This window comes from Loxodonta africana, chromosome 1 (assembly GCF_030014295.1).
Source record: "Loxodonta africana isolate mLoxAfr1 chromosome 1, mLoxAfr1.hap2, whole genome shotgun sequence".
Classification (NCBI taxonomy): Eukaryota; Metazoa; Chordata; class Mammalia; order Proboscidea; family Elephantidae; genus Loxodonta; species Loxodonta africana.
The window spans coordinates 154053051-154197229 of NC_087342.1; positions in this window are offsets into that span (position 1 = coordinate 154053051).

A 144179-nucleotide genomic window follows, 5' to 3' on the forward strand; every position below is an offset into this window, starting at 1 on the left:
CCATAGAATCTTCAAAGTTTGGAATGAAGCAGTTTACGAATTCTCATTCAATGTAGGAATTCTTTAAATATCTTTAAAGGCATAGTTAGCCTGGCTTCCATTTTAAAAACATATCACCTTACAAGGCAGCCCATTTCCTTGGTACAGGTAAAATCTATTCCTCTTTAACTTTCACTCATGTTTCTAGTTCTGCCCTTGGTGTCACATAAAGTAAATCAGCTCCCTTCCATACTAGATGATTCCTCAAATATTTACATTAATTATCTTTTAAACAATAAACACTGGTAAGTTTGGGATCCAGTACAAGTCTTCAGATGTGATCCTTCCTCTGCCTATTTTCTTTTGATCGTCTATTTTAATTACTTTAACCAACCAGTTGCTGTGGAGTCAATTCCAATGCATGGTGACCCCATGTGTAACAGAGTAGAACTATGCTTCACAAGGTTTTCAATGGCTGATTTTTCAGAAGTAGATAGCTATGTGTCCATCAGTTTGTCATACTGTAGGGGCTTGCATGTTGCTGTGATGCTGGAAGCTATGCCACCAGTGTTCAGATATCAGCAGGGTCATCCATGGAGGACAGGTTTCAGCTGAGCTTCCATACAAAGACAGACTAGGAAGAAGGACTCAGCAGTCTACTTCTGAAAAGCATTAGCCAGTGAAAACCTTATAAATAGCAGCGGAACATTGTCTGATACAGTGTTGGAAGATGAGCCCCCACAGGTTGGAAGACACTCAAAAGACAACTGGGGAAAAGCTGCCTCCTCAAAGTAGAGTCGGCCTGAATGACGTGGATGGAGTAAAGCTTTTGGGACCTTAATTTGCTGATGTAGCAGAACTCAAAATGAGAAGAAACAGCTGCAAACATTCATTAATAATGGGAACCTGGAATGGACAAAGTATGAATCTAGAAAAATTGGAAATTGTCAAAAATTAAATGGAACGCATAAACATTGATATCCTAGGCATTACTGTGCTGAAATGGACTGGTATTGCCTATTCTGAATTGGACAATCATATAGTCTACTATGCCGGGAATGATAAATTGAAGGGGAATGGTGTTGCGTTCATCATCAAAAAGAACATTTCAAGATCTATCCTGAAGTACAACTCTGTCAGTGATAGGATAATATCCACATGTCTACAAGGAAGACCAGTTAATAAGAATATTATTCAAATTTAAGCACCAACCACTAAGGCCAAAGATGAAAAAAATGGAAGATTTTTATTAGTTGCTGCAGTCTGAAAATGACCAAACGTGCAATCAAGATGCATTGATAGTTACTGGTGATTGGAATGCAAAAGTTGGAAACAAAGAAGGATCAGGAGTTGGAAAATATGGCTTTGGTGATAGAAACGATGCTGTAGATCTAATGATAGACTTTTGCAAGACCAACAACTTCATTGCAAATAACTTCCTTCACCCACATAAAAGGCAACTATACACATGAAGTGTGGAATGACATCTATACATAGATAAGTTGTGGAACAACATCAAGGGCATCATACACGAAGAAAGCAAGAGGTCACTGAAATGACAAGAAAGAAAGAAAAGACCAAGATGGATGTCAGAGAATACTCTGAAACTTGCTCTCGAGCATCCAGTAGCTAAAGCAAAAGGAAGAACTGATGAAGTAAAAGAACTGAACAGAAGATTTCAAAGGGCCTCTCGAGAAGACAAAGTAAAGTATTATAATGACATGTGCAAAGAGCTGAGATGGAAAACCAGAAAAGAAGAACATGCTTGGTGTTTCTCAAGCTGAATGATCTGAAGAAAAAATTCAAGCCTTGAGTTGCAATAGTGGAGGATTCTATGGGGAAAATATTAAATGACGCAGGAAGCATCAAAAGAAGATGGAAGCAATATACAGAGTCATTATACCAAAAAGAATTAGTCAGTGTTCAACCATTTCAAGAGGTAGCATATGATCAGGAACTGATGGAACTGAGGGAAGAAGTCCAAGCTGCTCTGAAGGCATTGGCGAAAAACAAGGCTCCAGGAATTGGTGGGATATCAATTGAGATGTTTCAACAAACAGATGAAGTGCTGGTGGTGCTTGCTCATCTATGCCAAGAAATATGGAAGACAGCTTCCCGGACAACTGACTGGAAGAGATCCATATTTATGCCTATTCCCAAAAAAGGTGATCCAACCAAATGTGGAAATTATAGAACAATATCACTAATATCACATGCAAGCAAAAGTTTGCTGATGATCATTCAAAAACAGCTGCAGCAGCATATTGATAGGGAACTGCCAGAAATTCAGACTGGTTTCAGAAGAGGACATGGAACCAGGGATATCATTGCTGATCTCAGATGGATTCTGGCTGAAAGCAGAGAATACCAGAAGGATGTTTACCTGTGTTTTATTGACTATGCAAAGGCATTTGACTGTGTGGATCATAACAAATTATGGATAATATTGTGAAGAATGAGAATTCCAGAACACTTAATTATGCTCATGAGAAACCTTTACGTAGATCAAGAGGGAAAATGATTGGTTTAAAGTCAAGAAAGGTGTGTGTCAGGATTGTATTCTTACACTATTCCTATTCAATCTGTATGCTCAGCAAATAATATGAGAAGCTGGACTATATGAAGAAGAACCGGGCATCAGGATTGGAGGAAAACTCATTAACAACCTGCATTATGCAGATGACACAACCTTGCTTGCTGAAAGTGAACAGGACTTGAAGCACTTACTAATGAAGATCAAAGACCACAGCCTTCAGTATGGATTGCACCTAAAGAAAGCAAAAATCCTCACAACTGGATCAATGAGCAACATCATGATAAATGGAGAAAAGATTGAAGTTGTCAAGGATTTAATTTTACTTAGATCCACAATCAACAGCCATGGAATCATCAGTCAAGAAACCAAAAGACGCATTGCATTGGGTAAATCTACTGCAAATGACCTCTTTAAAGTGTTGAAGAGCAAAGATGTCACCTTGAATACTAAGGTGCACCTGACCCAAGCCATAGTATTTTCAATCACATCATATGCATGTGAAAGCTGGACAATGAGTAAGGGAGAACAAAGAAGAATGGACGCCTTTGAATTGTGGTGTTGGTGAAGAATATTGAATATACCATGGACTGCCAAAAGAATGAACAAATCTGTCTTATAAGAAGTACAGACAGAATGCTCCTTAGAAGCAAGAATGGCAAGACTGTGTCTTACATACTTTGGACATGTTGTCAGGAGGGATCAGTCCCTGGAGAAGGACGTCATGCTTGGCAGAGTACAGGGTCAGCGGAAAAGAGGAAGACCCTCAACGAGGTGGATTGACACAGTGGCCGCAACAATGAGCTCAAGCATAATAACAATTTTAAGGATGGCTCAGGACCAGTCAGTATTTCGTTCTGTTGTGCACACGGTCGCTATGAGTCAGAACTGACTTGTCAGTGCCTAACAACAACAACATACACATGGACCTCACCAGATGGAACGCACCGGAATCATATTGACTATGTCTGTGGAAAGAGACGATAGAAAGCTGAATACCATCAGTCAGAACAAGACCAGGGGCTGACTGGAACAGACCATCAATTGGTCATATGCAAGTTCAAGCTGAAGCTGAAGAAAGTCAGAGTAAGTCCGTGAGAGGCAAAATATGACCTTGAGTATATCCCTCCTGAATATAGAGACGGTCTCAAGAATAGATCTGATGCATTGAACCCTAGTGCCCGAAGACCAGATGAGTTGTGGAATGAGATCAAGGACATCATACATGATGAAAGGAAGAGGTCATTGAAAAGACAGGAAAGAAAGAAAAGACAAAGATGGATGTCAGAGAAGACTCTGAAACTTGCTCATGAACGTTGAACAGCTAAAGCAAAAGGAAAAAATGATGAAGTAAAAGAACTGAACAGAAGATTTCAAAGGGCAGCTCGAGAAGACAAAGTAAAGTATTATAATGACATGTGCAAAGAGCTGGAGATAGAAAACCAAAAGGGAAGAACACACTTAGCATTTCTCAAGCTCAGAGAACTGAGGAAAAAATTCAAGCCCCAAGTTGCAATAGTGAAGGATTCTATGGGGAAAATATTAAACAACACAGGAAGCATCAAAAGAAGATGGAAGGAATATACAGAGTCATTATGCCAAAAAGAACTAGTTGATGTTCAACTATTTCAAGAGGTGGCATATAATCAGGAACCAATTGTACTAAAGAAAGAAGTCCAAGCTGTTCTGAAGGCATTGGTGAAAAACAAGGCTCCAGGAATTGGTGGAATATCAACTGAGATGTTTCAACAAATGGATGCAGTGCTGGAGGTGTTCACTCATCTATGCCAAGAAATATGGAAGACAGCTTCCTGGACAACCGACTGGAAGAGATCCATATTTATGCCTATTCCCAAGAAAGGTGATCCAACCAAATGCGGAAATTATAGACCAGTTTTTTTTTTTATCATTAATATTACATACCAGCAAATTTTTGCTGAAGATCATTCAAAAATGGCTACAGCAGAACATCAATAGGGAACTGCCAAAAATTCAGGCTGGTTTCAGAAGAGGATGTGGAACCAGGGATATCATTGCTGATTGTCAGATGGATCCTGGCTGAAAGCAGAGAATAGCAGAAGGATGTTTACCTGTGTTTTATTGACTACGCAAAGGCATTCGACTGTGTGGATCATAACAAATTATGGATAACGTTACAAAGAATGGGAATTCCAGAACACTTAATTGTGCTCATGATGAAACTACTTAATCAAGAGGCAGTTCTTTGGACAGAACAAGGGGATACTGATTGGTTTAAAGTCAGGAAAGGTGTGCTTCAGGGTTGTATCCTTTCAACATATCTATTCAATCAGTATGCTGAGCAAATAATAGGAGAACCTGGGCTGTAGGAAGAAGGAAGGGACATAAAGATTGGAGAAAGACTCATTAACAAGCTGCGTTATGCAGATGACACAATCTCGCTTGCTGAAAGTGAAGAGGACTTGAAGGACTTACTAATGAAGATCAGAGACCACAGCCTTCAATATGGATTGTAGCTCAACATAAAGAAAACAAAAATCCTCACAACTGGACCAATAAGCAACATCATGTTAAATGGAGAAAAGATTGAAGTTGTCAAGGATTTCATTTTACTTGGATCCACAATCAACAGCCATGGAAGCAGCAGTCAAGAAATCAAAAGGCCCATTGCATTGGTTAAACCTGCTGCAAAGGACCTCTTTAAAGTGTTGGAAAGCAAAGATGTTACCTTGAAGATTAATGTGCGCCTGCCCAAGCCATGGTATTTTCAACAGCATCATATGCATGTGAAAGTTAGACTATGAATAAGGAAGATCAAAGAAGAATCAATGCCTTTGTATTGTGGTGTAGGCAAAGAATATTAAATATACCATGGACTGCCAAAAAACAAACAAACCTGTCTTGGAGGAAGTACAATCAGAATGGTCCTTAGAAGGAAGGATGGCAAGACTGCATCTTACTTACTTTGGACATGTTTTCAGGAGGGATCAGTTCCTGAAGAAGGACATCATGCTTGGCAAAGTACAGGGTCAGCAGAAAAAAAAGAAGACACTGAACAAGGTGGATTGATACAGTGGCTACAACAGTGACCTCAAGCATAAGAAGGATTGTAAGCATGGTGCAGGTTGGGGCAGTATTTCATTCTGTTGTGCATGGGGTAGCTATGAGTCAGAACTGACTGGACAGCCCCTAACAACAACAACAGTAGATAGCCAGGTCTTTCTTCAGAGGTGCCTCTTGGTGGACTTCAACTGCCAACCTTCCAGGTGTACTACCCAGCGATTTGGAGCCCTCGTGGCATAGTGGTTAAGAGCTCAACTGCTAAGCAAATGGTCAGCAGTTCAAATTCATCAGCCACTCCTTGGAAACCCTATGGGGCAGTTCCACTCTGTCCTGTCGGTTTGCAGTGAGTCTGAATTGACTGGATGGCACACGACACTAACAACAACCCAGGGACTCCTTAATGACTTTAAAGATCTAATTGCTGATTCATTTGATAGATCTTTTCACACAGTATGCGTTGAATCTAGGTTTGCACTGCTGTTGTTCAAAAGGTCTGCAAAAAGATTGACATGTTTGCAAAGGCTACCCAATTGTGTTTGCCCAGACAGTGTGGCATTTAGCAGAACTCACTACAATCTGAGATCTTTGATTTTCAATTTTGCATTTTGGAAAGATAGTGTTTTCAGCACCACAGAGTTGGCTGAACTCATATATTCATTAAATGACAAAGATTAATATAACATTTGGCAACTCAGTTTCTTCATTTACAATGAGAAATATGCTTTTCTGGATGAAATTTAGAAAACTAGAACATATCCATCTTCTAATGAAGGCCCCACTTTACTGGTATTATGATTTCAAGAGTACTCTATTGGATAGAATAGAAATCAGCTGATGGAAATAGAAAGTAAATTGGTGAACTTGGAATCCAGAGACAGGGAGAAGGGAAGTCTTCATAGATATTTCATCCAAAGCAAGGAGAAGTATAATGAAAATCTCTGCTCAGTTAACAGTTTGTATCTCCCAGGTGAATTAGATTATTGTATTCTCCAGATTTATGATTTCTCTCTAAAATAGTGGGTACATATCACCAAATTGGGCCTCTTTGAACCCCATTACTGATATGATTGCCATTTTTACACCTTACCTTTTTTTCCCTTTAAATAAATTAGGTCATTTTTTATTTTGGAAACATTTTAACTTTCACTGTAATGTTTCAATGTAATGTCAAACGGTCAGAGTTCTTGGAGCGATATGCTATTCCCTTTACTCCTTCCCTCTACTTGTACTATACTATTTGTCTGTTTTAATTAAAATTCAACATTTAGCATTTATTAATATTAATTTTCATTTGCTGGACAATGAATAAGGAAGACTGAAGAAGAATTGATGCCTTTGAATTATGATGTTAGCAAAGAATATTGAATATACCACAGACTGCCAGAGGAATGAACAAATCCGTCTTGGAAGAGTGCAGCCAGAAGGACCCTTAGAGGGGAGGATGGCAAGACTTCATCACATATACGTTGGACATGTTATCAGGAGGGACCAGTTCCTGGAAGAGGCAATCATGCTTGGTAAATTAAAGGGTCAGCAAAAGAGGGGAAGGTCTTCAATGAGATGGACTGACATGCTGGCTGCAATGATGGGCTCAAGCATAGCAACAATTGTGAAGACTAGGCAGTGTTTCATTCTGTTGTACATAGGGTTGCTATGAGTAGGAACTGACTCTGTGGCACCTAACAACAACAACTAAAAACAAAATTTCATTTTCTTGTTTCACAAGTTCCTTATTGAGGTTTTTATCATTTAGTGCAGTAGTGAACAGATTTGTATAATATTCAAAATGTATAAACAAATACTCTAAATCCTAAGCCAGTACTTTTCACGAATGGCATTAGCTCTATCTTTCCTATTAACTTTCTTACATTGTGATCACGGGCCAACCACCTAACTTTTGAAGAACTCAACTATAGAGGTAATATCATAACTTCAGTGTCTTTTACCCCACCCCAGGTATTCCTGGAGGTTTTTCCTCTTTGGACTGAATATACAGTTTTGCACATGAAACAATGGAAGAGGAGGAGGAAGCATACTGCTCAGCAGCCAGATTAAATGTAACTCAAGAAGCAATATTCAAGAGAGCCAATCAGACTTCCTGAACAAGTCATCAAACGAAAATAACATGAAGAAGAGGAAAAATCCAGGTAAGAAGCCAAAGTTACCTATACTGAGATATAACAACCCTATAGGACAGAGTAGAACTGTCCCATAGAGTTTCCAAGGAGCACCTGGTGGATTTGAACTGCTGACCTTTTGGTTAGCAGCCGTAGCTCTTAACCACTATGCCACCAGAGTTTCCAAGTTATTTATGAAGAAATTATTTGAAGATACCTGTCCATCCAGAATATAGAGTGCATTGAAAAAATAATCAAAGCTTTGGGACCACAGACACGGAAAAGGTATTTCATAAGAAAGACTAAAAAGCAACTATCAAACAGTAGAAAGAAGTAATGATGTAATACCAGCAAGGAAGGAGGTAATGAGTTATATAGTATAAAATAGCAAGACAGTGAGAACAAGAGAAGGACCACGAAGTATCCGAATTTCAAACTTACCATTGGTGACCTTAGTGAGAGCAGTGTCTTTGGAGCAATGTGGTGTGGATGTTTGACTGCCACAACCTAAGGAATGTGTAAGAAAGTGATCATCTTATGTTAAAAAGAAAAGAGAAAGAGCAGAGAGAGGTCAAGGGAAGGTTGTATTTTTATGATTAAACTTTCAAGATGAGCAACTTTTATAGGTGTTCATATGGTGAAATGGAAGAATCAATAAAAAGGGAGAGTCTGAAAATCATCAAAAAGAGGTATGATTTATGGTAGAGCCATATTGCCTAAACCAGGTTACCTTGCAAGATAAATTTATGGGTGTAATCTCTGGGCTTGAAATGAACTTTTTTCTCTGCAAAATAAAAGGGCTTGAATAAGATTGAACTTGTGACCTCAGAATCTCTGGCCAGTGAACTAATTGTTCAAATGACTTGTGCTTAAGAAAATAAATTAATCCTTGATGACACTATCATGCCACTTGTGGTAATGTGGACTATATGGAACTAATAAAAAAAAAAAATTGCCATCAAGTAGATTCTGACTCATAGCTGCCCTATAGGACAAAGCAGAACTGCCCTGTAGAGTTTCCAAAGAGTGCCTGGTAGATTCAAACCGTTGGCCTTTTAGTTAGCAGCTATACCACCAGGGTTTCCATGTGAAACTATAGTGATTTCTAAATATTTATGTGAGTCCTCAAATACAAATCTTAGGAGAATCTTATTCACTTGTCAAGTTATAGACCATTATTCAGTGATCCTTGAAAAAGAGTTGTAAATATCTCAAAAAATAGGCTTTGCAATAACTACATGTTTTTAAATCATGCCCCCCAAAGACCTCAAGTACAGGAATAGATCTGTGTAAACACAAAGATCCTCAACTATTTTCTATTTTATTGTGTGAGTTTACAGTTACTGGTAATGTTATATGTAAGTAAAAATATGATGCCCTATTTTCTTTCCTGCCAAGTCTGAGCTACAATTCAGCCTGACAAATGGGCAAAGATTCCCAAGCACCACATGGCTGGTATCTGCATATTGGAATATGATGAACCCATATTGTTTTTAAATCCATGGTGGTGCTAGTCAAAAGTTCCTCTGTGAATTTTGCAGTGAAAACCTGGGAATCAGAGGTAGCATTAAGCAGTTCGCTTATGAACAAATGTGGATAACAGACTGCAGATTCTACAGAAGGTATTAATGAATCATCCCCAGGTGATCTACTGACGACCCATACGACTGCAAAAGGAATCATATGACCTATTTTTTAATTAAAAAATGCATCTTAAATGAATTATTTATGAACAAGTACAGCTATAACCTTGTTAATATTAAACTGTCCTGGGCTGTTGAAAGGTATCTCATGGCAGTGACTATTCATAGTCAAACATGCAGAATGTATTAATGTAGTCGGTGAAAAATATGAAGTCGTCTCTGAAGAGGTGGAGATAAATGAGCTCATCAATTCATATTGCCTTCTTGCCATAGCTGGCCACCAAAGATTTGCACAGAAATATTTTATTTGGGGGTTATTTATAGTCTGCAAGAATCTATGATTCAGTCCTTCATGTTATATGATATGACTATTTAACATACTGTAAGTAATCAATGAGAAGAATATTGGCAATACCTCATATTTTCCTTAGGGATGGAATTAATGAACACTTTTTTTTAAAGATCATTTGAGCTTTCTCTCACATCTGAGATAAATTGAAAATTCCTTGAGTGTTGGGAAAACAGTGTATTTTTCCAAGTCGTAACCAAAGGGGTGATATTATTTTATGATTTAAACCTTCTTATTGCAGAATATTTCAGTCAGGAACTCAGGCTCTTTGACCATCTAGGTAACTATTCCTAAATGTATTTCTCATTGCCAACATTTCAATATTTTATTTTTTTAAAGATAGAAAGTGAAGACATTATGAAGTTGTTGTCTAGTTTTGCAATATCTAATACCTTTTATGAATTCTTAATTTGCATAGGTCATGATCACACATGTTTGGTATGATAAATATTTAAAGGCATTGCTTTTTAGGATCACTAAATCATGAAGCTAGTTTTATAGACAATACCTTTTAATTTTTCAAGCTTTTAAGAGGTATTAACTTCTTTTAATTATACAGATTAACTAGATTTTATCCTCTTTGAATTAGCTCATGATATTAATTTGAACCATTTATTGTTGCAATTTTTACAGGTAGAAAATGTGTCAATGTGTGCATTTTCATATGGTTCAGCTGTGCAATATTTCATGTAATTTTTAGCTGTCTATAGGGAAATTCTATATCAGTTATAAGCAGAAAAATAATTATAATTTTTAAAAAAACTAATACAAAAAATCCATATATTTGGAAACATTCAGGTTTGAGAAAAAAAGTAAGTCACAATTACCAGTTGTCTTACAGAGCTACAGCTAGACTGCTGAGTACCAAAAAAAAAAGGAAACAAAGATAAAATTTGTGTGCTTGAGGTTTTTGAAACAATAGATGGTAGAAAAAGCTGATTGTTCTACTTCTTCCTGTTCTTCTTCTTAACTAGAGAAGACCAAAATTTAAAGAGCTCTTCCAAAAGATAATGGATGTAACAAACCGATTCCCTCAGGAAAGTCTCTATTTATGATATGGTCAGGTATATTGATCTTTCAGTAAGACAAGTGGATTTTAATTAATCCTTTAGCAATAATTACATTTATGGAGAGTGAAAAAAAGTACAGGGATGGATTTATGACTAATGAATTATATGAATGTCAGTAATTACCCTGGACAGGCTTATCGGTTAATTACAATTGTTTTTTTTTCTTACCAAGGTTTGAAATATATGTCTAGGCTAATGTTGTTCTATTGGTACAGACCATTTTAGTACTTTAAATATATAAAACCCCCATTTAAAATAAAGGCAGAACGCTGGTGACATAGTGGTTAAGAGCTCAGCTGCTAACCAAAAGGTCAACAGTTTGAATCCACCAGCTGCTCCTTGGAAATCTTATGGGGCAGTTCTACTCTTTCCCATTGGGTTGGTATAAGTTGGAATTGACTCGATGGCAACGGGTTTGTTTTTTGTTTTTTCCTTTTAATTAAAGGCTATGAAAAGTTCATACATAATTAAATGAGTGCATGAAGTTTGATTAGGTGGAAAAAGAGTATTAATGAAAACCTCCCTCAGTATCCTGTCCTGCTGAATCCTCTCTAAGGCTCTTACTCCTTTCCACTCTTCCTTGAGTTTTTTGTTTTTTTTTTTTCCTTTTTGGTGGGGGAGGGGTTGTAGATCGAATAACTTACATTACTATCTGTAGTGGTACACTGCAAAAATGACCACAAATTCTTCTCTTTCCTCAAGAGATGGAATATACTTTCCTACCCCTGGAAACTAGGCTGGCCATGTGGGCTGCTTTGGCCAATAGGACTTTAACAACTGCCTGCTCCAAATTGATCACAGGATTCAACAACCTCAGCACTATTGACATTTTGGACTGGGTAATTCTTTGTTGAGGAGATGTCCTTATCATTGCAGGATATATAGCAGCATCCCCGGCCCCTCCCTACTAGGTGTCAATAGCAAACCTCTATTGTGGTAATCGAAAAAATGTCCTTCTATTTTTTTTATACATAGTCAAACACCCCTGGAGGAAAAATTGCAAACCACTGATTTAAAGTTTTGAAAAAAGAACTCTCATCTTGAGGATTGCCCTTACATGCTGCACTGAAATGCTGTGACTGCCAAGTAAATAAGCCAAAACTAACCTGTTGGAGGATGAAAGACCATGCAGAGGAGAATCAAGGCATCCTGGCAAGAGCCTATTAGCTGCCAGACATATGAGTGATACTTTCTTAGACCGTCCAGGTGCCAGCCAACCTGAGTGCTCTGCAGAGATCAGATGAGCCAACTCAGACCAGAAGAACCACTCAGCTGACCCACAGAATCATGAGCTAAATAAATAGTTAAAGCTTCTACATTTTGGGTGGTTTCTTATTCAGCAATGCTAACTGATATATCTGTACTTATTTTTATTATCTAATTTCTTAACCACTTGCACCATCTTATTAGCATATAATCATAGTCAGGATGGCAGAGTGGTTAAAAATATGATGCCTTAAAGCCTAATTATAACATTTTCTATCTTAAGTTACTTAAACTCTGTGTCTTAGTTTCCACATCTGTAAAATGGGGCAAATAAAAGCTCCTGGAACATAGAAGTATTTTTGTTAAATAAATTTAGTGTAAATTTTCTTAACTGAGGATTCATGTTTCTTTACTTCCATCACTGGTATCTCAAGTCACAATTTTTTTTTTGTTTGTTTTACAATAGGTTATTTTGAAAATACTTGCAGCTTTTTTACTCCACACAGTATATGTTACTAGATTTGTAATTATTTTTACTATCAAATAAAAAGAATATTTATATAGCCCAAACTACTAACAAACCTTGGAATGTCCAGTTCAAATTTAGTAAGAAAATTAAATGGTCTTCTGCATTGGATCCCTGTCATTGCTCCAGTACAAACATCATTACTAGGGTGATATTGTTTATTCCAGATGTTTTTTCTCTGGAGATTCTATCATCTCTGGGAGATTCTACCATCTCTGGGATCTAAAACAAACCTGGCTCCTAAGCAGGGCAATATATAGATGTCTGTATTCATAAGTTAGGAGCTGGGGATCAGTTAACCTTGTGGCTCACTATCATGTTCTTTCTTATTCTCATCGCAATTGAGTTTTTCCATGGCATCTCCATTTGCCAAAACTGGGTGCCATTTATCTGTTGTATGAAACTTCTAATCTCAATTAATTACTTCTCTTGATCATTTCTTACAGCCTGCTAATAGAGTCTCTAAACAGAGTTGTTGAGTCCACAAGGAATCTGCCTGATATCAACCCCTTGACTTTATTTTCTCCCTGTCACCTGCTGCCAATCTCTCCTGATGCTCTGTTTACGTGTGTACGTGGCCTCTCCTTGTACAGCTCTGGGTCTGTCTGTCTCCTCTGGAACATTGGCCTGAAATCCCTCTTTTTCTCCTGCCAGAACTTGTCAACTCATCCAGGTCCAGCTTTGTTCATTTCAACAAACATTGGAGCATTTATTATATATGTAATTTCTACAACAGCCTTTCATAGCAACTCTTAAAAAACAAACAAACAAAAGGTGATTGATTAGCTGTAGAAACTCAGACGGGAAAATGTAGAAACTGGGAGTGGAAGGCAGCTTCCAAAGTTAAACAAAAGTGACTGTTAAACTAAGATTTAAATCCAAAAGGTTCTAGTGGCTCTAAATCAACACTTTGCTTGCTCTGCTTCTCTCAGATCTTATTCCTATTCCTGCTTACCTTTCAATACAGCACTCAATGTGAGAGAAGCTGAATAATTAGTATTTCTTTTGTAATTATTTGTATTATTTGGTAGACAATGAGATGTCACTAAAAGATTTTGAGTGGAGAAATAATAAGATCTAAATTGTGTTTTAGGAAGATAAGCTTAGAGTAGGTTGAAGGGAAGGAGGAGGCTAAGGGTAGCAAGATATTGCACTGGTCCGGACCAGAAGTAATAGGTCATCATACAGAGCAGTACATAATTAGAGGCTCAAAAGGAATGAAACAACTAGCATTGAACCTTGGTGCCCTCTGGCATTAGTGAGGAGATAATGGATAATAAGGAATGCCAATAGCAATTACAAGTTATCCCCAAATGCTTCCCCTGAAATTATTATATTGTTAAAGCCTATTAAAAATGCTGAGTTTAAGTTTTTGTTTTTGTTTTAATTTAACATATCATATGAAGAAACACCTGTTCAAAATGTTTTAGATCCTGAGAGTAAATCTTTGGTAAAGGCAGTAGATGTTCAAAGTATTACTGAATAATTAAAGATTCCAGGGAAGCATTTATCTAGCTTTTTTTGTGGCCCTGCAGAATGAATTATCTTGTTGAATAATTAGCTGAGTATAAGACCCTAAGGTTGATGAATCATCACTATGTATGCTCAGTTCTTCACATCTTTGCACTAGTGGTTCCTGTAATTTATTTTTTCTATTTTACTTTATTATTATTGAAAATATACACAGCAAAACATACACCAATTCAACAGTTTCTATACACACAAATCAATGACATTGATTATATTCTTCAAATTGTGCAATCGTTCTCGCCCTCCTTTTCTGAATTGTTCCTCCCCCATTTTATATATATATATAATTTCCATCAAGTTGATGTACAACCATTACCAATAATCATTGCCAAATTTTCCATCACCATAAACAGAAATGGTTCCTGTAATTTTGAGTCCCCTTGACACACTTTTTCTTCAGCAAATATACTTACCTACAAGACCCAACTCCAATGCCAACTCATCTATAAAACCTTTTCTCATGACCTCAGCAGAACTAAGTCCTTCCTTGGCGGTTTCACAGCATATAAAGAACATTGGTTTATATTTCCATCATAGCTCTTGCAGACTTATATTTTACTGGCTTATGTTTCCCTCCATGAGATTCTGTAATCTTTGAGGCATAAAGAATGTTTTAGCCATCTTTATTTATTTTTTTTTTTTCCAGTTTACTACTCATAAGCTTGGAGTTGCCAACTTACCAGTGTAGGAGGTAGAGAAAAAAAGGAAGTGAAAGAGAGAACTAACATTTTTGAACCTCCTGTATGCTACATATTTTTTATAGGTAACAGGCAATTTGTAGCCAGATTTGCTTCAGTAATATTTTTGTGGCCAAGAAAAATTTTGTATCTGAGTACTTTTGTGTATTGCAGTTTTCCAAGAATTTCCACAACCCCTATTATCTTACAACTGCCTGGATTTACTAATTAATTTATGTGACCAAACTGGCTTTTGTGGGTATCTGAGTTAGTGACTCTTGCTTTGCATACATGCTATGATTTTATATATGCAACAGTCCTTGGAAACCTGCTTTATTAGACTAGTTTTACAGATGAGGAAACTGAGGCTGCTAGAAACTAGATACTTTTCCCAAGATCAGTTGACAGAGATAGCATTTGAACCCATTTCTGAATAACTTGAAAGTTGGTGTCCATTGTGAATTTGTAACAATTTACCACCAAACATACGTGCACCCACACATATAAGATGCATTTGATACTTTCATATGCTTTTTGAAACATCGAACATCACTTGTATGTTTACAATACCAGTAGAGTTCAATTTTTTAAACATAAAACCGGTAACTTCAAGATGTTTTGACTGGGCAGTATAGAATAATGAGAAATGTAAGCTTAAATTTCATTCCAGTTGGTTGACATACAGCTATATTTCGGTTATTAGCTCCAAAACTTCAGCTGGCTATCAGAGAACTCTGGCCAGTATCAAGGTATGGAGATGGTGCTTCGTTTTATGTGCTTAAGCTTTATGGAGAAAATGAAAACGAACGGTTGCTTAAAGAAGGTCTATTTTCTGTAGGTGGTTTATCAGTAATCACTGTTTGAAAACATGCTATCTGAGAGGTGAAAAGTGTCAGCTGCAGTAGCAATAGTCAGGTGTTCCTGGAAAACATGGAATATTCCTGGAAATGACAGCAAAATTAAAACAGGGGGAGGGATAAAGGGGAAATCAGATACCTTTAAAGCTGATCACCTGCACTGTTTGCATTCATTCTAAGAGAACAGGTTTGCTTCCAGAGCCTATAGCTTCTCTACAGCATTTATTTGAACATAAAAACACCTGACAGGGTCCAAGTCATTCCAAGGGCAAGGGTCAAACTTTGCTGTCCTCCCAGGGAGGATATTGATACTGATGTTGGTGGCTGTACTGTCACTACAACTGTGTGTGCTCTCAGTGACAAAGCGGGAAATGAAGGCTGTTGCTGTCCTTCAGGTTGAAAGTCAAAGGAAATATTAAAGAAAGAGAAATCCAAGCCACTACTTTTTTTTTTTTTTTTAATAGTCTTAATTTCTATTATGGTTAACCTAAATATAAAACCTGCAGTGAAAGGAAAATATATCTATAACCATGGTAATATTGGTAATCAGAGTCTGTGATCATATGCAGTCAAATGTGATTTAAAAAACATTTTTTTTAAATCACTTTATAGTTAATATTTTTTTCCTTTGTAAGGATGGGAGTTTCTTAATGTAGGATAACAAGCTATTGTTTATGAATGATAATAATGATAATAAACCATTTGAGATGGAGGTTGAAGCCCTGAGAAAACAGGCAAGCTGGAATCAAAAAAACAAAAACAAAAAACAAATCGTTCTGATTAAATAATGAATAGTAATTTGGAGATTTCCCAAGCCGTGGGGAAAATGAGAAGGATGAGAGAATTGGTTTCAGAGAAGCACAACCATATGTATGCAGGATTTTTAAAACATGGTATCTAATATATGGTGTTAGTATATCTGGGCTGTACCATATTTTTATACAAATAACATATGCATTTCCCTTTTTTTTTTTTTTTGCAAACTGCACAACCCCCTTTTGCGTTATTTTCATAAGTACGTTATACCAATATTTTTTCACATGGTGCTGACTTAAATTTTTTTTTTTTTTTTTTCTGTCCATTGGATCCAATGTTACCAGGATAAAATTGATCTTATGGAAACTTCAGTTCAGGTAAGTATTCTACTAAACCAAGCACAACCAATGGTGAACTGAACAGGCTCGTGAAAGAAATGGGACGCCATGTTGAAACCGAAAAGTATGAACACACGAAGAGCTAGAAATGAGTAAAAAATGATCCTAGACCTAAAACTACTACTAGCTTATATATTTTTAATATTTTATATTTATTATCTGTTTAATATTTATTAGTTTATGTTTATGTTGTTTATATTTTACTGTTTTCATAAATCTTAAACTGAAACATAATTTTTGATAATCACTGTCTTTGAAATCAATAAAAGTCACTGGAAGAAATTGTGTTTTCATCTTAAAATATGCCATTTTAGCTTACTCGTTCATTATCATTATCACCATCATCCGACTCCCAGAACCCTTCAAAGTCTGATCCCTTATCACTACCATCATTGAAATACCTCAGAGTTGCCTGCAAACGCGCTTCTCAACTGATGTCATCATCGTCGCTGGCATCCGCGCCTTATCATCGTCATTGCTATTCTGCTATACATAATCCCAGCCTTTCTGAAATCGTTGTAGATGGTTTCTGGGGTTATTTTCCCCCAAGCAGAAGCCACCCACTTGCAGATTTCTGCAAACGTTACCCACTTCAGTCATTCTGATGGTGTGAACTCATGAATCCAGACTGCATCCTTTCATCCCGTTCTCTTCTGAGGAAGTCTTAAATGGGTGGTTGACTGCTAGCTATATCTTGCCGCTTCAGCTTGCAGGTAAGGACACCAGTATAACTGTTATATGCACACCAGTTGAGCTAATATAATTTTTTTTTTTCTTTTTGAGCAACCAGGGCTTGGAAAATTAGTAAAGACTTCTTCAAAAAGAATCCCCCAATGCCCGGCCCTATAACATCTATCTACCTATACTTTTTAACATCACAGTCCATCCATCCCTTCTTATTATAATGAACAACTGCATTCTTGGGCAGTTTTCGCAGGGCATGGTAGGTAACTCTCTTGAAAATCACCATAGGTTTTAATTTCACCCCACTCACAGTGCAACCAAGGACTATAATGAAGCAAGCCCTCTCATGGCCAATGGTTGTAATTCTTACCTGAAGCAGCTATAGTCCTGGTGACTGGAATGACACTGAAACCTCGCCCATATTAATGATGTTTATTGCAGAGATACCCAGTTCAGAAACTTGTTTTGGTGATGAATTCATAGAAGTTGACCATCTTTTGCTCCCTGTAGGAACCTGGGAGTTGCTGGCCTACAGTGGTTCTCATTACCACAGAAAGGCCACTCCTTTTTATGAATTTGAAAATCCAGGTGAAAAAAACCCACCTTAAAATCTGAGATTCCTCTTTCATTTCAAAGGAGCTTCACTTTGATTTGAATTACTATAGTACAGACAGCTTGACTTTGTTCCTTTCAAGAAATAATCCCATCCCACTTTGGAGAGTGGCATCTGGGGTCTTAAATGCTAACAAGCAGCCATCTAAGATGAATCAGTTGGTCTCAACCCACCTGGAGCAAGGAAGAATGAAGAACACCAAAGACGCAAGGTAAGAGACAGAAAAAAAAAAAAAAAAAGGACCACTTAAATCAGAGACTACACCAGCCTGAGACCAGAAGAAGTAGATGCTGCCAGGCCACAACCGATGACTCCCCTGACAGGAAACACAAAAGAGAACCCCTGAGGGAGCAGGAGAGCAGTGGGATGTAGACCTCAAATTCTCATAAAGAGACCAGACTTAATGGGTAGAATGGGTGGGACAAGTAGGACCCCAGAGGTCATGGTCACCAGACCTTCTGTTAGCCCAAAGCTAACTCTTCAGACACGGATTGGACTGGAGTATGGGAAGGAGAATGATAAGAGTGAGGCATGATCTTCTTGGATTAAGTTGACACATGAGACTGTGTTGGCATCTCCTGTCTGGAGGGGAGATGGGAGGGCGGAGGGGGCCAGAAGCTGCCTGAATGGATATGAGGAGAGAAAGTGGAGGGAAGGAATATGCTGTCTCATGAGGGGAGAGCAATTAGGAGTGTATAAAAATAGCAAGGTATATATAAATTTTTGTATGAGAGACTGAATTTATTTACAGACTTTCACTTAAAGCACAATAAAAAATAATTAAAAAAATAATAATCCACTCTTTCAAGTCGTTTTCCAACTCAGGCCATTTCACTTTGGGCCCAGACATGCGTGTTTTTGAGGATTCATTTTCTCCATCTCCATTTTCTCTTTTCTCCATTTCTGAATGGAGGACTCTCTTATCTCAAACGCTCTCACTGCCGCCTGTTTCTTCCACTCTGGCAACTACTTTTAGTTTGAAGTTGGAGGTGTATGACTTGTGTTTAATTCCTGCCATGACCCTAAAGAGTTCTTAGATTCAGATTTATAAACTGAAAAAATATGCAGAATATAATCAATAACTGGTTGGTTCTAGCAAAGAAATCACAAAATTCAAATGTGAGGTGTACAAGAAGCACAGGCCTTCTTATATGCTCACAAGCTTATGACTAAGGTGACTTATGATCATTGATCAAAGACATTGGTGCTAATAAGACATAATTAGGCTATGAAATAAGCAGACCTAACATAACTTAATGGCTTCACGTAAGATGATCTGATTAAGTTTTCACATTCAACTGTTGAGCCAAGAGCGATGGTCTATCAGTTTTGCTTTGGTTTATTCCTTCAATTAAAAGCCAGAGTTGGAAGATGACTGAGATAATTATGTCAGTGCAGATTGAACTGAGATTCCTATGGATAGCTACTCAATGCCATTCATGTCAGTGCAGGCTTTGCTTTATTTACGCTTCCAATTGATAGCACATGATTTATGGACAGGCGTCAATAGGTTCAAGGTTCCAATTAATGTCAAGAGTGACAGAGATATAATTATCAACTTAAATTAATAGAAACAAATTCACAATTTCAATTGTTTATTTTCTGATTACCAGGGTATTACCAAACTCAAGGCATGACTTCTTGATCATGATTTGTACATTTGTTACGCAAATGTGATCAAAAGTAACATTTTCAGACTTTGAATGAGGCTGAAATTTGCTTCTGAAAATGTCACGAGGCATGTGTGGTATACATATGGACATGCTATGCCAGGACTTTTTTTACATGATTTCATTTGTTTCTCTGGGTTGCATGTGTGTGCACATTATTTTCACGGGTACACTATTTGCATAAAATAAGGTAAGTGTCCTTATCTCCCCAAAACCTAGGTAAATGTAGCTACTTCACATAAATGTCTTGTGTGAGTGAACTGTTTGTGGAGGAGGCCCGAATCCTATATTTCTGTTGATATCCTTAAGAATGGAAACATAGGCACTAGACAACAATAAGATCCATAAGCTAAAATAATTAAGTGGGAACATCAGTTCAAAGGCCTAGAGGATAGTAAACTATGACTCTGTCTTACTTTGGGAAGTTGAAGTGTCTTTCAGGAAGTCACTGGAACTCTATAGTGTGGAATAGAGTTTCATTCAGTTTTTATCTAGAAATTTAGTAGCAGGGAGATCTGTGGTAAATCTAAGTCATAAAGGAAAGACATTTCATCTCTTAAAAAGAAATTTCAAGAGGCATTGTAGGATGGACTATGCTTGGAAAAAGATCCAGATTTTGTGTTTACTTGCATATTTACTTACTTTGGAAAAGATGACAAACTAGATTAATGTATTTCAGTAAACTTTTGAGATTTTCAATTGAAATTATTAATTAAGGTGGAGTTTAAAATAAATGGTGATGATCAGCACAATGAAAATAAAACAGAGTTTCTTCTTTCAAAGGAAAAAAGAGTTAACTGTAATCAGTTAGGGTTTAATACCCGCAAAATAATTGATATTCTAATCAGGAACGAATAAGTGCTTTGAAATGAGGGCAGAGGACAAAATGTAGATGAACAGACTAAAAACTGACCTCAAAATATATCAATCGATAAAAATAGAAAGTGTTTTATCTCCTCTGCTTCTTTTAATAACAAGGATCAGATCAAGCAAAAGGCTTCCTTTGCTGTTCGGCTCCTTAAATCAGGGACTTCAAAGAATTAAGTCTCTGCTCACATCATTAAGTGAATACAGGAGAAATCTAAGTGGGCTTTGGCTTCAGAGGCTGAGTGTCCCTTCGTCCTTGATCAGCTGGTGAGGCCCGATACTATTTGTCTCTGTCAAGCCCGCATATCTCAGAACCTGCACTCCAGAGTCCTGCTTGGTCCATGTTTCTGGGCCGAAGGGATGCTCTTCAGAGTATTGACCACTGTGAGCTTGACAAGTTTGCCCTTTTGACAAGGTGAAAGAGGTCGTTATACCACCAGTGGGAAGCACAAAGCAATTCTTAAGGAGATTTGAGCCTATATTTTTATAGTTGCACATCAAGGATATTGTGGGCGCAGAGAAACCCTGTAAACAGTGTGTAATTAAAAAAAAAAAATTGTTTTCAAAATATAGCTATCAACAATGTTTGTCTTTTTAATTGACTACAGAACTATGTCAGTAACACTAAATATGTATTTTACTGATTTATGTGAAAATGACAAAAATAATTACTGCATTTTAAGTGCAATTCTCAAGAGATATTCAGCTGAGAAATTGCATATATTAACAAAATGGCTATTCACTGTCTAAGTAACTCCTGAAACAGTTAAGAAATGCAAGCTAAACGAGGTAGGAAATATTTATTTCAGGACTATTCTCAGAACAAAATTAATTTCCTCAGTGTTTATTGGAACATGTTTAATCTTGGAAACTAAGAATTAAATCCCTGGCATAGCCTTGACCCTGCCTAAAAGATTCATAGCTTAATGAGAGAGAGCAAAGGAGGCAGAGCAAAATTAAAATAATTTCATAACTCGTTTTTAAATCATTAAAGATATTTTGTTGGCCCTGATGTCCAAACAGTCCAGAGGATGCAGAAAATATATTTTGTGGAAACAAAGAAGTGTATTGCTAGAATGAATTTAACCACTTTGGCCCATCAAGATGTTTCAGCATGATTCTAAGTGATTTGCATCAATGCAAACATTATTTTTCTAATGTATGTGTCTTAGTAATGTGCAAACAAGGTTTTCTAATAAACCACTGGCATCTTTGCAAGGTCCAGTGTTTCCTAAACCAATTTTAGTTGGTATTGTTGCATGAGGACTTGACATTTTTCAAAGAGTAGCTGCAGTTCCATTAATATTCCACAAAATTTGTGAAAAGTGACCAAGGCACCCTTACCGTTTTTTCCACAGCAGGTTTGTAAATCTCTACGGCACTTGTACTAGCCATGAAATATTGCAACAAGGAGCACTCCTGAAGTAATTAAATTGGATACCCAAAAATATCCAAGAGAAATGTTCTTTCCTGCAGTAGTTTGGGAAGACCTCGAGGATTGTAATTTATTGACTTAGTTATTTGGAGGGAAAAGGCAGCACTTTCACTATGTTTGCTAAACATATCTTCAACAGTGGAAAAGCCTTACTCTGATATGCAAGTATGATAACCCTTTCTGAAGGCATTCTTAAGAAAACTAGACTATTTTTTTCTCTCCTTTTCCTTCTCCTCCTTCTCTTTCTCTTCTTTCTCCTTCTCTTGCTCTTCTTATCCTCCTCCTCCTTCTCTTCCTCCTCTTCCTTCTTTGACCATCACCCTTAAAGCTATCAATACATTGACTGCAAGCATCACATATTCACATGGAAATTAAAACTGGTCCCGCACACTAAAGACCAGATCGTAATGAATCTAGACAGCCACAAAATAAAATTTTAAACTCAAGTTCGTGATCTATTTTTTGCAATCATCATAACGAAGGCCTCTTTACAAAATTCATGTGAGTAACAGAACATTTTATATTAAACAGAGTATGTAACTCTGGAGTAAATACTTATTTAAAAGTAAATTTTTTTTAACAATAATTTCGAAGTCTTGAAAGATGAAGAAACTATTCCAGAATAAAGGTGAATAAAGTGATATAACATTAACTGCAATCCATAAAGCTGGACTTGATCCTGGACCAGGGGAAAAAAATATATATATATATTTTTATATGTATATGAAGGACATTATTGAGAAAAGTTGTGAAATTTTAATATATTTTATAGATTAGATGACAGCTTTGTATCAATGTTAATTTCCTGATTTTTATATTTGTATTGCTGTTATGTGAGCTATGTGAGAGGATGTTCTTATTCTTAGGAAATATTCACTGAAGTATTTCCAGGTAAAAGAATATTATGTTTTTAATTACTCTTTAATGGTCCAGGGAGAGGGAAGAATATTAGATAGCTTTTTTTTTTTAGATGGGTAGATAGATAGAACTATAAAACTGTAGATATATATGTATATGGTTTTATATAGTTGATATATATATACAGTTAATATATACATAGTTGATAAAACTGTAATTATGTACATAATACATACATACAGATATATGTAATAAAGTGTTTGGATGTCATGCTTCAAGGGAAGAGGAGGAGGGTAGAAGGACACTTTCTTCATATCACAGAAAAAAATAATATGCAAAAACAGTCTATTCTTTAATAATAGTCTTTTATTTCTAAAAGAGCACACCATTAGAAAATATATAAGGAAAACCTCCCCTATATCTAAAAGCACACACTCTTGGAAGTGGACTAACAGTTTGAATTAAAAAAATTCCTTTAATCAATGGATAGTATTTGTAGTAATTGGTTGTGCACTAGAGCCCAGTACAGGTTGGAGTGCATACAAAGAAGAAACTAAAATATTCCCCCTTTTAGCTAAGGCACAGAATGAATCAATTGGAGGGCCTCACAGACGATGATCTAGAACAAAGGGCTGAAGTGGAAGGTGAACTAATTTGGACTTCCACATCTGAAGGTGGGATTTTCATTCTGCCATGGGGGAGCATTGTATTGGTTTACGGAGAATACAATTAACTCTATATGACTTCCCTTTCTAAGTCAATGGAAGAAATTTCAGGATATCTGATTCAGTATTTTGTGGAAAATGAAAGTGGGTAGAAAACAACTGTAGAAATAAATCTTAGCATTAAGTGTTTAATATCTGATCAACAATGGTAGACAGAGCTTGAAGCCAGGGAAAGAGGAGACAAGTCACAAAACCTGAGATTTCTTGTCCCCAACTTGTAGCCTGCTCTTTTGTAGTTTGCAAGTGTGCCAGGGAGAAAAGATGTTCACGGTTGACCTAGTGAGATAGCAGTGCAGCCCACTGTACATGACTAAGTGCCAGAATGAGGGAAATAGACAAGGCACTCTATGGCAACTCAGAGGAAGAGGACATAAATGTGTGTTTCACCTGTGTATGTGTTTCACCTGTGTAAAATCACCGGAAGGTCTAAGAATTGAACTGGAATTTGATAAATTTGTATCTAACGATTTCCTTAAAGCAAGTAACTTCGAACATATGTTTCTGATACAGAGTCTGGAGTCACAGAAACCACAGATTATACGAGATTTGGTTTTCACACAAGGATAATGTCTTAGCGAATGCACACATGATACATCTTTTGTTTTTGAAAAATGTGATAATACAGTACACCTACATTTTTTTTATTTTAAATATTTCAAATATACTGTGTCAAAGTGTAAGAACGTTAGAATAAAAACAAAGCGTACTCTTAGAATAAAAGGAAGGAGATTTATTGAAGGTTCAAGGCAGTCTGACCCAGGGATACACCAGATCCACAAAGTGAAAACCAAGTGCTCCAAGGAACTGACAATGAACCAGTACATTTATACAGTGGAATCAGGAACCTACAATTTTTTTGATTGGTGCCCAAGCAATTGGGGAAATGGGAGGCAGAGTAAATTGGAGTGGGGAATTGAAAAGGATTGGTACAAAGCAGATATGTGCGCTATCTGGATTGGTTATTTTCTTAAGGGGGTGGGTAAGCAGGACAATCAAAGACATTTTTTCTGAGAACATTTTGTTTAAATAGCTTCTTGAGCGAAATGTTTCCCTAGGGCCGATTGTGCAGGAGATTTCTGAGAAGTCGTTTATATCAAGACTCCCTTTGGAAACATTTTTTCTACATCCTTACTTAACGACATAGAAAACTATTTCTTTAACTTCAGGCTTAAATCTATGTCAAAAGTTAATGGTTGCTAGGTAAGTAAGCAGAAGCTAAGATGGAGTCTGGCCTCACACCCAAGCCAGCCATTTTACAAAGGTCAGGCATTTCAATGTTGGTGCTCACACACAACTGAAGTATAAGAAAATAATGTAGCAATTTCCTCACACCCAAATTCTGGTATTCTGCTTATACTTTATGCAGTGCTATATTGTTTGTAGTTTTATTCCATTAAATGTTTTTATAAAACATAATTTTAGTAACACCTTATAAGATTTTTTTTCATTCTCCAATCAAGGATATTTTAATTGTGAGCAATTTTCCTCTATTATTATAACTAATGCTGCAATGAACAGTCTTATATATTTCTTTAAAACTTTATATTTCTAAGATTACAAGAAGCAAACAATTTAAAACGTGTACTACTGTTTTTATATAACAGTACCTTACAAAAATGTTATTTAGTGAGTATGACTTTAAAAGCAGTTTGATCCAAAAATGTCAGGGATCCAAGGTCTGAACTTAATGGAGCAAAAGATTTAACTTAATTTTTGTATAAATGAAATCAGTGGAACTTACTATGGAACTCCTGAAAGAAAAAAACGATTGTACAAATTCCAGGTAACTCATTTGCACCCATCTTAGATCTAAGATCTTTTTCAATAAACATTGAGTTAGATTCAAGGTTTCCTATCTTGGGTCTCTTTCTTCTCTTCCTCCCTGGGGATGATCCAACATCTTTGGGAAGAAAACAAGTGTCCCTGAGATCAACAGATGGGTGTTTGGGCCAAGGGCTGTTGTTCAGTTCACATTGGTCTCTGCTGAGTTGGTGATTTTGTGCTGGAATCTACTGCTGACGACTTTGTTCTCTACCTGCCTCCAATCACAAGACCAATAATAAATCTGAGCCCTTTGTGTCTGCACTCTTTCCAGTCCCTTAAGCTCTAGTTGCTTTCTGATCACTGATTTCAGCCCATACCCCTACTCCTTGGTGGTTTAGGAATTCCCTGAACCATATAGATAATCACTCTCCCCAGGATTGCCTTAGAAAAAGAGGAATTTTAGACAAATATTCTAGAGGAAACAGGGAGACACAGAGGTATGCAAGGAGAGAGCACGTAGGCAGAAGCCACATCCCATTGTCCATGACCTGAAGCCATGAAGGTTGCAAGTCTACTCTTCAAGGCTTGGAGCCCATTTCAAATCACCTTTGGAGTAACCAGGTACAAGAAGGAACTCTTCCCAAATACCTCTAAAAGAATTTGAGGGTTTTTGTCAGGAAATCTTCAATACAAGCCTGTGTCATCCTCCAGGACCAAGACCCATGAGGATAAGGCATGGGGCCTTAACCTAAGGGCTCAGAATATGTTTAAAACTTGATCATTGCATCTTAAATCCTCTCCTTTCCTCCTATTACTTGGTTGAACATTTGTCATATTTTCCACAAGGGAAAACTCTGCTTATGTTTCATCCTGCATTCTTCCATTACTTTGTGGTTGATTTTATGTCCTTTGTTCTCTGTTCCTTCTGGCTTTGGCTATGACATTCCAACACGTAACTTGAAAAGAAAAGAATACTTTTTTTTTTTTTTTTAAGACTGTTGTGGGTGGGTGAATTAAAAAAAAAAAAAAGTATTCTCAGCAAGCCGGTTGATTTCTTTATTCTACACTGAGGCACTGTGTATAAAAAGATAAGGCTGGTGACCAGATAGTGGAGGGAGGATGATGAATTCAAAGAATGACAGAGGAAAGTACCTTCACTTTATATTTAAAATTATCATCCTGCTACATTCGTTTCAACTTTCACTGGTAGTCTATCAGATGTCAATTTCATTATAATTTTTCCAACAGTGGAGCATTGCCGGTTCATTTTCTTGCCATTTTTAGGTACAATTAGTAAATGAATTTGTTCTTTTATTTACAACTTTTTTGAGGGGGAAGTTGAGGATTGGTTTCTAGTGAAGTTTAACATGTTTTTGAATTTATAAAAAAAAAAAAAGCCATTTTATTTCTTCTTGAAGTATATTTATTGTATATATTATTAATTTATGAAACTTGTTCATTAAAGGATTTTTTCAATGTATTACTCTTTATTTTCTATTTATATAACCTCACACCTGCAATTAATGTAAATTTTGGTCACTAATTTGTGTTTTCCCCAACTCTTTCTAATTTATGCCTTATTTTTTAAAATAAATTTATTAAAAGTATTAAAGAGGGAGGCGGGGCCAAGATGGCGGACTAGGTGGACGCTGCCACGGATTCCTCTTGCAACAAAGACTCGGAAAAACAAGGGACTTGATCACATACATAACAATCTACGAACTCTGAACAACAAACACAGACTTAGAGACGGAAAACGAACAAATACAGGCAGACGGCGACCGTTTTCAGAACTAGGAGCCAGCGTACCAGCTGATTACCTGGAAAATCTAGTTTCCCAGTGATGGCTTGGAGACAGCAGTCCATATCAAACCATTTAAAGAAACAGACCATGACAGCTTCTCCAACCCCCCAAACAAAAGAATCAAAATCCTTCCCAAATGAAGATACAATCCTGGAATTATCAGATACAGAATATAAAAAACTAATTTACAGAATGCTTAAAGATATCACAAATGAAATTAGGATAAATGCAGAAAAAGCCAAGGAACACACTGATAAAACTGTTGAAGAACTCAAAAAGATTATTCAAGAACATAGTGGAAAAATTAATAAGTTGCAAGAATCCATAGAGAGACAGCATGTAGAAATCCAAAAGATTAACAATAAAATTACAGAATTTGACAACGCAATAGAAAGTCAGAGGAGCAGACTCGAGCAATTAGAATGTAGACTGGGACTACTGGAGGACCAGGGAATCAACACCAACATAGCTGAAAAAAAATCAGATAAAAGAATTAAAAAAAATGAAGAAACCCTAAGAATCATGTGGGACTCTATCAAGAAGGATAACTTGCGAGTGATTGGAGTCCCAGAACAGGGAGGGGGGACAGAAAACACAGAGAAAACAGTTGAGGAACTTCTGACACAAAACTTCCCTGACATCATGAAAGACGAAAGGATATCTATCCAAGATGCTCATCGAACCCCATTTAAGATTGATCCAAAAAAAAAACACCAAGACATATTATCACCAAACTTGCCAAAACCAAAGACAAATAGAAAATTTTAAAAGCAGCCAGGGAGAAAAGAAAGGTATCCTTCAAGGGAGAATCAATAAGAATAAGTTCAGACTACTCAGCAGAAACCATGCAGGCAAGAAGGGAATGGGAGGACGTATACAGAGCACTGAACGAGAAAACTGCCAACCAAGGATTATATATCCAGCAAAACTCTCTCTGAAATATGAAGGAGAAATTAAGATATTTACAGATAAACACAAGTTTAGAGAATTTGCAAAAACTAAACCAAGACTGCAAGAAGTACTAAAGGAGATTGTTTGGCCTGATGACCAATAATATCAGGTACCAGCACAATACAAGGTCACAAAACAGAACGTCCTGATATCAACGCAACTCAAATAGGGAAAGCACAAACAAACAAATTAAGACTAATTCTAAAAAATAAATAAATAAACAAAATAATACACATAACAGGAAATCATGGAAATCAATAGATAAAAGATCACAATAATCAAAAAGAGGGACTAAATATAGGAGGCATTGAACTGCCAGATGGAGAGGGATACAAGGTGATATAGAAGGATACAAGTTAGGTTTTTAATTAGAAAAATAGGGGTAAATAATAAGGTAACCACAAAAAGGAATATCAATTCCATAACTCAAGAAAAAAGCCAAGGAAAACGTAACGACTCAACAAACACAAAGTTAAACATTATGAAAATGAGGATCTCACGATCTACTAAGAAAAACGTCTCTGCACAAAACAGCATGTGGAAAAATGAAATGGCCAACAACACACATGAAAAGGCATCAAAATGACAGCACTAAAAACTTATTTATCTATAATTACGTTGAACGTAAATGGACTAAATGCACCAATAAAGAGACAGAGAGTCATGGACTGGATAAAGAAACACGATCCATCTATATGCTGCCTACAAGAGACACACTTTAGACTTAGAGACACAAACAAACTAAAACTCAAAGGATGGAAAAAAATATATCAAGCAAACAATAAGCAAAAAAGAAGAGGAGTAGCAATATTAATTTCTGACAAAATAGACTTTAGACTTAAATCCACCACAAAAGATAAAGAAGGACACTATATAATGATAAAAGGGACAATTGATCAGGAAGACATAACCATATTAAATATTTGCGCACCCAATGACAGGGCTGCAAGATACATAAATCAAATTTTAACAGAATTGAAAAGTGAGATAGACACCTCCACATTTATAGTAGGAGACTTCAGCGCACCACTCTCGGAGAAGGACAGGACATCCAGTAAGAAGCTCAATAGAGACACGGAAGACCTACTTACAACAATCAACCAACTTGACCTCATTGACTTATACAGAACTCTCCACCCAACTGCTGCAAAATATACTTTTTTTTCTAGTGCACATGGAACATTCTCTAGAATAGACCACATATTAGGTCATAAAACAAATCTTTCCAGAATCCAAAACATTGAAATATTACAAAACATCTTCTCAGACCACAAGGCAATGAAGCTAGAAATCAATAACAGAAAAACTAGGGAAAAGAAATCAAATACTAGGAAACTGAACAATACCCTCCTGAAAAAAGACTGGGTTATAGAAGACATCAAGGAGGGAATAAGGAAATTCTTAGAAAGCAACGAGAATGAAAATACTTCCTATCAAAACCTCTGGGACACAGCAAAAGCAGTGCTCAGAGGCCAATTTATATCGATAAATGCACACATGCAAAAAGAAGAAAGAACCAAAATTAGAGAACTGTCCCAACAACTTGAACAAACAGAAAGTGAGCAACAAAAGAATCCATCAGGCACCAGAAGAAAACAAATACTAAAAATTAGAGCTGAACTAAATGAATTAGAGAACAGAAAAACAAGTGAAAGAATTAACAAAGCCAAAAGCTGGTTCTTTGAAAAAATTAACAAAATTGATAAACCATTGGCTAGACTGACTAAAGAAAAACAGGAAAGAAAACAAATAACCCGAATAAGAAACGAGAAGGACCACATCACAACAGAACCAAAAGAAATTAAAAGAATCATTTCAGATTACTACGTAAAATTGTACTCTAACAAATTTGAAAACCTAGAAGAAATGGATAAATTCTTGGAACAATACTACCTACCTAAACTAACACATTCAGAAGTAGAACAACTAAATAGACCCATAACAAAAAAAGAGATTGAAACGGTAATGAAAAAACTTCCAACAAAAAAAAGGCCTGGCCCAGACGGCTACACTGCAGAGTTCTACCAAACCTTCAGAGAAGACTTAACACCATTACTATTGAAGGTATTTCAAAGCATAGAAAAAGACGGAATACTACCCAACTCATTCTATGAAGCTACCATCTCCCTGATACCAAAACCAGGTAAAGACATTACAAAAAAAGAAAATTTTAGACTTATATCCCTCACGAACATAGATGCAAAAATCCTCAACAAAATTGTAGCCAATAGAATCCAACAACACATCAAAAAAATAATTCACCCTGATCAAGTGGGATTTATACCAGGTATGCAAGGCTGGTTTAATATCAGAAAAACCATTAATGTAATCCATCACATAAATAAAACAAAAGATAAAAACCACATGATCTTATCAATAGATGCAGAAAAGGTATTTGACAAAGTTCAACACCCATTTATGATAAAAACTCTTACCAAAATAGGAATTGAAGGAAAATTCCTCAACATAATAAAGGGCATCTATGCAAAGCCAACAGCCAATATCACTCTAAATGGAGAGAACCTGAAAGCACTTCCCTTGAGAACGGGAACCAGACAAGGATGCCCTTTATCACCGCTCTTATTCAACATCGTACTTGAAGTCCTAGCCAGGGCAATTAGGCTAGACAAAGAAATAAAGGGTATCCAGATTGGTAAGGAGGAAGTAAAGCTATCACTATTTGCAGATGACATGATCGTATACATGGAAAACCCTAAGGAATCCTCCAGAAAACTACTGAAACTAATAGAAGAGTTTGGAAGTGTCTCAGGATATAAAATAAACATACAAAAATCACTTGGATTCCTCTACATCAACAAAAAGAACACCGAAGAGGAAATAACCAAATCAATACCATTCACAGTAGCCCCCAAGAAGATAAAATACTTAGGAATAAATCTTACCAAGGATGTAAAAGACTTATACAAAGAAAACTATAAAACTCTGCTACAAGAAATTCAAAAGGACATACTTAAGTGGAAGAGCATATCCTGCTCATGGATAGGAAGACTTAACATAGTAAAAATGTCTATTCTACCAAAAGCCATCTGTACATATAACGCACTTCCAATCCAAATACCAATGTCATACTTTAAGGGGATAGAGAAACAAATCACTAATTTCATATGGAAGGGAAAGAACCCCCGGATAAGCAAAACATTACTGAAAAAGAAGAAGAAAGTGGGAGGCCTCACTCTACCTGATTTCAGAACCTATTATACAGCCACAGTAGTCAAAACAGCCTGGTACTGGTACAACAACAGGCACATAGACCAATGGAACAGAATTGAGATCCCAGATATAAATCCATCCACGTATGAGCAGCTGATATTTGACAAAGGACCAGTGTCAGTCAATTGGGGAAATGATAGTCTTTTTAACAAATGGTGCTGGCATACCTGGATATCCATTTGCAAAAGAATGAAACAGGACCCATACCTCACACCATGCACAAAAACTAACTCCAAGTGGATCAAAGACCTAAACATAAAGGCTAAAACGATAAAGATCATGGAAGAAAAAATAGGATCAACCCTAGGAGCCCTAATACAAGGCATAAACAGAATACAAAACATTACCAAAAATGATGAAGAGAAACCAGATAACTGGGAGCTCCTAAAAATCAAACACCTATGCTCATCTAAAGACTTCACCAAAGGAGTAAAAAGACCACCTACAGACTGGGAAAGAATATTCCGCTATGACATCTCAGACCAGCGCCTGATCTCTAAAATCTACATGATTCTGTCAAAACTCAACCACAAAAAGATAAACAACCCAATCAAGAAGTGGGCAAAGGAGATGAACACACATTTCACTAAAGAAGATATTCAGGCAGCCAACAGATACATGAGAAAATGCTCCCAATCATTAGCCATTAGAGAAATGCAAATTAAAACTACGATGAGATTCCATCTCACACCAACTAGACTGGCATTAATCCAAAAAACACAAAATAATAAATGTTGGAGAGGCTGCGGAGAGACTGGAACTCTCATACACTGCTGGTGGGATTGTAAAATGGTACAACCACTTTGGAAATCCATCTGGCATTATCTTAAACAGTTAGAAATAGAACTACCATACAACCCAGAAATTCCACTCCTCAGAATATACCCTAGAGATACAAGAGCCTTCACACAAACAGATATATGCACACCCATGTTTATTGCAGCTCTGTTTACAATAGCAAAAAGCTGGAAGCAACCAAGATATCCGTCAACGGATGAATGGGTAAATAAATTGTGGTATATTCACACAATGGAATACTACGCATCGATAAAGAACAGTGACGAATCTCTGAAACATTTCATAACATGGAGGAATCTGGAAGGCATTATGCTGAGTGAAATGAGTCAGTTGCAAAAGGACAAATATTGTATAAGACCACTATTATAAGATCTTCAGAAATAGAAAAAACGGAGAAGAATACATACTTTTGTGGTTACAAAGGGGGGAGGGAGGGAGAGGGCTTTTTATTGATCAATCTGTAGATAAGAACTGCTTTGGGTGAAGGGAAAGACAACACATAATACAAGGAAGGTCAGCCTAATTGGACTGGACTAAAAGCAAAGAGGTTTCCCAGATAAAATGAAAGCTTCAAAGGTCAGCGGAGCAGGGGCGGGGGTCTGGGGAACTTGGTTTGAGGGGACTTCTAAGTCAATGGGCAAAATAATACTATTATGAAAACATTCTGCATCCCACTTTGAATTGTGACGCCTGGGGTCCTAAATGCCAACAAGCGGCCATCTAAGATACATCAATTGGTCTCAACCCACCTGGAGCAAAGGCAAAGGAAGAACACCAAGGTCACACGACAACTAAGAACCCAAGAGACAGAAAGGGCCACATGAACCAGAGACCTACATTATCCTGAGACCAGAAGAACTAGTTGGTGCCCGGCCACAATCGATGTCTGCCCTGTCAGGGAACACAACAGACAACTCCTGAGGGAGCAGGAGACCAATGGGATACAGACCCGAAATTCTCATGAAAAGAACATACCTAATTGATTGAGACTAGAGGAATCCCAGATACAATGCTCCCCAGAACGTCTGATGACACAGGACAGGAACCATCCCCGAAGACAAATCATCAGGCATGAAAAGGACTGGTCAGTGGCGGGGAGAGAGATGCCGATGAAGAGAGAGCTAATTAAATCAGGTGGATACTGGAGAGTGTGTTGGCAACTCTTGACTGGAGGGGGGATGGGAAGATAGAGAGAGGGAAGATGGCAAAATTGGCACGAAACGAGAGACTGTAAGGGCTGACTCAATAGGGGGAGAGCAAGTGGGAGAAGGGTGTAAGATGTATGTAAACCTACACGTGACTGATTGGAATGGTAAATGTTCACTTGAAGCTTAATAAAAATTAATTAAAAAAAAAAGTATTAAAGAATAAAAATCACGAACTTTATTTTCAGACTCTAAAGAGAATGACTCGTGCTTCACGGTTAAAAACAATAAAGATTTTTGGTTAAAGATAGACATTATGTATTATTTAAATATCTTATTCCACATTTTCTAAGAGTTTTATTTTTAAACAATCAGGAATGAATTTTAAATTCAGGGCGCCTTTTTAGATGATAATATGGTATGCATTTTTTATTTCTTAATGTGATATTTACTATTATTATATCTTAGACAAGTGAGCTATATTTGAATTTTCCTGAGATAAAATCTACTTGATTGCAATGGTCGACTATTTTTAGGAATGACTCACTTTATCTTATAAATCACTTGGGATTGTTTCACTTATGTTCAATACAAAAGACACACGGCATTTATTTATTTATTTATAAAAGAAGACACATAAATTGTCCTGGAAATATTGATAATTTTGTGGAGGCAAGTACTTAAAGTCACTGTGAAAATCTGCAGTCCCTTCAGAGCCCAGCTTTGATATTATAGTTCAGGGCACAAGCTGTATTGCTCTGGCCCTTTTACTCCCGGACTGTCACTCTACTGTCACTCTACTGGGAATGGTAGTGGTTCAAGTGGAAGCAGAAAGAGGCAGAAAAGAGCACGCCCTGGGAGAGGTGGAATCATCTGGAGTTTCACATGGGAGGAGCTATACAATGTATTGTTGAAACCAGGCAATTAGATGAGTGACAAAGGATGTTGAAAATAAATTAAAATATATGATTTTTGAAATATTTATTTACTGATAGCCTATAAAGTAGTTCTAATCAAAAGTTATTTTAAAATGAAATTTCTTTCTGAAAAGATATATCCCTATACAGCAAAGCAATTTTTAAAAAATCTGTATGTTGATCATCTGAACATTAATAATCAAAAATTATTTTAGGACATATTCACATACTCTAATTTTCTTAACTGTATCTAATATGTCACTGATAGATTTCAGAAAAAGGAGTTTTTTAAACAGGGCCTTTTTTATATGAAGTTTCCTTAAATCTTTTTGAAGATTTCCTTTCACTAAAAAATATTGACATCTTCAATTGACTTTTCTCTGTGAAGCATAATAATTTTAAATGAGAAACACTTCATGGCTATTGAGGTAAGCCACAAGCTCAAAGTGAATACTGCTGAATGGAAAACAACTTCATTTTTTTTTTTTTTTTTTTTGCTGTGTATACAGAAATGTGTAAATATTTCAGCCCAACTATTTTTACATGTACTGTCTTTTTGCCTTCTGTCAGAGTACTTTTCTTTGACAAATATATTTACATGACAAAATTCATCAAATGAGATGTCTCTATTTTATAATTCTTTTGAACTCTTCACCAAATTCATTTGCTGCAAAATCACGGACCCTGTCGATTTCTTTCTATTCCAATGTTGAGTATAAACTCATCCAGTGAAACAGAGGACCCTCATTACAAAAGTTTTCTCAGAAGTTGAGATTTTCTAAAATGTAGTGATAGAGTTTTAGAATTAAAACAGTCATTCATTTTGAACTCTCACCATTAGATATTTTTGCAGACCCTCCAAGGTTTCCATGGAGATACACTTCAATATTTTCTTAGTTGCAAACACTGTTTTCAATAATTTCTCTTCACTAAAACACCCAAAACTAAAGTTTTTTGGTGCTCCATTCATTACATACTTTGACTCAGAATTTTTGAATTATTTTTATCAAAAGCCTACTGTATATTAAAGAGTCACACTATTTGGGGTGCTTAGGCTGAATTTTATAGTTTTATAAAGGTTCGAACATTTTTAAAATGTGTTTGAGGAAGAATTGCAAGGAGAGAAAACCACAGCAGCTAACAACAACAACAATGGACATGTGATTGGAATCCCCTAAAGGGAGAAGGATGACAAAAAATCTGAAGAATTATTTGAAGAAAACATTGAAAAATATTTGGAAAACTTGAAGAAAATATGAAGAATTAATGACAAAAACTTTTCCAAATTTGGTGAAACCAGCATTTTGTGCATTTTCCAGTTTCTTCAGAATTGGAAAAGCAGCCTGAAGATGATTTATTGTGAATTACTAAAGAGAAAAGGGTCACCAAAAACAAAATAAATAAACGAAAACATACTTTCAACCTTGTAATATGTGACAAGAACTTGCTCTCAATAATTGTTAAAACAGAACTTACCAGGCTCTATTTTTTTGATAAATTGCAGATATATTTACCCTATCATTTCCCTCTCATTGGCTACCTGGAAGTCTGGTAGCTTTGTGGCTCTCACTGGCAGCGACACCAGTCAAGGCACAGCTGACTGGTTCATTACACATGGCTGGCAGGGTCAGCAGTATTTAATACTTTTCCCCCTACCACCAGAGACCAGAAGAAGTGTCCCTAGCCACTCTTGAATGAATGCCCTCTTTTTTATGAGTGAGAGACTGGAATACCCATGTTGCATCAGGAAAGGGTTGAGAAAGGAGAAAAGGATCTTCAGAGTTAGGTACACAGTAAAGTGTGCCTTAATATTCCCTATGTCTCGCACATTGCTAGGTGAGATCTGGTATTAGGTGGAGATCTACTAAACTCATCCTGGCCTATTAGAGTAACAACAACAGCAACAATAATAATAATACTTAGGTGAAAAGTAAAAAATCAACAATTTTAACTTGGATTGTCACAGCCATTCGGGGTTGTATGCAAGAAGTAACTTTGTATCTAGAAATCATTACATTTAAGATGTTCTGTGTTGTTATACATTAGAGGATTGGATCAAAACCTTTTTTCTTCCTTTTTTCTGTTTAATATGTTATTTTTTATGTGGTGTAGGCAGAGGTATCGCCACCTGTCTGTAAGCCTGTTGGACTGCGGTGGCTTGCATGTTGTTATGTTGCTGGATGAATGTCACTGGTATTTCAAATAATAGCAGGGTGGACAGGTTTCAGCAAAGCATCCAGACTAAGAAAGAATAGGAAGAAAAGTCTTGTTATCTACTTCTGAAAACCAGCCAATGAAAACCCTATGGGTCACAGCAGAATATTGTCCAGTAAAGTGCTGGAAGCTAAGCTCTCTAGGTTGGAAGGGTCTCCACGGCTGTAACAACGAACACAAGTATACCAACAATCATGAAGATGGTATAAGACCAGGCAATGTTTTATTCTGTTGTACATGGGGTTACTATGAGTCAGAGCTGACTGGACAGCAATGAACAACAAAAACAAGCAGAAATAACCTTGATTCACATTTCAGAATATTCAAGATTAAATTATGGATGTTTTCACACAGACATTGTCATGTTTTTGAATAAGGTTCTTCGTTTTTTGTATCTTTGCAGCTTTATTCTTTAATAATTAACTTTTCTGTGACAAAGTACTATATGTATTTTTTGATGGAAGAAAAAAACAGAAATGCAAAAGTTCAGTAGAAAAATAATTAATCAAAATTTTACAAATAAAGAACCAGCTGTTAATAATAAAATATTTTACTGTTAAAAGAAAAAAAAATCATACAAAACTGAGTGCAGATATGATCACGTTTTTGTTTAAAATGTACTATGCTTATATCCCTTTTTTATAGCTATAAATGAAGGTACAAATTACTTCAGAGGGATAGTCTATGAACTGGAAAATTTAGTGTGAAATTGTCTTCCTTATGCTTTTTTGGCTTTTATGTTCGGGCAATTAGAAGGAAAACAAGTTGTGATAATTCATAGAACTAAGTTTTTCTGAGGATCACAAGAGGATTTTTTTTTTTCCCGTTTGTATTTAGCATATAACAAAAAAGAAAAAAAACAACAACAGAAAATAAAAAAGTTGCCATTGAGTCAATTCTTACTCATGGCAACACCATGTGCGTAGAACAGAACTGCTCCACAGGGATTGAAGGCTGTGAGTTTTCAGAAGCAGATTGCCAGGCCTTTCTTAGCACACACTCTCAAGAAAATTAATGTATATGAGGCACTCTAGGAAGAACTGAGAAAGAACAGAATACAAAAATAACACTAGAATCTCACCTGTAATCTGCTTCAGTATAAATAAGGAGAGAGACCACATATTTACAGACACACCAACACACATACTAATGAAGACTACATTTAGAGAGCAAAACATTAAACAATGACAATTGAAATAGTAAACATTTTAATTAAATACAGGTTGAGATTGAAAGTAAAAAATGTGACCCACCCACTAACTGCCGTGTAGTCGATTCCGCCTCATAGCGACCTATATACAGGACAGAGTAGAACTGCCCCACAGGGTTTCCAAGGCTGTAAATCTTTATAGAAGCAGATTGCCACATCTGTCTCCTGCTGAGTGACTGGTGGTTCGAACTGCTGACATTTCAGTTATCAGCCAAGGGCTTTAACCATTGTGCCACCAGGGCTCCTAGAAAAGACGACAGATAAGGTTAATCATAAAAGACTACTTTGATAACGTGAATTTTGAATAAGATACTTCATAAACTAAGAGTATATTCATGTCCCTTTTTTGTGTGGGTTTTTGTTAGCATTCATGATGTCCTTACTCAGTCTTTGGATGTCAGACTGGAGAGAATTATATTGATGGTCCCTACTCCTGATGTTCAGCAGTGCTAATACAGGGGGCATATTCTCATCCAAATGACTGACAGTAAATGGGCCATGGGCCATGGCTCATACTTATTTAGCTAACACTAGCTGACAGCTACACTTTGGAGGTCAGCCAAAGAAATTAAGAGAAGAGGGCATTACATGGGCTTTCTTTTTCCTAAAATAATCTAATAGAATGCAGACACTGAGGAGAGGTTGTTTTTACCACTTTTAGTTGAGAACCTCTCACGTCAAGTTGGGAAGTGTTTCTAGGATTATAAAGTGATGATGAAAAAAGCAGAGCTTTTTATAGTAACAGAAGATGCATTCATTTTAGGGACTGGTTGACTAACTTTTTTATAATGAAGTGTCGTAGAATAGATTCTGTAGTCACTCCTAAGATATTAAAGACTGTAAGCTGGGCATCAGGACAAAGTAATACAAGCATCGCATATCAATAACATGCTCTGTTTGTTTTAAATATCCACATTATTCATCCCATCAGGTTAGAATATAATATGCAACATGTCATCTTTGGGAAATATTACATGCTAACAGCTTTCACAGCAGGAATGTGTGGATAGAGATCTTCAAAAGTTCCAAGGCTTAGTATTTATTGAGAATCTCTTTTAAAAATCTGAGGATGTATATTGAAAAGCATAATGAAAGGGATTATTTCTGAAGGGAGTTAATCAGAAACATCTATATTTCTGCATCTTCTGAAGCCCTTGTAACTATGAACACTTTGACCACTATGGTTAAGCCAATCGGAGTCAGTGCTTCTATTCTCAGATGCCCCCCATGTCTCCACGTGAGCCATTATCCCTTCCTGTTATCCCTTCCTGTTATCCCTTCTTTTCCCTTCTACTTTGTGACATGGTATACAGTTCTTCCATAAAATTATTCTAATTTTTTAAATCAGTCTGGTCAACAACTTAATCATTGCCACTTCTATATCTTTACAGAAGTTGTACTTATTCAGATGTCACTTGGCATTTTTTCTCTAGCACATGTATTCTTTCTACAAATAGTTGTCGAGCCCAGCTCTGTGATGAGTACTCTGCTCAATGCTAGGGATAGAAAGAACCACAGCATGCATGCCCTGCTCTCAAGGCTCTTGGAATTTGGAGGCAGAAATAAGAACAGATGATTCCACACCATGTGCTGAGTGTTATCAGAGAATAAGGCTCAAAGCACAGCAGAAAAGCACTTATTTCAGCAGAGAATATTAGGGTCAGAAAGACTTTGGGGAAAGCAACAAAATGACTGGCCTGACATAACACTGTTTATAAAGAAAATGTTCTACATCCTACTTTGATGAATAACATCTGGAGTCTTAAAATCTTGCATGTGGCCATCTAAAATACTCCACTGGTCTCACCCCCTCTGAAGCAAGACAAAATGAAGAAAATCAAAGACACAAGGGAAAGATTAGTCCAAAGGAATAATAGTCCACAAGTACCACAGCCTCCACCAGACTGAGTCCAGTACAACCACATGGTGCCTGGCTACCACCACCTGCCACCGCTTTGACAGGGATCACAATAAAGGGTCCTGGACAGAGATGGAGGAAATGTAGAACAAAATTCTAATGCACACACAAAAAAAAAAACTTACTGGTCTGACAGAAACTGGAGAAATTCTGAGAGTGTGGAGGTTCATCCTTCAGCCAAAGATTAACCAGGCCTATAAAACAAAACAAGACTAAATGGGTGCACCAGCCCAGGGGCAAGGACAGGAAGACTGGAGGGAACAGGAAAGATGGTAACAGGGAACCCAAGGTCAAGAAGGGGAGAGTGTTGGCATGTTGTGGGGGTGACAACTAATGTCACAAAAAAATGTGTATTGGTTGTTTAACGAGAGACTAATTTGCTCTGCAAATCTTCATTTAAACTATAATAAAAAAGTTAAAGAAAAGAAATAAACCAAAAAAAAAAAAAAAAGACACACCTGAGCTTTGAAGTTCAGAAAAGCCTAGACCATGAAGGAGGGTAAGGTAAAGGGCAGGCCTGGCTGGGTAAAACAGCAACCAATTCCTCAAGAGAGAACCTAGGCTGAGTGAGCCTGAGAAATCTGTGGAACTACAAGCTGTTCTGTGCGACTGAGGAGTAGGAAATGTGTTGAGTGGCAAAATCTCTATTTGGAAAGAAAGATAAGAATGAGATCATTAAAAAAAAAAAAAAAAAAAGAAAGAAATAAAATGAATTCCAAAGGGCTGGGAATGCATCCTAAAGGTATGGTGAGCCATTTAGTTTAAGCAGAACAGTGACTATACCAAATTTGCATTTTAGAAAGATTATTATGGCTGTACACTAGAGAATGATTGAAGAGAGCAGGCTGGGGACAGGAGTGGGAATTGCCTGAGGAAATTTGTAGGCCCAAAAGATGGGGGTTGAACTAAGGTTATAAAGAAAAACAGAAAGAAATAGATGGATTTAAGAGTTGCTAAGGATTTTTTTTAAGGATGTAGTACAGATGTTATATGTTTAATAATTTGGATGTGAATTCTGAAGGAGAGATTCAAGGATGATTTTTGAGTTTCCTGTTTGATGAGCAGGGTTGATAAGCAGATGTCCACTGAGATTAGAAAATCAAAAAAGAAGCAATATTGACACTGAAGGAAGGTAGAGAAAGAAAGAAGAAAAGCTGATTTTTGATTTAAACTTATTGAGGTGGTATTGTCTGTAGAATACTGAAATATAAATAATCAGTAGTGGTCAGATATGACATCTCTGGAGGTGAGAAGGCTAATCAGGGCTAGAGAAAGTGATGTTTAACAATTCAGAATGTAAATGATAAAGCCTTGGAAGTAGATAATGTCACCCAGGGAGAGAGCCTGTACTAATAGGAGGAAAGGCTCAACATGTAACTCTGGCTTTTCAAGGACGAAAAGAAAAGAGTCTATAAGAGAGGTTAAGATTTATCAGACAAGCATATTAGAAAAACACAGGAGGGTATGATGTTTGGGCAGGAGAAAAGAAGATTCAGGAGGCCAGAGTAGCCAAGATCACAGAGAATACAAGAAATATTAAAGGTGAGAAGTATCCAGTGGTTTTAAAATCATTGAGGCTTATCTTGTCCACAGCAATTTCAGTGAAGACGTGGAAATGGAAAAGAGGTTTTGTGTTGAACCATGAATGAAACAGTGGAATGAAGAAACTGCATGTAGATGATTTTTTAAAGGTGTTTGCACAGAAGGGAAAGAGTATACAAATAAAAGGTCGGTTTTTGTATTTCTCTCAACCTTGGGTATCCTGGTCCTCTGTTGTGTGCTTAAGCAGGTGGCAGGAGAAGAGGGTGCTTGTGACCTGTGCGCGTTCACAGACTACTAATTTCTGAACTAAAAGTTGAAAAACAAAAGTCCTTTTCCAAGCACTAGTTAATAAAAGTGCCTACCTCAAAGAGTTATGATAAATAATACATAGCTGCACTAAGTATTAGTTTTTGATCATATTACAGTTATTATTATTTAATGCTAATAAAATCTGGCATGATTATAGAGTTGCTAGATACAACGTTGGTTAACTTCATTCTTCCCTCCCTAAGAGAATATAAGAAAATGTATTAATTTTTTCAATAAACCTTTATGAAGCTTCTTACATGTGCCAAGCCTGGTTGTAAAAATGGCATGGGGAAGGCATCTGACCTTGTTCACCTTCACAAGGGGGAAGGAGAATCAAGATCAACAGTCCAAGGCTGGTTTCTATGAGGCGGAGGTCAGGCAAGCCTCCTCTCTCTACCATCTTTACCAGTTCTGACACCAACCATCCCTCTCAGGGAACTCTCTTCTCTGCTGGATTCAATAATTCGTTGACACAGCCAAACAGAACTCACAGACAATATGCATGATTACGGGGTTTATTAGGGAAGTATCAGATTACAATTTAGGCGTAGGAACACTCAGGATACAGTTCTTTAATCAAGACAGCCTCTTTCAGCTGTACTCACAGGCATACCTCTCTCTGGCCCTAGGCCTCTGCCTTGCTCAGACAAGTGTTATAAAGCTCCTTTAGCCACTGCCAATAAGTCCCCAGAGGCACCCCAGGCACTCAGCTTTCTGGCTCCATGGTTTGGGAACCCCACCTCCCTGTCTCCTGCCATCATTTCTCTGCCACTGCCTTTCTCTCTCTCTCTGCCTCCTGGTTCCAGGAGCTTCTCAGCGCAGGGATCTTCGATGCAAAGGACATGCTCTCCACTCCCGGCTGTTCTTCCTGGTAGAATCCTCTTTCCCACCTCTAACCCCTTGTTGTTGAGTTGATTCAGACTTATAGTGACCCTCTGGGGTTGCTCATTTTGAGCCCAGTAGGATAGCAAACTGACCGATTACCCTTTCTGCATAGTCCCACCCAATCACCTGGGTGGAGTTACAAGATCATGGTGAGAAAAGCTACACAAAAGCAATACATTGCACCAAACTGGTATTGGATGATTTTTACACCACGTTATTGATGAGAGCAAGGAAGCTGAATTTATATCCTAAATCACATAGATGATAGATGACAGATTTAGGGAACAAACATGGGTCTTTCAAGAGCAAAACTCATGGGGTTCATATTGTATGTCGTTTTAAAATGAATAAATAAAAGAGACTGCAATTTCTGTAATCCCAATATTATAGGAATAATTCACTTTGTAATCCCAACAGTATATGAATAATTCACATAATGGAATATTATTAATATGTTTGAGCATGGGCTCTGACATCAGGTAAGCTTGCAAGATCTTTAGACCAAATTGCCCTTAGCATTAGTTTTCTCATGTCTAAAGGGAGGAAACAGTAATTCTCAGATGTGTTTGTAACAAAGATTGAAATGATTCACAGTGTATGTCATGTGGTAAACACTCTATGCGTGTTAGCTAGTGATGGTGGTGGTGGCAATAAGTGTAGTAGTAACGGTAATAATATTTTGTGTCAGTCTTAGTTTTACCAAAGAAATAATTAGCAACATATGAAAACAATATTTACTCTTTTGTTTAATTTGGGTAATCTAGTATGTCAAAAGTAAATTCAGCCAGAAAGAGAATGTGACAAGTAAGTTTTCAGTTACTTGAGTGAAAATATTTGAGAAAGTTGAATATTTTTTCATGTATACCTATTTCTTTCCTCTATGTGCTGAGCAAATAATCTGAGAAGCTGGACTATATGAAGAAGGATTGGAGGGAGACTCATTAACAATCTGTGATAAGCAGATGACACAACCTTGCTTGCTGAAAATGAACAGGACTTGAAGCACTTACTGATGATCAAAGACTACTTCCTTCACTGTGGGTTACATCTCAGTATTAGGTAAAACAAAACAAAAATATTCACAACTGAACCAATAAGCTACATCATGATAAATGCAGAAAATAGTGAAGTTGTCAAGGATTTCATTTTACTTGGATCCACAGTCAATGCCCATGGAAGTGTTGCTGTTGTTAGATGTCATCTATTCCATTCTCACTCAAAGCGAACCTATGTACAGCACAAGGAAACACTGCCTTGTCCTGCACCATCCTCACGATAATTGTTATGCTTAAATCCATTGTAGGAGCCACTGTGTCAATCCATCTTGTTGAGGGTCTTCCTCTTTTTCACTGACCATCTATTTTACCAAGCACAATGTCCTTCTCCAGGGACTGATCCCTCCTGACGACATGTTCAAAGTATGTGAGAGATAGTCTTGCCATCCTTGCTTCTAAGGGAAATTTTGGTTGTACTCCTTGCAAGACAGATTTGTTTGTTCTTTTGGCAGTCCATGTTGTATTCAATGTTCTTTGCCAACATTACAATTCAGAGATGTCAATTCTTCTTCAGTCTTCCTTATTCATTGCCCAGCTTTTACATACCTATGATGTGATTGAAAATACCATGGCTTGGGTCAGGCACACCTTAGTCTTCAAGGTGACATCTTTGCTTTTCAACACTTTAAAGAGGTCTTTTACAGCAGATCTGCCCAATGCAATATATCGTTTGATTTCTTGGCTGCTGCTTCCATAGGTGTTGATTTGTGCATTCAAGTAAAATGAAATCTGTGACAAATCCTTCAATCTTTTCTTCATTTATCATGATGTTGCTTATTGGTCCAGTTTTGAGGATTTTTTGTTTTCTTTATGCTTAGGCGTAATCTATGCTGAAGGCTGTGGTCTTTGAGCTTCATCAGTAAATGCTTCCAGTCCACTTCACTTTCAGCAAGAAAGATTGTGTCATCTGCATAATGCATGTTGTTAATGAGTCTTCCTCCAATCCTGATGCCCTGTTCTTCATATAGTCCAGCTTCTCAGATTATTTGCTCAACATATAGATTGAATAGGTATAGTGAAATGATACAACCCTGACACACACCTCTCCTGACTTTACATCAGGCAGTATCCTCTTCTTCTGTTCTAACAACTGCCTCTTGATCTGTGTACAGGTTCCTCACGAGAACAATTAAGTGTTCTGGAATTCTCATTCTTCCCAATGTTATCTGTAATTCTTATGATCTACAGAGTCAAATGTCTTTGCACAGTCAATAAAACACAGGTAAGCATATTTCTGGTATTCTGTGTTTTCAACCAAGATTCATCTGACATCAGCAATGATGCCCCTGGTTCCATGTCCTCTTCTGAAGCCATCTTGAATACCTGCCAGTTCCGTCAGTATACTCTTGCCGTCGTTTTTGAATGATCTTCAGCAAAATTGTACTTGCTTGTGTTATTAATGATATTTTTCAATAATTTCCACATTCAGCAGGATCACCTTTCTTGGGAATAGGCATAAATATGAATCTCTTCCAGTCAGTTGGCCAGGTAGCTGTTTTCCAGATTTCTTGGTACAGACAAGTGAGCACTTCCAGGGCTGCATCCATTTGTTGAAACATCTCAATTGGTATTTTGTCAATTCCTGAAGCCCGGTTTTTGGCCAATGCCGTCAGTGCAGCTCGGACGTCTTCCTTCAGTACCATAGGTTCCCGATCATATGCTACTTTGTAAAATGTTTGAACGTCGGCCTCTTCTTTTTGATACAGTTACTCTGTGTATTCCTTCCATCTACTTTTGATGCATCCTGCGTTGTCTCATATTTTCCCCATAGAATCCTTCAATATTGCAACTTTAGGCTTGAAATTTTTCTTGAGAAATGTGAAGTGTGTTCTTCCCTTTTGGTTTTCTATCTCTAGGATTTTGCACATGTCATTATACTGCTTTACCTTGTATTCCCCAGCCTCCGTTTGAAACCTTCTGTTCATCTCTTTTACTTCATCTTTTCTTCCTTTTGTTTTAGCTACTTGATGTTCAAGAGCAACTTTGAGAGTCTCTTTTGCCATCCATTTTGGTCTTTTCTCTTTCCTATCTTTAATGACCTCTTGCTTTCTTCTTGTATGGTGATCTTGATGTCATTCCACAACTCACCTGGTCTTTGGTCATTAGCGTTCAACATGACAAATCTATTCTTGAGATGGTCTCTAAATTCAGGTATGATATATTCAAGTTTATGCTTTGATTCTTGTGGTCTTGTTTTACTTTTCTTCAGTTTCAACTTGAACTGGCATATGGACTACTGATCACCTATTCCACAAATGTTCTTACTGATAATATTGAGCTTTCCCAATATCTCTTTCCACAGACGTAGTCGAGCTGATTGCTATGTATTTCTTCTGGTGAGGTCCATGTGTATAGTCACTGTTTATGTTGTTGAAAAAAAAGGTATTTGCAATGAAGAAGTCATTGGTCTTCCAAAATTCAATCACGTGATCTCAGGCATCATTTCTTTCACCAAGGCCATACTTTCCAACTATCCACCCTTCTTCTTCATTTCCAACTTTTGCCTTCCAATCTCCAGCAATTACCAATGCACCCTGATTGCATATTCTATCAATGTCAGACTGCAGAAGTTGGTAAACATCTTCAGTTGCTTCATCTGTGGCCTTGGTGGCTGGTGCTTCAATTTGAATAATAGTTGTATTGACTGGCCTTTCTCGTAGTCATATGAATATTAGCCTATTACTGACAGCATACTTCAGGATAGATCTTGAAATGTTCTTCCCAAGATGAATGCAACACCATTCCTCTTCAAGTTGTCATTCCTGGCATAGTAGACAATTTGATTGTCTGTTTCAAAATGGCTAATACCAGCCAATTTCAGCTCACTAATGCCTAGGATGGAAACCCCGGTGGTGTAGTGGTTAAGTGCTACAGCTGCTACCAAAAGGTCAGCAGTTTGAATCTGCCAGGTGCTCCTTGGAAACTCTATGGGGCAGTTCTACTCTGTCCTATAGGGTCGCTATGAGTCAGGATCAACTCAATGGCACTGGCTTTGGTTTTAGGTTTTGTTTTGTTGCCTAGGATTTCATTCTGTTGTGCATAGGGTCATTATGAGTTGGAACCAACTCAATGACTCCTGACAATGACAGCAATTTCTTTCCTCTATCTGCACATTTTCTTTTCTCCTAAAATCATATTTTAAACTTCTAATTTATATCTGAAATTGTATTTGGAAAGACTGTTATGAAATAAACCAAAATGGAAGAATACAGTCAGAATTTCTCAAACTGAAAGAATGGAAGAAAAAATTCAAGCCTTGAGTTGCAATATTGAAGGATTCTATGGGCAAAATATTGAATGACAAAGAAAATATCAAAAGAGGATGGAAGAAAAACATAGAATTACTATACCAAAAAGAATTGGTCAAGGTTCAACCATTTCAGGAGGTAGCATATGATCAAGAATCATTGGTGTTGAAAGAAGTCCATGACATTCCAACCTTTGGCCCCAAAAACTCATGTCCTTGCCACATGTAAAACATATTCACCGCATCATATCATAGCAAAAGTCTTAAAATCCAAGCCCCAAATCGAAAAATTTTTCCTTATCTGTGAAATCTAGAATACAAGTTATCTGCTTTGAACTACAAAGGTGCAACAGCCACAAGGTAGATATTTCCATTACAAATGAGAGAAATGGGATGGAAAGGAGACATAAGTTGCACCAAGTAAACCAACACAACACATAACATTAACCCTTAAGGTATGAAAATAATCCTCTGTTCTCTGAGACCATTCACACAAAAGCCCTGCCCTCCAGACTCTAGGTATGGACCACAATCTCAGGATTCAGAGTGGAGTCCTCTTGGCCCTGAGCTTCAGCTCCACCTTCCAGGCCCACTGGGACAGTAACTCTGCTTGCTTGGCTTTAGGTGCACCATTCTCCTCATCCATCTGAGTGGCAACTTGACCCTTAGAATCACCAGAAGCCATAGCTCCACCCTTTGGAATCCCAGAGGTCCTGGCCTTACCTTTTGAGACTGAGGAAGCTCGGCTTCCTGTGTTCTTTGTCTCAACTTCTGCATCCTAGTTTCTTGGCCTCTGGGCTCCTCAGGCCTCACGCCTGCTTCTGTCCTGTTGGGGAAAGTGTTCCAAAGCTCAGTAGCTCCACCAATAAGTGCCTGAGGGCACCCCACTCCACCAGTAAACTTCAGCCTGAAGGCACTCAGCTCTCTTGCTTCATGGATCAGATCAGCAAGCCTAGCACCACCAGTTAGTGCCTAGAGACACCCCACTCCACCAGGAAGCCTCTTGTGCAAAGGAACTCAGCCCTCTTACTCTATGGGTCAGCTCCAGAACTGTCTGTTGCTGGTCTCCTGGTTCTGTTGCTGCTGGTTCTCTACGAATTCCACTTTTCCACCACTGCCAATTCTCTGCTGCTGCTGATCCTCTGTGCTGCTTCTCACCATCTGAGCCATCTCCAGTGAACAGTTCTCCTCACTTCCTTCTGAGTCCTCTGTCCATCCACAGTTTCAAAACCAGTGCACGTTCTGGGTATCTGTTAGAGCAGTATCAAATTCTGTCTTAGTCATCTAGTGCTGCTATGACAGAAATACCACAAGTGGATGGCTTTAACGAAGAGAAGTTTATTCTCTCACAGTCCAGTAGGCTAGAAGGTGCCGGCTCCAGGGGAAGGCTTTCTTTTTCTGTAGGCTCTGGAGGAAGGTCGTTGTCATCAGTCTTCCCTTGGTCTGGAAGCATCTCAGCATAGAAAACTCAGGTCAAAAGGACACGCTCTGCTCCCAGTGCTGCTTTTTTGGTGGTATGAGATCCCCTTGTCTTTCTGCTCAATTCTCTTTTATATCTCAAAAGATTGGCTTAAGACACTACCCAATCTTGTAGATCTCATCAATATAACTGCCACTAATTCATTTCATTACATCGTAGTGATAGGATTTACAACACATAGGGAAATCACATCAAATGACAAAATGGTAGAAAATCATACAACACTGGGAATCATGACCTAGTCAAGTTGACAGTTTTGGGGAACACAATTCAATCCATGACAGTGTATGTCAGAGCTGTACCCTTTCATCATACTTACTGAATTTGTATGATGTGCAAATATGAAGGAGAGCGTAACATCAGGGTTGGAGTAAGATTAACAACCTGCTATATGCAGATGACACAACCTTGCTTGCTGAAAACAAAGTGGACCTGAAGTACTTACTGATGAAGATCAAAGAGTACAGCCTTCAGCATGGATCACACATCAACATAAGAAAAACAAAAATCCTCACAACTGGACTAATAAACAACATTATTATAAATGTAGAATAGATTGAAGTTGCCAAGTGTTTCATTTTACTTGTATCCACAGTCAATGCCCATGGAAGTAGCTGTCAAGAAAGCAAACGATGTATCGCATTATGCAAATCTGCTGCAATAGATTTCTTTACAGTGTTGAAAAACAAAGATATCACTTTAAGGACAAAGGTGCACCTAACCCAAGCCATGGTATTTTCAATCATCTCATATGCTCTCGAAAGCTGGACAATGAATAAGGAAGACAGAAGAAGAATTGGCTCCTTTGAATTATGGTGTTAGTTAAAAATAATGAAAATACCATGGACTGCCAGAAGAATGAACAAACCTGTCTTGGAAGAAGTACAACCATAATGTTCCTCAGAAGCAAGGGTGGCAGGATATTGTCTCATGCACTTTGGACATGTTATCAGGAGGGAGCAGTCCCTGGAGAAGGACATCATGCTTGATAAGGTTGAATCAGCAAAAAAGAGGAAGACTTTCGACGTGATGGATTGACAGAGTGGCTGCAACAATAGGCTCAAACATAGTAATGACTGTGAGGTTGCCACAGGACCAGGCAGTGTTTTGTTCTGTTGTACATTAGGTTGCTATGAATTGGAACCAACTCGATGGCATGTACCAACAACAACAACATACATGAAATGCCACTTATTTTTTCAGCTGCCATTTTAGATATATTGACTCTGTATTCTTTGTTCTCTCCAGTGACAAAGCTATTTACTTTTTCCTAAATGTGTAATATTCGTTTATGTGTTTAATCCTCCTCAGTCAGTTCTGTTAAAGAGAATTACACTTTACTAGATTTAACATTAAGTGTTTTTGTAATTGTTTTTATTTTCATTAAAAATTATAAGGTTCATTAGAATAACTAGAGTTGAAGAAACAAAATGTGAAATGAAATTGTTGAATAGTTGAAAATGTCCTAAATTATGACATTGGACCGTATTTATGATGTTTTTTAACCACACTCACATATACAAGTGACATGGGGAGAAAAGAATGCTCAGATGTTTTATTGAAGGCAGGAAGTGGAACATATGTTTTCACATGTTCCATATACAGTCAATTCTCATTATTCATGGATTCTCTATTTGCAAATAGATCTACTCACTGAAATTTATCTGTAACCCCCAAATCAATACTAGTGCCTCTTTTATAATCATTCACAGACATGTGCAGAACTGCAAAACCTTTGAACCATCTGATGTGTTCATTCTCAGTTGAGATAAAACGTGATGCTCTGCCTCCTTACTTCAATTGTCATGCTATAAACAAGTGTCCCTTTCAAGGTCTATTTAGTGCCACCTTTTTCATGTTTTTGTGCTTTTTGTTGATGGTTTTGGCTCTCAAGTGTAGCATGGAAGTGCTGCTTACTGTTCTTAGGTGAAAGAAGACTGTTAAGTGCCCTAAAGAGAAAATATTAGTGTTAGATAAACTCCATTCAGACATGAGTTACATTGCTGTTTGTCTGACTTTAATTTTAACTAATCAACAATATATTTTAAATAAGATTTTTTAAACAGAAATATACATAAAACAAGGTTGTGTATTGATCAGTTGATGAAAATGTGCTCCCTGGAACCTATGTATTTCCCCTGGGACCAATAGCTCATAGCTCAATTCATTAATTCAGCCTTTGCAGCAGCTCTATAGAACGTAACTACTGTGAATAAGAGAATTAACCACAACTGCTTTAGCGAGGTTATATTTCCATATTTGCCCCAATTTGAAGGAGGTGGAATTTACAGTAGAAAAACAAACACTTTATTACCTTCCTCAATCTGCGGCCTTACCTAGCCCTTGGTTATTTGTTTACTAAGCAAACCACAACTCTGGGGTTATGTGAATAAGAAATATTTTATTTACCTTTTCTGAATTTATTTCTTCATCTTTAAAATTGGTATATTATCTATCTCAAGTAGTTACATTGATTAAATATGTTAAGATATTTGAAAATGCCTGGTACTTGTACAGTGCCTGTTCAATAAAGTGAGTCCTCCTCACTCAATTAATCTTTTCAAATTTTTTGTCTAAAATATTAAAGCAATTTTGCACTCCCTGAGATTTTGATGTCTCTATGGAGACCCTAGGCCCCTGGATGGCACGAATGGTTTGCACTCAACTATTAAAGGCAAGATTGGTGGTTTGAATCTGTCCAGTGATGACACAGAAAAAAAGACCTGGCAATCTACTTCCATAAGATTACAGCCATTAAAAACCCTACAGAGCAGTTCTATCCTGTAACACATGGTATCATGAATCAGTATTGACTCAGTGTCAACTGGTTTGTTTTGGTATGGAGATACCGTAAGTCACTCTTGAATCTTAAAATGCTACTAAATAAACCTGGGCCTAAGCAAAGTGACTACTTATGATTGGGGTTTGGATTTACGCCTTTTGAGGTAATATTTGATGTAAGTGAGTCCATGGGATCTCTTCACACATTTGATCTCCTCAAGCTCTACATTCAAAGATTACAAATAAATAATAGATTTATTACAAGCCAAAGCTATTTTGTCTATTTATACAACCTGCTCAATTTCTAAGAAATAAGGTCTAAAACATTTTCAGTTTTACATATCTATGTTCCTTATTGGTCAGAGGTAGCTAAAATTGAAAGAGAGTGATAAGAGTGAAAACTATAGTCCTTTCCCCAGTGAGCCCTTGGGCTGTTGTTCCTGAGCTGAAGACCTTGGCCATCATTCCTCAGAGTCTTGCATTTTTGGGGTTATTTCCACAGCTTTACAGACTTCATAATGTTTCACAGAAAATTCCCCTGGTGCTTCTTTGAAGCCTGCCTAAACTTGAAATATTTTTCTTTCAAATGCTCTTTTTATTTTTCACTGGATATTATGTTTTTTTATTTAGAAAATAATATGTCCTAAGTATATTTTTTATAGCTAAAAAGACACCTCCATGCATTGGTAATATAAACACTCTGCAATTGGTTAATTACAGAGAAACACATGGAAGTCCTGATGTTTCTAATTGTCACCGTCCCATGGAAGCTGATTAAAAAAAAAAAAAAAAAATAGTCATATATAAAAATTGGAAGTGGCCATCACTTTGAATGAGGATAACCATGAAGTCCTAAAGTAAAGGCATTCATTTGCCATCTGTCCAAGGTGAGCTATGGTCAATTCCTTTCTGATATGAATAAAGCTCATATTTGGACATTTATTTATTATTCTTCAATATTCTCTGTTATGTTGTATAAGACATATAAACTTATGAATTTCAGGCCAAAATGTCTAATTTTGAGAAATAAACATTTTTATCAATTTGATAACTTAAAGGAAATGAAAATATAAATAAATAAAGGAAACTAGCTTTTTGTGTGTGCGAATTAAAAAAAAAATTCCTTTGAAAAAATGACTATGACATTTTTCTTCATAGAAGACTTAAAAATATGCTCATTAAAAACAATCTAGAGATGTCCCAGGATGATGTTTTAGTCAGATGCACCATGCTATCCTTCAACAGCAAATACCTGAGAAACCAAGTGAAACAGGTACAGATGACACTCCAGGAACCCTAAGCATCAAATGGAAAGATAAAGCATTAGATTGAACACCAACTGGGAAAAGAAACTGAATGAAAACAGCAAACAAGGAGGGATATGGAACAGAGGTGCCAGGACAGCTGGTCCATCCAGCACAGTTTGATCATCTTGAGACAAAGCCAGCAAAAATCCTGGTTGAGGAGAACAGGAAGGTAATTTCACAGAATCCCCAACAGAAGACAGAAAAACTGTAGATTTACTCAGAATGAAGCAAGGTGAGCAGAACATGAAACAGATCTAAGAGGGAAAGTACGGGAAGGAGGGCCTTGTGTCCCTGATCACCTGCCACACCCATGCCGCCACTTTGCCTATCTGCAAGCCCCGTTGCACACTCCTGCTCTACTCTACTGATGGCAAGACACAGCTCACTCCCACTCTGAGCAGTCCCACACATCTGGTGTACAGCAACACACGCTCGCCAAGCTTGCTGATACCCCGCCCACTTGCAGATAGGTGGTGAGTGCACCCATACCACCCGATGAGCAATCAGCAGAGCATGCTCATGGAACCCGCCCTGTTATATCAAAATAAAACAAAAAATAAGGACAAAGCAAATACACAATCAATAATAAATCAATCAGTCAGTAAAATAACACCTAACTGTCTTGAAGACAGCAGACTATAACAAATTATGTGAAAAAAAACAGGATAAGATCACTGAAGCAAGTAAGCAAAATAAAAGGCAGAAAACCTTCCTGGGGAAGAAATGGTAAAAGAACTACCTGATAAAGAATTCAAAAGACTTATATATAGGATCCTCAAAGAGATCAAAGAAATCACGGACAAAACTTAAGGAGGATTCAGGAAAACAATACAAGAACAAAATTACAAAATAAGCAGACAGTTAGAAACCACACAAAACCAACAACAAGAAATTCAGAAAATTAACAATAAAATATCAGAGATAACATAACAGAAAGACATAGAAGTAGAATTAAATGAAAGGAAGAAAGAATCAGTGAACTAGAGGACAAACTCTTTGATACAAATCTGAGGAATAATCAAGGAGAAAAAAAAAAAAAAGAAGAAAGCCTAAGAGATATGTGGGATACGATCAAGAGGAAGAATTTACATGTTATTGAAATTTCAGAAGAATAGGAGAAAAAAAAAAGCACAGAGAGTTTTTGAAGATTTATTGACAGAAAACTTCCTTAATATCATGAAAGAAGAGAAGGCTTCCATACAACAACCTCAACAAAACCATAGAGAATAGACCCCAAAAGAAAGTCACTAAGACAAATCATAATCACACTTGCCAAAATCACAAAGAGTTCTGACAGAAGCTCGTGAAAAATTAAATATTATCTACAAAAGGGCACCAATAAGACTAAGCACAGATTTCTCAGCAGAAACCATGCAGGCAAGAAAGCAGTGGGATGATAGACATAAAGCCTTGAAATAAAATAATTTCCAACCAAGAGTCACATGCCCAGCAAAACTGTCTTTCCAATACTATGGTCAAATTTGGACATTTCCAGAAAAATGGAGCTCAAGGAAATTTCTTACAACCAGACCAACATTACCAGAAATATTAGAGGAAGTCATTTGTATAGAGAACAAACTGCATCAGGTGACAACCTGAGATTAAGACACACGATAGCATCATCTAGACACCAACACAGATGAAGAAATCTCAAAAGTAAAACAAAGCTAAACGACTGAAATAGGGAACCAAAGATGTTATTCTGTAAATGACAATAATTTCAAAGCAGAAAAGGGGAATAAACGCTATAGTTACAGAACTTCCACACCGGCAGGAAGTCAAGGGAATATAAAGATACAGCAGACTGTTTTAAACTTAGGAAGATAAAGTAAATTTCAGAGTAGCCACAAAGAAAATTAATAAACCTACTCACCAAAAAAGAAGAAAATCAAAAAGACTCAGTAAACCCAAAAGGAACAACAATGAAGGGTACTAAAAACAAAACAAAAATAACTCAGCACAGAAAATTGCATGAAACAAAGAATCATTAATACCACAAAAAAAGCATAAAATAATGGAAGAAGTAAATTCATAGTTATTGATAATCACAAAACCAAAAAAAAAAAAAAAAAACAAACCCAGTGCCATCGAGGCGATTCCGACTCAGAGTGAACCTATAGGACAGAATAGAACCACCCCCATAGAGTTTCCAAGGAGCACCTGGTGGATTTGAACGGCCAATCCTTTGGTTAGCAGCTGTAGCACTTAACCACTACACCACCAGGGTTTACACTGTATGTAAATGGTTTAAATCCACCAGTCAAGAAACAGAGTGGCAGGATGGATAAAAACAAAACACAAAAACATGATCCATCAATACGTTGCCTGCAAGAGACACACCTTAGACACAAAGGCATGAATAGCTTAAAAATGAAGCAAACAATAACCAAAAATAGCAGGAGGGGCAATAATAATCTCTGATAAAAAAGACTTTAAGTAAAAATCCATTATAAGGGACAAAGTGGGACATTATGTAATGATTAAAGGATCAATCAACCAAAAGAACATAGCCATAATAAATATTTACACACACAATGACAGACCTCCAAAATACATAAATTCTAATGGAATTGAAAAGAGAAACAGATAGGTCCACAATAATAGTAGGAGACTTAAACACATCATTTTTGACGATGTACAGAGCAACTAGAAACTCAGCAAAGATACAGAAGATCTAAATCACATAACCAACCAACTTGACCTCATATACATATATAGAACACACCTCCCAACAGCAGCACTGTACACATTCTTCTCCAATACACATGGATCATCCTCCAGAACAGACCATATGCTAAGCCATAAGGTAAGGCTCAAAAAATTCAAAAACATAGAAATAATACAAAGGATCTTCTGTGATCATAATGTTATAAAACAAAAATCAATAACAGAAAGAATGAGGAAAAAAATCAAATGCATGGAAACTGAATAACATTAATTTAAAATTATTGAATAATAGAAGAAGTTAAATACGAAATTAAAAAATTCTTAGAATCAAATGAGAATGAAAATAAAACATACCCAAATCTTTGGGACGCAGCAAAAGCAGTACTCAGAGGAGTATTTATACCAATAAATGCATACAACAAAAATGACAAAGGGGCCAAAATCAACAGCTTAACCCTACAACTTGAACAATTAGAAAAGAAGAAGCAAAAGAAGTCCACAGTCACCATAAGAAAGGAAATAATAAAGATCAAAGTAGAAATAAATGAAAAAGAAAACAGAAAAACAATAGAAAGAATTAACAATACTAGAAGTTGGTTCTTTGAAAGGATCAATAAAATTGACAAGCCACTGGCCAAACTGACAAGGGAAAAAACCCAAGAAAATGAAAATAATCAAAATAAGAAATGAGATAGGAGGCATTATGACAGAACCAACTGAGATAAAAAGGATCATAACAGAATACTATGAAAAAGTATACTCTAACAAATATGAAAACCTAGAAGAAATGGACAAATTTCCAGAAACACACTACTTGCCTAAATTAACATAAACTGAAGCAGAAACCCTATGTAGACCCATAACAAAAGAAGAAATTGAAGATGTCATTAAAAAAAAAAAAAAAAAAAAAAAAAAAAACCTCCCAAAACAACAACAAAAAGCTCTGGCCCAGATGGCTTCACTGGAGAATTCTACCAACATTTAGAGGAGGGTTGACCCCAATTCTACTCAGACAATTCCAGAACATAGAAAAGGAAGGACTACTCTCTAATTCATTCTATGAAGCCAGCATAACCTTGGTACCAAAGCCAGGCAAAGATACCACTAAAAAGAAAATAACAGACCAACATCCCTCATGAATGTAGATGCAAAAAATCTCAACAAAATTCTTTTCAACAGAATTCAACAGCGTATTAAAAATATATTACGATCAAGTAGGATTCATACCAAGGATGCAAGGGTGGTTCAATATTAGAAAATCAATCAACATATTCACCAAATAAATAAAACAGAGGAAAAGAATCACATGATCATCTCAGAAAAAGCATTTGATAAAATCAAACAGACTTTCATGATAAAAACTCTCAGCAAAATAGGAATAGAAAGGAAATTCCTCAACATAATTAAGGGACAAATATACAAAACTAACAGCCAACATCATTCTCAATGGAAAGAGATTAAAAGCATTCCCCTTGAGAACGGGAATAAGACAATGATGCCCATTAACACTACTCTTATTCAATATCCTACCAGAAGTCCTAGCCAGAGCAATAAAGCAAGAAAGGGAAATAAAAGGCATTTTAAACTGGTAAGGACGAAGTAAAACTATCTCCATACACAGATGACCAGGTCTTATACATAGAAAATCCTAGATATTCCAGAAGAAAGTTACTGAAACTAACAGAAGAGTTTAGCAAAGTGGCAGGGTACGAGATCAACATAAAAAAATCAGTTGGATTTCCTACATTCTCAAGGAAAACTCTGAAAAGGATATCAAGAAAACAATACCATTGTTGTTGCAAGGTGCCATCCAGTCGGTTCCAACTGATAGCAACCCTGTGTACCAAAGAATGAAAAACACTGGCAGGGTTTGTGGCATCCTACAATCATTGTTATATCCAAGTGCATTGTTGCAGTCACTGTATCAATCCATCTCATTGAGGGTCTTCCTTTTTTCCAATGACCCTGAACTTTACCAAGCACAATGTCCTTCTCCAGGGACTGATCCCTCCTGACAATATGTCCAAAGTATGTAGGACGCAGTCTTGCCAACTTTGTTTCTAAGGAGAATTCTGGTTGTATTTCTTCCAAGACAGATTTGTTCATTCTTCTGGCAGTCCGTGGTGTAATCAATATTGTTCAATAATTTCCCCATTCGGTTGGATCACCTTTCTTGGGAACAGGCAATTCCAGCTTGTCAGAGTCTAGCTGGGCTGGATCATGCCAACCTAGCTTATAAGGCTGATGGAGGCAGAGGACCCAAGAGGGAGCTAACACCGAAAACACTCCCACATCCTGGGACGTTGAGCTGGTGGCTAACCCCCATATAGGGTACTATCTGCCCTGTCAGATGTTGCCTGGGGTCAGAGTCAGATCTGGCTGTGGCACTGCCTCTCACGGACCGGTGTGCACCAAGGGGCGTGCCAGAAACTGGCGGACAGGCCCACTCATGCCTTCCAAGAGCCCTCTCTCTAGCCTCCTGGCTGACCATCCCTTTGTGCCTTCTTGCAGGTGGAACCCCCCTGGCCAACCTAGCCCTCACTCAGCTTGTCTTTAGTAGTTATGTGCTCCCAACACCCCATACAAAGGCCCACTAAACAGTCATCTTTCATCTCTACACAAATTCTGTCCTTGGTGGTTTTCCTAAGTTATTCTAAGTTGCTGACTGGTCACCTTCTCCAAGTTCAGAGGCTTTTCTGGGCATTATCCCATACTTCCTTCAGCGTGGCCCAGCTTCAGGGTTCTCTTGGCCCAGCTGGAGCACTGTCCCCTGAAGGTGAGAGTCACACTTTCCAAACCAGGCTCTGTGTTGACTGGGGGGTCCTGAGAAGCCTCAGCCACTTGGGTGTGAAGGTCAGAGAGAGCAAGTGGGGGTTCTGTCCCTCCTCTGTTTCAAACAGTTTTATTATACATCGAGTTTTGAGATAGGATGTCATTTGAACAAAAGGCTTGGCTGAGTTCTCCCAGGCTCTTCTTTTCTTTATGGCTGTGGCAAAGCCCAGAAAGGGTGAGTGACTCATCCAAGGTAAGTGAGAGGGAGGAAGAAGGGCTTGAGTTAGTATAGAGGTCTCCCTCCCTGGCTGGGCTCTGCTCTTGGCCACTTATTGAAAAACACAAACAAACTATGACCAAGATGAGCCAGTCTTTTCTGTTTCACCAAGGGTGAAAAATGACATTTCGCTAGTACTGGCAGCCTCATGGCTCCTGGCCTCTGCTCTCTTCCAACCTCATTCCCTGCCCAGGGTGGTGGCAGGCAGGGGCAGCCAGAGCTTCTGCAGCTGCAGAGCTCAGCTGAGGCTGACACTGAGCTACGTTCTTGACATGGGCTTAAGCCTGGAGCTGGGCAGACCCAACCCACCCTGCGCCCCACCCCTCACTAGTGACAAGGGAGGCTAATAGTGCCCACGTGGAAGCGGTGGTGTGAGGGAGGATCCATGAAGCTCGGGGCTTAGGGCACTGATTTTTCCAGTTGGTTGGCCAGTTAGCTGTCTTCCAAATTTGTTGGCATAGACCAGTGAACACTTCCAGTGCTGCCTCCGTTTGTTGAAACATCTCAACTGATATTCCGTCAATTCCTGGAGCCTTGTTTTTCACCAGTGCCTTCAGTGCAGCTTGGACTTCTTCCTTCAGTACCATCGGTTCCTGATCATATGCTACCTCTTGAAGTGGTTGAACATCAACTAATTCTTTTAGGTGTAATGACTCTGTGTGTTCCTTCCATCTTCAGCCCCACATGTCTATGAATTTGTAGTACTGCGAGGGCTTTTCTGTTGCTGTGATGCTGGAAACCATGCCATTGGTATTCAGATACCAGCAGGGTCACCCATGGAGGACAGATTTCAAAAAGCTTCCAGACTAAAACAGACTAGAAAGAAGGACCCAGCAGTCTATTTTTGAAAAGAATTAACCAGTGAAAACCTAACGGATAGTAGCAGAATATTTACAACAGCCCCCCCGCCCCCCCCAAAAAAGCCCATTCAAAAATAGGCAAAGGACATGGACAGATATTTTGCCAAAGAAGAAATTCAGGCATCTAACAAAGACATGAAGAGATGCTCATGATCATTAGCCATTGTTGTTAGGTGTCATTCAGTGGGTTCTGACTCATAGCAACCCTATGTACAGGAGAATGAAACACTGCCCAGTCTCATCATCTTCGCTTCTGAAGAACATTCTGGCTGCACTTCTCCCAAGACAGATTTGTTTGCTCTTCTGGCAGTCCATGGTATATTCAATATTCTTTGCCAACACCATAATTCAAAGGCATCAATTCTTCTTCGGTCTTCCGTATTCACTGTCCAGCTTTCACATGCATGTGAGGCGATAGAAAACACCATGGCTTGGGTCAGGCCCACCTTAGTCCTCAAAGTGACATCTTTGCTTTTTAACACTTTAAAGAGGTCTTTTTCAGCAGATTGGCCTAGTGCGATGCGTCATTTGATTTCTTGGCTACTGCTTCCATGGAAGTTGATAGTGGATTCAAGTAAAATATGGTCCTTGATAACATCAATATTTTCTCCATTTATCATGATGTTGCTTATTGGTCTAGTTGTGAGGATTTTTGTTTTCTCTGTGTTGAGGTACAAGCCATACTGAAGCCTGTGGTCTTTGATCTTCATCAGTAAGTGCTCAAGTCCTCTTCACTTTCAGCAAGCAAGGTTGAATCATTTTTGTATCGCAGGTTGTTAATGAGTCTTCTTCCAGTCCCGATACCATTTTCTACTTCATATATCCAGATTCTCCTATTATTTGCTCAGTTTACAGATTGAATAAGTTTGGGGAAAGGATACAACTCTGACACACACCTTTCTTTAAAACACGCAGTATCCCCTTGTTCTCTTCAAACTATTCTCTCTTGTTCTATGCACAGGTTATGCATGATCACAGTTAAGTGTTCTGAAATTCTCATTCTTTGCAATGTTATCCGTAATTTGTTGTGATCTACACAGTTGAATGCCTTTGCATAATCAATAAAAGAAAGGTAAACATATTTCAGGTATTCTCTGCTTTCAGCCAAGATCTGTATGACATCCCTTGCTCCACATCTTCTTTTGAATCTGGCTTGAATTTCTGGCAGTTCCCTGTCAATGCACTGCTGCAATGACTTTTGAGTTATGTTTGGCAAAATTTTACTTGTATGATATTAATGATAATTTTGATAATTTCCACATTCTGTTCAATCACCTTTCATTAGCCATTGCCCAGTGCCATCAAGTCGATGATATGCAAATGAAAGCTGCAATGAGATACCATCTCACCTCTGCAAAAATGGGACTGAGCAAAAAACAGAAAGCGACAAGTACTGGTTAGGTTGCAGGGAAATTGGAACTCTCCTACACTGCTAGTGAAACTGTAAAAATGGTATAACCACTATGGAAAACTGCATGGTGCTTTCTCAAAAAGCTAGAAATAGAAATATATAATTCAGCAATGCCACTCCTAGGTATATATTCCAGAGGTGTAAGAGCAATGACATGAATAGACATATGCACCGATGCTTATACCAGCATTTTACACAATAGCAGGAAGATGGAAACAGAATAAGTGTCCACCAATGGATGAATGGGTAAAAAGAATGTGGTACATTCATACAGTGGAATATACTCAATAATAAAGAATAATGGTAAGTCCTCGAAACATACCATGGTTAAATCTGGAGGATATTATGCTGAGTGAAATAAGTCAATCACAAAAGGACAAATATTATATGAGTCCACTTTTATAAAAAGTTAATAAAGGTTAGGCACAGAAAGCAACATTCTTTGATGGTTACTGGGATAGGAGGGATAGGAACGAAGAATTGATTTCTATATAGTAAATAATACACGATGTTAATTCTGCTGAGGAGAAAGGCAGTACAAAATATGGAGGATGTCAGCACAACATGACCAAAGTAAATGAAGACACTGAGAGGTACACGAGAATAAGGACAACTATGGTAATTGCGGGGCCCTGGTGGTGCAGTGGTTAAGAGCTTGGCTGCTAACCAAAAGGTTGGCAGTTCAAACCCACCAGCCACTCCTAGGAAAGCCCTATGGGGCAGTTCTACTCTGTCCTATAGGGTAGCTATGAGTCAGAATCAGCTCGACAATGGGTTTGGTTTGGTTTTTGGACAGTAAATGCTATAACATATGTGTGTTATAGGGGCAGGAAAACTGGAGGGATGGAATAGGGGAAAGCAGGATGGAAATGCAGAGAGTGCTAACACATTGAGGGGATAGCAGAATAATCTGTGTAGGAATTTTTGAATGGGAAACTAATTTGCTGTGTCAACTTTCACCTAAAACACGATAAAATGTTGGCAGAAAAAAACACTTAGAAAATGAAATTGTTGATCAAATATATTGATTACCAAATTCTGAACTGATGCTAAAGCATAATCTAGTTAACACAAAAGAAAGAAGTAGAATAACAAATGTGTTAACTTTCTCTTCTACAAAGTAATTTTTCTTTAAACTTCTACGTCTAACAGCTAGCCATTTGAATTGCAGCCTTATCGTATGGCCTTCAAGTCCAGAGGAAACCTCCAACTTACTGTATACTCAACATCTGCTGTGATAAACATTCCTTGAATTACCCAAATGACTATTTCTTACATACGGAGGGATTCTTTAAAATTTCATGAAAAGAAAATCACAGCTTTTAAACTTTAATTCATAAAAAGAATTCTTAAATAGATGCTTATTATGAAGGTGGTAGATTTTTTAAAAAAGTTTTCATTACTTTAAGAACAATATTTTTTGTTTTAAAAATAATTCTAAGAAATTCAATATACCCAAACTATTAAATGTTGGGAATAGATTTTATTCTATGAGATCTAGAAACTACCACATTTCTTATAATATGAGGCACTACTGAAGGTAAGGTGCATTATGATTCTATCTACCTCTAAAAAAAAAAAAAAGGTCACCAATTGTACTTTAGAGAATGTTTTCATACCACTCATTTATTCTGTATTTATTGAAAGATTTTTTCAGGTTTATTAGAGCTTTAAAATAATATACCATTCTTATGAGTATATAAATAAGGATATAAAAGCTAAATATATTGGTCAGCATGATAATAATAAAAATGTATCAAAATTTTAGATATTTCAAAATGTGGAAGAAATATGTATCTTAGAACAATAGAGTACCTGACACCATATTATTAGCTCAGAGTAGAGAAAAATTAACTACATGGAAACATTGTTGCTATTGTTGATACATGTCCTCCAGTCGATTCTGACTTATAGCGACCCTATGCACAATAGAATGAAACGCTGCCAGGTCCTGTGCCATCCTCACAACTGTTGCTATGCTTGAGCCCACTGCTGCAGCCACTGTGTCAATCCATCTCCTTGATGGTCTTCCTCTTTTTCGCTAACCCTCCACTTTACCTAGCATGATGTCCTTCTCCAGGGACTGATCCCTCCTGATGACATGTCCAAAGTATGTGAGATATAGTCTCGCTATCCTTGCTTCTAAGGAGCATTCTGATCTTACTTCTTCCAGGACACATTTGTTCGTTCTTTGGCAGTCCATGGTATATTCAATATTCTTCTCCAACACCACAATTCAAAGGCGTCTATTCTTCAGTCTTCCTTATTCATTGCCCCGGTTTTGCATGCACATGATGCGATTGAAAACACCATGGCTTGGGTCAGGCGCACCTTAGTCTTCAAGGTGACATCTTTGCTTTTCAACACTTTCAAGGGGTCTTTTGCAGCAGATTTGCCCAATGCTTTGCGTCTTTTGATTTCTTGACTGCTGCTTCCACAAGTGTTGATTATGGACCCAAATAAAATGAAATCCTTGACAACTTCAATCTTTTCTCCCTTTGTCATGATGTTGCTTATTGGTGCAGTTGTGAGGATTTTTTTTTTTTCTTTATGTTGAGGTGTAATCCATACTGAAGGCTGCGGTCTTTGATATTCATCTTTAAGTGCTTTGAGTCTTCTTCACATTTAGCAAGCAAGGTTGCGTCTTCTGTATAATGCAGGTTGTTAACGAGCCTTCCTCCAACGCTGATGCCCCATTCTTCCTCATATAGTCCAGTTTCTCAGATTACTTTCTTAGCATACAGATTGAATAAGTGTGATGAAAACATACAACCCTGACACACACCGTTTCTGACTTTAAACTATGCAGTATCCCCTTGTTTTATTTGAACAACTCATGAGCATACTTAAGCGTTCTGAAATTACCGTTCTCTGAAATGTTATCCATAATTTGTAATGATCTACACAGTCGAATGTCTTTGCATAGTCAATAAAACTCAGGTAAACATCTTTCTGCTATTCTCTACTTCTAGCCAGGATCCATCTGACTTCAGCAGTGCTACCCCTGGTTCTATGCCCTCTTCTAAATCTGGCTTGAATTTCTGGCAGTTCCCCGTCGATACAGTGCTGCAGCCACTTTTGAATGGTCTTAAGAAAAATTTTGCTTGCATGTTATATTAATGATATTGTTTGATAATTTTCATATTCAGTTGGATCACCCTTCTTGGGAATAGGCATAAATATGACTCTCTTCCAGTCAGTTGACCAGGTAGCTGTCTTCTGAATTTCTTGGCATATTTCTTGGCAAATTTCCAGCATTGCATCCGTTTGTTGAAACATCTCAACTGGTATTCCGTCAATTCCTGAAGGCTTGTTTTTCACTAATGCCTTCAGTGCAGCTTGGACTTCTTCCTTCGGTACCATTAGCTCCCGATCATATGTTATCTCTTGAAATGGTTGAACATTGACCAATTCTTTAGGATATAGTGACTCTGTGTATTCCTTCCACCTTCTTTTGATGCTTCCTGCATCATTTAATAATTTCCCCATTGAATCCTTCAATATTGCAACTGAAGGCTTGAATTTTTTCTTCAGTTCTTTCAGCTTGAGAAATGCCTAGGGTGTTCTTACCTTTTGGTTTTCTGCCTCTAATTCTTTGCACATGTCATTATAACACTTTACCTTGTATTCCCCAGCCACCCTTTGAAATGTTCTGTTCAGCTCTTTTATCTTATCGTTTTTTTTTTTCCTTTTGCTTTAACTACTCAAAGTTCAAGAGCAAGTTTCAGAGTCTCTTCTGACATCCATTTAGGTCTTTTCTTTCTCTCCTGTCTTTTTAATGACCTCTTGCTTTCCTCATGGATGATGTCCTTGATGTCATTACACAACTCATCTGGTCTTTGGTTATTAGTGTTCAACATGTCAAATATATCCTTGAGATGGACTCTAAATTCAGGTGGAATATACTAAGGGTTGTGCTTTGGCTCTCGTGGACTTGTTTTAATTTTCTTCGGTTTCAGGTTTAACTTCTACATAAGTAATTGATGGTCTGATCCACAGTTGGTCCCTGGCCTGGTTCTCACTGATGATATTGAGATTTTCCATCGTCTCTTTCCACAGATGTAGTCGTTTTGATTCCTGTGTATTCCATTTGGTGATGTTCATGTATATAATCACCGATTATATTGGTGAAAAAATTATTTGCAATAAAGAAGTCATTGGTCTTGCAAAATTCTATCATCCAGTCTCCAGCTTTGTTTCTGTCATCAAGGCCATATTTTTCAACTACCAATCCTTCTTTGTTTCTGACTTTTGAACTACAATCACCAGAAATTATCCGTGCATCCCGATTGCACGTTTGATCAATTTCAGACTGCAGAAGTTGATAAAAACTTCAACCTCTTCTTCTTTGGCCTTAGTGGTTGGTGCACAAATCTGAGTAATAGTCATATTAACCGGTCTTCCTTGTAGGCATATGGATATTATCCTGTCACTGACAGTGTTGTGCTTCAGGATAGATTTTGAAATGTTCTTTTTGGCAATGAAGGCAATGCCATTCCTCTTCAAGTTGTCGTTCCTGGCGTAGTAGACCATCTGATTGTCTGATTCAAAATGACTAATAGCAGTCCATTTCAGCTCACTAATGCCTAGGATATAAAACTTCAGGAGTTCCATTTTATTCTTGATAATTTCCAATTTTTCTAGATTAATACTTTGCACATTCCAGGTTCCAACTATTAATGGATGTTTGCAGCTGTTTCTTCGCATTTTGAGTTATGCCATATCAACAGATGAAGGTCCTGAAAGCTGACTCCATCCACATCATTAAGGCCGACTCTACTTTGAGGAGGCAGCTCTTTCCCAGTTGTATTTTGAGTGTCTTCCAACCTGAGGGGTCGATCTTCCAACACTGTATCAGACAATGTTCCCCTGCTATTCATAAGGTTTTCTCTGGCTAATTCTTTTCAGAAGTAAACCTCCAGGTCCTTCTTCTTAGTCTGGAAGCTTAGCTGAAATCTGTCCACCACGGGAGACCATGCTGGTATTTGAATACTGGTGGCATAGGCTCTAGCATCACAGCAACACAACAAACACTCACAGCATGACAAACTGACTGACGTGTGGGGGAACCATTAAACACATGAAACAACATTTTGTTTAAAGATAGAAAATATTTTATGATAAACACCCATAAACCCAAATAATCCACATTAACAAGAAGATGCATTTATACTCATCTCTCTAGATGTATGAGTCTAAAATTTTTGATACATTATATATCTATGAGTTCTATGGATTTGAACAGCCAACCTTTCAGTTTGCAGCCCAACTCTTAACCACAGTCCCCAGGGCTCAAGGTATATTTAGGACTCACAATTAATTTAAAAAAAAAAAAATCTGTTGCCATCAAGTTGATTCCGACTCACAGCAACCCTATAGGACAGAGTAGAACCACTCCATAGGGTTTCCAAGGAGAGGCTGGTGGATTTGAACTGCCAACCTTTTGGTTAGTAGCCAAGCTCTTAACCACTATGCTACCAGGTATACAAATGGAAACTGCATTACCTTATTAGAACCTATACCTTTTCTATTTAACTTACTTAAAACATATTTTAAAGAAAATTGGTTAGGAATAGTTGGGAGAGTTCTTATTAGTCAGCAGCATATCTCTAACCATTTGGATTGAAAGTTTTCAATAGAGTAGCTATAAAAAACTACAAAAGAAAGCTATATGGTTATAAGCTGTTTGGAAGACTTAAGATTCCCTTAATGACTCTCTCATCCTCTATATTAACTTGTTCCTCTTTAGTCAATATTTTCTTTGGCTTCTATCTCTCAGAGCTGAAATATATATATTACATATATGAAGGAAAATGGGCCAGTTAGGTTGCTTGGCAACAAAGGCATCATGCTTTGGGGAGGACTTCAGCCTTTTGCTTCTCAAAACTGTTAAAATTATTTTCATCAGAGTGAGGTATTCTGTTTGTTCTCTTCCCCTTTTGGTTTAAATTATTTGTGAAACAACCCCACTTCTTAGTTCCAAATTTTTGTTCTACAAGATTTAAGTAGTTATTATCATGCACATGCTTGAGGGGCAGGGGAGATGTCTAACATTTGAGACTCTGCAAAATCTTCATTTATATGCCCTCATAAATTATAGCATATAAACAAGAGAGACAGGGATCATGGTATCGAATATGTGTAGCACCGAAGCAGGCTATTGGTTTCAAAACACTTTGAAATTGTCAAAATTTTATCATCAAGAGTAAGTCTGCAGAGCAGAGGGAGAAAATGAGGGCATCTGAGATTGGAAACTCCCAAGTCAAGATGTGAGACAAGGTGACCGAAACAGACTTAAGAAATAAAGATCCTAATGGAAAAGAGAAACGAGGAGATGAAATGGATGAAAATTAAAACAGGGAGGAGGGCAAGGCCTCAAGAAGAGGTGAGAGAAGAGAAGATATATGAACATGATCTAGGAAACTGAAAGGGAATAGGCACTATAAGAAAATCAGAAGAGGTTTTCTTTCTTTCCCCCCATCTCTTTCATGTGAGTGGTGATAGCTAATGTTATTTCTCAAGGACAGTGATGAAAAAAGAAATTGCAGACAGGAGCTGCATCCTGCAGAAAGCAGAAAAGTTTTACTAACAGCCCTCCGTGTGTAAGGATGACATAAACAGAAAAATTATATATATATTTAATTATATATATATATATACTATCTATCTATATATATAGATAGATAGATGGAAACCCTGGAGGCATAGTGGTTAAGAGCTATGGCTGCTAACCAAAATGTTGGCAGTTCAAATCCCCCAGGTGCTCCTTGGAAAACCTATGGGGCAGTTCTACTCTGTCCTATAGGGTCACTATGAGTCAGAATTGACTTGACAGCAGTGGGTTTACATATATACATATATATATATGTATGTATGTAGTCACTAGTCCTTATAGCTTTAGACAAAGTGCAAAATTTGAAGGCTACACAGAGAAAACATGAAAAGTATACAAAAGATAAACAAGCCATCTGGAAACTAACCCCATTTCACCATGGAGGTGCATATGAGAAAGCATTGCATTTAGCACTAGGCATCTATGAGGTAAGCCTTTGCCAGTGCTCATAAAGTACATAACTAGAAATTGCTGACCAAGTGCTCAATAAATAGCATAAAGGAATTCTAGAGAATTCCTATATGTGTGGGCTTCTCCTACCCATTTCTAGAAGACGGATGTAGTTCCATTCTGTGCTCTAAAAAAAAAACAGCATTGTCAAGAATTGTGCCTGATAGCCTGATCTGAGTTGATTCGTGGAATCACAGATCAGCTTCAGATGCAGTTGGAGCTCAACAGACAGACCGGGAGGGAGTAGACATGTGACAGTGACAACAAAGTGATGAGTGGATATTTGATGGCATCACACATTTTATTTTTTAAGTAAACATATAAAAATATTCTAAGTAAAATTGTTTCTCTTCTTTTTCCACATTTTGTTTGCCCTTTCTCTTTTTTCTCCTCACACATCATTTGTCTCTACTCAGCATCCCAGTTCTCCAGAAGATAGTAATTTATATGGAATTTCTTTCTAATTTTATAATAGTTTTCAGGGTGTCATTTTTCTTAAGGTGAATTAAAAAATGGAACTCCACTGTTGAGAACTTTCAAGGATTTCTAGGTCACTAGTAAATCTCTCTGTAGAAGCTGATTGCATCAGAAACAAAGACAACAAATGTTTCTGTGTATGTGATCTTGTTACTTGTAAATATTTTAAAGGAGAAAGTAAGCAATAACTATGATAAATGCTTGTGTTCAGAATATTGACATCAGGTGAATTTATTACCAACAACAATGTGTTGTAGACATTATAATGTTTGGGCATGGGCATTTGAAGCTACACATTATGATCTTAATTCACATGTTGGAATCTAATATGCCTCTAATATGACAAAGAAAATTTTGTGACAGATGATGGAATGATCATACACACTTTTATGTGTGTGGGTATAAGATTGTTATTTATGTGAGTATAGATTATTGTGGGATGAGCTCAGCGAAGCACAACTAGTATTTCTTACTATAATTGTCAAGTCATTTATTAGCCTTTCTTTGTCTCTCAAAGCTTCACATTACTAGAAGGTCACAAGCTATTGGTTAATCAAATGTTTCAGGCAGAAAGTCAGAAAAAGGAAAGTTGATTATTCCAATTCAAAACTTAGGTGTGAAGACTTAATCCAGCATTTTTTTTTTTTCTGAAAGTTTTAGCCCATTTCTCAACTTTTGATTGAATTTGACTCACTTTGGGGGTGCCATAACAGCAAAGACTCCTATGGAAAACATAGAGTATAGAAATTGTTTTAGTCTAAATAGAATGAATTTAAATGTTCAGTATTCTCCCTAATATTATATATCCCCTTTTTACAGAAAGTTGCTAGTACTGTTACGACTCACCACATTTTTTGCAATTCTGTGAAAATTACTTTTCTTTGAGAATGGAAAAGTTCCCAGAATATCATATGATCGTACTACACACACATGCATACACACACACACAAGCACATAAACCTCGCATACGCTCCCTGCTTTAATTTAATTGAAATTGAGATAGCATTCAATTAGCTCTACTAATTACAATGAATTCACAAGAAAGGAATTTAAAAGAAACAAGATTGTAGAAAAATAATAAAAGTAGAAATCACAACTCAAATGATTATACTTTTCCAGATATATTGTTGTTATAATTCTAGAATGGTAAAACCGAGTCATCAGGATGATACAAAATTTTGTATTTTTTAGTTGTATTTTGCATAGGTTAATATAGATTTCTGAAGACCTTATTTACTTCCAGAAACCCTGGTGGTGTAGTGGTTAAGAGTTTGGCTGCTAACCAAAATGGTGGCAGTTTGAATTCACCAGGTGCTCCTTGGAAAATCTATGGGACAGTTCTACTCTGTCCTATGGGGTAGCTGTGAGTCAGAATTGACTCGACGGCAGTGGGTTTGAGTTTTTTTCTTGGTATTTACCTCCAGAACATCCAAGACAAAGGTCAGTATAATCATCTCAATTTTCATCTTTGAACACTGGGTTGAAAACTGTCAAAATATTTTACTTTTTTCTGTGGTTAGTCCATATATTACTCTTCTGTGCTGTACTAGATATTAATTATCAATACAGTTGGATCAAACCAGTAAAGGGCTGTCAAAAAGACTCCCGTGTTGCCAAATTTGTTAGGAAACTCTGGGGTATGGTGTGCAAAAGGACAAACATTTGATTTATTGACTTTTAAAACTTATTGTCAGTAACTTTGTTCAGAACTGACAGTCTCCAGGCAGTGATTTTGGCTCCCTCTGGGACTACTGGTCTTATAAAGGTTTGGTTAATACTCTCTTCATTTTCATTGAATACGTGTGCTATGTTCTGAAGGAAATGCCCTGTTATGCTTTCTTGAAGTCCTACTAGGCTTTCACCTGCTGCTCCTATCTGTGTGTAACATGTTTGTTCTTCACACATATCTGCGTTTAGGAGACACTATTGTTTTTCTTTGAACTAGCATGAGCTGGGAAATTTAGAGTTAGCGTTAAGTGTTTAGACTTTATCCTTTCTTTCAGTGCATTTTATTTCTCTGAGATCAGTTTGCATTCCATTTGTATGGAATACAAATCACTGTAGTACCTGGTATGATTTTATGAATGTGGTGGAGACTCAAGGAAAGGTTAGATTTTTTTCTTGAGCTATTATAATCATGTTCTCAATGCACAATAGCTCAATGGAGAAAAGAGGGAAGAGAGAGGTAGGCATTACTATAACATAGATAGTATTTTCACTGAAAGATTAAAAACTTTTTAGTTTATATGACATTATCCAATTTAATAATTAGATTCTAAAAGATTAAAACCTATAAGTGGTTAACTAAATATTACTTTACATATTTGTGGCACTGAGCAAATATATATGAAATGCACTGTAAAATAAATGGTCCATAGAAGCATCTGTATATATCGTGGCAAAGAATTTGCCTTATGATGAGACAATTACAATATATCTGGCATCTACCGGAGTGAATTATTTATGGACTATGAACAAATAACCCAAGACATGCAGTAATGGGATTTCTGGTAGAACTTTAAGTAGACTACTGCTACTCGTAGGCATAGCTTCCGACTTGAGTTTTCTGCTAACACATTCCCCTAATGTTAATGTAAGCATCATATTTCAAAATTAGCAGAGAGTCCTGATTAAATACTACTCTGTTATTCTGTCAAGGAACACACTTTATTTGTCCTGTCTTGGAGTCCTTCAGGGGACAAATAATCCTCTCTGATTCCAATCATATTTTGGTGGTTTCTCCTCTAAGACTTGATATCAGTCATGTAAATACTTAAATATTTGGAAAAACAATGTGTTACGTGCTATATATATGGTACATGGTTTATAAATTTCTTCATGTCACCAAAAATTTATCAGTATGGTTTTTAATGACAATGTTGCAAAGGAATCCAATTGAACCCATATATTTTCCCTTTTTCACACAATAAAACCTTACTATTCAGTTAAAAAAAGGGATGGGGTAGTTTACTCTGAGAATGACATCTTTATATATGGATATATGGACATATAGATTCTGACAGAACTATTCAAAACTGCTAAAAAGAAGCCAGTCATTATGTTTATTGAAATTTACTATGTGCCAAGCACCATTCCTGATGCTTTTCATAGTTTGGTGAACAAAACAGACAAAAATTGTTATCCTCAGGACTTATAGTCTAGTGTGAAAGAGATGAAGTACATAGTCATATATATTATACATAATTTATAGAAATATTTATATTAAAAACCTACCCATTGCCATCAAGTCAATTCTGATTCATAGTGACCCTATAGGACAGAGTAGAACTGCCCCATAATAGGGTTTCCAAGGAGTGCTTGGTGAATTCCAACTGCCGAACTTTTGGTTAGCAACCGTAGTACTTAACCAATTTATATTATATTCATATATAAATTTGTATATACCTTTAAATATATCTACAGATTTAATTAGAGAGAACAAAATCAATTTAAACTAATAGGGAAAATACTTCACAATATTTCTACTAAATCATAAAAACCTTCAGAAATTTGGATCAAGGCATTCCATGCAATATTTGAAAACTGAGTAAAACTTTTGTATTTTTTATAAAGTCCAATGAAATATTAACATTTTGTACATATATTTTATAAGTATTTTAAAATTTTATATTTTAAAAAATAAATAAAAATCACTCCTATCAACTCAATAATTTACATTTATCTGTGACCTAATCTGATATTTCTACATGTCTCTCTAAGTATTTCATTATTGTAGTTATAGATCTATAAAATTGTGGTCTCTAATTTTTGTACTTCAATTATTTCATAAATTGTTTCCCAACTTTTTTATGATCTCAAAACTTTGTCATATTAATAGTTTCTCATTCTGTCATGCAACTGCGACTTCATCTGTCCATTTTATTTTTTTATATGTAGAGTTTTTAAAAAATCTGTTATTTAAAAATAGTGTTAAAAGAAACTATGCAAAATTTATTTTTATTTCTCCTTTTGAATTCTTTTTGTAGTACAAGATGGGAGATTTCTTGAAATAATTCATGGTTTTTATAATATGCTGATAAATTGTCATTGAAAAAAGCTACCTCATAATATCCAACATTATGATTTGTATTTATCACAGCACCAGTCAGGGCACATTTCTATTTGTGTTGACATTTCTGATGGCCCTGTCCTTCATTAGAGGAATGATGAATGGATACGGTAGCTAGTTGAATTGAGTTTGGCCAGATGATAGTTTGTGTTCTCATTATTTGTGATGTTACAATTTTATACTTCAAAAATCTTTATTATAATAATAGCATCAAAGGGTTACATGCATTTTCTAATTGAAAAGAATTCCTCCATAGGTAGTCAAACTTTAATCCATTGTTGCCCATTTCCTTTGAGGCAAAAGCAAACAGAGGTCATAACAATGAAAGAGGCGGGGCTGATGGTGTAGCTGCAGTGGGCAAAATTTAATTTGAATTTTCATGTTTCTTCCCACTCCTCTTTCAATTTTATCTAATAGATCATCAAGTGTAACCCCTAGAAGTGTAAGGTCAAGTGGAGCAGAGGGTTGGGAAAGAGAACCAGAGGAGAATACTTCTACCCTTTACACCTTCAGAAAGCAAGTTATGTTCCACAAAAGTCTAAAATACAATGCTTCTGGCAAGGCAAAACTGGTCATATTTTTATATAGGCGCTATATTACAATGTTTTATAGGTATAAAATAATGTACTAATGAGAGTATAAAAGATTTTCTTGCTTTAACAAATAAATTGATGTTAAAAAATGATTAAAATGTAGCAAATGATATCTAGAATTCTCTCTAGTTAGGCTAAATTTTTGTTTGGAATAAGATTACACAATGTATTTGTTTCACATTGTAAGTAAAATTATATCTTCTTTCTCAGGTAGAAGACACTTAGAAACAATTTGAATTTCTTGTGCTACTTTCAAACAATTTCTCAGAAAACACAAAGCATTTTGCTGGTAGACTTGGCTGCAGGCTCACATGACACAATGCTGAGTCATTTTCTTGACCTATATAATAACCAGGAATCCTAAAATACAGATATCCACTTTTTGAAGACAGCAAAAAAGTTATCTCTATAATCTTTACTTTTTTCTGCTCTTTTTGTTCCTTTACCAATGCTATTATTTACAACTGCAAAACTTTGAGGTCCCTGAGTTTCTCTTTTTCTTCCCACACCAACAGTTTGTGGTAGTAGTACAGATCATTGATTCTGTACTGCTGAGCAATTCAGCTTATGGCAGACAAGCGGGCTGGGTGTGTGTCTTTTAAAGTGCCCTTTACTTTCAAAACCCATGTTGAAGAAATGACACCTCTGGTTTTATAACTGTACAGATTGCACTGTGATACATAAAATGTTCTTCCAAGTGGACAAGGTCAATTCCTTTTGATGCTAGTTCTTATTCTTTTGTGTTCAAGTTGGGTTGAAAATATTATTGTACATCTTTGTAGTTTGAGCTTTGCAACTATATTAAGTAATAGAATAATTTATATTTTCAAAAGAAAATTTATTTAAATTAAAAGTTGAAAAAAAAGCTGCCAGGCATTTAGCAGTATAGGCTTCATCATTTAGAGTTTAGGATGTTACTTATGTTAATATCAGAGGTAAGCAAACTTTTGCTACAAGATAAGTCATGTTCAGGGGATGATTGCTACTGCATTACCTTTGAAAATGTTTTCAAGCAGCAATTATATAATTTAAAAACTCTGCAAATTTTATCTCTATATCTGAAAGAAGAAGCAAGTGAAAAAGATAAGGTAATAAATATTAATTCAGTCAATATAGAGACGGCAGTGGGTTTTTGGCTGGTATAGAGATCATTACCTATCATTACCTATATATACAGAAGAGCCCTGATGGTGTAATGTTTAAGCTCTTAGCTGCTTAATGAGCGGTTGGTGGTTTGAATCTACCATTTGCTCCTCAGAAGAAAAGACCTGACAATCTACTCCTATAAAGATTACAGCCTAGGAGACCTATGGGGCAGTTCTATTTTGTCCTATAGGGATGCCATGAGTCGGAAATGACTCAAAGGCACACAATAGCAACAACAGCCTATATGCACAGGACTGGCAAAGGCAACCCTGTATTATTAACTATAAATACCTAGAATCATGAGATTTTGTAAATGCAGTTTTCTCTTCATGGAGTTATTTCCCCCTACTTTTCCTGGCAATCTCCTACTCATTTAGAGGCCTCCGTTTTTTTTCGTTTGTTAAGATTGCATTAGTTCTCCTGCTGTGAATCTCCACATTACACAAATCACACAACACATCTTCATTGTAAAAAATTGTAGTTACTCATTAAATACAATTCCTTCCACATTTAGCTCTGTCAGGGTAGGGGTCATATCTGTAGTGTTCTTCTGGGTATCTTCAGTACCTGACACCATTGTTGGTTACGAACACGCTGTGAATTTAGAAAAATAGAAAAATATTGGTTCAAACACTTAACAATTGTGTGGTCTTGGCAAAATGACTTGGCCAGTCTTTGTCTCAGTTTCTCATATTTAAGCTGGGTTTAAAAATAATACCTTCCTCACAGGGTTTGAAGATTAAGTAATTTAATTCCCATACCATGCTTAAAATAGTACTGACACATGAAACTGTAGCATACAATAGACATTAATATTATTATTGTTATTCTTACAAATATTCATTAACTAAATGTTGAATTTGTTTATATGTAATAGGTATTTTATATGCAGGTGACATGGTTTATTGAAATAAACAAACATTTTAATAAACAACTGGAAAAAACCAAAGTCATCCTTTTGATATTATAGCTACAATTAGTCAGGAAATTAACTCTTTATTTAGGGTGATGGTCTGAAACTGTATTATCTTCAAGGCTTACCAGTAAAATGAAGCATTAAAGTTTTGATGTATTTATTAAGATTTTATTGTAGTTATAAGGGACCTTTGAAATGAGCACTTGAAATTTTCTCCAAACTAAAGAATATCCCGGCCATACTTTTATTGTTGTTAGTTGCCATCAAGTCAGCTCCAACTCTTGGTGACTTCACGTATAACAGAATGAAATATGGCTCAGGCCTGTGCCACCTTCATGATTGTTGGTATGTTTTAGTCCATTGTGTCTGTTGTGTAAATCCGTCCCATTGAGGGTTTCCCTTGCTTATGTTGGCCCTCTACTTTGCCAAACACCATGCCCTTTTCTAGAAAATGGTCTTCCCTGATGACGTTTCCAAAATAAACGTGTGCAAGCCTTGCCATCCTTTAAGGCCTCAATGATTCATTTCTATCTATGTTGGAGTAAACCCTACATTTTGGGCAGTGGGGGGAGGGGCGGGGGAGAAGATATTGACCACACCTTTTATCTTTTATTCTTTAAACAGAGGTCCTAGATTCAGGTTAGTATTCTCAATCTATACAATGTCACTTTGCACCTACTTCCCACACAGTTATCTTCAAATCATTTGAAATTTTTCTGGGGTTTGTCAGTGAGTGTAACACGAAACTCTCTAATACCTAATAGTTTTTAAAAGTGCAAGCGTAAGAACTAATAATCATGGAAATTGAGGCAAGGATGCATAATACATCAAGTTTGCAGGTAATCTAATTTTATTCTTAAAGTCATTGGGAGTTTTTATACTTGGTTCAAATCACTTTTTCTACCTGTATCTTTAGCATTATATAACTACTATACATTGAAAAACGCTGTAACAAACTTTGAGCCCTGGTGATGAAGTGTTTAAGAGTGACAGTGAGCTATGGCTGCTAACCAAAACATCGGAATTTGAGTTCACCAGCCACTCCTTGGAAACACTATGGGGGCAGTTCTACTCTGTCCTATAGGGTCTCTATGAGTTGGAATTGACGGCAACGGGTTTTTATTTTTTGGTTTTATAACAATCTTATGGAATATATTACTGTGTTTATTACAGGGCTGTTTCAGCACACACTATATTCTATCACAGAGGGTCATCAGAATTTAGAGAAGAAGTATGTTTCTAGTCTCATTATCCAGATTATTGATGATCCTTTTGAATAACTGATTTTGCCTTACGGCTGTGGTGAATCCTGTAAACAATTCACATGTCCCTTTTGGATTGCCCCTTATGAAGCTCAAAAGCAAATTCATGGTCCAGATCTCGCACTTTCACGAGACTTTATGGCATGAATTCTGTGTGTGTTCCTTACCCTAACTTCACTGTACTTTTTCTACTCCTATTGTCCCTTTTACAAATTCTCTCATTTTGCAATTTAGTGTAATTTGTTTAATTGTTTCCACTACCTCAAATAAATCTAGAGTAAAATGAGGCAAGAAGAAACACAGCTTCGGGTTATGGTTAAGATTTGGTCAAGGAAGGGCTTTGATCATTCTAGAAGGTAGGGGTCCACTGAACTAAATCATACTTCTGGTTCAGTTTTATAAGGTTATTTGTTAAACACTTCGAATATGATCACAAAGTTATACAATTATCATCACATGCATACTTTGGTTCTGGAAAGCGTTTGCTAATAAACCCAAATTCATTTACCCAATATACATTCTCAACTAAGCTTCTTTTTATGCTCACTATCTGTTACTGGAACACTGGTGGCATAGAGGTTAGGAGCTTGGTTATTAACCATAATGTTGGCAGTTTGAATCCACCAGCTTCTTCTTGAAAACTCTATGGGGCAGTCCTACTCTGTCCTGTAGGGTCACTATGAGTCAGCACCAACTCCACGGCAACAGGTTTGATTTTTTTTTTGGTCTGTTACTGGATTTTGTTAGGTAAGGAAGAATTTGATATGTCTCCTTCTTCCCTCTAGGGCATAGGTCAATCATTCTCCTTGGTGTAGATGCATTGATTTAACAAAGCTATTAATTACATCCTACAAGGACTTATTAACATGTTCTTCTTTTTTTTATTAATAAAAATAAGCTGAGTTATTACTTGCCTAGCCTGTTTGCTAATTAAAATTATTTTAAACTTAAGATATTTTAATTCTATTTTTTGAATGACTTTTCAAAGAATATATATAATGTAGCAAAAATAAATAAATAAATGGAAAGTGATTTAAAGCAATATCACTGTTTTTACTAGAGGCAATGAGATACAAAACCCTTTTGCTACTATCTTTTATGAAGGCTCACTTGCTCTGCCGCGCTGAAAGTTATCTTTCCTCTTTAATTCCCTTAGCAATTCCTTTGTAGTACCTTCACTTTTTAGACCATCTGCTAAATTAGTGGGCATGGTAAGGACAATGGCTAAATTTCATTTCATCTTTTATTCTCCATGTATTCTTATACAATGAATGAATATATAAGTACTTGAATTAATAATCTGTCTTCCTTTTTAAAGACCATACCAATTGTTAATAACATCCCATGCTTTTAAGAGTACCCCAAGTTGAGGTTTGCTTTAATTCCATGGGTAATTTGGAACCTTAAACACTATATTTACTGCTTCTTGACACAAAAGATGACATTTCCTGAATAACTTATTTTGCTATTTTGCCTCTAATTTCATGTTTTTTTAAAAATGTTTTAACCTTTAGTCATAATATAAAATAAATAATAGAAAGTAGGTGAAGTAATCTTAGTTTAAAACATTTTTGTCTATTCATAAAATGATATTTAATTTTTAAAACTTTCTATATTATTATCTACATATATAACTGTAATGTGGAATATTTATTCAAACAGATTTATTGAAGATTGATTATGTTTTCATGCAGTAAAGATAAAAAAGTAAATATGATATGGTTCCTTGGCTTCTTAGAGTGTATGATCTGTTATAGAAAGCCATAGAAATATTGCTAATAAATAATCCTAATATAATATCACAGGGAAGAATAATTGTGTTCAAATTGTTATATAAGTGTAAACGAATTAGAGATAAATTATTCTTGGGTTCTATCAGGACAGATAAAACATAATATTTGGAGAATCAGAAAAGCCTCTTTGACCTGACAGGAAGATAGGTACATCTGCTACAAACATAAATAAAACATACTTCAATTCACTCTTAAGAATGGCCTATAGTTATTTTGTTTATCAAAAGTAGGTTTATTATTATTCTTTTAAACAGAACAAAGTATGCTCAGAAATCTTCTCAGCAGATTCAGACATCTAAAGGAGGGGGCAGAAACCTCAGAAGCCCTAGCCAGGTATTGCTGTGGATGAATTTCAGGCCAGGTGTCTCCTCTAACCTTTGTAAACGAGACTAACAATGGTTCACTAATACAGATTTCTATCCTCATATTTATGGACAAAGGCCATTGTAGTTAAGGAAATGTCTTTAATCAAATATCATGTCTCCAATGGGATATCATGCCTGAAAATGAGTTTGAGGCTGCCAGGCAGCCCTCATGACACTTTATCATTGAATTCACTTCATAAGTCTCCACCATGGAGCTGTGGAGTTTGCAGTTTAATTATATATCAGGAGTCATGGCAAGATTCCCTATGTGAAACTTTGATATGCTTCTTTTCAGCTCCTTGCGTTTCTGGTGTCAAACTTCTAAATGAGTAAATGATTTGAAATAAGTGGGCAGTAAGATATTGAGGCAAATGGGTAAGCATAATTTTCTGTTGATTTGTGTGGAAATCACACAACTTGTAGATTCCTCAACTATAGAAAAAACAGGGACCTGAAAGTTTATATGAACTTAAACTCACATTTCAGGCAGACCTAATACTCGACTAAGGAATATTGGAAAGAGACACTGAGTATCTGTGGAAAAATCTGTTTCCGAATTAAATGCCATATGGGGAAGAAGGAGAAGGAAAAAAATTCTTTGAAGGGTGATAGAGCATTTCGTGGCATGGCTCACAGTGGTGCGAAAGAAGCGCCATATGCCATATGCTGACTGTTAACCATTTCATTAATTAATATGTAACAAGAAAGAAAAAGCCACCTCTGCCACCTGATAATAATTGTATGTAATTTGTACAGAGCTCTATTTTCTAAGTGACCAATAAATTCTAATTTATAAATGAAAAGTAGAATTTATCTTTATGCTAAACCTAAATCATTAAATGATCATAGTCTTTAGGGTGTATCTGACTTTTCAGAATTATTTTAGAAATAAAATCTGAAAACTCAAGTTTTCACCAAAGCTTCCATCTCTGAACCAAATGAACCAATGGCTAAACTTTAATATATTCTTTTCTTCTTAGTTGAGCTTTCTCAGGTTGAGTTTCTTCCCCCAATGATCTGACTTTGGACCTCATGTCTGGCTGTAAACTCTCCGAAATTCTCATCAACTGGGCCATCTGTTCCAGCAGGCACCATACACGTTTGCATCTGATAGACCTCCTTGGGTGTGTGCTGTCACTATTTCCATGTATCGGGTATATACGCAATTGTATTCTCTTAGTTTTTGTTTATTGCTAATTGTTCTTGTGAGACTCACTGTAAAATGTCATAGAACCGCATGAACAATATATAGAAGCATGCTGCAATTAAATTTATCAGACTTCTTTGCAGTCTAGCTAATGGATGGTATTCATCTCTTTCCTTTAGTTTTGTATTAGCTTCTTTAATAATGTGTATAATTTTATAAGCCAAGCAAATTTCGGGTAAAATTAAGTCGAATCTAAAAAGTCTGTTCTAATTCTAGCCGTGTAGACTTGGCCCATGCATATTATCCATTTGCATATCACATTTTCTGGTTTTAAGTTTTGTCAAAAATGAGAATCGTGATAGATACTCATTCTTTCCTTAATTGCGTTCTTGGAAAGAAGTAATTTTCTGTCATGCAGAAAGAACGTTAGAGCAAGAGAATACATCTGTGTTCTGTAACGGAAAGGTTTGAACTTGTGTTCGTTAATCACTTTTATTTTGTCTCCACTTGCTATCTTTAGTTCAGATGAACTTAAATCTCTTACTTAGACCACTTCAAGGTTGTTCACATGGCTTCCTGTCTGCATTCTTCATTTTTTGTTTACAAAGTTGGGGTGTTACCTTTTTTCTTTTTCCGCAAAAGTTAAAATTATAGTTTTATTGACTGTGAGTTGAGGAAGTTTATCTTTTCCTCTTTTTTTCTGAGGACAACAATTGATCAGAGAAAAACACAACGATGTTCTAGCACTTTTGCCCTGATTGTTCAAATGGGCAATTTCTGTAATCTCAGACTTTTGGCTCTCTGTACCATTGATTGTTTCAAAGGACGGTTGGATAGGAATTGCAACATAGATCAATGCAGAACTATTTCTTATCCTGAATTTAGCAGTGTTGCTTTGAGTTTGTCAGTGGAATTGAAAGGCACGATTGGCTCCCGGAAAAGGTATGGCTTACAAATAGTTTGTTCTAGGAATGGAAGGTAACATTTTTAGACTTGCAGTACAGCAAAGTTAAACGTGTTGAATTAGAAATGACTCTAGCATGACTACACTGCATAATGTTAAGCTGTATTACTGAAGGGAGACCATGAGACCAAAATTGCCTATCTTTTTTTTTTTTATATTTATAAATTCTTTTGTGCAACTGATTTACTGTGTCTTTTGCTATTTATGTTCATTCAGTTTCTAAGTGTCTGAAGCTTGGAACGGGGCTGATGAGTCACATTAAACATTCTCATACTCTGGGACAGCGAAGATGTAACAGCACACTTAATTGCACTCATTTAACCATTAAGCCTCATTTCCAAGGGCTCTGCCAGTTGTCAGGTGCACTATATTACAGTCCCACATGGCATGTGACATCTTTGCTACTTGCCGCATCTGGTTAGAGCTCTCTAGTAAATGCTGGTTATCTAAGCTAGTGAAAGAGTACAGGTGTAGGACAATGATACTCAAGTTAATGATGGTGGAGCATTAGAAAAATAGCCCTAGAGTATACTTCATATCTGATAAGAGAGGACAATACTTTCTCATATTCAGATAAACACAGCTATATTCCATGATTACACTAATTGATCTATTTTCACAAATGTGAATATTGGTCATTTTTAAAAGGTTATTTTAAAAATAATTATAAAACATAAAGTATTCTGTGAATTTCACAAATTTCCCCTGAAAATATTTCAGGCCAGGACTTGAGAGAGCCTAAAGAATGAGTTGACTTAAATCCCTTGCATTTTACTGGAACATGATGATTCCTCAACTCACACTCCCACCCTTCTCTGATCAATGAACAGATACTTACATATATGCAAATGATCTCTAAAACTTTATGGAGTTGTTTTTTACCTTCTCTCTAATTAAAGCTATAGCTACCTTGTTTTTTAAATAAAACAAAATACAGTAGTGTATTAAAAGATATGTTTATTTCTTCTGTCTGTGAATCATTTTATCCCAAGATAATATCTGTCATTCAAACACTAGCTAAGTTATTAAAATACCTAATAAAAAAAGTATGTTTCTGGTAGACTGATTAACAGACTGTACAGTTCCTAGTCCATTTTTTGTACTAGATTTTCATGTGATTTGGGGGAACAATCAGATCAGAGAATGGAAGAAAATAAGTTTTACATTCTTTTGAGGAAAGAAGACTGGGAGTAAATAAAGGGTGGTTGGTAACCAACTGTTTCCATCTTCATCAAGAGGAGAACAAGAATAGGCTTAAATCGAAATAGGAGACATTAAAGCTAAATATAACACAATTGCAAAAGTTATAAAATGCGAGGGCCAGCAACTGGAGAAATATATGGAATTTTTTTTCCTAAAAAATCTTTCTCTCTCTCTGTTAAATATCAATAGAATCTGTCAGACATCAAGCAGATTAATATAACTTTTAACCATTTTATTATGGAGGCTGGATAATTTATTATTGATAAAAGGTAAGATACAATGTCCTTTAGATAGACTATTCTGTGTGCTGTGCCACCTTCTACCAGTCATCCAGTTTGAGTTTTAGTGAACAACGTTTTCATCTCTCCATTAAAGGCTAAGAGGCTTCAGAATATATAAACAGAGAAATATGTTCCTTATTAATTATTATTAAAATCTATATTTAAGTTTATCCATCTCAAAGTGTCAAAATATTTAAAAGTGAAATGCCCTAGCAAGGTAGGTACAGGCATTCCCAAAATTACAGGTGAATTTGGTTTCAGGTGCTACCTTCTATATATGTGCTCTGCAATGGAGCAGAGTCTCTGAAAAATGCATTACTACAAGTTCTTACAGTGTTCTTGTATTTTTTTAATGTTATATTGTTCTTTTAAATCATAAAATAATCCATAACCACAATATTTAATGATGATTAACCTTTCTTCTCTGCCCCTTTCTCCATCTTTCCTCTCTACTTCATTTTTTCAAATTCGACAGACACCGATGATATATTTAGTTTAGGTTATTCACTGTGCTAAGTGCTGAGAATACACAGATGATAAAAGTAAGTTCTGACCTCAAAAACTTCATAGTCTTGTGAGAAACAGGTCAATAAAATATCGGATTGCAGTAAGATAAATGCCATGAAATTCAAAAGTCCATGTGTCCTGGATTAGGTACGATGAATAAGCAGCCCAGAGTACAGAAGTTTGTGAGGTTCTTGAGAACTTAGCTCTCTGACTTGAGTTCCTAACTATAAATCATATTGCAAGTATGGGTTTGAGAGGCCAGATGACATCCCTCTCTGTGGCTAGGTTAGAAGATATCCTAGTCGGTTTCCCTTAGCCTGAAGCCCATGAACAGGAGCAGAAAACAAACAAACACTTGCCTTCAAGTTGATCCCAACTCATGGTGACCCCATATGTATCAGAGTAGAAGTCTATGCTCCATAGGGTTTTCAATGGCTGTGATCTTTTGGAAGCAGATCACCAGCCCTTTCTTCTGAGGCACCTCTTGGTGGGTTCCAAAAGCCACCCTTTTAGTTAGTAGCCAAGTGCTTAACCATATGTACAACCTAGACGCCCTGAAGAAGGGCAGATAACTCAATATAACAGGGTCTTACAAGTGAGGCTTTTAGACCTCTTAGGGAAACTAAGCATGTGAACTCCCACTTTTTTACTACAGAAACCTCCAGCAGCCCTAATTTTTACTGTCGTGTAAAAATGGAAATATTTTCTCTCCACCATCCTTTTCTGTTCTATAAGTGATATGTGTTCACTATAAAAAGAACATTTTAGTGATCAGATAAGCCAAAAGGTGAAGTGAAAAGCCCCAATTTCTACCACCCTGTAGTACATCTTAATTTAAGCACAAGCATCCATTCCATTTTTGTCTTTTTGAGTCCCCACAGATTTGTCTTCATGGTTTTGACCAAAGTTCCGCTTGTACTGGGGCCACTGATAAACAGAAGGCTATTTCATAGCCTCTCTCTACCCTCTTGTACCTGAGGAAAGTGCACAACTCTGATGAGGCTTTCTAAGGGATTTTGCTGCTAGCAACAACGGGCAAAAGGAACGTTAAATGCAAAGGGAAAGTTTAAAATTGTCGAGAAATCTAACTCTTAAAAAGTGAACTCTGCTGTTCTACTTGCTGTATGATTTGAGCATAGTCTTCACTGTTAATCATGTGTTTGTGGGCTTTTCCTTTTTTTTAGAAAGTGATTTCTGTCTTATTTATTTATTTTTTTTAGGTGTGTATCTTTTTTTATCGTACTTTAGATGAAGGTTTACAGAACAAACTACCTTCTCACTAAACAGTTAGTACACGTATTGTTTTATGACATTGGTTAACAGCACCATGACACATCAACACTCCCTTCTTGACCTTGGGTTCCCTATTACCAGTTTTTCTGTCCCCTCCTGCCTTCTAGTCCTTGCCCCTGGGCTGGTGTGCCCCTTTCATCTCGTTTTGTTTTATGGGCCTGTCTAATCCTTGAATGAAGGGTGGACCTCAGGAGTGACTTCATTACTGAGCTAAAAGCGTGTCTGCGGGCCATACTTTTGGTGTGTCTTCAGTCTCTGTGTCAGACCAGTAAGTCTGGTCTTTTTTGTGAGTTAGAATTTTGTACTCCCTTTTTTTTTTTTTAAGAAACAGTTTGGCCAGCTAATACAAAAGATTATTTTCTAATCCCTAATTCTATCAATTAGAATATGAATAAATTAAGCACCAAATTTTATTTCTTTATAAAAGCATTATTGAGAACTTCACCTGATCCCTGAGAAATTCTTGTTACCAGGATTTAGTGTCTTGCAATTTTTTCCTAGACTGGAGGAAACTTTGTAATATTTGCCACTCTATTTGTCTACGATTTATGTGGTTTTCTAACTGGCTTGATCAATACAAGACTTGGTTTTCTGTATATCCAGACTGGAGATATTTTCTGGCTTAAAGATTTTTTTTTTTTTTGCAGAAAGAGAACACCCGGTATTTGGATAACCATATCTTTATTTCATGGGACCACCAAATAGCATTCTAGATCCAAGAAAGGTGGCTCCTCCCTAGTCTCTGATACCTTTCTTTCTTTCACTGCAAACATCTCTGGGAAAAATGAAAACAAAACAAGACAAAGTTCTGCAAAAGTGTTAATATGGGTTATTAAACACAAAAATGACCTAAGTCATTCAAAGAAAAAGGAAGGAAGAGTATCAACCTATAGATTCTTTTGTCATAATTATATTGTTATAAGTAGAAAAGCAACATGATTTATAAAAATGATGAAAGACTCAAATCCCTGTTCTAACATTTACTGTCTCTGAGATTACAGAAAAAAAAAAAAAATTATCTGTGTGAGCTTCAGTTTCTTCACCGTAAAATATAAGCAATAAAATGTTGTTGTTGTTGTTAGGTGTCATTGAGTCAGTTCTGACTCATAACAACTCTATGTACAGCCAAATGAAACACTGCCTGGTCCTGCACCATCCTCACAATCATTGTTATGCTTGAGCCCATTGTTGCAGCCACTGTGTCAACCCATCTCATTGAGGATCTTCCTCTTTTTCATTGACCCTCTACTTTACTAAGCATGATGTCCTTCTGTAGGGACTGATCTCTCCTGATAACATATCCAAAGTATGTGAGATGAAGTCTTGCCATGCTTGCTTCTAATGAGTATTCTAGCTGTACTTCCACTAAGACAGATTTGTTCATTTTGGCAGTCCAAGATATATTCAATATTCTTTGCCAATGCCATAATTCAAAGGCATCAATTCTTCTTTGGTCTTCCTTAATCAATGTCCAGCTTTTACATGCTTGAGTCCACTCAAAACTAAATGGCTTGGGTCAGGGACACTTTAGTCTTCATTGTGACATCTTTACTTTTTAATACTTTACAGAGGTATTTTGGAGCAGATTTGCCCAAAGCAAGTACATTATTTGATTTCTTGACTGCTGCTTCCATGGTGTTGATTATGGATCTAAGTAAAATGAAATGCTTGACAACTTTAATCTTTTCTTCATTTATCATGACATTGGTCCAGTTGTGAAGATTTTTGTATTCTTTATGCTGAGGTGTAATCCGTACTGAAGGCTGTAGTCTTTGATTTTCATCAAAATTGTTTCAAAACCTCTTCACTTTTAGCAAGAAAGGTTGTGTCCAATTCAGCTCACTAATGCCTAGGATATTGATCTTCATGCATTCCATTTCATGTTTGATGACTTCTAGCTTTCCTAGATTCATACATCATACATTCCACGTTCTTATTATTAATGGATGTTTGCAGCTGTTTCTTCTCATTTTGAGTGTTGTTACATCAGCAGACGAAGGTCCTGAAAGCTTGAGCCCATCCACATCATTAAGGTCAACCCTACTTGACAGAGCAGGTCTTCATTAGTTGTATTTTGAGTGCCTTCCAATTTGAGGGGCTCATCTTCAGGCACTATATCAGACTGTGTTCTGCTACTATTCATAAGGTCTTCACTGGTAATTTTTTTTAGAAATAGGCTGCCAGGTCCTTGTTTCTAGTCTGTCTTAGCCTGGAAGCTTCACTGAAACCTGCCTACCATGTTGACTCTGCTGGTGTTTGAAATAACGGTGGCAAAGCTTCCAGTATTACAGCAACTCAGAAGCCTCCACAGTATGACAAACTGACAGACATGTGGAAATAATAAAACACTTATCCTAAAAGATCATTTTGAGAATTATATTTAATATGAAAATAATCCTAATTGTAATATCTGGCATCTGTCAGTAATTATTGTATAGTATTTTATTATTTGCCTATTTTCCAGTGTATTACATTATTTTTTTTTACATTATTAAGTTTCTCTATTAAAATTCAAAAATTAACTGTTTGCTGCTTTAAAAAAAAAAATTCCATCCATCTTCTTCCTATCCTGAATTTGTCTATCAATTACTTATCTTAAGGCCTTTACTACTCTAAAGGCCCTGAAATTATAGGATATCTAAAATTTAACTTTTAGTGTGGAGAAGGATGCTAGAAATATTGAGGGAAAACATCTACCATGAAATTAAAATCTGATGACATTCACAAATAAGAAATATTGAGAACCTGATACAATGATGCTGGGTTTAGGAGGAAAATTTATGACAGATGGGATGGAATAGAGGCTAAAATTTCATGATATTATATGTGACTTAGATTCCATCCTGCAATATTATCTCAGAGTTTCCATAATGAGTACACCTACTCCTCACTTATTGACCATCTCATTTACTTGCTTTTATTTGCTTAATTGGTTGTTTGGTCATTTTTTTTCTCTTTCCTGCTTTACAGACATTCAGGTTTGGCCCTTAGAACTTTTACAACAAGACTGGGAAAAGAAAACACTAGCTACAAAAGAAAGGCTCATGCATAAGGAAGGAAAAAGATATAAGTATAATGGCAGAGAGATCATCCTTCCAGAGAGGCAAAGAAAGGAAAACACTCCTGGTGTCAGAAAAAATAACTTGATGAAAAATAACTTCATTACCCACTTACCTTGGGGCTAAATGTGAGGATTAAGACAAAGGGTAATATGAATATTCAGATAGGTTTGGTGGAATACCAGCACAGGGTGTTTCATTACTTCTTGATCCTCAGGGAATGGCCTGGGAAAATGAAGTTTCTTAGAGAAGCATTAAGATTTTGATGGATTCAAGGTAACAAGGTGCCATAATGGGTAGATGAGGAGTGCCTGAGGAAGACTTCTTCATAGATAGGCCTAAGATAGTATACACAGTTCTCTACAATGTCTTTAGAGGCCAGAAGTTTTGCATACCTGGTGGAGGAGTGATGAAAGTGAATATTCCTGGATCCGAGGAGAGATCAGACAGTGTTAGGTTCTTGCAATCAAAGGTTATGACAGCTCAGACCAGAGTTGTTGCTGTTGTGTGCCGTCAAGTCAATTCCAACTCACAGTGAATCTATAGGACAGAGTAGAACTGCTTCATGGAGTTTCCAAGGAGCAGCTAGTGGATTCGAACTGCCGCTCTTTTGGTTTGCAGCCTGAGCTCTTAACTACTTTGCCACCAGGGCTGCTAGACCAGAGTGGTGTTGTTGTTGTTGTTAGATGCTGTCAAGTCAGTTCTGACTCACAGAGACACTATAGGACAGAGTAGAACTGCCCCATAGGGTTTCCAAGGAGCAGCTGGTGGATTGAACTACTGACCTCTTGGTTAGCAGCTGAGTTGTTAACCACTACATCACCAGGTCTCCCAGAACACAGTAAAAAAAAAAAAAAAAAAAAAAAAATTTTTTTTTTACACAGTAGTGGGTACGAAATCAGCCATTAACATAGTGTGACCATCTACACCTCAGCAGAGGCCAAAGAAGACAAGGCTGAATCAGACATCTGTCAGCAATTATCAGGGTGGGGAAAAAGTCAGTTGCTATTGAGTGCATTCAGGTACGTGCTGGATGTAGAACTGCACTCCATAGGGTTTTTGTCTTAGTTATCTAGTGCTGCTATAACAGAAATATCACAAGTGGATGGCTTTAACAAACAGAAGTTTATTTTCTTAGAGTTTATTAGGCTAGAAGTCCGAATTCTCGGCCCCGACTCTAGGGGGATGTTTTCTCTGTTGGCTCTGGAAGAAGATCCTTGTCTCCTTTGAGCTTCTACTCCTTTTCCTGTGTCTTGGCATCTCTTTTCCCCCATTTCTGCTTCTAACTTGCTTATTTAACCCCTTTATATCTCAAAAGAGATTGTGAATCAAGAGATACCGTATACTAATCCTGCTTCATTAACATACAAATACAACCCATTTCAAAATGAGATTATAACCACAGGCGTAAAGGTTAGGATTTACAACTCATATTTTGAAGGGGCACCATTCCATACGTAACAGCTTTCAATGGCTGATTTTCAGATGTAGGTCACCTCTAGGTGGATTTGAACTGCCAACTTTTTAGATACCAGCCAAGCACAAGCTTCGGGCACCCGAGTACACAAGTATATCAGCCAGGAAATGTACAGAAGTGCTAAAACTCAGTGAAGCACATGTGAATTAAATAAGATTTTACCCTAGTGTCAGAAGGATGAATAAATTTCCTGCTTCATTCTGAAACCATCCTGGGATCACAGGGGAAGACCCTTTGAGAGAAGAAAAGGAGGAATCCTGAACATAATAAATATTTGTCAAAATAAGACAATTTTTCTGCCTGTATTTGGAATAGGAGCTTTAAAATATAATAGATGAGATTTTGGACAGCTTATTCATAGTATATAAGTAATATATTAGTTTGGCTTTCCCTGAGTTCAGAGTATGAGACAAAGTTTTGGGTGGTTTCCTTAAAAGCTAAGGACTGAGGCAAAGATTCAGGAAGAGGAGTGAAAGAATTGGGAGACTGAAGCAGGAAAAGCCAAGGGTGCATCAGAATGCTATCATAGGCAAGAAGTCTCTGTACACCAAAGTACCTTAGAACTCTGAAGAACATCTCCTGGGTTTTCCATCTGAAAGATCACAGGCTGGAATGTTTATCCACTCTCACCTGTCTCATAGGTTGAAGGATCTACTCAGGGAAGTTAACTAAACAATGCACTTGTCCACTGGCCAAGCAAGCTCTCACCAAGTCAGGGTCTTGATGCAGAATGAGAAAGACACTCAACCCGAGCTCCAGGTGGAACGCTGGCAGCCATCACAGGGTAAGCTGAAACTGCCATTACTGCTTGGCTGAAGGCAGAAGTGGACCAAACAAGTGCGACCTAAGTACCAGAGGCATCTGCATAGTATTTACCTTTATTTGAATACCAGTAAGTAAAAAATAAATTGGTTTGTAATAAGCTGTATATTAGTTCCACTTAAATGGTACAGGTAAGACTTATGTAGTCTTTCAAAATTAAGGGACCGCTTTTCCACGAGGTGGTTATCATTGTTGTTAGTTGCTGTCGAGTCATTTCTGATTTATGGAGACCCGATGTGTGCAGAATAAAACTGCTCCATAGAGTTTTCAAGGCTGTGACATTTTGGAAGCCATTACCAGGCCTGTCTTTCAAGGTACTTCTGGGTTGGTTCAAATGACCAACCTTTCAGCTAGTAGTAAGGCCTTTAACTGTTTACACCCCCCAGAGACTCGTATGTGAGGTTGTAGTACTACAGAAAAGGAAAGAGTGGTTGTGGAATCCAGTTATCTATTAATGCATAATGGCTTAAAATATTATATTTCATCATTCATTGGTATTGGACTCAGCTGGATGGTCTTGATCTTGGCTGGGGCTAATGGTACAATCAGGGTTTAATGTTCTAAGATGGCTCCCTCACACGGTTGGTAGTTGAGATTTGCTATTAGTTGGGAGCTCATTTACAGATGTTGACTAGAATACAAAAGCATAGCTCCTACCTGTGACTTGGGCTTCTCATTGTACGGAATTGGGTTTCAAGAAGGATCCAAAAAGGGTAAAAGACAAAGCTGTCATACTTTCATATGCTTGGCCTAAGATGTCTTTGAATGTTACTTCCATTTTGGCCAAACCAGTCACAGGACCAGCCTGAACTCAAGAGGAAAAGCATAAACTCCAACTCTTAACGCGTGGAGGAGCATGCATACACAGGAGGGGCATAATTATTTGGAAAAAACTTTGGTCCTTAGCTACCACAAAAGGGTAACAAGACTTATGGTTATTTTATAAGAATTAATTATTCAATATTATACATGTTGTTGTTGTTAGGTGCCGTCGAGTAGGTTCCTACTCATAGCGACCGTATGCACAACAGAACAAAACACTGCCCGGTCCTGCGCCATCCTTACAATCATTGTTCTGCTTGAGCTCATTGTTGCAGCCACTGTGTCAATCCACCTCATTGAGGGTCTTCCTCTTTTCCACTGACCCTGTACTCTGCCAAGCATGATGTCCTTCTCCAGGGACTGATCACTCCTGATAACATGTCCAAAGTATGTAAGACACAGTCTCGCCATCCTTGCCTCTAAGGAGCATTCTGGCCGCACTTCCAAGACAATTTTGTTCGTTCTTTTGGCAGTCTGTGGTATATTCAATATTCTTCCCCAACACCACAATTCAAAGGCATCAACTCTTCTTCAGTCTTCTTTATTCATCGTCCAGCTTTCACACGCATTTGATGTGATTGAAAATACCATGGCCTGGGTCAGGCGCACCTTAGTCTTCAGGGTGACATCTTTGCTCTTTAGCACTTTGAAGAGGTCCTTTGCAGCAGATTTGCCCAATGCAATGCGTCTTTTGATTTCTTGACTGCTGCTTCCATGGCTGTTGATTGTGGATCCAAGTAAAATGAAATCCTTGACAACTTCAATCTTTTCTCCATTTATCATGATGTTGCTCATTGGTCCAGTTGTGAGGATTTTTGTTTTCTTTATGTTGAGGTGTAATCCATACTGAAGGTTGTGGTCCCTGATCTTCATTAGTAAGTGCTTCAAGTCCTCCTCACTTTCAGCAAGCAAGGTTCTGTCATCTGCATAACGCAGGTTGTAGATGAGTCTTCCTCCAATCCTGATGCCCCGTTCTTCTTCATATAGTCCAGCTTCTCAGATTATTCGTTCAGCATACAGATTAAATAGGTATGGTGAAAGAATACAACCCTGAAGCACACCTTTCCTGACTTTAAACCAATCAGTATCCCCTTGTTCTGTCCGAACAACTGCCTCTTGATATATGTAAAGGTTCCTCATGAGCACAATGAAGTGTTCTGGAATTCCCATTCTTTGCAGTGTTATCTATAGTTTGTTATGGTCCACACAGTTGAATGCCTTTGCATAGTCAATAAAACACAGGTAAACGTCCTTCTGGTATTCTCTGCTTTCAGTCAGGATCCATCTGACATCAGCAATGATATCCCTGGTTCCACATCCTCTTCTGAAACCAGCCTGAATTTCTGGCAGTTCCCTGTTGATATACTGCTGTAGCCGTTTTTGAATCATCTTCAGCAGAATTTTGCTTGTGTGTGATATTAATGATACTGTTCTATAATTTCCACATTCAGTTGGATCACCTTTCTTGGGAATAGGCATAATATGGATCACTTCCAGTCAGTTGTGTGGGAAGTTGTCTTCCATATTTCTCGGCATAGACGAGTGAGCACGTCCAGCGCTGCATCTGTTTGTTGAAACATCTCAATTGATATTCCATCAATTCCTGGAGCCTTGTTTTTCACCAATGCCTTCAGAGCACCTTGGACTTCTTCCTTCAGTACCATCGGTTCCTGATCGTATGCTACCTCTTGAAATGGTTGAATATCAACTAATTCTGACTCTGTGTATTCCTTCCATCTTCTTTTGATGCTTCCTGCATCACTTAGTATTTTCCCCATGGAATCCTTCACTATTGCAACTCGAGGCTTGAATTTTTTCTTCAGTTCTTTCAGCTCGAGAAATGCCGAGCATGTTCTTCCCTTTTGGTTTTCCATCTCCAGCTCTTTGCACACGTCATTATAATGCTTTACTTTGTCTTCTCAAGAGGCCCTTTGAAATCTTCAGTTCTTTTACTTCATCAATTCTTCCTTTTGCTTTAGCTGCTTGATGCTCAACAGCAAGTTTCAGAGCCTCCTCTGACATCCATCTTGGTCTTTTCTTTCTTTCCTGTCTTTTCAGTGACCTCTTGCTTTCTTCGTGGGTGATGTCCTTGATGTCATTCCGCAACTCATCTGGTCTTCAGTCACTAGTGTTCAATGCATCAAATCTATTCTTGAGATGGTCTCTAAATTCAGGTGGGATATACTCAAGGTCATATATATATATATTTTTTTCTCAAGGTTATACTATGAGGTTAGTGCTGTGCTTAACCATCTGTTTGTAGCAAACAACTTGTAAAAGGACCAAAATTCTGTCTTATATTCAGGAAAGGAGAAGGGGGGAGCCTCCAAAAAGAGTTTTTCCAAGTTTGGTTATTAAAACCTTCATAATGGTCCCTTGGCATGCTTGTTACATAATACACATTCTTGTGCACAACTCACCTAACGAGTCTCAGCTTTAGGACTGCTAAAGATATTGACATTTTTAATAATGCACACTAGGTGTCTATGAACAGCATCAAAGCTAGCAAGATACAATTCTGTGTCTTTGGTCTGGAGGAAGAGAAGACAACTTGGGGGAAAACAGCTGTTCTGTACATTGAAATCTTGAAGGACATTTAAGGTAGAGTGTATTATACAGCAAGAATAAAGTTTTGGAGACTAGGCAGAGAGCAGTGCTCTCCTGGAATCAAGCTGAGCAACAAGGAGAGAAATTAGGAGAAAAGGAGATATGACAAGACTAGATTAATAAATCTAGAAGGGAGCATATTATGAAAGAATTGAAGTTAGCTTCATCTTGAAGGTAAAGGTGAGTCTTCACAAGGCTGGAAGAGGGAAGTGTCATTATCAGATGTATGATATAAAAAAAAAATTTTTTTTTTTTTTTTTATATGAAGAGGTTATTCTACCTACAGTATAGGCAATGGATTAGAGACACAGAGACCTGGTAAGAGAAGACAGCAGTAAAGCAGGTGAAGCTGATAATGGCTTAAACTAAGGTAGTGACCCATTCAGATAAAGGTAATTAAGCCATTAGGGTTGTTTACATAGGGATAGATCACCTTTCTTTTAGAAGGATTTGTACTCCCACTAATGGCTCTACAAGAGGATCCATCAGGTTTAGAAACACAGGTGAATGTACATAATGCAAGTATATCTACAATCTTTAAAAAACACATTCTCTGTGTTGCTCAATTTTATGGAGACCTGTAGAATTAGGTAAGCAGGCATCACTTTTCTTTAAGAATACTTGCCCTTTTTACTTTCTACTGCATTTCCAAATGAACATCAGTTGTCAATGTTCTGAGGAGGCTACAAAGGCCATCTTTTCAGGTGATTTTATGGATGGGTAAAACCACACCACATTTGTTTCACTTTGTTTTTCCTATTCCCTTTATGGAGCTTTACGAGGTGTAACTGTAAAGTAATGGTTTTCTTATGTGGCTCGTAAACTAACTCTGAAGGCAATTCCAAAGATTCAAACAGTTTTAAGCCATGCTATCACTGTTATTTAAAATGGAGCAGAGCCTCCTGAGGTGATTACTTTGAAGGGGACAACACTCATTGGAATGTATTTCTCTGGATGTAGATTTAAAAAACTCTACGTTTTTATTTGCCCCTCATATACTCCTGACTTTCTAGGCACTCCATGAGGATTTATTAACTAATTTATTGTGATGCTTTATTTTAAAGGAGAATTTAAGTTATATTAAGGAGCAGTTTCCTCCCTTTCAGGCAAAAGTCAAATAGTTTTCTACCTGGAGGGCTTTTGCCTACCCCTGTATCCCTGACAGACTCACAGCAGGCCTGTGGCTCATTCGAACACCCAGGAGAAAAGAACACAGAAGAAGCAACCACACCGGGCCTAGAAGTGCTAAGGGCAAAACGCAGGATCCGAACAAATCTTGCAACAGGCTCAGAAACTAGAAACATGAGATATATGCTGACTCCAAATATATATTTCTATTCTTTAAAAATAAGGCAGCCCTGATCATTTGAAGAAGAAAGTTAAGGAAATCAGACAACCTTTATTGAATTGTGGAGAGGTTTTCCACAGAGGTAGTAAATCTATGCATAGCTCTAAGCTCTTGTTTCCCTTCTCATGCAAACAGGCACATACAATGGGAATGCTCATTCCTCCTCCTGGTCTGAGCAAACAGGCTGGTCATTTTCTAAATTTCTATTCTCCCACATACCCAAGAGGGTGCACATCATTACCCTTCCAAATGCCTATGGTTTAGCTTTCTTCAAGAAAGTCCTAACTCCTAGCTAAAGCAATGTCTACCCAACCAAACTACAAGAAGTGCCAGTAACTCTGGTGTTACAAATTATGACATCCAGATTCTTCTCTCAGCATGAGTACTGGCTACAGAAGTAACCAAGTTCTAATCCTGGTTATGGCAAGCTCCAATATAAGCTTCTGAATTTTTCCATATGATTCTGGTTGAAAGTATTCCTTGCTTCAGTAATTGGGAGCATATGTGCATTGTAAAGGTGCTCTGTTTCTTCTGGAGTCTGTGGGTATGCAGTAGAACTAATGTATACATCCTCTTATGACAGCTTTATGTGCCTAAAAGCATGCAGCCAGCCATACTCCTTTTCTTTGCTCCTGGGAGAACTCAGACTGGCACAAGAAAGTTATTGATAGTAATTATAATGAATTATGTATAGACTGAGATGATTGCTGTCAAGAATCAGAACTGTTAAAAGTGCAGGCTGGTATACTTCAATGCGTATGCATCAGGAGGGGATAAGAAAGAGCAGAAGTATAAATTAATGATAGATGGTTTAAGACTTGCCAGTAAATAAGCCTTTTGTTTTAAACACTTCTTTGCCTTTTTACTTACATGGTAAAATGAGATATTCTGTGCTGAGATGTGAGGAAGTGGATATAAGCGGCAATAATGGTCTGCTTGTAATGGAGTAATTTAGATATTAACACCTCTCCAACATATATTTTAATTTTTATTTCTTAGTATAAAACTACTTTTCTCATCTCTTTAATATGTTTAGGCTGAGATATCAAATAGCTTAAAATAATACAGGCCCTATACTTACCTCCAATTATGCTCATTTTCCTGATAGCAAATCTAGGGCAGAATGATACTAAGAAGTCCTTAGACAGGTAAGCACTATATACATTCAAGACAGACTTCTTTTTTATTTCTTCTTCAAGAGCTGGATGAAGTCACACTAAAAGTCAGGAAGCTTATAAGATAAGCAAGGAAGATGGTTCTAAGGCATATTCCTGGCAGAAAACACAGCAGTTTGAATATTTCAAATGCCACTTGTGAATGAAGGATAAATGTTGCAGTGACACAATTTGTTATTAAAAGTTCATTACTACAGAAGTTAGTCTTCCATAATTGGATTTCTCTTTCTCTACCTCACTTTGGGGGGATAAGCTGAAGATATAAGAAAGTCTAATTCATTACAATGTGCTTCTCCCAGGCAGAGGGTTTTAGCATACCTTAGAGAGGCTATGATGAGGCCATTGGTGGTTGAGCGGTGGAATTCCCACCTTCCATGCGAGAGACCTTGCCTTGGTACAATTCCCAGACAATGCGCCCCGTGCACAGACACCACTGTCCGTCAGTGGAGGCTTATGTGTTGGTGCGATGCTAAACAGGTTTCAGCAGAACTTCCAAAGATTAGGAAGAAAGGCCTGGCAATCTACTGCCAAAAACCAGCCAGTGAAAACCCTATGGATTACAACATACTGAACCACAGCTGATCATAGGGAAGACCTGACAGCACCATAGGTGGCGTGACTCAATGGCAATTAATCACAACACAGAGGCTTTGTGGATAGTGTTTAAGATGTTGGGCTCTGATGTCAGATGGCTTCTGTTTGAATTTGGCCCTGATTAGCTATAGGATGTTGTTGTTGTTGTTGCTAGATGCCATCAAGTTGGTTCCGACTCGCAGTGACCCTATGTACAACAGAATGAAACACTGCTCGGTCCAGCGCCATTCTCACAATCGTTGTTATGCCTGACCCCACTGTTACAGTCACCGCGTTACTCCATCTCCTTGAAGGTCTTCCTCTTTTTTGTGACCTTCTACTTTACCAAGCATGATGTCCTTCTTTAGGGATTGGTCCCTCCTAATAACATGTCCATCTCATTTTTGACGATTTCCGATTTTCCTGGATTTGTACTTTGTTCATTCAGTTCCGATTATTAATGGATGTTTGCAGCTGTTTCTTCTCATTTTGAGTTATGTTACATCAGCAAATGAAGATTACAAAAGCTCGACTCCATCCATGTCATTAAGGTCTACTCTACTTTGAGGAGGCAGCTCTTCATATATATTCTTACACATGTGTTGTCTCTGTTTACGTTGTTGAAAAAAGGTATTTGCAGCAAAGAAGCCCTTGGTCTTGCAAAATTCTACCATGAAATCTCTGGCATTGTTTCTAACAAAGGCCATATTTTCCTTCTACCCATTGTTCTTTGTTTCAAATTTTCACATTTCAATCACCAGTAATTATTACTGCATCTTGATTGCATGTTTGATCAATTTCAGACCACAGAAATTGGTAAATGTCTTCAATTTCTTCATCTTTGGCCTTAGTGGTTGGTGTGTAAATTTGGATCATAGTCATATTAACTGGCCTTTAATGTAGACATGTGGATACTACCCTATCTCTGACAGTGTTGTACTTCAGGATGGGTTTTGAAATGTTCTTTTTGTCAACCAATGAGGTGCCATTCTTCTTCAACTTGTCATTTCCACAATAGTGGATTGTATGATTGTGTGATTCAAAATGGCCAATACCAGTCCATTTCAGCTCACCAATGCCTAGGATATTGATCTTTATGTGTTCTATTTCATTTTTGATGGTTTCCAATTTTCCTAGATTCATACTTTGTACATTCCATGTTCCAATTATTAGTGGATGTTTCCAGCTGTTTCTTCCGTTTTTGATTTGTGCCACATCAGCAAATGAAGATCCCAAAAGCTTGCCTCCATCCAAGTCAGTAATGTTGACTCTACTTTGAGGAGGCAGTTCTTCTCCAGTTGTATGTTGAGTGCCTTCCAATATGAGGGGCTGATCCTCTGGCACTATATCAGACACTGTTCCGCTGCTATTCACAAGGTTTGCACTGGTCAATTTTTTCAGAAGTGGACTGCTAAATCCTTCTTCCCAGTCTGTCTTAGCCTGGAAGCTCCACTGAAACCTGTCTGCCAATGGAGACCCTGCTGGTATTTGAAATTCCAGTGGCAAAGTTTCCTGAGTCATAGCAACACGCAAGTTACCACAGTATGGCAAACTGACAGACACAAGGTGGAGCTGTAGGGTAAAGGGGATTTATTTAACCTTTCTTTGCCTCGGTTTCCTCAACTGGAGATAATAATGAAGCCTATCTTGTAAGATCGTTATAAGGAGTAAATGGTTTAATATATGTGACACACTTAAAACAATACATTAACACTTAGGGAAGTATTTACACATTTATACACATTTATACACATCATACACATGCACACATGTGTGTACGTGAGCTAGTGTGGTGTTACTATTGGGAAGACTTCTGTACCTACAGAAGGCATTTTATGAATCAGAACATGAAAAATTGTCCTGACAATGTAATATGTGTTCCTGAGAATGTCTGCAGAATATAGAACATATCTAATTTAGTATCATTTCCTCTGATGCTTCTCCTTAGTTACTACTGTCACTGTCCAGTGCTAAGGGGAGCCAAACTTCTCATTTTCCAAGACTGAATTTGCTCAAAGTGCCTTTGTTCCATGGACTTTTCTAACCTAAATATTACCACACCTAAGTAATTGGCAACATATAGGCTACATTTCAAATAATGTACAGAATTTCACCTTCTAAGTGTCACTTTCAGAATATTTAAGACACTCAGAGACAGAGATGATGATATTTTATAAGACAAATATTGATTTTTTTGTATTTGCAGATTTATGTGGAAATCAGTCTCTATAATTATACCTTTTTTGGATGTTCAACAAATATGAACACCAATTAATGTCCAATCACTCCGTAAAGTACTGAAAGTACACAGATGAAAAACCGGGTCTATACCCTCTGTGAGATGAAAATATAATAATAATAATATAGTGTACAAATCCCCGTAGTATGTTATTGTATTCCTAGGAATACTAATCTTATGATGTCTGAAAAATGAGTCTCATCTCCAAATCAGGTAACATACCGGAATTTATCTAAGTGGAATATTAATCAACTGTATACCTTTTTAAAAGAGGATGATTCTTAGTAATTAACTCAATAGAATATACGATATTAACCAAAGTACTGATAGTAAAGCTGTCAAAATTCTGTTTAGAGTATTTTTTATTACTTATTCATAGGCATCAACTTTCAATTATATTTTCTTAGTGTCCTAAAACTTGCTTTTATATGGTTAACAGCAGCTGATCCTCTATATTTAGAGCATTGCTTTTCAAAAGACCATTATTGTAAATATACCTTTACTTCCTTGCCTTATATCATTCTCATAGGAAAAAAAAAGTGATCCTGAATTGTTTCTAATTTTAGTTTATAGGTTATGCAATGTTATTTTATGCATTTTGAAATATTCACTTCCTTTAAAATATCTTATTTACTTAAAAAAAAAATTTTGTTGCGCTTTAAGTGAAAATTTACAAATTAAGTCAGTCTCTCATACAAAAATTTATATATACCTCGCTATATACTCCTAGTTGCTCTCTCCCCAATGAGACAGCACACTCCTTCTCTCCACTCTCTATTTTCGTGTCCATTCAGCCAGCTTCTCACCCCCTCTGCCCTCTCATCTCCCCTGCAGATAGGAAGTGCCCACATAGTTTCATGTGTCTTCTTGATCCAAGAAGCTCCCTTTTCACCAGTATCATTTTCTATCCTATAGTCCAGTCTGATCCCTGTCTGAAGAGTTGGCTTTGAAAAGGGTTCCTGTCTTGGACTAACAGAAGGTCTGGGGATTGTGACCTCTGGGGTCCTTCCAGTCTCAGTCAGACTATTAAGTCTGGTCTTTTTACGAGAATTTGAGGTCCGCACCCCACTGCTCTCCTGCTCCCTCAGGGGTTCTCTGTTGTGTTCCCTATCAGGGCAGTCATCGGTTGTAGCCAGGCACCATCTAGTTCTTCTAATCTCAGGCTGATGTAGTCTCTGGTTTATGTGGCACTTTCTGTCTGCTGGGCTCCTAATTACCTTGTGTGTTTGGTGTTCTTCATTTTCCTTTGCTCCAGGTGGGTTGAGACCAATTGTTGCATCTTAGATGGTCGCTTGGTAGCATTTAAGACCCCAGGAGCCACTCTCCAAAGTGGGATGCAGAATGTTTTAATAGATTTTATTATACCAATTGACTTAGATGTCCCCTGAAACCATGGCCTCCAAGTCCCTGCTATGCTGGCCTTTGAAGTGTTTGGTTTATTCAGGAAATTTCTTTCCTTTTGGTTTAGTTCAGTTGTGCTGACCTCTCTGTGTGTTGTCTTTCCCTTCACCTAAAATAGTTCTTATCTACTATCTAATTAGTGAATATCTCTCTCCCACTCTCCCTCCCACCTTTCCTAACCATCAAAGAATATTTTCTTCTCTGCTTAAACCATTTCTCAAGTTCTTATAATAGTGGTCTTATACAATATTTGTCCTTTTGCAACTAACTTATTTCACTCAGCATAATGCCTTCCAGATTCCTCCACGTTATGAAATGTTTCACAGATTCATCATTGTTCTTTATCAATGCATAGTATTCCATTGCGTGAATATACCATAATTTATTTATCCATTCATCCACTGATGAGCACCTTGGTTGCTTCCATCTTTTTGCTATTGTAAACAGTGCTGCAATAAACGTAGGTGTGCATGTATCTGTTCATATAAAGGCTCTTATTTCTCTAGGATATATTCCAAGGAGTGGGATTGCTGGATCATATGGTAGTTCTATTTCTAGCTTTATAAGGAAGCACCAAATTGTTTTCCACAGCGGTTGTACCATTTGACATTCCCACCAGGAGTGTAGAAGTGTTCCAGTCTCTCCATAACCTCTCCAACATTTATTATTTTGTGTTTTTTAGATTAATGCCAGCCTTGTTGGCGTGAGATGGAATCTCATTGTAGTTTTGATTCGCATTTCTCTAATAGCTAATGATCGTGAGCATTTCCTCATGTATCTGTTAGTTACCCAAATGTCTTCCTTAGTGCAGTGCCTGTTCATATCCTTTGCCCATTTTTTAATTGGGCTGCCTTTTTGTAGTTGAGTTTTTTCAGTATCATGTGGATTTTAGAGATCAGACCCTAATCAGAAATGTCATAGCTAAAAACTTTTTCTCAGTCTGTAGTTAATCTTTTTTACTCTTTTGGTGAAGTCTTTGGATGAGCGCAGATGTTTGATTTTTAGGAGCCACAGTTATCTAGTTTCTTTTTGGCATTGTTAGTAATGTTTTGTATACTGTTTATGCCATATTTTAGGGCTCCTAGTGTTGTCCTTATTTTTTCTTCCATGATCTTTATCATTTTAGATTTTATATTTAGGTCTCTGATCCATTTTGTGTTTGTTTTTGGGTACGGTGTGAGGTATGGGTCTTGTTTCATATTTTTGCAGATGGATATCCAATTATGCCATTTGTTAAAAAGACTATCTTTTCCCTTTTAACTGACTTTGGGACTTTGTCAAATATCAGCTACTCATATGTGGATGGATTTATGTCTGTATTCTCAATTTTGTTCCATTGGTCTATGTATCTGTTGTTGTACCAGCACCAGGCTGTTTTGACTACTGTGGCAGTATAATAGGTTCTAAAATCAGGTAGAGTGAGGCCTCCCACTTTGTTCTTTTTCAGCAATGTTTTACATATCCAGGGCCTCTTTCCCTTCCATGTGGAGTTGGTAATTTGTTTCTCCATCTCATTAAAAAATGTAGTTGAAATTTGGATCAGAATTGCATTGTATCTACAGATGGCTTTTGGTAGAATAGACATTTTTACACTGATAAGTCTTCCTATCTATGAGCAAGGTATGTTTTTCCACTTATGTAGGTCGCTTTTGGTTTCTTACAGTGATGTCTGGTAGTTTTCTTTGTATAGGTCTTTTACATCTCTGATAAGATTTATTCGTAAATATTTTATCTTCTTGGGGGCTACTGTAAAAAAAAAATTACTAATTTGGTGATTTCCTCTTTGATGTTCTTTTTGTTGGTGTAGAGGAGTCCAACTGATTTTTGTGTGTTTATCTTGTATCCTGACACTCTGCTGAACTCTTCTATTAGTTTTAGTAGTTTTCTTGAGGATTCCTTAGGGTTTTCTGTGTATAAGATTATGCCATCTGCGAATAGAGATACTTTTACTTCTTCCTTACCAACCTGGATGTCCTTTATTTCATTATCCAGTCTAATTGCTCTGGCCAGGACCTCCAGCACAATGTTGAATAAGAGCGGTGATAAAGGGTATCCTTGTCTGGTTCACGATCTCAAGGGGAATGCTTTCAGACTCTCTGCATTTAAGATAACATTGGCTATTGGCTTTGTATAAATGCTTTTCATGATGTTGAGGAATTTCCCTTCTATTGCTATTTTGCTGAGAGCTTTTTTCATGAATGGGTGTTGAATTTTGTCAAATGCCTTTTCTGCATCAATTGATGAAATCATGTTATTCTTGTCTTTTGTTTTATTTATATGATGGATTACATTAATTGTTTTTCTAATGTTACACCATCCCTACATAACTGGTATGAATCCCACTTGGTCATGGTGAATTATTTTTTTGATACGTTGTTGAATTCTATTGGCTAGAATTTTGTTGATGATTTTTGCATTTAATTTCATAGGGGATATAGGTCTGTAATTTTCTTTTTCTGTGGTGTTTTTTACCTGGTTTTGGTATCAAGGATATGCTGGCTTCAAAGAACAAGTTTGGGAGTATTCCGTCCTTTTCCATGGTCTGAAATGCCTTTAGTAGTAGTAGTGTTAACTCCTCTCTGAAAGTTTGGTAGAACTCTGCAGTGAAGCCATCTGGGCAAGGCCTTTTTTGTTGTTGTTGGGAGTTTTTTGATTACCTTTTCAAACTCTCCTTTTGTTATGGGTTTATTTAGTTGTTTTACTTCTGTTTGTGTTAGTTTAGGTAGGTAGTGTGTTTCCAGAAATTCATCCATTTCTCCTAGGTTTTCAAATTTTGTTAGAGTATAATTCTTCACAGTAAACTGATAGGATTCTTTTAACTTCAGTTGGGTCTGTTGTGATATTGCCCATCTCATTTCTTGTTCGGGTTATTTGCTTCCTGTCTTGTTTTTCTTTTGTCAGCTTGGCCAGTGGTTTATCAATTTTGTTAATTTTTTCAAGGAACCAGCTTTTGGTCTTGTTAACTGTTTCAATTATTTTTCTGTTCTCTATTTCATTTAATTTTTCTCTAATTTATATTATATGCTTTCTTCTGGTTCCTGAGGGTTTCTTTTGTTGTTCTCTTTCTATTTGTTCAAATTATAGGGATAATTCTTTCATTTTGACCCTTTCTTCTTTTTGTTTGTGTGCATTTATTGATCTAAATTGACCTCTAAGCACTGCTTTTGCTGTGTCCCAAAGGTACCGATAGGAAGTGTTTTCATAGTCTTTGGATTCTATGAATTTCTTTATTCCACCCTTCATGTCTTATATAACCTAGTTATTTTTGAGAACGGTGTGGATCATTTCCCAAGTGCTTGATTGCTTTTCCCCACTTTTTTTGTTATTGATTTCTACTTTTATGGCCTTATGATCAGAGAAGATACTTTGTAATATTTCAATGTTTTGAATTCTGCTAAGGCTTGCTTTATGATATAATATGTGGCCTATTCTAGAGAATGTTCCACGTGCACTAGAGAAGAAAGTATACTTGGCTGTGGTTGAGTGGAGTGTTCTGTATATATGTATGAGCTCAATTTGGTTGATTGTGGCATTTAGATCTTCCATGTCTTTACTGAGCATCTTACTGGATGTCTTGTCCTTCACTGAAAGTGGTGTGTAGAAGTCTCTTACTATAATTGTGGAGCTGTCTATTTCACTTGTCAGTGCTATTAGAGTTTCTTTTATGTATCTTGTAGCCCTGTCATTGGGTGCATAAATATTTAATATGGTTATATCTTCCCGGTATATTGTCCCTTTAATCATTATATAGTTCTTTTCTTATCCTTTGTGGTGGGTTTAACTTTAAAGTCTGTTTTGTCAGAAAGTAATATTGCCACTCTTCCTCTTTTTTGATTGTTGTTTGCTTGATATATTTTCTACCTTCCTCTGAGTTTTTGTTTGTGTCTCTAAGTCTAAGATGTGTCTCTTGTAGGCAGCATACAGACAGATCATGTCTTTTTTTTTTTTTTTAATCCATTCTGCCACTCTCTGTCTTTTATTGGTGTGTTTAGTCCACTTATATTCAGTGTAATTATGGATAGGTATGAGTTTAGTGCTGTCATTTTGATGTCTTTGTATGTTGTTGACAGTTTCTTTTTTCCACTTAATTTTTCGTGCTGAGTAGTTTATTTTTATATATTGTGTTTTCCACTTATTCATTGTTGTTACTTTTGTTTCTGCTGAGTCTCTATTTTTTTCTTGTGTTTTATTTTGATGAGTAGGAATGTTAGTCTCCTTTGTGGCTACCTTAATATTTACCCCTATTTTCTAAGTTTAAACTAACTTTTATTTCTTCTCATTGCCTTATCTTCCTCTCCATATGAAAGATCTATGACTGCATTTCTTAGTTCCTCTTTATTGTTTTAACGTTGTCTTCTTTTGTGTAATAACATCGTGTTTCCTTGTTTTGAGTGTTTCTTTTAACTCGATTTATTTTTGTGATTTCCCTATCTGGGTTGACATCTGATAGCTCTGTCCAGTGTTCTAATCTTGGACTGATATCTGGCATTTTTGATTTTCTAATCAGAAAACTTCCTTTAGTATTTCTTGTAGTTATGGTTTGTTTTTTACGAATTCCCTAAACTTCTGTTTATCTGGAAATGACCTAATTTCGCCTTCACATTTGAGAGACAGCTTTGCTGGATATATGTTTCTTGGCTGGCAATTTTTTTCTCTTTTGGTGCTTTCTATAAGCTATTCCACTGCCTTTTTGCCTGCCTGGTTTCTGCTGAGTAGTCAGAATTTATTCTTATTGGTTCTCCTTTATAGATGACTTTTTTTTTTTTTTAATTAACTTTTATTAAGCTTCAAGTGAACATTTACAATTCCAATCAGTCTGTCACATGTAAGTTTACATACATCTTATTCCCATCTCCCACTTGCTCTCCCCCTATTGAGTCAGCCCTTTCAGTCTCTCGTTTCGTGCCAATTTTGCTGTCTTCCCTCTCTCTCTATCTTCCCATCCCCCCTCCACTCAAGAGTTGCCAACACACTCTCCAGTGTCCACCTGATTTAATTAGCTCACTCTTCATCAGCAGTCAGACCATTAAGTATGGTCTTTTTATGAGAATTTGGGGTCTGTATCCCACTGATCACCTGCTCCCTCAGAAGTTCTCCGTTGTGCTCCCTGACAGGGCAGTCATCGATTGTGGCCGGGCACCAACTAGTTCTTCTGGTCTCAGGATGATGTAGGTCTCTGGTTCATGTGGCCCTTTCTGTCTCTTGGGTTCTTAGTTGTTGTGTGACCTTGGTGTTCTTCATTTTCCTTTGCTCCAGGTGGGTTGAGACCAATTGATGTATCTTAGATGGCCGCTTGTTAGCATTTAGGACCCCAGACGCCACATTTCAAAGTGGGATACAGAATGTTTTCATAATAGAATTGTTTTGCCAATTGACTTAGAAGTCCCCTCAAACCATGTTCCCTAGACCCCAGCCCCTGCTCCGCTGACCTTTGAAGCATTCATTTTATCCCGGAAATCTCTTTGCTTTTAGTCCAGACCAATTGGGCTGACCTTCCTTGTATTGAGTGTTGTCTTTCCCTTCACCCAAAGCAGTTCTTATCTACTGATTGATCAATAAAAAACCCTCTCCCTCCCTCCCCCCTTTGTAACCACAAAAGTATGTGTTCTTCTCCGTTTTTTCTATTTCTCAAGATCTTATAATAGTGGTCTTATACAATATTTGTCCTTTTGCCTCTGACTCATTTCGCTCAGCATAATGCCTTCCAGATTCCTCCATGTTATGAAATGTTTCAGAGATTCGTCACTGTTCTTTATCGATGCGTAGTATTCCATTGTGTGAATATACCACAATTTATTTACCCATTCATCCGTTGACAGACATCTTGGTTGCTTCCAGCTTTTTGCTATTGTAAACAGAGCTGCAATAAACATGGGTGTGCATGTATCTGTTTGTGTGAAGGCTCTTGTATCTCTAGGGTATATTCCGAGGAGTGGGATTTCTGGGTTGTATGGTAGTTCTATTTCTAACTGTTTAAGATAATGCCAGATGGATTTCCAAAGTGGTTGTACCATTTTACAATCCCACCAGCAGTGTATGAGAGTTCCAATCTGTCCGCAGCCTCTCCAACATTTATTATTTTGTGTTTTTTGGATTAATGCCAGTCTAGTTGGTGTGAGATGGAATCTCATCGTAGTTTTAATTTGCATTTCTCTAATGGCTAATGATCGGGAGCATTTTCTCATGTATCTGTTGGCTGCCTGAATATCTTCTTTAGTGAAGTGTGTGTTCATATCCTTTGCCCACTTCTTGATTGGGTTGTTTGTCTTTTTGTGGTTGAGTTTTGACAGAATCATGTAGATTTTAGAGATCAGGCGCTGGTCTGAGATGTCATAGCGGAATATTCTTTCCCAGTCTGTAGGTGGTCTTTTTACTCTTTTGGTGAAGTCTTTAGATGAGCATAGGTGTTTGATTTTTAGGAGCTCCCAGTTATCTGGTTTCTCTTCATCATTTTTGGTAATGTTTTGTATTCTGTTTATGTCCTGTATTAGGGCTCCTAGGGTTGTCTCTATTTTTTCTTCCATGATCTTTATCGTTTCAGTCTTTATGTTTAGGTCTTTGATCCACTTGGAGTTAGTTTTTGTGCATGGTGTAAGGTATGGGTCCTGTTTCATTCTTTTGCAAATGGATATCCAGTTATGCCAGCACCATTTGTTAAAAAGACTATCTTTTCCCCAATTAACTGACACTGGTCCTTTGTCAAATATCAGCTGCTCATACATGGATGGATTTATATCTGGGTTCTCAATTCTGTTCCATTGGTCTATGTGCCTGTTGTTGTACCAGTACCAGGCTGTTTTGACTACTGTAGCTGTATAATAGGTTCTGAAATCAGGTAGAGTGAAGCCTCCCACTTTCTTCTTCTTTTTCAGTAACACTTTGCTTATCTGGGGGTTCTTTCCTTTCCATATGAAATTGGTGATTTGTTTCTCTATCCACTTAAAATATGACATTGGAATTTGGATTGGAAGTGCGTTATATGTATAGATGGCTTTTGGTAGAATAGACATTTTTACTATGTTAAGTCTTCCTATCCATGAGCAGGGTATGTTTTTCCACTTAAGTATGTCCTTTTGAATTTCTTGTAGTAGAGCTTTGTAGTTTTCTTTGTATAGGTCGTTTACATCCTTGGTAAGATTTATTCCTAAGTATTTTATCTTCTTGGGGGCTACTGTGAATGGTATTGATTTGGTTATTTCCTCTTCGGTATTCTTTTTGTTGATGTAGAGGAATCCAAGTGATTTTTGTACGTTTATTTTATAACCTGAGACTCTGCCAAACTTTTCTATTAGTTTCAGTAGTTTTCTGGAGGATTCCTTAGGGTTTTCCGTGTATACGATCATGTCATCTGCAAATAGTGATAACTTTACTTCCTCCTTGCCAATCCGGATACCCTTTATTTCTTTGTCTAGCCTAATTGCCCTGGCTAGGACTTCAAGTACGATGTTGAATAAGGGCGGTGATAAAGGGCATCCTTGTCTGGTTCCCGTTCTAAAGGGAAATGCTTTCAGGTTCTCTCCATTTAGAGTGATATTGGCTGTTGGCTTTGCATAGATGCCCTTTATTATGTTGAGGAATTTTCCTTCTATTCCTATTTTGGTAAGAGTTTTTATCATAAATTGGTGTTGGACTTTGTCAAATGCCTTTTCTGCATCTATTGATAAGATCATGTGGTTTTTATCTTTTGTTTTATTTATGTGATGGATTACATTAATGGTTTTTCTGATATTAAACCAGCCTTGCATACCTGGTATAAATCCCACTTGATCAGGGTGAATTATTTTTTTGATGTGTTGTTGGATTCTATCAGCTACAATTTTGTTGAGGATTTTTGCAACTATGTTCATGAGGGATATAGGTCTAAAATTTTCTTTTTTTGTAATGTTTTTACCTGGTTTTGGTATCAGGGAGATGGTAGCTTCATAGAATGAGTTGGGTAGTATTCCGTCTTTTTCTATGCTTTGAAATACTTTCAGTAGTAGTGGTGTTAAGTCTTCTCTGAAGGTTTCGTAGAACTCTGCAGTGAAGCTGTCCGGGCCAGGACTTTTTTTTGTTGGGAGTTTTTTAATTACCGTTTCAATCTCTTTTTTTGTTATGGGTCTATTTAGTTGTTCTACTTCTGAATGTGTTAGTTTAGGTAGGTAGTGTTTTTCCAAGAATTTATCCATTTCTTCTAGGTTTTCAAATTTGTTAGAGTACAATTTTTCATAGTAATCTGAAATGATTCTTTTAATTTCATTTGGCTCTGTTGTGATGTGGTCCTTCTCGTTTCTTATTCAGATTATTTGTTTCCTTTCCTGTTTTTCTTTAGTCAGTCTAGCCAATGGTTTATCAATTTTGTTAATTTTTTCAAAGAACCAGCTTTTGGCTTTGTTAATTCTTTCCATTGTTTTTCTGTTCTCTAATTCATTTAGTTCAGCTCTAATTTTTATTATTTGTTTTCTTCTGGTGCCTGATGGGTTCTTTTCTTGCTCACTTTCTATTTGTTCAAGTTGTCGGGACAGTTCTCTGCTTTTGGCTCTTTCTTCTTTTTGCATGTGTGCATTTATCGATATAAATTGGCCTCTGAGCACTGCTTTTGCTGTGTCCCAGAGGTTTTGATAGGAAGTATTTTCATTCTCGTTGCTTTCTAAGAATTTCCTTATTCCCTCCTTGATGTCTTCTATAACCCAGACTTTTTTCAGGAGGGTATTGTTCATTTTCCAAGTATTTGATTTCTTTTCCCTAGTTTCTCTGTTATTGATTTCTATGTTCATTGCCTTGTGGTCTGAGAAGATGCTTTGTAATATTTCGATGTTTTGGACTCTGCACAGATTTGTCTTATGACCTAATATGTGGTCTATTCTAGAGAATGTTCCATGTGCACTAGAAAAAAAAGTATATTTTGCAGCAGTTGGGTGGAGAGTTCTGTATAAGTCAATGAGGTCAAGTTGGTTGATTGTTGTAAGTAGGTTTTCCGTGTCTCTATTGAGCTTCTTACTAGATGTCCTGTCCTTCTCCGGAAGTGGTGTGTTGAAGTCTCCTACTATAAATGCGGAGGTGTCTATCTCACTTTTCACTTCTGTTAAAATTTGATTTATGTATCTTGCAGCCCTGTCATTGGGTGCATAAATATTTAATATGGTTATGTCTTCCTGATCAATTGTCCCTTTTATCATTATATAGTGTCCTTCTTTATCCTTTGTGGTGGATTTAAGTCTAAAGTCTATTTTGTCGGAAATTAATATTGCTACTCCTGTTCTTTTTTGCTTATTGTTTGCTTGATATATTTTTTTCCATCCTTTGAGTTTTAGTTTGTTTGTGTCTCTAAGTCTAAGGTGTGTCTCTTGTAGGCAGCATATAGATGGATCGTGTTTCTTTATCCAGTCCGTGACTCTCTGTCTCTTTATTGGTGCATTTAGTCCATTTACATTCAGCGTAATTATAGATAAATAAGTTTTTAGTGCTGTCATTTTGATGCCTTTTCACGTGTGTTGTTGGCCATTTCATTTTTCCACATACTTTTTTGTGCTGAGGCGTTTTTCTTAGTAGATTGTGAGATCCTCATTTTCATAATGTTTAACTTTATGTTAGTTGAGTCATTACGTTTTTCTTGGCTTTTTTCTTGAGTTATGGAGTTGATATTCCTCTTTGTGGTTACCTTATTATTTACCCCTATTTTTCTAAGTAAAAACCTAACTTGTATCCTTCTATATCGCTTTGTATCACTCTCCATCTGGCAGTTCAATGCCTCCTATATTTAGTCCCTCTTTTTGATTATTGTGATCTTTTATCTATTGATTTCCATGATTCCCTGTTACGTGTATTATTTTATTTATTCATTTTTTAGAATTAATCTTAATTTGTTTGTTTTTGTGATTTCCCTATTTGAGTTGATATCAGGATGTTCTGTTTTGTGACCTTGTGTTGTGCTGGTATCTGATATTATTGATTTTCTGACCAAACAATATCCTTTAGTATTTCTTGTAGCTTTGGTTTGGTTTTTGCAAATTCTCTAAACTTGTGTTTATCTGTAAATATCTTAATTTCGCCTTCATATTTGAGAGAGAGTTTTGCTGGATATATGATCCTTGGCTGGCAGTTTTTCTCCTTCAGTGCTCTGTATATGTCGTCCCATTCCCTTCTTGCCTGCATGGTTTCTGCTGAGTAGTCTCAACTTATTCCTTATTGATTCTCCCTTGTAGGGGACCTTTCTTTCCTCACTGGCTGCTTTTAAAATTTTCTGTTTATCTTTGGTTTTGGCAAGTTTGATGATAATATGTCTTGGTGTTTTTCTTTTTGGATCAATCTTAAATGGGGTTCGATGAGCATCTTGGATAGATATCCTTTCGTCTTTCATGATGTCAGGGAAGTTTTGTGTCAGGAGTTCTTCAACTATTTTCTCTGTGTTTTCTGTCCCCCCTCCCTGTTCTGGGACTCCAATCACTCGGAAGTTATCCTTCTTGATAGTGTCCCACATGATTCTTAGGGTTTCTTCATTTTTTTTAATTCTTTTATCTGATTTTTTTTCAGCTATGTTGGTGTTGATTCCCTGGTCCTCCAGATGTCCTAGTCTGCATTCTAATTGCTCGAGTCTGCTCCTCTGACTTCCTATTGCGTTGTCTAATTCTGTAATTTTATTCTTAATCTTTTGGATTTCTACATGCTGTCTCTCTATGGATTCTTGCAACTTATTAATTTTTCCACTATGCTCTTGAATAATCTTTTTGAGTTCTTCAACAGTTTTATCAGTGTGTTCCTTGGCTTTTTCTGCAGTTAGCCTAATTTCATTTGTGATGTCTCTAAGCACTGTGTAAATTAGTTTTTTGTATTCTGTATCTGATAATTTCAGGATTGTATCTTCATTTGGGAAAGATTTTGATTCTTTTGTTTGGGGGGTTGGAGAAGCTGTCATGGTCTGCCTCTTTATGTGGTTTGATATGGACTGCTGTCTCTGAGCCATCACTGGGAAACTAGTTTTTCCTGAAAATTCGCTAAAAAAAAAAAATGCAGTCAGATCCCTAACAGAGTTCTCCCTCTGGCTCAGGCTATTCGGATGTTAATGAAGCCGCCTGGGGAGGGTGGGAGAGGGATCAGAGAGATAGGAGAGTAGCACCTCAGAATATAGCCAGAGTTGTTTGTCTTACTTGGAATGACTCATATCTGAGATTTCCGCAGGGCGCTTCGCCTTTATGTACTGGCTGTGTGGAGATTGTCCCCCGGGGGGTCTGGCCCGCTGGCATCACGGTCAGACCCTCTGCTGTCAGCACCAACCCCAAGGTTAAGGCTCCCCTACTGGGACGGTGCAGTCCCATCTCCAAAATCAGTCGCTGCCTCCCGGGGACTCCCCGTCCCGCCAGCAGCGTCACGCGCCACTCCTGCGAACCGGGTGGGCTCCCCCCCGGGGTCAGCTCAGGAGAGCGGAGCAGGTCCCCACGCCTGAGTCGTGACTGCGCATCCTGGCTGGGGCGCCACTCTCCCCGCTCCAAGACCAGTCGCTTCCTCCCGGGGACTTCTCCCTCTGGCGCGGCGCCACTCGCGCGAACTGGGTGGGCGTCACCCGCACGAACGGCTGGGCCCCCCCACGGGGTCAATTCGGGGGAATATATCTGGTCCCCGGGCTCACGCCCCGTCCGCGCCCGCCAAAATCCCGGCGGGACAGCTCCCCGGCTGGGACGCTGCTCTCCCCGCTCCAAGACCAGTCACTTCCTCCCGGGGACTTCTCCATCCGGCTGCGTCACCACGTCTCCCGCGCTAACCGGCTTGGCTCCCTCCCGGGATAAGTTCGGGGGCTAGGTTTGGGCCCCTTGTCCGTGCCGTCTGCCCCCCTGGGCTCTGCCCCAAATCGGGCTCCAAAGGTCACCTGCCTGGTATGCTGGCTCCTGGCTCTGAAGACAATCACTGTCTCCCCGTATTTGTTCATTCTCCGTCTCTAAATCTGTGTTTGTTGTTCAGAGTTCGTAGATTGTTATGTATGTGATCGATTCACTTGTTTTTCCGAGTCTTTGTTGCAAGAGGGATCCGCGGTAGCGTCCACCTAGTCAGCCTTCTTGGCCCCGCCTCTATAGATGACTTTTTGTTTACTGCTAGTTGCTCTTAAAATTCTCTATCTTTGGTTTTGGCAAGTTTGATTATAATACGTCTTGGTGACTTTCTTTTAACATCTTCTTTATGTGAAGTTCAATGAGCATCTTGGATAAATATCTTCTCATCTTTCATGATGTCAGGGAAGTTTTCTGCCAATAAATCTTCAACAATTCTCTCTGTATTTTCTGTTATCCCTCTCTGTTATGGTACTCCAATCACTTGTAGGCTATTTCTCTTAATAGAGTCCCACATGATGCTTAGGGTTTCTTCATTTTTAAAATTCTTTTATCTGATTTTTCTTCAAATACTTCAGTGTCAAGTGCTTTATCTTCAATCTCACTAATCCTGCCTTCTACTTGGTCAATTCTGCTCATCTGACTTTCCACTGAGTTGTCTAATTCTGTAATTTTTTGTTAATCTTCTGAATTTCTGATTGCTGTTTCTCTATGGATTCTTGTGGCTTATTTAATTTTTCATTATGTTCTTGACTAACCTCTTTTAATTTCTTCAACTCCTTTACCTGTGTGTTCCTGGGCTTGTTCTGTGTATTGCCTGTTCTCCTTCCTGATCTCCTTCCTGATGTCTTGAAGGGTTCTGTATATTAATCTTTTGCATTCTGCATCTGGTAATTCCGGGAAGTCACTTCGTCCAGAAGATACCTTGATTCTTTTTTCTGAGAGCTTGTTGAAGTTATCATGGTCTGCTTCTGTATGTGATCTGATATTGACTGTTGTCTCTGAGCCATCTAAAAGTTATTGTATTAGTTTATTTTATGTTTGCTTACTGTATCCTAGCTTCTTGCTTTGTTTTGTTTTGATATGCCTAAACAAGTTGCTTTAGTGAGCTCACTTGATTATTTTCGTCTTTGAAGCTCTGATGTCCTGTCACCAGATGGCTAGAGTTGTTTTCAGGTATATCAGCCTAGGAGTTCATTCACTTTTTTTGTATGGATTCAGCTCAGGCTTTCAGGTAGCTGGTTATCAAGTGTGTGTTACAGGCTCTGTCTTACAGTCTTAGAGGGACAGGGGTGATTGGTGTAGGTACCAGTATCTGGTTGCAGCAGGGTGTCACACTCTGAACAAGGCAGGGGGCTGACAACCATCCCCTGAGTGTCTGTGAGGAAAGCACGTCCCCATTCCCTAAAGCACACACGTGGGCGGTTTCTGCAGACAGACCATGGGCACCCAATGCTTTTATTTGTAAGGACTGGGAGCTATCATTTATCTTTTGACCCCTGTCCTGGGTGGCTGGGTGACCTGAGTGGAGCCATCAGTCCTTAGGCCCCTGATGTGGGTAGGTGAGGACCCTGTTTAAAAGGCAAAGGAATGTCAAACATCAAACACCCACCTCTCCACCTCATAGCTGGAACTGTCACAGTCTGCCAACAAGGACTTATTCTCTAGAAATAGGCCCACACAGGTCCACACAGGAGGGAAAGGTATTCAAAGTCCATGGAGCATTTATGCCTGGACATGAGCCGCTTTGGTCCTGAGCTCCCCAGGTTAATGGAGCTGGCAGGTTATCTTTTCCTCCAATTGTGAATTTAATCCCTTTCCAAGGCTAGGAGAATGGCTCAGAGTGCTGAGCTGAACTTATCTCAGGCCCAGGGAAGTCAACAGCCACTGAAGCTGGCTTGGTTGTTGGGGTAGCAGTAAAATATACACAAGTACTTACCTTTTGCTGAGAGCTCTGTTTTTCTCTGGTTTTGGAGATGTGAGTAGGCTGTGAGGCTGGCTGTTTCTGCCTGAGGAAACTGCAGCTGGAACGCTACCACCAGCATGCTGCAGTTGCTTCTGGGAATGATTCTGAGGGTTCCTGGCAATTCGGGTCCGGCAACTCTTAATCACTTCTGAACCATCTCTCCCTCCCCCTGCCATTCAGCCTGTTTTCTAACTTTGCTTTTGATGTTCAGCTCTCTGAGCTTGTCATAAATATAATCATTTCACTTGTCTTTTCAGGTCTTTGTTATAAGAGGGATCACCAAAATTGTCTGACTACTCTGCCACCTTGGCCCCACCTCTCTTATTTACTTTTTAATTCCTATTATATTGCAATTGGTAAAAAAAATATGAAAATATACAAAAAGGTAATTAGCTTATTTACTTTTTCTGCCCCCATTACTGAATGACACTTTGCAGAAGAAATCACTATTGCTAGTTTCTTATTCATCTTTTTAGAAATAATATACAAATAATGTATAAATTTAAACACCCGAACATACACACAATTTTTAAACATGTTATTGTTAAGTGCTATCTAGTCAGTTACATCTCTGAGCGACCCTATGTACAACCAAATAAAACACTGCGCAGTCCTGTGCCATACTCACAATCACAGTATGCTTGAGCCCATCATTGCAGCCAGTGTGTAAATTCATCTCGTTGAGTGTCTTCCTGTTTTTCACTGGCCTTCTACTTTACCAACCATGATATCCATCTCAGTGACTTGTCCCTTCTGATAATATGTCCAAAGAATGTGAGATGAAGTCTCATCATCCTTGCTTCTAAGGAGCATTCTGCCTGTACTTCTTCCAAGACAGATTTGTTTCTTCTTCTGGCTGTCCATGGTATATTCAATATTCTTCCCAATAGCATAATTCAAAGGCATTGATTCTCCCTTATTTCTTCTTTTTCATTGTCCAGCTTTCACACGCATATGAGGTAATTGAAAATATGGCTCGGATCAGGTGCACCATAGTCCTCAAAGTTTTTTAAACTTTAAAGAGGTCTTTTGCAGCAGGTTTACCCAATACACTGTGTCATTTGATTTCTTGACTGCTGCTTTCATGGGCATTGATTGTAGGTCCAAGTAAAATGAAATAAATGACAACTTCAGTATTTTCCGTTTATCATGATGTTGATTATTGGTCCAATTGTGAGGGCTTTTGTTTTCTTTATGTTTAGGTATTATTTGTTGTTGTTCGGTACCATCAATTTGGTTCCAACTCATAGTGACTGCATGTACAACAGAATAAAATACTGCCCGGTCCTGTGCCATGCCTACAACAGTTGCTTGAGACCAATGATGCAACCATTGTGTCAATCCATTTCATTGAGGGTCTTCCTCTTTTCCGTTGACCCTGTACTTTACCAAGCATGATATCCTTCTCCAGGGGCTGATCCCCCCCGACAGCATGTCCAAAGTACCTAAGACATAGTCTCGCCATCTTTACTTCTAAGGAGCATTCTGGTTGTACTTTTTACAAGACAGGTGTGTTCATTCTTTTGGCAGTCCATAGTATATTCAATATTCTTTGCTAACACAATTCAAAGGCCTCTATTCTTCTTTGGTCTTCCTTATTCATTGTCCAGTTTTTGCATGTATATGATGCTATTGAAAACACCATGAATTGGGTCAGGCGTACCTTGGTCTTCAAGGTGACATCTTTGCTTTTCAACACTTGAAAGAGGTGTTTTGCAGCAGATTTGCTCATTGCAATGCACCTTTTGATTTCTTGACTGCTGCATCCATGGGTATTGATTATGAATCCAAGTAAAATGAAATCCTTGACACTGTCAATCTTTTCTCCATTTATCATGATGTTGCTCATTGGTCCAGTTGTGAGGATTTTTGTTTGCTTTATGTTAAGGTGTAATACATACTGATGGCTGTAGTCTTTCATCAGTGCTTCAAGTACTTTTCACTTTCAACAAGCAAGGTTGTGTCATCTGCATAGTGACTGTTGTTAATGAATCGTCCTCCAATCCTGATGCCCCATTCTTCTTCATATAGTCCAGCCTCTCATTTTATTTGCTTAGCAAATAGATCGAATAGGCATTGTGAAAAAATACAACCCTGACACACAGCTTTCCTGACTTTAAAACCACGCACATTCCCTTGTTCTGTTAGAATGACTGCCTCTTGTTCTAGGTACAGTTTCCACATGAGCACAATTAAGTTCTGGAATTCCCATTCTTCCCAATGTTGTCTATAATTTGTTATGATCCACAGAGTTGAATGCCTTTGCACAGTCAATAAAACACAGGTAAACATCTTTTTGGTATTCTCTGCTTTCAGCCAAGATCCATCTGACATCAGTTTTGATATCCCTGGCTCTAAATCCTCTTGTGAATCTGGCTTGAATTTCTGGCAGTTCCCTGTCTATATACTGTTGCAGCTGCTTTTGAATGATCTTCAGAAAACTTTACTTGCCTATGATATTAATGATATTGTTTGATAATTTCCACATTCTGTTGGATCACCTTTCTTGGGAATAGGCATAAGTATGGATCTCTTCCCATCTGTTGGCCTGGAAGCTGTCTTCCAAATTTCCTGGCATAAACAAGTGAGTACTTCCAGCACTGCATCTGTTTGGTGAAACATCTCAATTGATAGTCCATTAATTCCTGGACCCTTGTTTTTCACCAATGCCTTCAGTACAGCTTGGACTTCTTCCTTCAGTACTGTCAGTTCCTGACCATATATGCTACGTCTTATAATTGTTGACTGTTGACCAATTCTTTTTAGTATAATGACTGTTTGTATTCCTTCCATCTTCTTTTGATGTTTCCTGTGTTGTTTAATATTTTCCCTATAGAATCCTTAACTATTGGAACTCGAGGCTTGAATTTTTTCTTCAGTTCTTTCAGCTTGAGAAATGCCAAGCATGTTCTTCCCTTTCAGTTTTCTATTTCCAGCTCTTTGCACATGTCATTATAATACTTTACTTTGTCTTCTTGAGCCACCCTTTGAAATCTCTGTCCTGTTATTTTACTTCATCATTTCTTCTTTTTCCTTTAGTTCCTTGACATTCAAGAGCAAGTTTCCAAGTCTCTCCTGACATTCATTTTGGTCTTTTCTTTATTTCTTGTCTTTTTAATGACCTCTTCCTTTTTTCATGTATGATATCCTTAATATCATTCCACATCTTGTGTGATCTTTGGTTATTAGTGTTAAATGTGCCAAATCTATTCTTGAGATCATCTCTAAATTCAGACGGGATATACTCGAGTTTGTACTTTGGCTCTTGTGGATTTGTTCTAATTTTCTTCAGTTTCAACTTGAACTTGCATATGAGAAATTGATGGTCTGTTGCACAGTTAGCCCTTGGCCTCATCCTGACTAATGATAGATATTGAGCTTTTCCATTATCTCTTCCCACAGATGTAGTTGATTTGATTCCTGTGTATTCCACCTGGTGAGGTCCATGTGTATAATCACTGTTTATGCTGATTAAAAAAGGTATTTGTAATGAAGAATTTATTGATCTTGCAAAATTCTATCAGGTGATCTCCAGCATCATTTCTATCACCAAGGCCATATTTTCCAACTACTGACCCTTCTTCTTTGTTTCCAACTTTCACTTTCCCTATCACCAGGAATTTTCAATGCATCCTGAAGACTGCATATTGGATCAGTTTCGGACTGCACAAGTTGGAAAAAATCTTCAATTTCTTCATCTTTGCCCTTAGTGGTTGGTTCACAAATTTGAATAATAGTTGTATTAACTTGTGGATATTATCCTACCACTGACAGTGTTGTACTTCTGTATAGACCTTGAAATGTTCTTTTCAACTGTGAATGCAATGCCATTCTTCGTGTTGAGGTGTAATCCATACTAAGGGCTATAGTGTTTGATCTTCATCAGTAAATGCTTCAAGTCCTCTTAATTTTCAATATGCACGGTTGTGTCATCTGCATATTGATTACAGGTTGTTAATGAGCATTCCTCAAATCCTTATGCCATATTCTTCTTCATATAGTCCAGATTCTCAGATTATTTGCTCAGCATACAGACTCAATAAATATAGTGAAAGGATACAACCCTGACACACAGGTTTCTTGATTTTAAAGCATGCAGAATACCCTTGTTCTGTTCCAATAACTGTCTCTTGTTTTGTGTGTAGATTCCACATGAGTACAATTAAAGTGTGTTGGAATCCCCATTCTTCCCAATGTTATCTATAATATGTTATAATTTGTTATGATCCACACAGTCGAATGCTTTGCATAGTCAATAAAACACAAGTAAACATCTTTCTGATATTCTCTGCTTTCAGCCAAAATCCATCTGACACTAGGAATGATATCCCTCATTCCACGTCCTCTTTTGAATCTGGGTTGACCTTCTGGAAGTTCCCTTAGATGTATTGCTGCAATAGTTTTGAACTGTATTCAGCAAAATTTTAATTGTGTGTGATATTAATGATATTGTTCAATAATTTCCACATTCTGTTGGATCACCTTTCTTTGGAACGGACACAAATATGGATCTCTTCCAGTTGGTTGACCAGGCAGCTCTCTTCCAAATTTCTTGGCATAAAAAAGTGAGCACTTCCAGCGTTGCATTCATTTGTGGAAACATCTCAATTGGTATTCAGTCAATTCCTGGAATCTTGTTTTTCGCCAATGGCTTCAGTGAAGCTTGGACTTCTTCCTTCAATCCCATTGATACTTGATTATGTGCTCCCACTTCAAATGGTTGAATATCTACCAATTCTTCTTGGTGCGATGTGGTTTTTCCATCTTCTTTTGATGCTTCCTGCATTGTTCGATATTTTGCCCATAGTATTCTTCAAAATTGCAACTGGAGGCTGGAATTTTTTCTTCAGTTCTTTCGGCTTGGGAAATGAAGACTGTGTTCTTTTCTTTTGGCTTTCTAACTCCGGGTCTTTGCACACATCATTATAATAGTATATTTTGTCTTCTTAAACCATGCTTTCAAATTTTCTGTTGATCTCTTTCACTTCAACGTTTCTTCCTTTTGCTCTAGCTAATCTGCATTCAACAGCAAGTTTCAGAGTCTTTTCTGATTTTATTTTGTTCTTTTCTGTCTTTTTAATGACCTTTTTCTTTCTTCTTGTATGATGCCCTTGATGTCATCCCACAACTCGTCTGGTATTCAGTCAAGAGTATTCTATATGTCAAATCTATTTTTGAGATGGTTTCTAAATTCAGGTGGGGTATACTCAAGGTTGTACTTTGTCTTTTGTAAGCTTGTTTTAATTTTTTTCAGCTCGACTTGAACTGGCATATGAGCAATTCATGGTCTGTTCCACAGTTATTCCCTGGCCTTGTTCTGACTGATGATATTGAACTTCTCCATTATCTGTTTCCACAGATTCAGTTGATCAAATTCCTGTGTATTCCATATGCCAAGGTTCACATGCATTGTTGTTTTTTAGTGCCATCTATTCTGTTCCATCTCATAACAACCCTATATACAATGCAATGAAATGCCACCCTGTCCTGTGCCATCCTTACAATCGTTGTTATGCTTGAGCCCATTGTTGCAGCCACTATGTCAATCCATCTCATTGAGGGTCTTCCTTTTTTTCACTGACCCTCTACTTTACCAAGCGTGGTGTCCTTCTCCAGGGACAGGTCCCTGTTGATAATATGTCCAAAATATGTGAGATGAAGTTTTGCTATCCTTGCTTAAAGAGCATTCTGACTGTACTTCTTCCAAGGCATATTTGTTCATTCTTTTGGCAGTCCATGGTATATTCAATATTCTTCACCAACATCATAATTCAAAGATGTCAATTCTTCAGTCTTCCTTATCCATCGTTCAGCTTTTACATGCATATGAGGCAATCCACAGCTTGGGTCAGGCGTACTTTAGTCCTCAAAGTGACTTGATTGCTTTTCAACACTTTAAAGAAGCCTTTTGTAGCAGATTTGCCCAATGTAACATGCCATTTGATTTCCTGACCACTGCTCCCATGGATGTTGATTTTGATCCAAGTAGAATGAAATCCTTGACAACTTTGGTCTTTTCTCCATTTATCGTGATGGCACTTATTGGTCCAGTTGTGGAGTTTTTGTTTTTTTTTCTTTATGTGGAGGTGAAATCCATATTGAAGGCTGTAGTCTTTGATCTTTCAACATCCATTTTGGTCCTTTCTTTCTTTCCTGTCTTTTTAATTACCTTTTCTTTCTTCATGTATGATATCCTCGATGTCACCCACATCTTGTCTGGTCTTCAGTCATTAGTGTTCAATGTGTCAAACTTATTCTTGAGCTGGTCTCTAAATTCAGGTGGTATATAATCTTTTTTTTTTTTTTCTATAATCTAGGCTGTCTTGGACTTGTTCTAATTTTCTTCTACTTTCCCTTGAACTTGCATATGAGCAATTAATGGATTGTTCTGCAGTTAGCCCTTGGCCTTGTTCTGACTGATGATATTCCACTTTTCCATAGTCTCTTCACACATGTGGTTACTTTGATTCCTGTTACTTCCATCTTGTAAGGGCCACATGTATAGTTGCCATTTATGTTGTCAAAAAAAGGTATTTGTAAAGAATAGGTCATTGGTCTTGCAAAATTCTATCATGCAATCTCCATCATCATTTCTACAACCACAGCCATATTTTCCAACTCCCAACCCTTCTTCTTTGTTTCTAACTTTTACTTTCCAATCACCAGAAATTATCATTGCATCTTGATTGTGTGCTTGATCAATTTCAGACCACAGAAATTGGTAAAAATCTTCAATTTCTTCATCTTCGGCCTTAGTGGTTGGTGTGTAAATTAGAATCATAGCCTTATTAACTGGTCTTTCTTTTAGACATATGGGTAGTATTCTATCACTAACAGCATTGTACTTCAGGATAGATCTTGAAATGTCCTTTTTGATGTTGAATGCAACACTATTCCTCTTGAAGCTGTCATTCCCAGCATAGTAGCCCATGTGATTGTCTGATTCAAAATGGCCAATGCCAGTTCTTTTCAGCTCACTAATGCCTAGGATATTAATGTTTAGGCATTCCACTTCTTTTTTGAAGACTTACAATTTTCCTGGACTCATATTTCATACAACCCAAGTTCTGATTGTTAATGAATGTTTGCAGCTATTTCTTCTCATTTTCAGTCAAGCCACATTAGCACATGAAGGCCCAGAAAGCTTTTCTTCATCCGTGTTATTAAGGTCACCTCTTCTTTGAGGAGGCAGTTCTTCCCCAGTTGTATTTTGCGTTCCTTCCAACCTGAGGTGCTCATCTTCCACTATTATATCAGACTATGTTCTCCTGTTATGGACGAGGTTTTTACTGGACAATTTTTTCAGAAGTAGACCAACGGTTCATTCTTCCTAGTCTGTTTTTGTCTGGAAGCTCCACTGAAAACTGTCAACCATGGGTGACCCTGCTGGTATTTGAAATACCAGTGTCATAGTTTCCAGTACCACAGTCACCACAGTATGACAAACTGACAGACGAGTGGTGGAATTTTTAAACATAATTGATAGTATACATATAGTTCTACGCCTTGCTTTTTCATTGACTATAACCTGGAAGTCTGTCCATATGAGTAAGTTAGAAACATCTCACTCATTTCAGCGTATGCACAGTGTGGAGGGTACTCCTTAGGGTGACCCTTAATGAGCCATGTCTTTATGTAATCTAATGTACTTGAATGTAGGCAGAACCTGTGACTTGCTTCTAATCAATAGAATATGGAATGTCACTCCCTTGATTAGTTTATGTTATATGGAAAAGGTAAAGGGATGTTATTCCCATGATTTTATATATATATATATATACACACACACACATATATGTAATATACACATACGGAAACCCTGGTGGAGAAGTGATTAAGTGCTACAGCTGCTAACCAAAGGGTTGGCAGTTCAAATCTGCCAGGTGCTCCTTGGAAACTCTATGGGGCAGTTCTACTCTGTCCTACTGGGTTGCTATGAGTCAGAATCGACTCGACGGCACTAGGTTTATATACACATATATATGTATGTATGTATTGTGTGTGTGTATATATACATATATACAGAGAGAGAGAGAGACTTGGACTTGGCCAACTGTAGAGAGAAATTTCTCTTTTTGGCTTTGTTGTGATGATGTGAGTGCACCTGTGGAGATAGGCAGGTGACAAGGAGTTGAGAGCCACCCTAGGAGTTGAGAGGTTCAGGATATGCTGAGAATCATACAGTAACAAGAGAATTAATTCTACCAACAGCCCAAATGAGCTTGGAAATGGATTCTTAGCCAGTCAAACCTCCAGATGAGAACACAGCCTGAAAAATATTTTGATTACAGCCTTGTGATACCCTGAGCAGAATATCCACCTGAGATGTGCTTAGACTCCTAACCCACGAAAACTATGAGATAAAAAAATCAGGATTGTTTTAAGCTGCTAAATTGGCTTAATTTTCTTAAACAGGAATAGAAAACTAATACTCTTGTTATATCATTTTATGGACACATCATTACTGCTTTATTTATTTATTTATTTTTTAAATTTAACTTCAAGGACAGAAAGTGGAATTAATAAAACTCCTTATTTTGTGGGATGCTATAATTATTGGTTCAAGGCCCCTCTCCTATTTTACTTGTTTGCTCATTTTTTAACAATATTTCTCACTCTTTTTCCCCTCCCACCAATTAGCAACCATTCAAATGAGTTTATGTGTATCTATATTTTTATATTATATTTCTGCCAATTATGTACATGTATTAGTAATTCTCCCAGTTGCTATTGGAGTTTAGATCCAACTTTTTTTTTTCTTACCCAGTATTACATTTTTTTGTTTGGTCCATGTTGCTATGTTAACATCTACTTAGTTATTTCTGGTATCTGATAGTATCACCTGGTGTGCTTACACATTTTTCTTTTTTGGTTTACCCCATGGTAGGTGTCTAGATGTTTCCTGCTTCTTCCAACCTTTCGACAGAGCTCACTTGCAGATGAAGAGAGTCACTTAGTGTGGAGAAGGATGTGGTCAGCCTACACTCTCCCTGAACCCATTTACCTGAATCAAATAAAAGTAGTAAAAGGGAATGTGGGAGTATCACCTGACACGGTTGCTTAAATGCCATGAAAATAAAAGTAAGTGGTGTTCTTTAATCGCCAAAACATACATTCTGCCTGACCTGGAAGTATCTGAAGTCTTCATAGCCTGTATGGTCATGGGTCTATAGGCTTCTGCTGCCACGATGTTCTTGGTGTAGGCAATTCACTTTCAAGGCTTTCTTCCCTCTGCTCCTGACCCGAAGGCGGGCTATCACATATACTCTTGGCCTCTCCCAGTGGTTTGTTCTATGTTGTCTTTTTAATGTCACTTAATTTGGAAAATCTCCTGTATTGTCGTTCTTCCAGTGCCTTTCTCTCACTGTAATATACTTTATATCCTTTAAAGTAAGCTTCCCAGAACTTCTTTTTATTGTCTGCCTTAAGCACGAGGATACAGGATGGGGTCTCCACCTCACCCTTTCCATACTTAAGCACAATACAGTGTGAGATATATCTTTGTACTCCAGCCATTCAGGAATTCCAAGCAAGAAGTGTTCTAAGCCCTAGGGGGAAAAAAAAAATCAAAACTTCAGGGAATATTCTTTAGGACCCCCCTTCTTGTGAGAAATATCTATCAAATCCTTTCTCCACAAGTAGGTTAAAAGGGGAGAAGGAAATGTTTGCACGTTTAATCTTCAAGAATTTTTCTCTGTCAGAAGACTCGTCTTTCATGTAACTCACATTGTATATGTGCTACAAGAGGGGCAGAACAAACAAATCCACCTGGTTCACTGAATTGATTATGTCCTGCACCACACCCTAGCTTAACAGAGAGTATTTTAGTGTAATTTAGTGTTCTTCCTTTTAAAGGTCAGGATAGGGGATGAACTATAAGGAAAAGAAAACAGAACTCTTAGTTTGAGGCCTCAAGTTATTACCACAAGTAAATAATACCATTCCATTTTAAAGAGCTAAGAGTTAATATGAGCAGACCACGTTCAGACAGTAAATCAAAAGCTAGTTCAGAGTTTGGGTTAAGAAACAGAAAGCAGCAAGAGAATGAGGTTTGCGAGCTGGGGAGTTCTCCAGAAGTCAAACACCTGCTGTTCAATCTTCAGTGCTGGGCGAGGGCACAGGCCAACCTGGCTTGGAGGGGGAACTGATTCTTCTAAAACATGAAAGTTACTATTTCCTCAGTGACTGAAGAAATACGGGAAATGTCAACTTGGGCCAAAGGTAAAAGTTGGTAAAATGAGAACTAGAACATAAACACCACATTTAAAGAGGAGAAAAATCAGGGCCAGATGTAAGTGTGAATTGGATGGCTAGAGGGAAATAGCCTGCACATGGAGTTTTTCTCTTTGAACCTAGAGAGTGGACATAATGTGGTACAAGGGAAAGAACATGGGATTTGAAATAAAAGACGTGAGATCAAATCCCAGTTCCCCTTCTAAAATGCCATGGTTCTCTGAAACATGTAATTTTTTTTCTAATCAGAAAATTTTTGCATTATTTTGCAGGACACTGAGATTTTGTTGTCGTTAAAATAGTAGTATATAATATACTCTAAGATGAAGCAGAAAGTTACTTAACATCTTCAGAGTATTTAAAAGATATTAGCGTCCTGTCTCAGAACTCATAGCATAATAACCATGTTTGAGGACACTACTATTATATCCTAGAATCGTTAGGTAGTTAAATTGCAAATCACCACTCCTGCTCTTTAAGTGCTCACATTTTACTTGGGAAGACAGCCATGCACACAGATAAGGACAGGACAATATGCAGACTCTGGGACTGTGACACGTGCCAAGGGCAGTTGGTACTCAGAGGAAAAATTAACCATTCTTGGAAGTCTCAGAAATAAAATCTCTGAAGGTAAACATGTTGTGCTTTGATGGATTGTAGGATTATCTTAGGCAAGGAGAAAAGGACATCTCTAGCCAAGGGAAGATCTTGTGATAATTTGATGTTACATTGGGTATGTGGAGAAAGTGACAGGAAGTTAGACTGAACAGTCAGGTAGGAATGAAAAAGTGAATCATCTTCTAACTTACACTTCTAAACTTTAGCTAATGGGAAGACTGACCACAGTTTGCTTAATGCCAAATATTACATTCCTGTTATTCTTTTCCCAGAGTAAGCAAGTACACATGGTGAGAATGGACCATAAATTTTTATTTTTGCTTTTTATCTTGATGACTATGACAAGAGAGAAAAGATCACTTTGGAGCTTAAATGAATTTCATTCATTATTTTTATTCATTTAATCTTAAAATTATTATGAAATATTTGAAAAATTCATAGGTATATAGAATAATATACACATTAAAAACTCAAGAAATATAATATTACAAATATAATTTAACCCTCTACTACATTCTTCCTTGGTAGTATTTTCTTCACTCTACACTCTGAAGTAATGAGTAATTGCATTAATTGAAAGCTTGAACTGACTAAATTCATTATATTACTTCCATATATTTACTGAATCTTCATCATATATGTATACACACACACACACACACACACACACACATACATATATATAAACCCATGCTATTCCGTCGATTCTGACTCATAGTGGCCCTATAAAGACAACGTAGAACTGCCCCATAGAGCTTCCAAGGCTGTACTCTTTACGGAAGCAAGTCTGCCACATCTTTCTCCCACAGAGTGGCCAGTGAGTTCAAACCACCGACCTTTCAGTTAGCAGCTGAGCATTTAACTACTGTGTCATCATGAATTCTTTATATATATATATATATATATATATATATATATATATATAAATTTGTTTCTGTACAGAGAGAGAAAGAAGAGAGACAAACACACACACAATTGCATACATGGTTTTGATTGTTTTTAAAGCATAAAAACTCAAGAAATATAATATTACAAATATAATTCTTGTGCAATTTGCTTTCTTCAATATTTTGTTTGTGATATTCATCCATTTAGAAACATGTAGCACTATTTGATTAATTTTCATTGATACATAATATTCCTTAGTATAACTCTACCATGTATTATATATCCATTTCCTATCGAAGGAAATTTAGGTTGCTTCTAAGTCTTTGGTGCCATTAACAACATTGCTATGAAAGCCCTTGTACATAGCTCTTTGTGCAATTCATGCAAAGAAATCTGTGTATTTCTCTGACATATTTATCGAGGAGTAGATTTTTAAAAATATTTTATCTAAAATTATGGATGATGTGCACTAGTGAGATTTTTTTTTTTTTTTAATATCAGGTACACCAAAAAACAAAAAACAAACCCATCGCCTTTGAGTCCATTCTGACTCATAGCGACCATATAGGACAGAGTAGAACTGCCCCATACAGTTTCCAAGGAGCACACGGTGGATTCGAACTGCCTACCTTTTGGTTAACAACTGTAGCTCTTAACCACTATGCCACCAGGGTTTCCTCAGGTATACCATACTGCTATAATAGAAGGCCAACATATTTTATTATGAATGTGTAGAGATGTGCTTCATGATCACAAAGCCTGGGGAAAAAGAATTTAACAATTGCACAATGGCTCTAAATCTTTTCTCTAGAAGTTACAATCAAACTTCTGCTTTCATTCCATTGAGCGACAAATCATATGCTCAGTCTACATGTTTGCCTTGATGGCTATTTTTATTTTAAGGTTACCTGTATTTCCAAGCTCATTCCTTACAATTCTCTTAGTCAATTTTTCCCTTGTTCTATTTCTTTTAATATTTACTGAAATCTAAAGACACTTAAATATTTACTTCAGGGGTAGTGATTTATTTAGTAAGAAAAACCCTCATCACCCACATTAAAACAGTGATAGTGAGGGAGTAAATTGCACATTATCAGGGTCTGTAAAACTTGAAAATATCCAGTGTTCAAATGTTATGTGTTGAATTGTGTCCCCCAAAATTTCTGCTGAATACTTAACCCCTGGAACTTGTGACCATGACCTTGTTAGCAAACAGGGTTTTTGAAGGTGTTATCTTAAGTGACCATGAGGTTATACCTGAGTAGATCCTAATTCAATTTCAGTTGCTAACATTCTACTATCAGGAGGGACCAGTTCCTGGGGAAGGATATCATGTTCAGCAAAGTAGAGGGTCAGCAAAAAAAAGAAAGACACTCAGTAAGGTAGATTGACACAGTGGCTGCAACAATGGGCTCAAGCTCAATGATTGTGAGGATGGTGCAGGACCACCAGTATTTCATTCAGTTTTACATAGGGTCACTGCGAGTTGGAACTGACTTGATGGTAGCTAACAACAACAACAATGTTCTTGTTGTTGTTAGGTGCCATCTAGTCAATTTTGACTCATGAACATGTGACAGAGTAGAACAGCCCCATAGGGTTTTCTTGGCTGTAATCTTTATGGAATCAGATCATCAGATCTTTCTCCCACAGAGTGATTGGGTGCGTTCAAATCACCAACTTTTAGGTTAGAAGTTGCGTGCTTAATCATTTGCACCACCAGGGCTCCTTTCCAATTTGAGTGATACACTATAAAAAAGGCAAAGAGGCACAAAGAGACAGACAGAGGGAGAAAAGCCGTATGAAGATGCATTTACGTGCTAAGAAATCCAGTGGGCTATCAGAAACTCGGGGAGATAAGAAAAGATCTTCCTCTAGGGACTTTTGAGAGAACATGGCCCTTCCTACACACTGAATTTGGACTACTAGCCTCCAGAAGTGTGAGACAATAAATTTCTGTTCCAATAAGCCACCCAATTTGTGGAATTTTGTTATGGCAACCTTATGTTTTACAGTATCTTTCAAAACTAGCCTGTTACTATTAAGATGACCACCCAATATCTCCCCTGAAGAATAACAAGTGAATGCTAATAACATTTTTTTCCTAAGTACTTTTATGAGAACAGGGTGAAAAGTCACCAGGGATATTCTTTAAATATCTGCTGTAAAAGATAATTTTGACACATGCCACATTTTGGGAAGCATTAATCTTTTCTTTCCTATCTCAGAGGGAATAAAATTTAATGAAAACATTGTGACTATCTTCATCCAAAATGCTCTACTTTGATTTCCCTGCACCCACAGCTAAACCATAGATACTGAAGTATAAAATGCAGAATTAATTAATTCAAATTCAACAAATATTTCTTGAGCAAATTCCTTGTACAAGATACGATTATAGACTCAAGATACAAGGAAAAAAAGATGAACTCTGGCTACTTGGAGCATACATTCTAGAATATTTGCCTTTCGCAGAACCATGTAGTTTCGGGTACTATCTTAGAATCCTGACTTACTTAGCATCATATCATCTTAAAAGATCAATTTCTTAACACAAATACTGTCATATGTAAGGCAAATATTTTTAAGATATGATTCTACAAGATTTATCTTCTACCATTGCATTGAAAATATAGTAATGCTTGATAGAAAGGAAAATACTGACCAAACCTAAAATAAGTTGACCCAAATTCATGAATACAAATAGTAACAGATTTGATTACACAAAAATTTAAAAGTCTTAAACAATTTATAAGATACTTGTCAGGGAAAAAATATGTACCACAGAACTGTGAGACTTCCAGTTTCTAATACTGGTACAGTAAGAAATTTATATCAAACTTCCTCATGAGAACAACTAAAAAAGTTGGAAAAAGTTATATGCAACACATTCATACAAGTAAATGAGAGTTTCCAATTTAATAAGGAATTAATAGGGCATAACTGAAAAGAAAACTGGAATAACAAAAAAATATAGTGGGAAGTGCTGTTTCCTTAAAAGCATTTGTTATCAGAGCAGAATTGAATTTTCATTTTCATGGTCTCTTGGAGAGAGGGCAGGAAAATCTACTCATGGGTCACCAGGAAATATAATTCTATTAGAAGACACTAACCATGATAAACTGAAATCTTAAAGGGTTAATCTGCCAGTATACAGGTAAAATCTGAGTGCACTGCCCTCGCATGGATTTTCAGCCTGATTTTACATGATTTCAGTGGTTAGGGAATGTTAAGCCTTGAACATAGGTAAAGGTCTCCTGTGGCTAGTAGTGACCTAGGACACTGGCAAAGGAAAACAAATAAATAAAGATATTCTCTTCTGAAAGAAAGTAGATTCATTCCAGGACTTAAAATACTGCTACTAATAATTTTTCAGTACAACGAAAAGGACACAGTAATAAAAGAAAAGTAGAAAAGGAAACTGTATAACAGGAGCAAAGCACCAGTTGGTGGGGATGCAGAGGAAAGAGATTACCTTCCACAGAGTAACTGATTGCCAGGTGGCATCTCAGGAACAACAATGGAAAACAGAACAAGGTGAATGACATGTTCAATGTGCTGAATGAAAACAACCATCAAATATTATCAACAAAATGTCCTTCAAATCTAAAGGTGAAATCAACTTTTTTTTTTTTACAAATGGAAACTCACATCCACTTGATACAGGAAATTATACAGGGTATACTTAAAAGACAATGATCTTAAATTGAAGGATTCCAATAACAGGAAACAACATCTAGGAGAGTGATAAATTTCTGGTGCTGGCCAAGATAGAATGAGCCCCTTATAGCCTATTTCTTGCAATAGTTACAACTAAGAATTCTGGACAGAATATAGAAAATATTTACTTGAGAATGCTGATAAACCTCTAGCCAGTCTGACAAATGAAAATGAGAAAAGACACAAATTACAAATGTCAGGAATGAAAGAGGAGACATTACTAGAAATCTCACAAATATAAAAGAAAAATAAGGAAAAATTGTGAACAAGTCTATGCTCATAAATTCAGCAACTTGAACAGATCAATGTCTTCAAAGATGCAAATTATCAAAACTCACCCAAGAAGAAATAGATAACTGGGTAGTCCTATATCTATTAACGACATTTAATTTTTAGTTAAAAACCTTCAAACAAAGAACAGTTTAAGCCCAGATGGTTTCACTGGCAAATTTAAACAATTATTTAAGGAAGAAATTATACTAATTCTACCAGACCTTTTTCAGAAAATAGAAGAGAATACTTCTGAAATCATTTCATGAAGCGAACATTACACTGATACTAAAATCAAACAGAGACAAGAGAACTAAAAACCAATATCCCTCAAGAATATGAACATAAAAATCCTCAACTAAATATTAGCAAATTGAATCCAGCAATATATAAAAAGAAGTAGTAGAGTCTTTCCTCAGAATGCAAGGCTAGGTCAGCCTACAAAAATCATCACAGTAATTCAACACATTCATAGATAAAAAGAAAAAAAAAACAAAAAACAAGTTATTCTCAAAGGGCCAATACAAAGAAATATTTTGAGGTTAATTCATAAAGAACCTATAACAATCATAAAGGTTTATGCATCTAATATGAAAGCTACCGAATATGCAAATTAATCACTTACAAAACTCTAAGTAGAAATAGACAAATCCTCTATTACTGTTAGAAATGTCAGTACATTTTTCACAATAATTTAGAGAATGAGAAGACAGGAAATCGGTAAGGCTATATAAGACTTGAACAACAATCTCAGTCAACTTGACCTAACCAACATTTATAAAACACTTCACCCAACAACAGCAGAACTCACATTCTTCTCAAGTACACTGGGAATATTTACTTAGGTAGATCTTATTGTAGACATAAGACAAGTTTTGATTAATTTAAAAGGATTCAAGTCACACAAAGTATGTTCTATAACAAAAAGGGAATTAAATTAGAAGTCAATAATAGAAAATATCTTGAAGAGATGTAAACGTTTAAATTAAATAATACAGTTTTAAAAGTGTAAGTCAAAAAGGAAATCAACAGGAAAATTAGAAAATATTTTGAACTCAAAAATGAAAATAAAATATAAAAATTAGTGGCAAGCCACTAAAGCAGTGTGTAGAGGAAATGGATAAATGTAGGACTACAAACTGAAAGGTTGTCAGTTCAAACCCACTCAAGGTGCCTTAGAATTAAGCCTTGGTGATCTGCTTTCAAAAGGCCACAGCCTTGAAAACCATGTAGAGCTGTTCTACTCAGGCCACATGTGGTCACTGTAAGTTGGAATGGACCTGAAAGCAAATAGCAACTAACAATAACAAAAAAAGATTATATTAGAAAAGAGGATAGGTTCCTATCAATCACCTGAGCTTCCACCTTAAGAACTAGAAGGAAAAAATAAACCAAATACACAGTTTAATCAGAAGAAACAAATAATAAAGCTCAGAGTAAATATTAATGATATATAGAAAACAAAAATCAATACAGAATTTCTTAATAAATACTGAACTATACCATGTTCATGGGACTGAAGATGGAATATTTTAAAGATTTCATCAGTAAAAAACAAAACAAAACCCGCTGACATCAAGTTGATTCCGACTCAAAAAAAAAAAACTCATAGCTACCCTATAAGGAAAAAAAAAAACTTATAAGACAGAGTAGAATTGCCCTATATAGGGTTTCCAAGGAGAGGTTGGTGGATTCAAACTGCTGACCTTTTGGTTACCAGTCAAGCTCTTTATCACTGCACCACCAGGGCTCCATTTTATCAACAGATAACCAAATTTGTCAACAGATTCAAAGCAAGCTCAAACAAAACTCCAGTAAGCTTTTTGTAAAAATTGACAAACTGATTCTAATTTTTTATGGAAATACAAAAGACTTAGCATAGCTACCAAAATCAAAAACTGAAAAAGGTCAGAGGAATAACACAACTTGATTTCAGCATTTCTTATAAAGCAACACTAATCAAGATAATATGGCACTGGGGTGAAAAAAGATGAATGAATGGAATAGAACGAGATCAGAATTTTATCTACACATCTATGGAAAACTAACTTGCAATAAAGATGCAAAATAAATTCTGTATAGAAAAGATAATGTTTTCAACAAATGGTGCTAGGACAATTTAATATCCAAATGAGAAAAAGAAAACAAAACAAAAAAAACTATGATCTATAAAAAAAAAAAATCTATGGCTTGCACTATATACAACAATACCTAAAATTATAAAACTTCTTTAAAACTATACAAAAATTATTTGTGACCTTGGATTAGAAAAGATTTTCTTAGATATGATATCAAAAGAATAATCCATAAAAGAAAATGATAAACTGGACTTTATCAAAATTAAAAGCGTCTCTTCAAAGAACTGTTAAGACAATGAAAAGGTAAGTCAAAGATGAGGAGAAAAATTTTGCAAAACATGTGTCTGATAAGAGACTGTGTCAAAAATATATAACAAACTCTCAAAATAAACACCTGATTAAATTAAAAAAAAAAGATTTCAATAGATACATTCCTGACAAAGATATAAGAATGGCAAATAAGCACATGAGAAGGTGCTCAACATCATTAATCATTAAAAAAAAAAAAAAATCATTAGCGAAATGTAAATTAAACCAGAATAAGATACTACTCACATCTAATGCCATTTATTGGCTCTAGTTTTCTTTTTAAACGAAAAAATAAAAATTTGAATTGTTTCTAGTTTTTTTTTTTTTTTTAATCTGTGATTTTAAAGTCCAAGATAAAGAAGTTTTATTAGGTAACTATATTTCTTAAAGGAGCCCTGGTGGCATGGCGTTAAGCACAGGGGTGCTACCATAAATGTCATGGCTGGAACCCACCAGCGGCTCCACAGGAGAAAGATGAGGCAGCTTGCTTCCTAAAGATTACAGCCTTGGAAACCCCATGGGGCAGTTCTACTCTGTAGTATAGGGTTACTGTGAGTCGGAATTACCTCGATCAGCAAGGGGTGTTTTGGGCTTTTATGTGTCTTAAGTGGCTGAAAGGATTGCAGACCCAATTTTAGTTAAAGCAGTAAAAACAAACAAACAAACAAACAAAAACAACAGGTGCTTTCTAGCCGATTCCAGCTCACAGTGACCCCATGTGTGTCAGAGCAGCACTGTGCTCCGTAGGGTTTTCAACGGTTAATTTTTCAGAAGTGAATAACTAGGCCTTTTCAGGGGCCTCTGTGTGGGCTCCAACCTTCCTGTTAGCAACCAATTCAACATGTGCACCAACCAGGAACTCCTAGTTAATGAAGTAAATAACCTATTTTCAAATACTTTCCAATTTTACTGGCTGTTTGGGTGCTGATGACAAATAAAATATTTAAAACGACCAAATAAATAATGACCAAGTAAAACATTGCAATCAGACATGACAGGCAATTTACCTTTGAGAATATCAAAAAAAAAAAAAAAATTCTTGACGTGTTATGCTTTGAGTGCTTCTTTGAATCATAAAATATAATTACGTTTTAAAAACCTGATTTTCAAACCACCTGGTGATTATTTATTTGAGGATAATGCTATTAAAATTAGAACTAAATTTTCAAAAAAATTTTTTTAAGATTGCCTATTTTTTTTTTTATATTCATGATTAAATCACCCATTCTGATGATCAGCTCAATAAAACATGAAACTGATTTGATTACTGCATCAAATTAACCATTCTAGCAGTTGCTCTCACCTGCTTGCTTACCTTCCAGGTTATCTAAGTATTCCATAGGAGCCTCGGATATGAATTGTAGCCTGATTATATGAATGCAGATTGGAGTAAATCTGAACAAATTCCTAACATTAAAATAGAACTAGCAGATAAGAGTGCAATGTGTGGTGGCTTTTGAATATCTACATTTGGATAGGCTGAATGACATTTCCAAGACTGCCTTGTACTACATGTTTCCAGTTAGGGAGGCCATAAAAGAAGTTCTTGCAGAGGCCTGAAAGACGGAAAGAAAGCAGCATCCATTTGGTAGCTCATGCACATTCCCATTGAGCTTTTGATTCACCTCCTTGGCAGCAACTGGGCCTGCAACTGCTCAAACTCTCAGTGTCTCTGACTTCTGGATCAGTTGCGTGAGCTTCGCTCCATGATGAAGGGCTTCAGAATCTGTAGGACACTCATACGATCAAGGTTAGAAGCAAGAAGAACCCATAGGGTTTTCATTTGTCCTGGGGTGGGAGCTCAAAACATGCTGTGGGCTCCAACTTTTTATAACAGCTCTGTAGCGAGGTCTGTGTGAAAGGTCTTGGCCCTGGGGAGGGCAGGATCCTGGTGATGGCACCATTAGAAAGTACAGAGAACCAGAAATCTTGAGCATTGAGGATGGGAGTCATGCGTAAGGAAAGTTTCTCAAAATATCCAATGGTAGTTTCAAAGTACCTGGTTACTAGATGATTAAAATCCAACAGTCCAAAACATGAAGAAAACTTTTAAGATTTAAGAGTTTTTTAATACCATCAATAATTTTGAAATTATTTATTATACCATTACTATGCTTACTTATATTTTGGGTGTACTTTATTTTTTTTTATTAATAATATCATAATATAATGTAACTAAAATTCAACAAGTGAATGTATTATGAATAAATGAATCCATATGCATATAACTGAGGATCATTGCACAAATACATATACATATATATTCCAAATACATGTATGTGTGTGTGTGTGTGTGTATATATATATAGTAAAAATCTATGAAAATAGGAATTTGTATAAGGGGAAAACCTGTTAGATAAGGAAAACACAAATATTTTCCACTAATAGAGAGGAATAGAAAAGTGGTAAGACTGCACCCCATCAAGGATGAAAAACTTGTGAGACCCAGAAGAATAAGGCAGTCCTGTCGAGTTCTGGCTCTCACAGGTTTCACCGTATGTGTGTGTGTGTTTATCAAACCAAAACCAAACCTCCTGCCATTGAGTCAATTCCAACTCATAGCGACCCCAAAGGGTTTCCAAAGCTATAAATCTCTATGGAAGCAGATTACCACTAGGGCTCTCTCTATATATTTTTACAATAGGTGTAAGATATGGTTTGGAGAGTTTGATGAGGTCCCTTATTTTTCTTTGATGATATTTGCAGCCCCTAAAAAAAACATTGCAAGTGTCTTCTATGTAGCTATGCAGTATATATTATTAATCAATAAATACATAAAAATAGGTAATTTATCCCAGTGTTATTGAAGATGTATTTAAACATCAACTTCTTATTAATAAATAATGATGATTGCATATTGATAAATAACACCATGTTGTAAAAATAGTTTACTATCACAAGAAATGTGTTAGTAAAATACTAGAAAATACACTCAGATGCCTTTGGGAGGGCAAGAATATTTTTTTTTCCTGTTTTGATCACTAATGTATCCTAAATACCTACAATAGTGCCTGACATATTGTAGGTGATAGAGTTGTTCGTTGGATGTTGTTCTATCAGTCAAATAAAGTTTGTAACATATTGTATTTTGGCAATCATATTACTATCTTCTATTTTTTTCTACTTCTCTGTGCAATTCCAGTTAAGTAAAAGATAGAAAAAAATGAGCAGTGACACTGGATTTAAGAGAGCAGATTTGACACACGAAGCAGAAGCAGTTTCTCCCATCACCAAATGTTGGAAATGATTAAAAAAAAAAAAAATTCAAAAGCTAACACAGAGCCAGTTTCAAATTTAAAGGGAGGTCTTGGTAGACCAGAAACTGTAAGCTGCAACGTTGCGCTGGAAAAATGACTCAAAACCCCTGGTATATAGGATAAAGAGATAGGAAGCATAATAGAAAAATGGACACGTGGAAGAAAAAACAAAGAATCTTCATTTTTCACAGGAATGTCGAGGGAGAACTAGAGAAAATGTGAGGTAATATTTCAGAAAATAATAGCCAAAACATTCGCACGATAGATAGGTATAATGCAATTCCAAGACAAAAATACAAAGATAAAACTCAGAAAATACTACTGTCAGAGAAGAATAAAGCAGGTCACCTACAAAGGGAGGGAAAAAAAAAACTCACCAACCGCAGGCCTTAATAGTAATGTTGAATGTGGGAAGATAAAAGAGCAACATCTTCAAAGTGCTGAACCAAGAATTTTCAACCCACTCAAGGTATCATTCAACAGGGAGAGTGAAAGAAATCTTCAGACATATAAGGACCCAGAAAATTTACCTCACAGAGAACTTCTCTTAAAGAACCACTAAGGTAAAGAAATGAGCAATACATTTTTGTCAAATAAATATTGATTGCAAAAATCACATTTTAAAACAAAAATATACAATTGAATCCTAGATGACTCAATCATGACAGATGGAGTGATCATAGAAAGAAATAAAATCTAAATGAAATGCACTATCACTGTTAGAAAATGTAACTTTAATTTTTTTTTTTTTTTGGCTTGGTTTTACGTTTATAGGTAAACACTAGAATAGAAATAGAATAACTTCCCAACTGGTAGAAGAAAGAGGAACTAAGAAAACTTAAAAACCACAAACCCATTGCTATTGAGTCAATTCCACTCCTAGAGACCCTACAGGACAGAGTAGAAGTGCCCCATAGGGTTTCCAAAGAGCAGCTGGTAGATTCAAGCTGCTGATCTTTTGGTTAGCAGCCAAGCTCTTAACCATTGTGCCAGCTTACATAATTACATATTTTATACCAAAAAAAAAAAAAAATTTTGTTTAATTTTTTGACCAGCATCTCACAGTTGGTATCTGGAGTTAGCTTCTTGTGGTGTGAAGAATCACACACATCTCTGCCAATGCGATTTCTGCCCTTCTCATGGATGTAAGGAAACCAGGACAACATTAGAAGTCTAAATGAGCTCATAAGAGGAAACTGTTTAGAAGAATGCCTGGCCCATAGTAAGTGCTCAACAAAAGCAACGACAACAAACAAGCAAAACAGCTATTATTATTACTATTTTGACCCTCGTTGTTACACACAATTAAAAAGGTAAACAGGAAAACTTAGCAGAATAGACTAAATAAATGAAGCATGGTCCTTGCCTCTTCTTATTCTAAATACAACTGACTCTGCTTATGTCAGCATTTCGTGTTGATTAAGGTTTTACATTTTAAATACTTTGTATTACCAATATCCCATTTTAAATAGCTCATCAAGATCTTTTCTGACATTATTACAAGACTCAAATAGGCTTTACATCTGCGTAGAAACACTGACTCTAAAGTCACAGTCTTTTATTTAGACTTATCTTCCCTTCATTTCTTGACATTGAGAAAGGACAAATTAATAAGTTTTTTAAAATGCCCAACTAGAAACATAAATATAGATATGTAAATGGCCCTAACACAGTATTTAAAATTTCTAAAGTCATCTCGTACTGTAGCATTAAGTGGAAGCTCTTGTCTTTGTTCAAACTTATGAGCATTTACATCAACATTTAAGTTAATATTAAAAGTACTACATTTAATAGGACTGTAATAATACAGATTTAAATTTACTATTATGAGAGAAAAGTTAACATGGTTATCCCATTTTTTAAAAAATGCCATTTTGCCTTCTTTTCCTATTTTTTTTATGTCTCAAATTTTTGTTTTAATGAGTTTTATTTTATACATATATATATATCCAAACCAAACCCGCTGCCGTCGAGTCGATTCCAACTCATAGTGACCCTACAGGGCAGAGTAGAACTGCCCCATAGAGTTTCCAAGGAGCGCCTGGCGGATTCGAACTGCTGACCTTTTGGTTAGCAGCCGTAGCACTTAACCACTATGCCATCAGGATTTCCTTATGTATATATATTTATCATTATTTCAGTTGCTGAGTGTGTCTATACATAAATATGAGATATTAACATAAAACATTTAAGTTAATATTAAAAGTATAATGTATATAAAAAAATTATAAAAATCAGATATATAAAAAGCAATCAATTTACAGATTATATGAAGGGATTCAATTCCTAATAAGCTAAACATGTGGTATAAATTGATCATTACATCGCAAATTTTAGATAAGCATTTTATACTTGTACTTTGGCGCAGACCAGCATTATTGAAATTAGTGCTTAATTGAAGTTGAATAGATTCCCTTTGTAGCATGCATAATTTCCATCTTCATTTCAATTTTATTTTTGCATCTTTTCTGTTATTACACTAGGAAAGGGAAAAATACACCAAATCAGTAAATAGTGATTTTATAATTGCATACATATCCAAATATGTGGAAAAATATACTTCAAAAATGTGGAAAAATTATCTCCTAGTGGAATTATACCCTGTTTTGTTTTTGTTTTTATTTCTTTATATTTTCTAATTGTTTTTCTACAACAAACAAATAACTTGTGCAATATAACTGAGCAGGGAAGTTTTTGATTATTTCTGGTTATAGGACAAGGAATTCTTTTACAGATATGAGGTAGGCATTATAGAGGTGCAGAAAAAGAGTGACATAAAAGGAAAGGAAACAAGAAATACTTTACCAAATTTACCATTTTGTCTCTGAATTAGTCTGGAAAGTTTCTAAGTTAGCACCTTATATTTCCACTATCTGGTAGGCATTTTGGAGCCCTGGTGGCACAGTGGCTAAGCTATTGGCTGCTAACAAACAAGGTGGCTTTTTGTACCCGCCAGCTGCTCCTTGGGAGAAAGATGTGGCAGCCTGCTTCTGTAAAGATTACAGTCTTGGAAATCCTGTGGAGCAGTTCTATTCTGTCCTATAGGGTCCCTATAAGTCAGAATTCACTTCACGGCAATGAGTTTGGATTTTGGGTGATAGGCATTTCTATAAACACATTCTTTTCTATAAACACAGTGGTCAAATCTCAAGCTTTCTTTCTGTGGATGGAGACAAGTAGACAGGTACCCTTTCTCCCAAATAACAGGCAAATCAAATCAAAATGTGGCTTACAGTAACAGAAATTTATTCTCACAGTTCCAGAGGCTAGAAGTCTGAAATCAGAGTGTTGGCTGTGTGGATTCCTTCTGAAGACTGGGAGGGAGAATCTCTTCCATCCATCTCTCTTAGCTTCTGGTGACAGTGGGGGATCTGTGTTCTTTAGCTGATAGATGTTTACATATGTACCCATCAGTCAATCTATTAACGTATAAGACTTTATTGATTGAGGAAATTCAAAGCTTCTCTTCTCCCTTATATTTACTGCCATTCTCCAGGTTTTAGAAGAAACAGATTTGGAAATGCATTAAATTTGCCAGGTTATAGAGAAAGACTTGAATGATAGACGTCGCTGGAAAATGTTAAGAAGTGCATATCTAGACATAAGAAAGTGTAATAATGTTTATCAGTAAATATAATCAATAGTATTAACCTTTTCCCAACTAAAACTCTTGATTTTTTTAGGAATACAAATTTTGTTTATTTTTCCGACATTTTACTATGCAATATTGCAAACAAACAGAAAAGTTGAAAGAAGTTTACCATGAACATCTCTATAGCCACCACCTAGACTCTATAACTAAAATTATACTATACTTAGTTTGCCACATGTCTAGCTATCAAGCGCTTTCTTCTACACTCAAAGGAACTTTTCATTCAACGTCAAAGATATCATGACCCAAATGAAGGAACACCATTGTTGCATGATTCAAAAAAAGCTAAGCTCTCACCACATAAATTCTAGTAAGAATAATAATGAATATAAAGATTGACATTGTATAGGACCTTACAATTTATAAGCCTCTTTTACTTAAATTTAATTCCCACTGTTTGAGCTAGGCATTGGTTTTGCTCTAATATCTCTATTATTACAAGTTCAAAACAATGAAGTCCATTCTATAAGGTCATACAGACTCTTGATGCCCAAATACATGATTTTTCCCTAATGCTATATTATTTAAGCAACATACCTGAGGTCATTCTTCATAAATTTCTGGATAGCAATTTGAGATATTTACTTGCTACTAAAATATCAAAGTCATTGACATATCATAAAAATATATTGTTTATGTCACAGATTAGTTATTAATCATTGGGAGAGGGGATCAAGAGAGTATGGTTAAGAGGTACTCCTTTAGGTGGGTCTATTTTTAGTGTCCAATCATATCAAGTATTTCATTCGAGCTAGGGTTGCCTGAGAGACCTGATGTTATGCCTTTTTAAAAAATAAATAAATAAATAATCCATGTTCACTTGAAATGGTAGGGTTAATGCAAGAGACTTTTTTATTTGACTTAGCCTGGGAAGATAAAAAGAAATTGAGATTGAGAGTTATCTTATTTTCTGTTCACTTAAGCTTTCAGTTAAGTACTTTAATATGAAGAAGTATGAAGAAGTACATTATAGTTGTCTTAGTCTGGGTTCTCTAGAGAAGAAAAACCAATAATGTGTACAGAGAGAGAGAGAGATTTATTTCAAGGAAATGGCTCACTCAGTTTGGAGGCTCCACAGAGCAAAAGCCGGTGAGCTTTGCTAGAACATCCATATGTATTGCATGTAGGCCACACCCCCAAGAAAACTCCCCTTCCAACCAATTGGCTGATCACATCAGATCACAGAATGGAGGATGACTACATCATTACATAACTGCCAAACTACATCATAACTGCCAAGCTACATCATTATATAACTGCCAAACTACTGAGAACCATGGCCTAGCCAAGTTGACATATAACCTCAACCATCACAATAGTTAAGCACTTGACTCCTGGCCAAAATGGTGGCAGTTCCAACCCACTCAGAGCACCTCAAAAGGCTGGCCTAGCAATCTGTTGCCAAAAGGTCACAGTCTTGAAAACCTTGCGCAGCAGGTCTACTTTGTACATACGAGGTCACCATAAGTTGGAGTCAACTCCACAATGACCAAAAACAACAAACATTATCAATTCATCTTACTTGTCATGCATTTCAAAGTTGCATCATTATACTTCCACCTAAATACATCAATATTCATATCAATTAAAATTCAATATTTATTTACAGAGCTTTTTTTCTTCCTTTTTGAGCTAAAATCCCTTGTTTTAAAAGTTGATTTCCTCAAAAATAGCTATGTCTTTCTGAAATTCGGGGATTAGATTGGTTAAATTTTTACTCTAAACAACTTCTGAACTCATACTACAAGAGGGTGATTTAAGAACACTTCCAAAGGTAGACCCATTTTTGACTTGTAATCCAAGAAAAATTTTTATAAAGTGATCAGAAGAAATAACCCAATTTTTCTATCATCAAATCTTCAATCTTAACTATATCTACAATGATCTTGTCCATTCTTCATGCTGTATTAACACGTCTCACCGCTAAGCCAGATGTGGACCTCTGTTTGGAGTGATGTGGTTTATTAAAGTTGTTTAAGAATTGAGGTATTTCGAGATGCCAAGAAATTTAGGAGGAGATTTTATGCTTAGAAACCCTTAGTAGTTCAATATAAGACATGTAAAATATACCAAAATGCAAGATGATCACTGGCCTCTTCTTGGTCAATAAGGTTTTTAACAGATTTTGCGTAGACAATATCAATGAAGGCCAAGTGGATGAAAGTGGATGAATGTAGTGTGAAATCTCGGGTGGTCAATCTGACACCTTCACAAGCTATTTAGATGCAGGGCGTGTGACAACTACCAGTGGATAAAAAGTGTTTTGACTCTGAAGGAGTCTTGTCTATTCCTTAAGGTATCAGATGATTTCCTGGTTATGATTCTCAAAGTAAAGAATTTACTATGGATGTATATTGTGAGCATATCATGGGCCAGAATGCTGCAGATTAATTTTTCCCTAATTGAAAAAGTGAACATCCATACAAGAATTATTTTTTGTTGTATATAAAGAATAATATAATTCTGGACATGATGTGGTCAATGAATAAGAAAGCTAATGTCGCTCTACATAAACTCATGCTCCAGGCTATAAAAAGGGACCTAAGAAAAAAGCTTAAAAGATGTAGACTCATCCCCAAATATCTTTTCTTCAGAAGAAAGATCAAGTTACTCAGCAGCAAGGAAGCTTCCTGAGGACTCAGGAGCAGGCTACGATAGCTAAACCAAGCCATTCTGGTTTTCTGTGAAGATTTTTCAGATTGAAAAATAAAATTATTTACCAAAGGAAAAAAAAAAAAAGTTTTTCTTATTCTCAAAAGCTACTCTTTCAACTGTGCTAGTACTCTTTTCTTCCGTAGTCTTCACAAGACATAAAATCTCAATTTATTCCCTCCATGGCCTATATCATCAATCCCTTTCACTCTACTGGGTTTTTCTTAACATTTAATCAACATGTTCCTCTATCTCCAATCCTAACGCCTGTCATTCTTAGATTACACTCTCATTTTTCTAAGCCTTTAAAAGCCAAATTTCACAGAAGATTATATGCATTTTTCTCCACTTGCACACCTTGCATTAATTTTTGATGCAAATTTTCTCTTATACAATTAAAATAAAACTGCACTTATTACATTACCATAATTATTGCCAAATCCTATAGATACTTTTCTGCCTTCATGTTACTCCACTTCTTAGCTTATGTGATTAAATTAGCTATCCTCACCTTCTCAACAATCTGTAGCCTCTTGACTTCCAGGATATCACTTTTTTTCTCATTTTCCCTTTTCATTTCTGGTTTTGCTTATCATCTTTTTCATAAGCTTCTTCTTCACCCTGTGAATTAAATGTCGGTGCCCTGCTGGGTCAGGGCACAGATCATTTTTCTATCTGCAGTCTCTTCTTAGATGATCCCAGCTAGTCCCTTTAAACACTATTGGTAATACCTCTTTTCTTTGGTCTCCTAGGGTTTCTGTCACAAAGTGGGCGGCTTATAATAAAAGAAATTTATTATCTCAGAGTTCTAGAGGCTAGAAGTCTGAAATCAGGGTGTTGGCCATGTGATTTCCTTCTGAGGGCTCTGAGGAAGTATCTGTTCCATCCCTCTCTCCTAGCTTCTGGTGGCAGTGGGAGGTCTGTGTTCCTTAGCTGTATCACTTCAGTCTCTGCCTCTGAATTCACATGAAGTCTTCCCTCTGTCTGCGTGCCTCTTGTCTCCATGCCTTTTCTCCTCCTTATTTATAAGGAGGAAACTCTCGTGGCATAGTGGTTAAATGCTATGGCTGCTAACCAAAAGGTCAGTAATTCAAATCTGCCATGCGCTCCTTGGAAACTCTATGGGGCAGTTATACTCTGCCCTATAGGGCTGCTATGAGTCAGAATCGACTCGATGGCAGCGGGTTTGTTTTTTTTGTTTTTATTTATAAGGACAGCAGTCATATTGAATAAGGCCCCACCCTACTCCAGTATGACCTCACGTTAACTAATAACATCTTCAGAGGTCCCATTTCCAAATTAAGTCACATTCACAGCTACTGGGGATTAGGACTTTAACATAATTTTAGAGGAAACAATTTAACCCACAACAATTCCTATTGGATATTTCCACTTAAACACATCATCAGCATTTCAAAATACATGTTTATTACATTTCTAGCTCACACCCTAAGTATTTTCTTTCCTCTATTTCCTTCATATCAATAAATGTAACTGCCATCTAACAAGTTTGAAATTATCCTTAATCATTGACCTTCCATTGCATCACCCTTACATACAATTCATCATCAAGCTTTATTGTTCTGTTTAATTTTTTTTTTTTATTGAATCTACCCTTGTGTCTCCATCCAAGTCACCATCATTGCTGACCTGGTATATTACACTAACCTCCACACTGACCTCCCTGCATCCCTCTGTGCCAATCCATCTCATCGAGAGTCTTCCTCTTTTTCGCTGACCCTCTCTACCTTACCAAGCATGATGTACTTCTCCAGGGACTGATCCCTCCCGAAAACTTGTCCAAAGTATGTGAGATGTAGTCTCCCCATCCTTGCTTCTGAAAAGTATTCTGGTCATACTTCTTCCAAGACAGATTTGTTCCTTCTTTTGGCAGTCCATGGCATATTCAATATTCTTCTCCAACACCACAATTCAAAGACATCAATCCTTCTTCAGTCTTCCTTATTTATCATCCAGCTTTCACATGCATAGGAGGTGATCGAAAATATCATGGCTTGGATCAGGCGCACCCTAGTCTTCAAGGTGAAGACTTTGAAGAGGTCTTTTGCAGGTGATTTGCCCAATGCAATGCATCTTTTGATTTCTTGACTGCTGCTTCCATGGATGTTTATTGTGTATCCAAGTAAAATTAAATCCTTGACAACCTCAAACTTTTCTCTCTTTATCATGATGTTGCTTATTGGTCCAGTTGTGAGAATTTTTTTTTCTTTATGTAAGGTGTAATCCATACTAAAGGCTGTGATCTTTGATATTCATCGGTAAGTGCCTCAAGTCCTCTTCACTTTCTATAAGCAAGGTTCTGTCATCTCATATCTCAGTTTGTTAATGAGCCTTCTTCTGATACCCCATTCTTCTTCACATAGTCCAGCTTCTAGGATTATTTGCTCAGCATACAGGCTGAATAGGTATGGTGGAAGAATACGATCCTGACGCACATCTTTCCTGACTTTAAAACGCACAGTATCCCCTTGTTCTGTTAGAATGATTGGCTTTTGATTTATGTACAGGTTCTTCATGAGCACAATTAAGTGTTCTGGAATTGCCATTCTTTGCAATGTTATCCACAACTTGTTATGATCCACACAGTCGACTGCTTTGCATACTCAATAAAACACAGGTAAACATCTTTCTGGTATTCTCTGCTTGCAGCTGTGATCCTTCTGACATCAGCAGTGATATCACTGGTTCCATATCCTCTTCTGAATCCAGCTTGAATTTTTGGCAGTTCCTTGTTGATATATTGCTGCAGTCACTTGTGAATGATCTTCGGCAAAATTTTATTTACCTATAATGTTAATGATATTTGAAAATTTCCAAATTTAGTTGGATTACCTTTCTTGGGAATTGGCATAAAATTTCTGCATTCAGTTGGATCATCTTTCATGGGAATATGCATAAATCTTTTCGAGCCTTCCAAATTTCTTGGCATAGACGAATAAACAGTTCCAGTGCTGCATTCGTTTGTTGAAACATCTCAGTTGGTATTCCGTCAGTTCCTGGAGTCTTGCTTTTCACCATTGCCTTCAGTGCAGCTTGGACTTCTTCCTTCAGTAACATCAGTTCCTGAGCATATGCTGCCTCCTGAAATGGTCGAACGTTGACCAATTCTTTTTGGTAGATGACTCTGTGTATTCCTTACATCTTCTTTTAATGCTTCCTGTGTCGTTTAATATTTTCACCCGTACAATTCTTCAATATTTCAACCTAATGCTTGAATTTTTTCTTCAGTTCTTTCAGCTTGAGAAATGCTGAGCTTGTTCTTCCCTTTTGGTTTTCTACCTCCAATTCTTTGCACTTGTCACTATAATACTTTACTTTTTCTTTTCGAGCTCCCCTTTGAAATCTTCTATTAAGCTTTTTTACCTCATCATTTCTTCTTTTCCCTTTAGCTACTTGATGTTCAAGACCAAGTTTCAAAGTCTCTTCTGACCTCCATTTTGGTCTTTTCTTTCTTTCCTGTCTTTTTAATGACTTCTTGCTTTCTTCATGTATGATGTCTTAATGTCATTCCACAACTTGTCTGGTTTTCAGTCATTAGTGTTCAATGAGTCAGATCTATTCTTGAGATATCCCTAAATTCAGGTGGGATATACTCAAAGTTTTACTTTGACACTCGTTGACTTATTGTAATTTTCTTCTGTTTCACCTGAACTTGCATACGAGCAATTGATGGTCTGTTCTGCCTTGTCCTGACTGATGATGTAGAAATATTGAGATTCTCCATTGTCTCTTTCCTTGGATATAGTTGATTTGATTCCTGTGTACTCCATCTGGTGAGGTTCATGTTGTCAAAAAAGGTATTTGCAATGAAGAAGTCATCGGTCTTGCAAAATTCTAACGAGTGATCTCTGGCATGGCTTCTGTTACCAAGGCCATATTTTCCAACCACCAATCCTTCTTCTTTGTCTCCAATTTTCACATTCCAATCACCAGAAATTATCAAAGCATCCTGATTATATGTTCCATCAATTTCAGACTGCAGAAGTTGGTAAAAATCTTCAGTTTCTTCATCTTTGGTCTTTGTGGTTGGTG